The sequence below is a fragment of the Lepidochelys kempii genome, chromosome 9, assembly GCF_965140285.1.
Source record: "Lepidochelys kempii isolate rLepKem1 chromosome 9, rLepKem1.hap1, whole genome shotgun sequence".
NCBI classification, from domain to species: Eukaryota; Metazoa; Chordata; order Testudines; family Cheloniidae; genus Lepidochelys; species Lepidochelys kempii.
This window is the reverse complement of record NC_136388.1, coordinates 97130711-97274889: the sequence shown is the minus strand read 5'-3', so window position 1 is coordinate 97274889 and position 144179 is coordinate 97130711. Positions and strand designations below refer to the sequence as shown.

The following is a 144179-nucleotide window of genomic DNA, read 5'->3' as shown; positions in this document are numbered from 1 at the left end:
TGGGAAGCTGAGGCCTTTCAGAGGGTACATGGCCCTCTGAAGGAGTCAGGGGCCCAACCTACCTCTGACAGGCTCTGCAGCGGGGAATGAGGCAACTCAGGTTTACCTGGGACTAGTAAAGTCACTGAGTAACTGGGAGGTAGTTAATGATTCAGGGTAGCCCCCTGGGCATGATAAAAGGCTAAGGACTCCTAAGGAGAAAGGAAGCTCAGAGGATGGGAACTCCCAGAGAGCCTAGGCAAATGGGGTGGAGGGGAAGGAGACTGCACAGCTCTCCAGGCAGCCGAGAAGCCGGAGGCCTTACAGCAGAGGAAGCTGCTGGAACCAAGAGACTTTTGTTTTGGGACTTTGAAGGCGTCTTTTGACTCTGAGCTAGGAGCCCTTAAACCATTATACACATGCTCTTTTCAGAAGGCTTTACTGAAGGGAGACACACTGCTGCTATGTGGAGGGTTGGGCATTCCCTTGACTGAGCTGCTTAAGTGACATCATTTTCCCCTCACTGAGGGCGAAACTGAGGCAGGCCACACGCAGCTGCACAGGGGTGCTTGGGAGGCAACATTGCCACTTCTACAAGGCCACCTGGGTTCCTTTGCATTGTGAAGTTGCTACAGCTCTAGTCTGCCCTACCCTAAGACAGTGGTAATTTTGCTAAGCCCACTTGGCTGAAATGCTAGCATGGCGGTTCCCAAATGGACACAGCCGAGTGTGCAAGAGAACTGAGAGTGAGTAGTCCAGAGGGGAGCAGTTTTTCTCCTTCCCTTCCCCCAAGAGTTTGCACTGGGTACTACGTTACCCTCTTAGCGCCTTTCGTGTGGGAGGACCTTTGGCTGGACAGCAGGGAACAGGAGAAGCCCAGAATGCATCCCACCACTCCCCTGTCCCGTTTTCTGTGCAGCCATTGGTTGGGAAAGAGGGGAATGGGACCAGCTGATTGGGTGCCCCCCTCTGCCTATTTAAGCTAAGCCTGGGCTTTTCAAAAGCCTCTCTCCTCTCCAGTTAGCTGCCCAGCCCTCCCTCTCCTTAGCTGTAGATTGGGAACTGTGCTGCAGACTTGTCAGATTGCCTGACTTTTAGAGGTCAGAGAGAATTTTTCCCATTGGGCTAAATTGGGATGGGGCCCAGTGGGTTCTTTTGCCTCCCTTGCAGCCTCTGGGAGGCTCAGATGGGTTAGAAGTAACAGGATTAGTGCTTCCTATAACACTGTTACAAGTACTGACTTGTTGCTAATTGTGGCTGTTTTCCAGTGCAGATAAAAGCTAACAGGGCCAGCTCCCTGAGGGAAATGAGTCCTGGGCTCGCCCCATTGGACCTTGTGCTCATGGAGGGAGGAGCCTGAAGTCTTTGCGGACCAAGGTTCCTCCCACAGCCTTGTAGCCTCAGTCACTCACCCTATTTATGTGGCAGTGGGGGGTTTCACAAATGAGCTGAAAGTCCATGAGGTAGACTGAGGAGGGCCTACCTTGAGTTATTGTTTGGTTTGTGGTTAAAGCCCTGTAATCCACCCTGGAACCAATGAAATGCCTTGTGCCTGAGAGCTGGGGCAGGCAACGTAGTATACATGTGTAACAATGCTGCCTCTGGCGGGACACAACTGAGAGTGTCATTCAGGACAAATTGCTGAGAGCAGGGCAGTTACAGTCCAAGGCTGGGTTTCCTGTACTGTTAAGGCACACCAAACCAGCCAAAGAGAGAGGACTTTGGTCTCACTCCACTGGCTAATCATAAGTCATACAAGCAATTCCCTTAGACACGCCAGTTTCCCAGTATTACCACCAGTGCCACTGGGGATGACTGGTTATGAAAACCAATACCCCAGTAAAAGAAAAAAGTTTCTCCCGATCCCAAAGGACCAAGCCCCAGACCCATGTCAATATACAAGTCAGATCTTACCCACAAATCACGCTGTTGCCAAGCCTTTAGAATCTAAAATCTAAAGGTTTATTCATAAAAGAAAGAAATATAAATGAGAGCTACAATTGGTTAAGTGGAATCAATTACATACAATAATGGTAAAGTTCTTGGTTCAGGCTTGTAGCAGTAATGGAATAAACTGCAGGCTCCAATCAAGTCTCTGGAATACATCCATAGCTGGGATAGGTCATTCAATCCTTTGTTCAGAGCTTCAGTTTGCAGCACGGTCCCTCCAGAGGTCAGAAACAGGATTGAAGGCAAAATGGAGGGGTTTCCAGGGCCTTTTATATCCTCTGCCATGTGGAAGGACACCCCTTTGTTCTTACTGTGGAAATCACAGCAGCAAGATGGAGTTTGGAGTCACATGGGCAAGTCACATGTCCATGCATGACTCAGTTCTTTACAGACTGATGCCATTGTTTCCATGTTAGTTTGAACATTCCCAGGAAAGCTCAGATGTGGATTGGCGTCTCCCAAAGTTCATTGTCAGCTAAGTGTTTCTTGACTGGGCACTTACTGAGACTAGTCCTTTCTCAAAAAGCTGACCAAATGCTTCACTGAGGCTACTTAGAATCAAAACACATTGAGATACAAGTACATAGCCAATATTCATAATTTCAAGTACAAAAATGATACACACATACAGATAGCATAATCATAACCAGCAAATCATAATCTTTCCATAGACACCTTACTGGTCCTCCTTTGTACAGGATTTGGTGCAACTATAGGACCTTGATTGAAACAATGATCTATACGGTCGCAGTTCATGTCAGCAGCATGCCCAAGGGATAATTAATGAAGTTGCGGCCTCCCATTTAAACATATCTCACGTGTCTGTAAGTCATCTGCCTGCTTATCCTGGTCAATGCGCCATACTGTGTGAGAAGGGTCTTTTCTGAGCCTTGTTCACACCCTGGGGGCAGTAGTTTGTGGTGGTGAGTTTGTGCTGTGCAAAATCCTTCTGAATGCATTTGGCTTGAGTTCTCTCTCCAAGGTGTTATTACAAAACGCGGCACTGTCTTGGACAGGTCTCAAACTACACTAGATAAAGTGTCTCTGAGAGTCAAGTTTTGAAGAGACAGATAAATATTTTTTTCCGCTGGGTTTCTGGTGGGTAATAGTGCTGCCCAATGGCTCGTTGGATATTAGAGCTAAATAACAAACCCCGGAACAATTGTACAATCTTGTTTTGGGATTTCTAGTGGCCAGGCAGCGATGGCCAAATTCATATACAAATCTCCCAAAGAGGCGTCTCTTTCTCGAAGATGCAAACACAAAATGCTGGAAAGTTTCATAAAGGCTGCTGTGGATCCTGCAGAGCTCTCGCTGATGATGTTTTTTCAGCATTAGATTTGGGGGAATTATTATATTATTATAATATATATTATAAATATAATATTATAAATAATATATAAATATAATATTATTATTATGAGAAAATTATTCACAAGGATTTATTTGAATAGAAATGCCTTTGGACTCCACAAATCCTTTTATTTCCTTTCCAAGAACACTTGCGTCAACGCATATTTGTTTGCAAACGTTGACCTCATGAAGATGTGTCGCACATACTCATCTTTATGAGGTCCACGTTTGCAAACAAATATGTGTTGACGCAAGTGTAGCGTATGTATGGGGTGGCCATCTTGAAAGCACTTCCTCAGGGAGCAGAAACCATACCATGTAACTTAGATGATCCATCACACAGTACCAATGACCAATTTCCAACCGGGGATGCTTAGTGATTAGTGCATGCGCCAAAATAGGTTTGCAATAAACAACTCACTGAAAGCCTGACCCAAAGTCACTTTAATTGAATGTGCAAATGTAGTAGCACAATTGCACACGTATTTGGGGGTAGGCCTAAGCGAGCTGATGCCCTTTGAAAATATGTCCATTCAGAGTGATGGGATCTTGGCTTATAAGGGATCTCCTTATAGACTCTCTACAGTAAACTGCAGAGGACTCAATTTATCTGTCCCAGGAAAATAAAGAGCTGTCCTGGATACCTTCTGTACATATAGACTCTTCTAAAGTTGCTCATTGTTTTGGCTGCCTCTCTGCTTAATATGGTGTGGCCCTGCCAGAAGCTCAGCACAGCCGTGGTTCCATAAATCCGTGCATTGGTCAGCAATCTGTCATTGTGTTTTCATGCATCAATTTATTTTTTATTTTTATTTTGTGCAGGGACTTCATAAAGGGAATATATATGTAGTTAAGTTAAGGCAGGGGACAGCTAGGAACTTGTAACCCAGTTGTGGCAAAATTGTTGCTCTTTGGTTTTATGCCCTTAGCACATCTTCAGTGCAGAGAGGGCCATATTTTTGCCTCACTTAAAACAAAATGAAACAAACAAAAAATCTGGAAAAGGCCCAAGATTCTACATCTGGCCCTGAAACTGACACCTCATAGAAGCTAAGAGTGGACAGGGAGGAATGAAAATGATTGACTTGACAACAGTGCTGCACTGTTCTCCTGTGAAATAATTGAATGATCAAACCAAACTAAAAAATAAATCAGACAGCTAACGGTCACTCACCCAGTGAAGCCCTGCTTCCCAGCGATGTGCAGCTGAGCCCATGCTCTGACTGTTCCTGCTGCAGGACACTTCATACGCCTGGTGGTGGGCAAAGGCGGGTTCAAGGGGAGCCATTAGACATACAGATTCCAAAGCAGAGTTATTTTTTCCTTTGCTTCCATGTCTGGTGGCTGCTGATCAGGTTTGTTTTTGCTTTGCAAGGAGTCAAGGGCTGTCCTGTGGTGTTTGCATTTGTATGCTGCTCATTTGCTGTCATTGTTTGCCAGGCTCTCCTGCATTGCGTCAGAAATCTAATAAAAAGAAAGCAGAGAAAAGCTTTGTTTATTGATTGCCATTTTCATATAACAGGCAGCAGATTGGGCATGGCAGTGAAGCTGCATCCATTTTTAACAGGCACTTTGGAAACAGTCACAACAGGACATACCTCCATGCTTCCACCACAGAGTCAATGTGAATCACTGATAATCCCCACAGACGTGCAGCTCCTGCGTGTACACAAAGTCCTGCTGGGCCTACAGACAACAGGCAGCTAATGGGGGAAGTGAAAGAACATAGATGGAGGCCAAATTCTCAGCTGGCATAACTCCATTGTGTTTCATATGCCAGCAGAGAATTTGACCCTGGTCTCTAGGGGCCCAATTCTATGAGGAACCAAGGACCAGTTCCTCAAAGGTATTTAGGCTCCTAATGTCCACTGATTTCAATAGAAGATAAAAGCCTAAATACCCTTGAGGATCTGGGCCCATGTGTCTTCGCCTCCCATTGAAGTCAGCGGGAGCTGAGTGTGCCCTATATCTCTTGGGCGGGGCTCAACAGCTAACAGAGTGTAGGCTGTAGCTCTGAAGGAGAGAGGTGTAGGAGCATAGTGGGAGTCTGCAGGGCGTAGATGGAGTGCCTCAGATTTGGAGGTGAGAGGAGAAGGTGTAGCAGAGCCAGCTACACATGAATCAGCTGACCTGTGACTTGTTTCTACATAAGCCTGCTTCCCCTTTCATGTCAACTTGGAAGGGAAAGAGAGTTGTTGGACTCGCAAATATAGGCACCCTGGAGTTTGAAATTGTACCTTTCCCCAGGACACAAACATTTTATTTATTACAAAACAATAATCTGCTGCGCAAAGAAACACAACACCTGCTGTTTAACTTGGGTGGCTTTACCCAGGATAAGGGAATGCTTTCCTGGCATCCATGGGTAAAAGACGGTTGGTTCTGCATCTGCACCTGAAAGTACCTCCAGCGTCACACTGAGCACAGAGACATATACTCCTCTGCCTTGATCACAAGTCTGCATGAGAGCAAATGCATTACTGCCATGTGTGGCGAGGAGTTGGATTGAAAGTAACCATGGCATGCCTTGACACAGCTGCTTGCCTGGAAGATTTAAACTCCAAATTAAATAGTGTTTTTAAAAGATGTGTGGCAGCATTGCTCTGAGGTGAATCCCGCAGAATATGAGACCTTAGAGTGGATAAGAAGTTAGCAATGTAACTTACAAAATATTCAGTCCAAAGGATTAATTGTGAAATGGAACAGATGCTGAGGCAGAATATAGAATATAAAGCATTAATAAGGAAACCAGTTATGACCTCGTATTCTATTAGCAGCTTATGCAGCCTGTTAGGAAAACACCATACTGTATTATAGAGTGCCATATGGTATTGTACTAACTCAGTGCATAAATCCCTAATACAATTAGAAGCTCCACCTTCCATGTCAAATGAGAGCCTCCTATATTCTGTGCGTCCTTGTCTGCAGGGATTTGTGGATTGTTTAAGTGTAAAGGTACCAGGATGGATTTAAATATTCCATATGGAAGGAAAAGGGAAGAGTTCTTGCAGTCTTTCTAGTATAAAGCTTTCTACGCTAAGGCTTACGCTGCCTTCTTCCTACTCCTGATTCAAGATGATCCTTGGAGGTGGCTCATTGGTTTTCTTGCTGAACTGGCTATCTGGATTGTTCAAACTCAGTTTAAGAGCATTCCTACAGTTTCTTTCAGTTGACAGTTTCATTGGTAGCATACACTATTTCACCAGTAAGTACTAGGCAGGGTCTGCAGGCATTGGGTTTATTGGTGCTAGCGGAGGAAACTCTATGCAGAATAGATATTACATTAAGAACGATCAAATTATTATGGCTCAGAAATCTGAGACCTTATTGCAAATATGGGGAAAATTACTCTTTCATCTGACAGGTTTCAGAGTAGCAGCCGTGTTAGTCTGTATTCGCAAAAAGAAAAGGAGTACTTGTGGCACCTTAGCGACTAACCAATTTATTTGAGCATCAGCTTTCGTGAGCTACAGCTCCCTTCATCATGAAAGCTTATGCTCAAATAAATTTGTTAGTCTCTAAGGTGCCACAAGTCCTCCTTTTCTTCTTTCATCTGAGTATGGCTTGATCTCTAAATGCTAATAGTTTAACAGTAGTTCAGGTCTGACCATTCATAGATCACATGTGAGAAATCATAGATCAGATGTGAGGGCTTATGGCACATCTAGGAAAACTTTACTTTTCTAGTTATACATGGCACCACTTTCAGTTCCTAAGAGACTAGGAGAAGTTTGGATCCAACCATTCATCCAATGAGACTCTCCAGATTATACAAGACTAAAAGGAGACTGTATCCAACTGTTCCTTCATACAGTGAAACATTCATTCAGAACAGCAAGATTCTAAATTTCATTTTTTTCCAATATTTATCTTTCTTTGTTATATCTAAAAAAATATGACAAAGTAAAGTAATAGTATCTGATTGCTCAAGGAAAACCTGCAGCTATTTCATTTCATAGACATACAACTGGGAGATGCTTTCATGTCCTGGAATATTGTACATGATATTTCCCATCTCAGTTTTGATGCTACATTATATATTATTTTATCTCTTAAATTTTCATTTAATTGTTTTTATAAAAGAAAGCAAACCTTGGCATCTTTAGGAACTCCATGTTGGTAAATGCTGAACAAAAACATCTTTTCAAATTTCCAGTTTCGAATATAAAATATTTATTTCATTCCACAGTGGTACAAACTGAAAAGTAACCATTTATCTTGCAGTGATATTTATCTTATCGGCGTGAGATGGGGAATTCTCCTATTTCTGCCATGTGATCTCTTTGACCTCACTTTGCTGCACTAAGATAAACACTAATATTTTAATTTGTATCATTTCATGATTAGTAATGGGGAACTGAAATCCAGTTGAATCAACTCATGCAAAACTCAGAGGAAGTTAACTATTATTATTTATTTGTATTAAAATTGGATCTAGAGGCCCCCAATACAACGGGAGCCCTATTATGCTTGGCACTTCATGAACACACAGGGTACGTGTGATGGGGCATTTACCCCATACCAGCCTTGAAAGGGTTAACGAGGCTGAGAAGGAGACCAATTAACTTGATGATGCACCTGATGGAGAGCCAGAGCCAGAAAGGCTTATTGGAGATGGAGTCCAGCTGAGAAGGAAGGGGGTGGTGGGAGGGGAACTGGTATAAAGATAGGAAGTTGGCAGCAGGAAGGAGCTGTTGGGGAAGTAGTCGGCAGTCACTCCCTGGGGGAAGGGAGGTGTGTTTGGGGGCTACAGTGCAAATTAGCCTGTGGCTCCTCCCTGGGAGGAGGAAGTTTGGGCTGGTAAACCTAGAGCAGAGGGGAGCCAGAAGGTAGAGCTGAGAAATAGGAAGGAGTCCAGGGGACGAATGTGCTCTGGGAACGTGTAGGCCACTTTTGCTAGAGAATGGATCCCTGGTATGGAACCCGGAGTAGAGGTTGGGCCCGGTTTCCCCTTCCAGCCACAAGAGGAGTGGCACTGTCAGGACAGCAAAGGAATGACTGCCATTTTTGTATGGAAGGACTTTGATACCCTGGAGGTGAGGACTATAGTGACCTGGCTGGAGGGCTGAGTCATGAAGGAGCACCCAGAGGAACAGAGAGACCACGGAGGGAGGAACTGACAGAAGGGTGGACCCCAGGAAAGTGTGTCTCCACTGCTTTCAGAGGTACGACTGCAGCATGTGTAGACATACCTGATCTAGCTTTGATCTATAACAATAGCAGTGAAGATGCAGCAACACGGGTGGCATGGCAGTGCAGACTAGCTGCTTGAATACATCCCCAGGGTCCTGGGTGGGCTTGTGCAGCCCATGCTGCCATGACTTCACTGCTATTGTTATTTGAGCTAGTTTGAGCAAAGCTAGTTTTGATCACTGTCTATGCATGCTGCAGTCACAGGTCCGACTGTACTGCAGAATACCTCCAACGAGAGACAGACCTTGTCTTTGGGTTTGTCTACACAGTGCATTAGCTGCGCAACGGGTGTAAATTCAAGGGTGTACTAGTGTGTCAGGCACTAACTGGCCCATGTGGATCCTGCTGGCATCCATTAAAAATTCCCTAGCACATGTTAATGTAGTACTGTTTGAGCTGGGAATAAAACAGAGGTCTTCTGATTTCCAGTCCAGTGCCCCATCCACTGGACCACAGAACTCTTCCATGAGTAAGGACTGTAGTTTGCAGCCCTATGTATTAGGAAATATACCACTCACACTATTCAATTTTCCTTTGAATTTGTTTCAAGAACTAGCTGATCCCGTCTAATTTTAATCCTCCTTAAATTGGGAAGGATAAAGAAATAACATGTTTTATTTCCCCCCTTTTACAAGCTTTCAATCCCCCTCTTTCTTCAGCCAGCAGAAGTAGAGGCAGGGGCTATGGAATAACTACCTTCTCACACTATCCATTCATGCACTGATTTATAAATTGCCCATTTGTTCACCTGATGCAGCATATTCTAATATGATAAAATTCTAAATATATTTTGACTGAAATTTCTCAGCTAAATGAGAGCACAGCCAAAATATAGATGGACCAAATTGAGATTTTGTTTTCACCATTTTCGTGACCTGGTGTTTGAATGCTATAGCATGTATTTTTGGGGCTGGAGTAGTGAGTTCTAACCAGGGAGCTCGCTGTATATGAACAGTATTCACAGTCTGCTTGCTCTCCAGTGTTATACAAGTTGTACAGAATTAATAAAAATATTGTGCAAGAGGTTTCTGCCACACAGCTCTGCTAGTAAATAGGCAAGCAACTGATGCTGTTTTCTAGAAGCTGAACAAGCCAAAGAGATGTCAGGGATAGACAGTGAGCAATAGAGTTAGAAATCAGCAAGAACATCCAGTACCGCTTCAGGGGCCGGATCCAATGTCAATAGGAGTCCAATTAACTTTATTGGGTATTAGAGCAAGCATTTGGGTCTCAAAAAGACCAAGACTCTGGTAAATAGGATGACTAGCCTTTGCTGGATCAGTTGGAATAATCTATTTGGAATATTTTTTCAAAGAGCTGCAGTTCGTGAAAGAAAAACCCAAACCATCAGGTGCGTTAAAGTAGCCCGAGTGAAGGTCTGATGTACACAATGGGGGTATGCATGGCACCAACTCCACCTTCTCACTGACCTTTGTTACGTTACTGGGGGCTGCTCTTCTCGCAAGGGTGGCCTGCTGGTTTGCAATGTGTGTCCAGTATCTCGTGCCGACACAAGCTTTACTTTCCCATCCCCTTCTCCTTTCCAGGGACAAATGTGAGGGAGTGACCAATGATGAATTAACACTTTCTGTTATCCTGGGCAAAGATGGGAAATGTTGCTGGCAGCCATTCTGCCTAAGAACAGGAAGTAAAAAGAATTTACCCGTGCCTTTGTTCGTGTGTGTGTGTAGGGGATCAGCAGCACATTCAATGAAGAGGTGAAACTTTTAAGGATATTCCAAAGTGCACTGGACAGATGCGTGCAAGTGATTTAGACAATCAGTGGGCTAGAATGAAACACACCTGAGTGAAATGAATAAGGAAGAGATCCTTCATCTGTGCATTTTCTCTTTGGCACACTATATGTTGGTCTGGCCAGTCTTCCTCATGGGTTAATGTGTTGATGGCTGTAGCAATTGCAAAGAAAATCCCTATTTTTACATGCTTTTGTTTCTTTCTTTGCCCTTGTAATGAATCCCTGGTTGCAAACGGACAACACTGTTGCCAACATAACTGTATGCCGGGGTCTCATGCCCCAAGAGCTTTAGTTCTAAAACTACAGCCCTCTACCACTTAAGCTAAAGGAGCATCTCCATTGGTTAGCATGGTAGTGTTAGGATTAACATGCACTGTAATCCAAATGGGGGAGGACAACACAGTCCCATGGGAGGGGTCTGACATTACATGTTGCAGAGGGCGACGGTGACTCTGACCCACTTCGGGCCCTGTTGTGTATGGTGGAGAATGCCTCCAGTGAGGTGCTGACTGCCCTCATCTCACTTTGCTCATTGCCCTTAGCACACGCTGAAGAATATACTCGTGTTGGGTATTGATAGCAGGCAGAAGTCTTTCCTTCCACCGCCAGGTCTCTCTCACAGGAGCCCCTCCTGACGCTCTTTGCAAGAGGCTCAGCGGGAGGGTAGTGAACTTTCTCACTTCGTGGTTGATCCCATGTGCCCCACTCCACAGCTGTTCCACTCCTGACCATTCTAAACTGGGGCGGGGCAGACTCACCTGCTGGGGAATGACTCTTGGAGACAATGAAGTGGACTCTTCACATCCCTTTCCTCAGGGCTTGCCCTGCTTCCAAAAGATGTAAAGATGGCTTTCTGGAGTGTTAACCCCACATGCGTTGGCTTTGAAAGGTTTCACTTTGGCTAGGGAGGAGTAAGAATTTGTGAGGCCAATAACTTTTAAATATTGAACCCTTTCCTCCCCTCCCACTTTTTCCCCTTTCAGCCTATGGCCATTAGTACCAATTATTGCAGATTTCTAGTGACGCCACTTATTTTACCATCAACATTTTCCCCCCCATGTCTGTGTCATCTGTGGGAGTCCCTCATTCAGAACAGACCTTCTTAAATTTTCAGTGGTCTTAGGCTTTCTTTCCTTTTATTGGAGGAACAGCTCTTAGTTGGGTCATTTGTTCCCTCCTTTGTCCAATTCTCACTTATTCTGTTTCTGCACATCAGACAGGGAAGTGAGGCAAAGAAGGTGGAAAGCCATCTTTACATGCCCTGCTATTCTGGGGCCACGAAGGACCCTCCCTGGCCTTGGTGTAAATTACAGTAGCCCTGAGTGAGGTTCTTCTAACTTCTGCTGCGCTTCCCAGGGTTCTAATAATTTGCATTCACGTGGTACTTTCTTACAGCACCTTGCAGACATCACTGCTCACAGTGCCAGCATGTGTCTGGGGGGGGATTATTTCCATTGTGCAAAAGGGAAACTGAGTTACCGAAAGGCCAAGTGACTTACCCACAGGCACACACTGAGTCAGTAGGAGATGGCTTCCTCTCCCATTCCCATCTAGGGCCTTCTTCCAAGCTGACCCCCAGGCTTGTGTTGCCTCCCTATCCTCATTTGTTAAGGGCCCCCTCTCCACACACCTCTTCCACCGGTCCCACCAGAACGAGGCCGCTCAGCTGAGCGGACCAAGAACCCTGGGTTGTGGTGCAGGCATTCAGTAGACACCCAGCACTTCTCAGGTTTTGGTTCTTTGTGGCTACCTTCTGGTCCCCACCTAGATCCCAAATGCTGCTTCAGCAGTGTATGGGGCTATAAAGAGGTCACAAGATCTGAGGAGAATTCCCCAGCACAGGGGCAGAACAGGGCTGACCATAAGCAGCCCTATGGTGCCCCCCAGGCCCAAGCATAGGGAGTATGCTGGGGGTAAATCAGGGGCAGGAGGGGAGTTCAGGGCTGCAGTCCATAGGCAGCCATGGGGAGGCTCCCGTAAGGCAGAGCAGCCCTTGAGGCGGTTCTGACTAACGCTAGGGCCATTTCAGCTGTGCAGCTGCCCCAAATGTGGGCAGCACAAAGGTGACGTAAAAGCACCTTGCCCCTTGCTCCACCTGGCGTGGGCCTCCTGTCCTGCCTCTCCCAGAAGACGCAGTGCAGTGTCTAGCCCTTCGTGTATTGCTCCTGACTCGTATTAGCAGCTCTTGCTCCGTAGCGACCATCTGTCCCTGGATTTCTCTTGGTGCAAGACACGTGTACGTATTTGATAATACTGGGTTCAGCTGAAGATTTCATCCAGCTTAGATTTTTAAAAGGTTTATTTGTTTTTTTTCCCCTGTCCTTAGTAATTACAAATTGTTTAAAGCTTGGTTTAGTCTCTAAGTCTCTTAAGTTGCGAGGTGATCACTCATTTCTGATTGGGGAACTTCGTAGCTGGCACTAATAAAAAGTCCAGAGCATTTGCAAAGGGAGAATTCAGCATAAAGGGAAGAGCTATTTTGTTCTTTCAGAAAAAGGAATTTTAGCAGGTGGCTGTCTCTCAAAAGCCTTGTCAATTTCTATGTTCCGAGGCAGCTGTTAACTGACTGATCCTTACAGCTCCCTTCTAAAGAAGAGATTGTTACCCTCACTTGGGGAAATGGATGCAGGGTGTTTGTGTGACTGGCTTTCCTCTGCAGTGGAAATTGGGAGTTGCTGGAAACTAGTCCTAGCCACAGACCAGACCTCTTCTGTACAAAAGAGAAACACATCCAAATGTAGGTTTCAGAGGAGCAGCCGTGTTAGTCTGTATCCGAAAAAAGAACAGGAGGACTTGTGGCACCTTAGAGACTAACCAATTTATTTGAGCATAAGCTTTCGTGAGCTACAGCTCACTTCATCGGATGCATGCAGTGGAAAATACAGTGGAGGGATTTTATATACACAGAGAACATGAAACAATGGGTGTTACCATACACACTGTAAGGAGAGTGATCAGGTGAGGTGAGCTATTACCAGCAGGAGAGCGGGGGGTGGTGGGGGGGAACCTTTTGTACTGATAATCAAGCTGGGCCATTTCCAGCAGTTGACAAGAACATGTGAGGAACCGGGTGTGGGGGTGGGGAATAAACATGGGGAAATAGTTTTACTTTGTGTAATGACCCATCCACTCCCAATGTAAACCTTCTTTGCTGGTGAAAGCAGGAATGACGAGAGGCTCCAATGAGCCTCCTTAATTGGCAGCAGGCTAGGCAGTGTTCTAACAGAGACACCCATGCCCAGTAAAGGTATGGCCTAGTCCGTGTGGGAGGGTGGATGACTTAGACCCTTTCTCTGTAGAGCATGAGGCCCAGGGAATTAAAATCTGTTAAGTACCTAGCTTTGCTGTCCTCCTGCGCAGCTGCACTTGCCTTGGAAGACTCTTCTGGGTCTGAATGAAGCAAGCACCTGTTGCTGATTACAATTGAAACTGACTCTTTTGCTCCCATTAAGCAGAATCAGGGGAAGCGGATACAATAGATAAACTCCTCTAGGATGAGCATCACGAAGGATACTGGGAGGAAGACTCCAGAGCACCCCTGAAATGCCTAAGGGCTATGAGGAGTGGGAAGCCATGGCTACTCCAATGTAAATGAGGCGGAGCCCAGATTACACAGCACTGGGGACTGTGCTAGGCATGGACTATAGGTCTTTAGTTGCTATCACAGGTCAAAGACTGGATAAGACGTTCAGCCGAATATTCTTAGAGCATCATATCTGTAGGCAAATATGCTGTCTCCAGATTTCCTGCTCGAAGATGCATTGCTTGCTGGCTGGCAGTGACTTCAGCAAGGCGATTTGTTGCTCTAAAACAGTGGTTCTCAAACTATTGATTGGGACCCCAAAGTAGGTTGTGACCCCATTTTAATGGAGTCACCAGGGCTGGCGTTTAGACTTGCTGGGGTCTGGGGCCGAAGCTTGAGACCCACTGCCCGGGGCCAAAGCTGAAGCCCAAGCCCCACCACCCAAGGTTGAAGCCTGAGGGCTTCAGCCCTGGGTGGTGGGGCTCAGGTTACAGGCTCCTCACCTAGGGCTGAAGCTCTTGGGCTTCGACTTTGGCTCCCCTGCCTGGGGCAGAGGGACTCGGGCTTCAGTTCCCCCTCCTGGGGTCTTGTAGTAATTTTCGTTGTCAGAGGGAGGTCGTGGTACAATGAAGTTTGAGAACCGCTGCTCTAAAAGAAAAAAAGCCTTTAATAAGACATGGTGACCTATCTCTCATCTGAGTGTGACTGAAATACTCACACATACCATCAAGAATGGAACTGCTAAAAGCTCCTTCAGTGAAATCGCGAATACAGCAAGGCAATAAATTAATAGGAAATAGACATTATCTACTGACTGACCTTCTCAGTAAGTTAAACAGCTTTTGTTTTTACCTTGGGGCATCTGGCTGCCTGACATGGCCAATTATCCTGTGATAACATCAACTTCACTGGGTCTTATTGCTTCATTATGAAACTGCTTTGGTTCGTAATGCATTCCAATCAGCTGGTGAACATTCTTGGGAAGGGAGATTAATCTGCTGTGTGAACTGTTCAGTACTTCTAACCCCTGGTCGCTTTTCCAAATTGCATATTTCGTTGGCTCGTAGCACTAACTGGCTTCCCCAGCAATCTGAGCAGAACCCATTCCATCCTGGATGGCTTCCCAGGAGCCATCATTGCCCTAAAACACCATGCAACTCCAGCTGCCGATTAGCTATTGGTCATGAAGGAAGGGAAAAATGTTCCTATAATGTTGCAGGGTCTGAGTGGGAAGCAGGTTCAATGGGGGAAAAACAGGGAAAATCTCATGTAAAGTGTTACCCATCTGGTTCCATCAAGAAAGCAGAAGAGAAGGGGGAGATGGGAAAGCAGAATGGCAAGCACAAAGGAGCAATAGACCTGATCAACCCCTCTTCTGTCCTTCCTCTTCCTCCTCCTCGTGTCTTAGCATCATTTTCTTGCTTGTGTGAAACAATTTCTATGTTTTGATTTACTGCTGCAGAGTTTTTTGCTCGTCTCAAGCAGTCACTCATCCTGCCCTGTAATCAGAATTGCATGGAAGGCTTTGTACCAATATCCAAACTGACAGTTTCTTCCTTTTTGTCCATATGGCTATAAGGAGGGAAAGAAACGCCCCAAAGCTCTTTCCACTCCGTATCACCATCTGACTTTGGCTTGCGGCAGAACATATTTTGTGGCACTAATAAAAAGTGACATCCGTTCATGGCCGTGGAGAGGAAAAGGCAACAGTTCAAATGCAGTTTTTATTTTTTTCACCCATCTGGTTGCCAACTCTGTTTCACTGCAAATCTTGTGATGTCTGGTGATTCTTCTTGTGATGTCCCAGGTCCCAGAGTCATGTGAATATGTGGGAAACTCAGCTCTCATCAAAATAAAAGTAAGTTTCTAGCTCTCATGGGTACATTCATAGAAAAGCTTGAAATTGTGAGCCCTAAAGGCTCCAAAACTTATTATTTGGAAGGCACCTAAAATTTATTATTTTCTAAAATCGCATGATTTTTAAGCCAGTCGCATGATTCTCGGGGGCTGTGACTCCTGAGTTTTGAACTCTTAGACCAGACTGCTTCTGATCTGCAGTATTGCACTCCATGCGGGGATGGAAGGGGCTTTCAAATGGGAGGCACAATGGTAGCATGAGCCACCAAGGAAAGTTATGTTAGACATTTCATTAAAATCATCTGCTTGTTCTTTCATGGAGTCAAGGTGCTCTCCAGTTACATTATACTCAGTGGATGTCTCATGATAACTAAGGCAGGGCAAATACTTCTTAATAGATAACAGGACAAAGTCTGCCTGTCTCTTTGAGTTCATGGAGTGTTCACAGACAGGGATGTTCTTGAATCTGTTTGTTACTCTAAGTTGCGTGCCGACCAACTTCCATGAATTTTTTTTCCCCTTTGTGTTATGGTAGTGATCAACCAAGATCTGGCCTCTACTGTATTAGGTGCAGCAAGTGCACATAGTAAGAGTCCTTGCTCTTTACAATCCAAATAGACAAGACAGACAAAGGAGGGGAGAAAGGAATCATTCTAATTCTTGGGCTGTTGCTTGTCCATGACAGTTTGATATTCAAAATTCAAGACTTTTGATTGGACACATAGTCCACATGGGATGTTTCTGTTCCCTGACTGGATGAGTGGAACTTTTAAAATTGTTTTTTTGCTGGAATATTTGTCTCTGTATGTGAGTGCAGGGTGGGGTAGGGGGCATTGGGTGTTTCGCACTGGTATGGTTTTGATCTGGGATACACTTCTAGATCCTGATAGTTTGTTGGTGTTCAGTATCTGAGAGTAGGCTTCTAGCCTGCTGAAAATTAGAACATGGTCAATACACATTAGTAACTAGGGACCTGATCCAAAGCCCATTGAACCCCACACAACCCCAAGCTCATGGAAGGACATCCACTGACTTCAATGAACTTTGGATCAGGCCCCTACAAGACTGATTGAAAATGGCTGACCTTGGCAAATTAGCAGGTAGATGAACAAAGCAATATAAGTACTTCTGGAAGTTTAGTTTCACTGCTTTGTTAGTATTTCATACTATACCTGTAGTAAGAATCATTAAGCCTCAGCAGCAGGAAACCCCCACAACATAGCTATTAATCCAGGCCCTCTTGATGAGAAGGGGTGTGTGTGTGTGAGAGAGAGAGACAGACCCTGTAAGTGTATACAATGGAATTCTGCAGAGGCTCTTAGGCCATAGCTGTACTGCATTGTAAACTGGGGCTCGGACTCAAGTTTGAGCCCAACCCCTCGTGCCATCCACACACAAATCTTTGACTCCGGTCAGCAAGCCCTCAGAACTCTGGACCTAGTACCTACACAGGAGGCTGAGTGTGAGCCTGAGTCCCCAGGGACTCATGTCTGGCGATTCTGCCAACGCTATCCCCCAATCCCCTGGGCCTGTGTTTCTTTGTCCTTCTACCCCTACACTATCCACTTGATTCCCAGGAAACTGAAGTAATCTCACTTGGTTCAAATACAGTTAAAATGCAGCTTATCAGAGTTTACCTCCTTCCCACACTGACCACTTACCTGGAAACACATTTAACAGTCTCCTGTGTTATCTATGACCTTGCTGCTACCTGGCCAGAGGAACATGGCGGAACTCTGCTGTGAGGTGAGCAAGATGTTGGACTCCAGTAAGAGTCCAAGAATGAGCATGTGGACAAAGAAATCCTGAGGAAGCTTGTGGTGTTGGGGATCCACCGAACCACTCAGCAGTGCAGAGAGCAAGTCAAGCAGTTTAACCCCTACTCCTGCAAGGTCAGGGATAGTAAAAGCCCCTCTGGGAACTTTCCTTTTACCTGCCTCTTCTATGAGCAATTTGATGGAGTTCTGGGCAATTAAGCAAGTATTGGACCCACAGTGGTGCATGACAGCCTGCTAAGCAGGGAGCTACCCTTACACCCAGGCAGGAAGCACCCCAGGATAGTAACCAGCGAAATGGGAGAAGTGACCCTGGTTCTCAGCACTGGTCCCTGAAGACTCTATGGTACCAGAGGAACTACAGAAGGTCCTGGACTTTACTTGGAGGAGCTGTTTGGTTGAGGACAGCCTTGGGGAGCAGCTCACAGCAGTAGAGCTGGAGCCAGAGCTGGGTATGTTTCTGCCTTCATATTACCTGCTGTTCACATACGAATGGAAAGGTGACTCAATGAAATTATTATTAGAACCCAGGGGTTGTGGCATGTTTCTGTTAATGACAGAACTCACACCCGTGCCCTGCCTCCCGGTCTCTCCCCTGTGGAATGCTAAATGGACACCAGAAACTTCAAACAAAAGTTACACAAGCAGTTTTCATGACATTTTTACTAGCTACTCAGATTATTACAAAGATGGGTAGAGGCAGTACAATGAAGAGCCTTCCATTGCCTTCCGTGCTAGTACACCACATTGTCTGAGCTGGCCATGCTGGACCGTTCCTAGCCGCTTGTCTGGGTATTCCACAGTATGGGGAGTGTGCGGGGTGGGAATGAATGAATGGACCTTAGGAACGAATCCTGACTGTCCCAGGGGCGGGGGTCTCTCTGGATTGCATGTTTCCTGTGTTATAAACCCAAACTGTCCTGAGGACGTGGTGTGTAGTCCATGGGTGCCAATGAATGCCGGGTGGTTCAAGAAGGCTGTAATATGTCTCCAACCTAATGCAGCATCTTGTGTTTTACCCATAGATTTTAACCCACACCTGGCTGGTTAGGCTTGGGTACTTAACTCAGAATAAGAACTCCAGGTGATCAATTACATTTTGGGGGAGGGAATACTTATTGGATCTGCTTCTGTAGGTCGTGACCCCCCTCCATTCGGCACTGTGCTGGTCAGACAGCAAACACCTTAATAGCTCTTTAGCATAGATGGCTGGCTCCCACAGTTTGAAACAGAAGTTCATGCTGCCCGTCAGTAACCTCCAGAGCTATAATGTTTTCCAGTAGCTGCCCTGCCTAAAAAGACAGTAAAAACCAGAGGTATCCACTCCACACAACCCCAAGGGAAAATGGTGGATTTGTAATTCAAGTTGAATTTGTAAAGTGCAGCTCACCAGGATGTCTGAAGTTGTGCTGACGAGAAATGTTTTTAGTGTGAAGAAAAAAATAAAACCCCAGGATAAGCATTGTCTTTTGATGTTGAACTGCAACAGCCCCTCCCGGTGCAACAGATGCACTCTAACCTTTTCCCCCTCATGCTCAGACAATGAGAGACCCTTTCTTTTGCCTCGGCAGGCCCTTGTACCTCTGCAGGGCACACAGAAGCAGCTGGGAGCCTTGGGGGCGGACTGTGGTGCAGTGGGCAAGAAGGAAGCAAGTCCAAGATGAAATGATGAGTGAGATTCTGCAGAAGGCCACCCAGCAGTTGAAAAACTGGGGAGAGAGAGAAGCTAGACCGCATGAAGAGAGATGGGCAGAGGAGTTTTTGCAGTAGGAATGTAGACTCAGGCAGGAAGCTAGAATGCAGCAGAAAGAACTGTCTGAGAGGACGCTCATACTCATGGCAATGAGTCTGCAAGCTCCAGCTCAAGCTGTACATCCCGCTCCAGCCCCACAGCCTGAGTCCCCTCCATGCTACCACGTCCTGTAGCCCAGGCACCCTTTGGACAATACTGAGGTTGGGTGGCCTATGTCACAAGGAATGACCAACAGTTGGATCACCAGCTGTGTCCCTCTCCAGTCCACCAGTGGCCAATGGGCATGAAACACACTAGAAGGGCCAAGCAGAACAGAGAGACAGTGGACATGCCGAAATAGTGACAGTTATTGAGCAGCTGCGTGTTTTGTCCCATTGTACGCAGCAGTTCCTCACATCAGCCACTCACTGGGCTTTGCACTGGTTTTGTTTGCTGGCAGCTGGCTTGCCTGTCAGGTTTTTAACAGCGTGAGTTTCTGTTACATGACTGCTCACAAGTAAAGCGTCCCATATTTACTAAGGTGTCATTATCACCGTTTATTACATTTACTGTGGAGGAACGTCAGCGCAGCAATCCTTAAGCTCTGCTTTGAAGTACGTGACAAGTTTAAATTGCATCAAAAGCCCATTACTTTTAAAACATCAAGCACACAACTAAGCTGTGAGTTTGAGTACAGGGCCAGTTTTTATAAACTGCATGCAACATTTCACATATACCACCACACTGCATCGAGTGCAGGGGACAGGGGTAGGCGACCTCTCGACATCCCTTCCAGTCCTATGATTCTATAAACTGTGTGGTGAGGTACAGGGTCTGAGTACACAAAATGCATAATACAAATACTATTTCATTCCCTGTTTGTTCATATCACTGTACACATACTGTACACACAGTTTCTATTTCGTTTCCCCCCTCACCCATTGGACCATGCAAACCCATTATGTCAGAGCACAAAGCATCCCTGATTTCCACTGAGTGCATGGATCCTGCTCTGCTAACGACAGCTGCTCTTGCTGGCTGTGTGTACTGGCTTCGAAGTCCAGCAGTGTCTTGAGTCCATTCCTAGAACAGTGGCTCACCTGTGTCCTGGCACTCATTGGGCAGACCCCAGCAGGCAAAAACAATGGGTGGCGATGCTGATACTGGCAGCGAATGGCTCTGTGAGCATCGCCACAGGGATTCCAATCTGCCAAATGCACATTCAACCACCCTTCGGGAACGACTGCTTGTGTAGTCAAACCTCCTTTCGCCAGGCCTTCGGAGATCAGGGCATAGATTCATTAGCCGTAGCAAAAAGGGGCACGCAGGGTCCCTTTGAATGCCAGTGGGGATGGTGACTCCCTTTATAATAACGTGATTTGATGGGACTAATGTCCCACATTCTCCATGAAGGTAAAGTCCTGAGCTCTGGAACACCCCGGCAACATGCATCTTGACAGTGCTCGTGTCCGCGAACCTGGCTGACGAGAGCCTGCATAATGCTGAGGTAGTCTCCTCTGTAGCTTCTGTACTCGTGCTCCTTGTGGTGAGCCTACCACGGGCACATGAGGTCTACCGATAGCCCCTGCTCAGTTTGGGAAGCCCATTCTCTCCAAACCAGAAATTGTTTCAGGGCCATTGTTTATGCCCACAACCCAGAAGTGCTGACTTTTGTTTTTGCCAGTGGTTGCTCCTCTCCACCCCCTCCCCACTGTGTAAACAGTAGGTGGGGCCTCGGGGGAAGAGGCCGAGCAGGGGTGGGGCCTCAGGGCGGAGCATGGGTGAGGCTGCGGGGGGGGGGGAGAGGCCGAGCAGGGGTGGGGCCTCAGGGCGGAGCATGGGTGAGGCTGCGGGGGGGGGAAGAGGCTGAGCAGGGGTGGGGCCTCAGGGCGGAGCATGGGTGAGGCTGTGGGGGGGGGAAGAGGCTGAGCAGGGGTGGGGCCTCAGGGCGGAGCATGGGTGAGGCTGCGGGGGGGGAAGAGGCCGAGCAGGGGTGGGACCTCAGGGCGGCGCATGGGTGAGGCTGCGGGGGGGGGGAAGAGGCCGAGCAGGGGCAGGGCCTGTGGTCAGAGTGGTGGGCGGGGCTCAGGGGGAAGAGGCTGAGCAGGGGTGGGGCCTCAGGGCGGAGCAGGGGTGAGGCTGCGGGGGGGGGAAGAGGCTGAGCAGGGGTGGGGCCTCAGGGCGGAGCATGGGTGAGGCTGCGGGGGGGGGGGAAGAGGCCGAGCAGGGGCAGGGCCTGTGGTCAGAGTGGTGGGCGGGGCTCAGGGGGAAGAGGCTGAGCGGGGCGGGACCTTGGGGTGGAGTGTGGGTGGAGCAGGAGGGGGGGCAAGGTCTGGGTGCCAGGGCCCAAAAAAAGATTATTCCGGGCCTGTGGGTGCTGAGCACCCCCAATTTTTTTCAGTGGGTTCTTGAGCCCCGGGGCACCAACAGAGTCGGCACCTATGCCACAACCTTTGTGTAAATCACAGTCCTGATCACCTCACAAACCTCCACCACCACAATTCCAGCATTGAGGACTTGCCAACAACAAACTGGTTAGTCGTGGACCTGTAGTAGTCTGGGGTAGCCAGATTCCAGATGCCTATAGCAATCTGCGTTGGGACCAGCATGGCCTCCCACACGTGGGTGTCCTAGTCCTGGAGGGGCAGGGTCTGCAGACACGACAGACTGGGATAGATGGGGGTGTAAGTGCCTGAGACCCTTCTGCCTCGCCGGGGTGTGCTCCAGGTTGCAGTGAGTTACAGCAGCGGTGAACATCTGGCAGTAGCAGGACCGGAGGCAGAAAAGCTCCTGGGAGATGCAAGTGAAAGTAGAGCTGGACTTTGGATGGGAGCTGGGTGTGCCTTTCACACAGTCAGCCCGGGTTAAGTGTCTCAATGAATTCAGCACCTGGAAAAATCACACCCTTCACCAAGATTGCCCAGGACTTTTAATGTATTCCTTTAAACTGGGGCCTTTGGTTGAGTGTAGAATTGCTGAATGGCCAGGAGTCTGTTTCTCCCTAGGAGCTAGTGGGCATGCATACAGCCATATATTTGTGAGACTCTCTTTATTTTGTCACCTTACTTAGCCTCTCTATGTCATGTCTGAGCAGAGTCCTTGTTTATGGTGCATAATAAGCACTGTAACAAGACCTTACTTGCCAAATTACGTGCCACTGATCTCTCTCTTTGAATCCTACTGATCTCATATTTAATACCTTGCAGAGGTCAGGAGTAGGAGTGGTCAAATTGTTGTGGTGTGGGTGAGTGTGTGGGGAGATTAGAATGTATTGCTCATAAATGGAGAGAGCTGAGGATTAAAGTGCTCTATTTCCTCTCAATAATAGTAATAAATACCTGGCTCTTTGATAGCACTTTTCATCAGTAGGTCTCACAGTGCTTTACAAAGAAGGTCAGCATCCTTATACCCACTTTACAGATGGGAAAACTGAGGCACAGACGGGTGACGTGGCTGGCTCAACCTCCCCCTGCAGGTCAGTGGCAGAACCAGGTCTTAAGTCCCAGTTGCAATCCAGTGTGCTCTATCCACTAGGCCATACTGCCTCAACATGGCCAAGGACAAAGCCGGAGTCCTACATAACCACCCTAATAGCTTCAACACTAGCCCTTTAGCTCAGTGTCAGTGCCTATTCAATCGCTGGTGAAAATGCCAGAAAGACACCAGTAGTCCTTTCAAACTGAGACCACCAAACACATTTCACAGAGACCATGCAGCAACCAGTTGGAGGGGAACAGTTTTCAGTCACTATCAACTCATGGTGACTTTGAACAAATGACTCAGAGATGAAAGACGCTGTCCCATACCAATCTGCTGAGCCCTCCAGTCAGAAATGATAATGTCGGTCTTGGAACCCTCTCAGACCGGTGGAGTGAGCACAACATTTTGCCTCTCCCAGGTAGAGGAGCATATGGGGAGTCATGGATGGAAGAAGCTGTATAGAGAGTAGATAATTGTTTCATTATGCATTTTAATCAGCTAAGTCTGGGTTCATGCTTTCAAGAAACACATGTATACAAAACATGTAGCTGGATCAACAAATCTAAGTAGAGCTGGTCAGAATTGTCTCAGTTTTGATTTTTCAACAAAAATTTGAATTTTGACCCCTGCCAACTCCCCCCCCCCCAAAAAAAAAAAAAACTCTGACAAAATTTGCATGAAATGTCCACCTTTTCCACACACTCCCTTCTCTGTTTTTCATTTCCAGTCATAGGGCAGTCAATTTTTTCAAATTTTGACCCTCTCCCCAAATTAAAAAAAAAATAAAAAATCAAAATGTCAATTTTTGACATTGGCCCCACCTCTAAAAGGCAGAGAATGGCTAGGGGACTTTTTTCCCTCTCTTTTAATTTTAGGAAAAATGTGTTTTTGAACATCTCTCCTAATGGGAGCTCTTCCTGGCCCCTTATTCTGCCTCAGGCCCTGATCCTGCAAAAAAGTTAAGCGTGTTGGAACAGGGTGGCCTGTGGCCAGTCAGCCCTGTTCAATTAGCCCTACCTCTTACACCTGTGCAGGGTGTGGGACTTAAGAGGAGGAAAGCCCAGCAATTGAATACTGGTGGGGGGAGAAAACAGGTGGGTTTGAGCAAACCTGAATGAGTGGGGCACTAAAGCCCAAAGAAACTGGTGAAATGGGTAAAGGCTGAGTCCACAAGGAGTTAGCGGCTCATGGCTGGACTAGAACTCAGGGACAAAGGAGGAAAGTCCAGCAGAACTGAGTGGAGAAAGGAGCAGAAAGAGGCCTGTGGCAGACTCTAGGTAGGAAGACCTGGGAGTGGCTGTTTGGGGAAGTGCAGGGGGAGGACTGAGCCTAGGAGGGGTTGATAGGAGAGATGGCAAGGAGCCTGGGAAGGGTGAAAGCAGATCCCAGAGAGGGGGGGCAAAGAGTGCTTGAATTAGAGAAGAGAAAACAGACCCCTTGAGAAGGAGGGGCTGGGCCCAGTTGAGAGTAGGGGAAAGACTTTATGTGTTGTTTGATTTGCACTGGGCTTCCCTGGAAGGGGTGAACACTTGTTAATGACTTAGCTGAAGGGCTAAGTCATTGCTCTGGCAAAAGTAGGCTGAAAATTGTGGTGGGGAAACTGAGGCAGAGCATGGCAATGCTGGGTTTTGCTATGAGAGGGTGCTCTAAGGGGTGAGTGGTATAACATGTGTAAGTCTTTCTTTTCAGAATCAGGGCCTATGGTTGTATATCTAAGGATAGTCATAAATTATCTGGAAAAAGGGGTAAACAGTGAGGTTGCAAAGTTTGTAGACTACAAAATTACTCAAGAGAGTTAAGCCCAAAGCAGACTGCAAAGAGTTTCAGAGGGATCTCATAAAACTGGGTGACTGAACAACAAAATGGCAGATGAAATTCAATGTTGATAAGTGCAAAGTAATGTATAATCGGGATTGTGTTTTCCAATATGCATACAAAAAGATGGGGTCTAAATTAGCTGTTACCATTCAAGAAAATTAGATTGGCGCCATGGATAGTTCTCTGAAAACATCTGCTCAATATGGGGGGGGGGAGGAGGATATGAGGCAGGTCTATAAAATCACAAATGATGCAGAGAAAGTGAAAAAGGAAGTGTCATTTACCATGGGACACAAGAACTAGGGGGCACCCAATGAAATTAATAGGCAGCAAACAAATGTGAGTGCTACTTCACACAACGCACAGTCAACCTGTGGAACTTGTTTCCAGGGGATGTGGTGAAGGCCAAAAGTATAAGTGGGTTCAAAATAGAATTAGGTAAGTTCTTGGTGGATAGGGCCATCAATGGCTATTAGCCAAGATGGTCAGAGACTCACGTTCTGGGTGTCCCTAGCCTCTGACTGCCAGAAGCTGGGAATGGGCAACAGGGGATGGATCACTTGAAATTCCCTGTTCTGTTCATTCTCTCTGGGGCACCTGGCGCCAGCCACTGTGGCAAGCCAGAATATGGGCTACATGGACCACAGGCCTGACTCGGTATGGCTGTTCTTATATATCTCACCACCTGAAGCCTCACAAAAGGAGCTCTTCCTGCCAGATCTATGCCCAATTCACTGTTGCTGTTTTCTGGGCGGTGGGGAGGCAGCCTAGTTGCCATCGCGAAGACATAGGCCAAGGACAGTGCTCCCAATAAGCAGGGGAAGAGTTTGTATGTGGGTGCAGGGGCTTGGGGGTTGCGGGAGGTGCATATTTACATTCTGGTGAATTTTAGATTATTTGCCGCTTTGATATGTGAGAAGAATTAGAGAGGAAAAAATAACCTCACATGTGCAAAATGCAGATACGCTGTGTCCAGCAGCAGGGGCTGAGACAGCAACCTCCAGAGCGAGATGCACCAGACCTGTGTCCTTTGTGTACTGCGCACAGAGGGGGCTGACCAGTGGGTTACTCAGGGAAACCCTCCAACTCCTCAGCTTGTTTGAAAAACTGCTGCTCCTCTCTGCTGCAGCGATTCCTCCTCGGCCTCCCCCATGCTGTGTGCTCATCCTGTGGCTTCCTCTTCATGGCTTCTTCCCTCTGGTAATAAAGGCTCCCCCTGCCCCCCCCCCATTTTCTTATGCCCCTTTTCCTACTTCCCTTTGCCCTCCTGGTGGCTGCTTCAGTTTGGGGCCTAAATCAAAGTCTTCTGGTCATTTGCAACTCCACTCGCTCCTCCCTCAAAGTAAAGTGCCAGTAGAAAAGCCCAGCAACAATCAAATCGCTAATGGAAGCTCTGCTTTGAGAGGGTTGTTTGCCTGGTCTTGCCAGCAGGTTGAATAGTCTGGAGCAGCTCTGAGCTTCCTTCACTCGGAGTTTACCCTCCCCATAGCGAGCTCATTGGTGTTAATGTGGCTGAGATAAATACCTCCTCCTGTTGGAATCAAAGATTATAGGTTCTGCCAATAACGCGGTGAGGTGGATGCCGTTGGGTGTGGAGAGCTTCCTCTGATGGGTTCCAGATTTCATCCAAGCCAAGACATTAAAGAAAGTTGTCTGGAGCTTCGTGCCTCTGCAAAAATCAGTGCAGCTGGGCTCATGGCTACTCCACCCATCAGTGACAGAATGTTCCCTCCTGACAAATGGATTCACGCACTTGAACTTTCGGTGGAAGAGTTTCTGTAGCACCATTAATGGGAATCTCATTGGCATGACCTGAACTATTGGCATCAGGTCAGCACATCTCTGAGTAGACGGCTTAAACAGCTGAGCATTTTCAGGCATGAAGGTTAATATACAGCTTTGACAAACAAATAAAATCGAGTCTTTGATTTATTTTTTTTCAACTGTGGAAACCACAGCTAACAAAGTATCTAGTGGTGAAGGAAGGGCCACTGTGCTGAATATATCAGACACCAAAGGGTTTATACAGCCCTTACATCCCATATGCCCTGAATAAGAGGCAGTGAATAGTTGTGCTCTCCCAGGAGCAGACCACCCCAGCTGCTCCTTTGCTGGTGGTAGAAAGAAACTCTACTACCCCTCTACCCAGCACAGCTCACGTCCCCCTTGGCATCAGCTTGGCTCGTTCCTTGCCCATCTGCATGGGAAGGAGAGTAGCAGCTCATCTGCTCCCCCCAGGCACAGAGGGCCAGTGTGGGTAGCCTACTCAGGGGAGTTCCTTCCTTTACTGCCCAGCATGGGCATGTGAACAGCCCATGAATGAGCCCAATGGGAAGAAGAATCCTGTTAATTCAGTGTGCGATAACCTCTTTAGTGTGTACCCTCGAGAAGGAGTTCTTGGAATTTGTGGGACACTTGGGGCTGAATTTCCTGTGCTGGGCCAGGTGAATGCAGATTACCGTGATGCTGAAGAGCTTTCCCAAGTAGCAGCTCCCCAAAAGGCGATGGTCACAAGAATTTAAATGTAAAGCATACTGTGCTGCCCTTATTTAAATATTTTGACTCATGTACCAGAGGAGAAAAGGGGGAACGTGTCAGCACATGTCAAAATACTTAGATGGTGGAAGTCAACTTCTGATGGTGTTTAGTCAAAATGGGTTGAGAGCAGATATATAAAAACATTTATGCATAGCTTGTTTTTGAGACACATGACAAAGGAAATCATCTGCCCTGTGTCAAAATGCTCTGATGGACTTGATGTCAATTGTTTTCCGTAGCTGGCCCAGCATCTAAAAAGCTAAACTTAATAAAAAGTGGGGGGAGGCATGGGGGAGTCTGTGGGGAACAGACTGATAGCACCATGGTTAACAGGTCAAAATTCCTCCATCTTAGCGCTTGTGTCAAGGTTCCTTCCCCGCTCTGAACTCTAGGGTATTTATGACAGCTTGGCATTCAGAAAGTTGAACAACTCAATTCCTTTGATGGCACTTGAGTGTTTTATTCCACACACAAAAGGTTTCTAAAATCTTTGCAGATCCTACCACCTAAAAGCTGCAAATGAAAACTGTTAGCATTTGGAAAGATCTTGTAAGTTAGGCTTAAGGGGAAATCTAGACCCCTAATGCAACAAAGGTAACAGCTGAAAAATCTGAAACCTGCAAAAACCTTCAAGCTGTATTATTTACTAAGCTGATAAAAGGTTGCTTGCATAAATTTTAGGAATAGGGGAAATCCCTAGTATATTAAAATGAGCTTCTGACCGTTTTATAGTTAAGTAAATATGCTTCACTACAAGAAAAATTTTAAGAGAATTTGTGACAATAATGAAGCTCGGAATTAACTTTATAGTTTACATTTAAGATTAGGAAAATACTATATAATATTTAAATGTGGCTACATAAAATAACACTGAACAGAGATAAGGCTACTATTCTACCCTAGCATTGGTTGGTTGGTAATCTTATTACTGGCAGAAGAGATGAATGAGTAAAAATGAAAGAGAGAGACACATAGATTTAGGGACCACTGAACTGTATATTACTTCCCCCTCTATAAAATAAATGTCTATTGTGAGTAAATGTAGAACACTGTGAAGAGATAACAGTGGAAGCTTGGTCTGAGCTGATATTTCTTTCTTACCTCATGTTATTTTGCCTAGGAATGAGAGGGTATTTTGGTGAGTATGAATAGCCGTTGCTATCAGACCCTTTAACAGTCACAAGTTAAAAAGCCAGGCAGATATTAGCTCTCAGCTTTCTTGCTTGTATTGGTTTCTTGTTCTACTCTGAAGGTCACGCTCCTTTCTTGGTCCTCAGACCAAAGAGATCATATATGCATGTTTGGTTCGTTTTTGTACTTTAAGGTTTATCCTCCTATTGAAAGAGTGAATTGGTAGGCCGTTCATCCACCAGTGAAATGCAGTCACTTCTGGGAGGAAACCTGGATAGAAAAATTTAGGACAGAAAGTGCTAGATTTATTTGAAATTGCCATATGAGGGAGGAAGGAAGGAATTTTAGTAAGTGTGATGATATTTGCCCTGTTGGAATGTAGCCAGGGCACTAAGATTAGCAAGACCACTTTCACAAGGACCTGGTTTTTACAGAAAAGGGGGCCCTGCAATGACACAAGTCTCACTGGTACCATGCCAAGGGATTGGTTCAGAGCAGACTCCGAGGGGAGAGTGCTGTGATGAATCCAGGTGCTTCAGGCAAGATATTTGCCAAATAAATTGCACCCACCCACCTAGGGAATCATGTCTAGAACCTTGTCCCATCTGCTCCAAAATTCCAGGTGTCTAGGTTGTGAGCTAAAGATCTCTCTTAGGAAGCAGCAGGTTCCTTTGCATGGTTGGGAATGAACCACTAGAGAACACAAGGGTTGTATAGCCCTGTACACCTACAGGCGATGTTCATCACCTATTACCCTTCTGATTAGACCCACCCATTCATCTCAGGTACTTATCTGATGACCCCCCGCCCCCACCTCCCCGTAGTATCAGAGCACCTCATGGTCTATAATGCATTATCCTCATGCCAACCCTATGAGGCAGGGCAGTGCTGCTCTCCCTAATGAGAACTGAGGCACGGTTCCCCTTGTGACTTGCCCAAGGTCACACAGGAAGCTGGTGGAAGAGCAGAGAACTGGACCCAGGTCTCCAGTCCTAGGCTAGTGCCGTAACCGCTTGAAGTGCCTCACAGGGTGTGTGTGAGGTTCACAACTAAAATCCCATAGCCGGGTGCTAGTCTATAACAAATCCTACTAACAACAGCCACTGCCTCACGCTCTTGGAGCCTGGCTAGACCCCTGGTGCTTCAACAGTAGAATACACACACAGGGATTCCCCCGTCTACTACAACACTCATGCATAAATGTAGTGGCATACGGGGACTTGAAAAGCCCTGGCCGGGGAGACCTGCCCCAGTCTGGGTATTAATATAGGTCTGCACTAGGTGGCATTACATAGGTCTCCCCACAAGCCTTGGCATGGAGGGGTGGGCCAGAGGGGACATGCCTGGGGCAGGAGGGGAGTCCCAATAGTGCACCCTACTACCAGGATTCTGGGCAGATCAGGAAGCTACTGGCATTTAGAGCAGCTACTAAGGCTGCTCTAAATTACACTGGAGGACACATACCCCAGATCTGGAGGGCACAAGCCACCTTTTTACCTGTGTGTGCTGTGCCCCCTGAAAGCACAGCCCCTAATTTCATTCACAGCTTCCAACACCTGAGCTTGAAGGAATCGGTGGAGTTACTCTGGGTTTACTCTGGTATAAGTGAGAGCTGACGTTTGCCCAGGAAGTGTCACTTTCTTAGTCTCTCTGCTAGCAATGCAAACCCAACAGCTTCTGCTTTGCCTACCAAAACTGCCCAAGCAGACCAAGCCCCCAGCTCGAAGGAGCCAGACTGAAAAGGCAGTCACTGCTTTTATTTCATCTGCTTGCCTGCATCACTTCAAGGCCGGCTCAAGTATGATTGTTCAGCCTTGGTCTCAGCAGGTTAAGAAGAGGGAGCTTAGCTTGAGGCACGTGAGTCGTACCAGACAGAAGCGCCGGTGCAAGAGGTCACCAAGCGCTATCGATTCCTGTTTGGGCTCGGAGTTTGAAGGGTTATCCTCATCAGAAGCAAAGCACGGCAGTGGATTTTCAGTCCACTTGGGACGCTTTGGGAAATAGAGACAGAGCTGCCAGAAAACTGACACTCCCACCAACCAATATTAATGTGTCCAGGGAGCAAACTGCAGCTTTCACCAAGTCTGGGGAGAAAAAGGGTTTTCTCTATGCAGTGAAACCCAGCAGTGTTTCTGAGGAAGGAGAGGTGTGTGTGAAGATTGGCTGTTCTGTTTATTCCCTTTGAAGGGCCTGCCATTGGCCATTGTCAGAAGACAGGGTACTGGGCTAGAGGGTCTGTTGGTCTGACCCCGTACAGCAGTTCTTTTGCTGAATACTGAGGCATCTCTAAAGTCATTTGGAAGATAAATATAAAGCTGAATTTCCCACTTTTGTAAAAATGGGAAATCCTGGCCCTGTGATAACGACCTATCCACTGACCTCTATTCTTGCCAGACAACTGCAGTAGGTTTAACCCTCCCATCTGCTGGATGTTGGTACGGTGCAGTGTTCACTGGACCATTATTTCCCTGCTGCTTTCTTATTGGTCAGGTGCCCTTCGGCCAGTCGAGGAACAGTTTATCTGCAGCAGGTCTGTTTAGTAAAAGCAAGCTGTCCTCTACGAACAGGCTGGCTTCTGGATTGCTGCGCCTGTGGAAATGCTATGAAGTCAGTGAATAACGACCAAGCCGCCTGATGAGCTGGCATGTTTCATTGGGGGGCAGCGTGGTCTAGTGTTTCTCAATCTTTTTGATACCAGGGACTGGCTTGCCGCCTTTCTAAACTGTATCAGAGGGATCTCAGGGACCATCGCTGGTCCACGGGCCAGTCACCAAGAAACACTGGTCCAGTGGAATGAGCAAGAGAGCAGGAGCTCCTGAGCTCTAATCTTAATGCTATGTTTGCTGTATGGTCTCTGGGAAACCACTTAACACTTTTTCCCCATCTATAAAATAAGGAATAATGATACTTTGCCCTTGTATAGCGCCTTCTGTTGGAGGATCTCAAAGCACTTTACAAATGTTAATTTAAACTTGCAACATCTCTCTGAGGTAGGTAACCACTGATAGGATTAATTCATTATCGCCATGTGGGGAAGCAGGGATGTAGCTAGATTGTGCAGCATTTGGGAACAGCTGGTTTTAGTTACTTACCACACCTTCTCCTCTTCCCTCCCTCCCCCCAAATTTTTTCCCCCCACTGATCTGCAACCATCAAGTTGTGAACCTTACAGAGGGATGTTTGGGACCCTTTGCTCTTACTGACATCCCTTCTGTGCTCCTCCCCCCCCCCCGCCTTGTTTGTCATGCTCACTCGCTACGTCACGTGTCAAAATAGATTGTAACTTTTTGGGACTGAGACCAGATTTACCTGAGTGTCTATCCAGCACCTGGCACTTCGGGGTTCCAATCCTGACAGGGGCTTTGGGCACTCCTGCATTATAACTAATCATAAGTTCCTTACTCCACCCAGCATGGAAGTCTCTGGCAAGGCTGAGCATAGCTCCTTAATTCTAGGCCAGTGATTTAGCCATGAGACCATCCTTCCCCTGCTTCTCTAATTCACAGGGGTGCCTGGAGAACTGATTGGTTAATGTTTGCACAACACTGTGGATACTTAAGGCTAGATTCTGACCGTAGGAAGGATACGGTAAGTACGGTGAGCACTGATTGTAGTAAGGGCCTCAAGCGTGTCCCATTGCAAGTGGGAACAAATCCTAGACTTCAGACAGCAAGTGGCTGGCAGCCTGCAAAAGCAACAGCTATCCTTCCATGCCAAGGTCCTCTGGCATCGTCACTCACTCCTAAGGGTCTCCTGTTAAACTAATCTCAGTTACACTGATGTAAATCTGGAGTAGCTTTGCTGGAGTCAGTGGAGTCGCTCTGGTGTAACTCAGATCAGAATCTGGCTGGTAAAGCACTCATCTAAGTATTATTAGAACTGCCACTCCCTTGTAAACAGAACTGTTACCAGACAGGCTGAAGGATAGAAGAACACTCTTCCCTGTTCATTTCAAAATGCAGCCTGACCGATTAAGTCTGCTGTTACCTAGGCTGCTGCTCGTCTTCCTCCCGGCCGACACCCCCACACCACTTCCTTTCCTGTTTGGCCAAGACCGCCATTTTCTCCAAAGTTCTGTCTTTTGCCCCACACTGCTCACAGGGGTCTCTTGTTAATGTGGTAACACCTGGTTAATGTCCTCCCTTCTGGGGCACAAAACCTTGTTAGCATCTAAGGTTATAAGGAGGAGGGAGAAGAATGGTTCTTCTTAACCTCTGAGGATAGGACAAGGAGCAATGGGCTTAAATTGCAGCAAGTGTGGTTTAGGTTGGACGTTAGAAAAAACTTCCTGTCAGGGTGGTTAAGCGCTGGAATAAATTGCCTAGGGAGGTTGTGGAATCTCCGTCATTGGGGATTTTTAAGAGCAGGTTAGACAAACACTTGTCGGGGATGGTCTAGATAATATTTAGTCCTGCCATGAGTACAGGGGCCTGGACTAGATGACCTCTCAAGGTCCCTTCCAGTCCTATGATTTTACCCGCCTCTCCTTGTGACTTGCAAAAGAGATTTTTCCACTGAGATGTGTACGAGTGAGTTTGTCACCTCTCTCCCATGGGAGCATACAGGCACGCACTCCAGTGCTCCTACGCTACATGGCACATAATAAAAGCTGTGCATTTTTTGCAGGGTACCACTTTGATGATGCAGTCTGAATTCAACATGGAGCTCTTAGGGCAGTTAGACACCCACAGCTGGCCCCCCGTGCCAGCTGGCTCGGGCTCGCTAAGGGGCTGTTTAATTGTGGTGTAGATGTTTGGGGGCCCTCCCACCTCGCAGGGTCCTAGATCCTGGGCTCCAGCCCAAGCCCAAATAGCTGCACTGCAATTAAACAGCTTCTTAGCCTGAGTCAGCTGGCATGGGCCAGCCGTGAGTGTCTAACTGCAGTGTAGACATACTCATAAAGGCCTGCACCAAAGCCCATTGAAGTCTATGGAAAGACTCCCATGAACTTCAAAGAGGTGTTCACAGCAATTTAGTTTGATTATTACAGTTATCATTTGCAGAAGGTAGTTTGCCTGTTGACCGTAACATTGCTAATAACTTACTGGGATATATAGAATGGGTGTCACAACTCTAGGTGGGTAATAACATCTAGCACTTTACAAAGGAGGTCAATATCCTTGCCCCCATTTTACAGATGAGGAAACTGAGGCACGGAGTTGAAATGATTGGTCCATGGCACCCAGCAAGCCAGTGGCAGAGCCAGGAATAGAATTTAGCTCTCCTGAGTCCAAGTCTAGTGCTCCTTCCACTAGGCCACACTATTTGCTGCTCCCCAATCCAAGCGGTCAGTGTTATCTGCTATGCTCCTATACATCGGCACCACTCACAGAGACACAGGCGCCAGCATGACCCTGACTGATCAGCTACCTGTGCACTGTGGGGTAGTGCTGCTCTGGAAGAGCACAGCCCCAGGGGTGCTGCTGCACCCCGGGGACTGTGGAAAAGTCTCTTTGCTGCTCTCCATGTTTCTGCACAAGGTCAGAAAATTGGGTACTTGGTCTTTGTGCCATAGATGGTAGGATTTAGGGCCTGTTTAGATACAGGGCTGCACCTTTTGAACTTAAAGTCTGATTTTTTTTAATGGATTCAGTTAAGACGGTTCCAAAGGGATGTGTGAGTGCGCTGCTTTTGGCTTAAACCAGGTTTATTTCAGTTTAGTTTATTGATTAGGAGCAGGCTTAAACTACCTGCAACAAGCCAACCACAATAAGCGCCCACCTTGTGGCTGGCGGCAGTTTAAATAAACCAATGGAAGTTTGTGTGTAGACAAGGCCTGCGTGAAAGGGGAGACATCAAGAGGAAGGAGTGAGGCAGAAAAGGGAGTGAAGAGCAAGAGGAGAAGAACTGCAGAGCCGAGGAGTAAAAATGAGGGGTGGGAGGAGTGAGAGACTGAGGGGAGAAATAAACATGATAAAATATGGTGAGAGACTTTTTTTGTTTTGTTTCCTTGTTTTTTAAAGGAGGGGGGGAAGCTAGGAAAAATATGAAGGAACAACATCCACTGATAAAGATGGAGGGAAAGGGAGATCCAGCTAGAGCAGGAAAGGGCACTGTGCAGTGTGAGGAGGAAAAAGGGAGACTTGCTTTTCTGCATGGGAAAATTGTATTTGTCTAAGCTCAGGAGAGAATTGAAACCACTATAGTTACACCCTGGTGTAACACTGGCATAACCTCTGCCCTGCCCCTGTATGTGGGTGCTCTTACTCCAGTATGAGGGAGGTCTTTTTCAGTGTACATTATTTTGCTAAACCAAATGAAGCCACTCCTCTGTTGGGATAAGGGTGTCCGCATGAGGACCTTTGGTCTGACCCAGTATGGCCGTTCTAATGTTCTCATAGATTCATAGATACTAAGGTCAGAAGGGACCATTATGATCTAGTCTGACCTCCTGCACAACGCAGGCCATAGAATCTCACCCACCCACTCCTGCGAAAAACCTCTCGCCTATGTCTGAGCTGTTGAAGTCCTCAAATCGTGGTTTAAAGATTTCAAGGAGCAGAGAATTCTCCAGCAAGTGACCCATGCCCCAGGCTACAGAGGAAGGCAAAAAACCTCCAGGGTCTCTTCCAATCTGCCCTGGAGGAAAATTCCTTCCCGACCCCAAATATGGTGATCAGCTAAACCCTGAGCATATGGGCAAGATTCATCCTACTTCCTCTTCCAGTAGGACTGATTTACCATGATTGCAAAATGTTTGTGTGATGACTGGACCACTGTAGCTCTGTTGGTTTGGTTATTCCAGTATAACTGGCCAAACTTTCCCCTGCAGGCAAGCCCTGAGTCTGCATCAACTTCTATGAGTTGTTGTGATTTGTTTGGAGGGGAGGAAAGGGGGCACAGAGTATCCCAAAGCTGGAAAGGAAGCACTGCACCGCCCTGCAGATGGCTCCTGTGACCATAGGTTCTGGGAGTGACCCCCTCCTTATGGAGTTTTTTCCCTGCCCCATTTCCTGTGCGTTTTTCCCTCCTCCCTGTGGTTACAGGGGTACAATGGCCATCTCTCCCCATGCCATGTGACCCACCGGGCTGAGGAATCACACTGGAAACTGGCTGGAACCTGTAATGGTTTCCCGCTTTCTGCTTCGCTGTATAGCTGCAGCCTAGAACCTTCAGCAACTCCCCCACCCCACCCCACCCCAATATGGCCACACATTTGAAGAACTGGGGCAAGTATCCTCGGAGCCCCACTGAGCACTCCCAACTCACCAGGCTCTCCACGGGGTGGACTTGGAGAAGCAGAGTGGTGGCATGGCTGGGGACTGGGGTGTGGGGAGTTGTGTACAAACCCCCCAGCATGCAGAGCTCCCGCTAGCTCCTAGAGCTCTGGGCAGGAGGCTTTAGGAAAGAACATGGATTACAAAATCAAAGCGGGTGAAGGCTGCCCTGAATGTGGGGTTTGGGAGGCCACCCTGGCACTGGGAGGCGCTACAGACTGCAGCTTGGTGACCTGCCCCCAAGGCAGCAATTGAGCATGTGGGCAATGGGACTCACTCTCCAGGGCCCAGTCATACGGGAACCCTGAGCATTGCTGTATGGAGGGAGGTGTGAGGATGAGGCTCTGGTGTCCCAGGCTGACATAACCTCTCTCCTAGTGCTGTCTTCAGCATCTCCTAGCATCCACCTTGCTGCAAGTTGGCCACACCTGCCATTGCCCGTGCTATGCCTGTTCCGATGCATTCTCCTGTAGCCAGTCAGCTCCTGGGTGACCAGCAGGGGGCCTTCCCTCACCAGTGCCATGGCCAGGCTAATGGCAGCCCTGCTCCAGTTGCCATAAATGAGCTGTCTGCAGGGCACTCCCAATCTACCCCTTGCTCCTTCTTTGGGCCTGGAACATCCCTTGAACATGCTTCCTGCCACTCTGCATGCTGGCTGGACCACCCCCCGAAGAGCATGGCTGCGGCAGCAGGGAGTTGTATCTGATGCTGCTTTCCTCCAGGATATTTTTGGTGCAATGTGTCCGCTGCTTACAGAAATGCCTATTCTCTCCTGAGAGTTTTGTGAACAGATTCAGGCCACCTGGTGTAGCCATGCATTGTCATAGCTGCAGCAGATGGTTAAGGAGAGAAGCGGAGAGATGGGAAAGAATTCAGCTCAGCTGATGTCCCTATTCCTAGGATGTTGGGGGTGGGAGGGGAGAGGATTCTCCTACTTAGAAAAATATGAAACTTTATATGATCTGATGTAGTTTTTTGGAGAGGTAGGTGGGGGGGGGGGATTGTGTTTTCTGGGGTAGTCAAGAAGAGCATCTCAAGTGCCTCAATCTTTCATGGGTTCTTGGAATGAAATGGGACTTCTGGGCCCAGTATGTGGTCAGTATCTCAATGCACTCCCATTGAACTCTGTGTATGTAGGGGTGAGAATCGCTGTATGACAGATTCCACTGACATTCCATTGTATGAGTTGTACATTTTAAACCTACGTTATCTGAATAGAAAAGGTGAAGAATTTGCTGGGTTTAACAGGTACACAAGGAATTTTGCTCTACTGCCTATGTAAATGTAAGACTGTAAAATTCACCTTGTTTCATTGGCTAGCTTTTCTCATAAACAACAAACTGCCTCTGCTTAGACAGGAAGCCTTATTGTGGTGGTGTGGGACCAGCTGACAGTGACTTAGTTTGCTAAGCCTGTAAGCTGTGGTTAGTTGGTATCCAGTTCAGGAAATTCTGTTAGCGTCACCTCACCCTTTCTTAGCCCCATGGCCCCTAACAATGTATTTTTTTGGCAAATGATTCTCCCCATCTCCCTCTACATATGTGTTTACAAATGCAGACTCTAAGCCTAAAGGAGGGATTTCCCAATAACAACCAACCTACAGTTCATTTTGCATGTGTGCGTGTGCAATTTGAGTGTTATCGGCCAAAAGCCAAGTGTCTTCAACCACCCTTGAAATGCCATAAACCCTATGGCTTGGCTGAATAGTCTGCTTGTTACTAGACCACAGCAACATGATCTAAGAATACAAGCTAAAGTCTCACCTGTGTTATACGTGCAGATTATTGAATGGAGGAGGTGGAAAAGGGAATGATAAATGAACAACACAAACATAGCCAAACGTAACTCTTACATAGTGCTTCCCAAAGAGCTTTAGCCCAAATGGTATGTTTCTATTCCTGGTATTTGGGTGATTAGAATGGGAGCTATAGCTTATGGTCTGACTAATAATCATTAGTCATGTAAAAGTGCCCAGAGCTTGAGACAGGCACTTACTGATGACCTAAATCAAATAAATGTGACATCGCTGACAAGTGGCTAGATCCCTTTGGGTCCTGCATTCTAAAACCATCAGCCAATCAGTCCCGCTGAAGCATGTAAGTGTAATGGCCACAGTGAATTGGGCTTTTGACTGCCTCTATTTTTGGGGGGTACCCAGCTTGACACACTGTAAAGAATCCTGTTTTTCAGAAAGTCCTGAGCATCCTTCTGAAAATCAGGGCTCTGCATGGTGTCTCAAGCCGGGCACCTAAAAAATCGAAGCACCTGAAATGACCAGTCACTTTAAATATTGTGCCATAGGCCATGAAGCTACCGGGGCTACGGCTCGATCACTTTTTGGACGGGTCAAACCTACGTGGCACTGTGCCCCCATGCCACTCACTAAGATTTGGAGGGAGTGGGTATAGGTGCTCAGGGGCCAGGATGGGGGTGTCAGGCTGGTGCTGGAGGGAGGGACAACTCAGAGGAGAAGAGGAGGGTCAAGCAGGGTGATGTGGCAATGGGGCTACTCATGCTTAAACGCCTCAAGGCCTCGCTCTCTGGGTCTACACATCCCCTCTTCTGTTGCAATAAGAACAACATTGTACAAAGGAGCTGGGACCGTGGTTCTACTTTGGAGCCGAGCTCAATCCCTGTTCACTTGCACTTATCATTCATTGTCAATTATAGACCAAGCAGCAACATTTGAAGGCGCATATGGCTGGCTGGGTCAGAGAAGACCAAGCACCTTTATGTACGTTTGGCTGCCTAAAATGATTTGCTCAGCTTTAAATGATGGAAATTTCTTCTCTGAATGTTTTACACTAGGAAATAGCATTGCTTCTCAAACCTAAAAAGCCTCTTTTATGTGACTATTTCTTTGGTGACCAAAGTGTCTGAGTTTTACAAGAGCTGCTTATCCTTTGATAAAACAAAATCAGTGAATTTACGCTGACAGCTTCAGATGCCGTGGAAACCCAAGCAACCTTTCACCAACCTACGTTGCTTGTTGGATCATGTATTAAGAATAAACTGCAAAAGCATCTTGGTAATTTAATGAGTAATAAAGAAGACTGTTTTATTTATATATAAAAGATTTTTAGAACCCTAAATTGTTACCAGAAACACTTACCCAAAATGAAAGGTTGTGCTAGGTGGAAGGGGTATTTTTGTCCCACAATTAAAAACATTTTAAAAAAAATAAAATGCAAAGAAAGATTGGGGCAGAGTCTGAACAACAAAATCATTAGTAATCAGTCACAGCATGTGTCATGATATCCTCTGATACTTCATTAAAACAAAATTAGGGACCTGGCTTGCTCTTAGCTTTGACCTCTTTTGCCTTTTGGAAATATTGATGAAGGTGCTTCCATGCAATTTGGAGGAACAAGTAGATTCACAGTGTTAATAGTTAGTCAGTGATGTGGGTTTTTTCCTCGGTTATTGTTACAAGAAGGCAAGTTCTGGAGCACAGAAAAACCACTTAGCCAACCAGAACAAATTAATTGTGTGTGCACAAATTCTGCCACTTGTGCACAGATGCACCATTCTGCCACATATATACACACACATCCCCTTCTTCTGCAGCTTTTTCTTCTAGCAACACAACTTGTGAAACAAATGAAAGCCCCAGCATTGCACCATCCCTTATTAATCTAGTAGTCTTTAGGAAAATTAGAGGATTAATTAAACGTCTTCATGCAATAACATAATGCTAACTGTTTACACTAAGCCACATTTACTTATGCAAATGATCATAACTGGAAAATTACTGCCTGTATAATTGTAATAGGGAATTAAAAAAATGTGGAGGACATGCAAGGCAATCATTTTTTAATTATAAACTCCAGAATGAATGCGGGGAAGACTTAATCTGCCGATTGTAAATGTTAATTATCAATTTAGTGGATAGGTGCAAATGAGCTTGAAAGATATGGGCTGTAATTATAACAGTCGAAGGGCCCAATCCTACCAACTTGCTCACATGAGTTTTCCCAGTGACTCCATGTGAGTAAGTGTTGTAGATGCAAATCCAGAGATTCCATGTCTGACCCTGAACTGAGCAGCCTCCTCTCACTGGAGTCTATGGGAACCGAGAATGCTCGGCCTGCCCCGGGGCGGGGAGCCTTGTTTACACTGAAGCCATGTGGAACTGATTCCAATAGTATTGGATCAGGCCCCCATGCCACTTATGTTCAGCACATATGCTGATAAATTCAGTTGGGCGCACACAACAATTTGTTGCTACTATATTTAAAATGAAATGGTCCCAGCTTGGGACCTAAATGCTAGGATCTTGGGGTAGCTCTGTGAGCAATTAACCCTAACAGGGTCTGTGCAGGCAAATAGGGAAAGCAAAACCTCCCTGTTTGCATGTACCAGTGAACTCCAGTGTATTTTTTGTGTAATGATTTAAGACACTTCGCTCCTGGATTGAATAGTAGGATTTTGTTTTCCTATGCTGCTTTAATGAGCAAAAATGACAATGGAAGAAGTCCTAGTTGCTGTTTACATGACAGGCAGATCATTTGCCTTCAGTTCTCGGGGTTGCCCATTGATAAGACACTTTGCACAAGCTCAGATTAATGGGTAAGATACACTTTGGAGATGCTGTATTGTCACTAGACTGCAGGGTCACTGCATGGTAAGTCAGAGTGTCTTCAAAGGGCTTCCACATACCGGATTGCATTGCAGAATACATCAACAGGGTTATTGAGGAAAGAATTGGGGAGAAGCATGAGAAACTGGCAGCATTTAGGCCCCTTTGTTGTGGGAAAACGCAGCAGGAACTAGCCTGTTTCTGGCTATCGAGCAGCAATAGAGATCTAGTCATTCTCGACTGCAAGGGTGGCAGATGTGATGCCAGGAAACAAGGGTGGGGAGGGGGAGGCTCTGTCAGGGAAAAGCCCAGGCCCTGGAGAGGTGTGTGGGAGTCTCTTCCCTTCCCCCAACAGACCTGGGAGGTGGTCTCTGATGACCCTTTTTTTGATCTCCTCACCCAGGATGCAGGTCTATTTTCACCTGGGGAATGGGTCCCTTGTCCCCTCTTTCCCCCCACCCCCGCACACCCCATGGCTGGTATGGATGAGATCGCTGAATGGGAATCTTTCTTCCCAGCCTGCACCCTGGGGAGTGCAGCTACCCTGGTCTATAGACTGGGGTCTGCCTTACCTCCTGGCCCCTGAGAAATAGCATCACCCCTCCTAGCAGGCAGGATGGAACCCAAGCTGACTCTCTCCCTTTCCCTCCCTTTGAGGGGTAACAGTCCCCCCCCCATTTCCCTAGGGGAAGGGGGATCCCCAGATAGGGGGCGTCTCTATCCCAGTGTGACGGAGCCCTGTGGTCAGGCCAGTCACAGGGATGTCTCTGCCTCCAGAGAGGTGATCCCCTAAGTTCTCTCCAGCGGCAGATCAAAGCACATGACAGCTGTCCTGCAAGGGGGCAAGTATGGGGCAAGTGACACCTTATCTGTACGTGTGCAGCAGCCACGTAAGCAGGATGTGTGCCGGTATAGTCGTCTGCGGGGAGCATGCCTGTGATTGTGCATTCAACAGGCTCTGGGAGGTGTGCAGGGTGGAGCCAATGCAGTGAGCTTCAAAGAGCTCCCCCTTGTCATTCAGCCTGGACCCGTGTCGCTGTAGCCTTTCTCACTGGAGATTAGATACGTAGCTAGATCAGATAGAATGATGAAAGTGCACAGTACAGGCTGCTTTCCAGCCTGGGGGTTACATGCATCCCTCTCCCTCCCCATCCTCCTCTTTATACTCACTGCCACAAACGTCAACCAGGAGCGGCCCAGGCTCTACGTCCGTATTATTCTCACCATCTTCCTGACAGGCGTAGTAATACACAGAGCTGTCTCAAGCTGGGACCATTTGAATGAGGGAGATTTCAAATGTTTCACTGAGGCACAATGCAACAAACTGCTTCATAAGGTGGGCATGTGAGACACTGGGGAAACTAACCACAAATGAATCCAAGAGGAGGGATGGCTGGCAGCGCTGCCGAGAAGGTTTGTCAGCTGGAAAACTGAAATATGTCACTGTTCTAGAGAAACACTGATAATGGGTGTGTCTGGTCGGTTGGGATTTATTAAACTGCTGCTTAAACTGTTTTGCTACTGTAATAAAGATTCAGCAGCCTTAGTATAGTAACAATAACATTTGCTCAATGGCTAAGATCCTATTAAGTATTTCTCAACAGAAACCCCCCAGAATACATAAATAATTGGTCACGGCCAGTTTCTGATAGCCTTCCTCACACTGAGCAGTACAACTCTTGCAATAGTTGTGACTATTACTGGATCAAAGTACTAATCAATGTGATTTATCTGAACCTAGCCCCAATTTAACAACAAAATATATAATTGGCAAATTCCCAGATTGTTTTTAGTTTGTTTGATTTCTAATTTTGCTCACTGGGATTCATATCTCCCTTTCCTGAGACATGCTGTAAAAATTATTTGACAAGCTAAGCATCATAATGTGACTATTTCTGAAATATTTGTTCAGTCAGGTATTGCAGTAGAAATTCCAAGGCCTTCCTATACGTACAAGAGTGTTCATGTAAGCAGCCTGTAACTAAAGAAGCTTTTGCTACTCAAACAGTTTTTTTTTTTTTTATTTTTGAAGGGTACTTCTTTGAACAATAAGCCTTTCTCATGCCACAAAGTGTTTGCATTCTTTTGTCTTGCATCCCTTTTAAATTTTCCCCAGGATATTTCAACTATTTTTTTCTCTCTCTCTCATTGCTCTACTCAAAACCAGTAAACTAATAGGTGATGAAGGGCTGAATAATATTTCCAAACTTCCTGAAAGATTTTTCTCTAAAGGTATTGAAAGGGAGGAAAAACAAAAACACATGTTGCAGAATACTTGCATATTTTACACAGCCTTTTTGTAACATAAAATATCAACCCCGTATGTGATTACTTTGAAGAGACTTCTAGGAAGCACAATAAATTCAGGGTTTTTTTTTTTTTTTTTTTTGCACAGTTCATATGCATGCTCATTTATTCTTATTCTACAGCAGTTGTTTTCTCACCAGTTCTGATTTTTATTGGAGTTGTGGTTCTATAATATCTCATAATCAAATCACATTATTACCAAGGTTACGGTGTCTAGTTGGATCAAAGTACTTATGAAAATGTTGACAGCCAAGGGTTTTTCAGAATGAAGGCAGGCTGAATGGTGCAATGGCTTATTTCTAGGAGTATTTCACCTTGGGAGATGTGAGGTCAAATCCATTACTAGTTTAACCAGGTGAAACTGCACCAAACTAGTGACATCAATGGAGTTGGAGCTACTTAAACCATATGTGGCCCAGATTTTTAAAGGTATTTGGATCTTGCTGAGCTCAACGTTGCAACACCTAACTGATTTAGGAGCCTAAATCTCATTTTTCAAAAGGGATTTAGGCCCTTAGGAATCTAAATCCCATCAACGGTGGATGGTGCCTAAATCCCTTTTGAAAATGAGATTTAGGCTGTTGCAACACTGAGCTCAGCAGGATCTAAATACCTTTAAAAATCTGGGCCTATGTCCCTTGGGCTCAAGTTTTGCATTAGGTCCCAACTCTGATCTAAAGCATGTCTCTTGTGGACTTTTTTCACATTAGAAAGACTCACCAACCCTGCCTTATAATTTGACATGATTGTCACTGCTCAGCAGAGGCCATTGATATCAGTGGGAGTCTTTCCATTAACATAGTCTTTCCATGGTGCTATTTTATGTATTAAACAAAACTGTGGAGTCAAAACACACATGGGGGGGAAATATTTCTGATTTGGGGTGTACCTGTCTGCTAAGGCGACAGGCTAGAACCCTATCTACTAAACTAGACCGGTTCAGTCGACGTCAGGTACTTCTGAACACACGCAGTTTAGATATCTCAGCGACTTGACCTATGCTCTTATCGGTGACATGCTGGCACTGTGATTGATGTCACTACCACTTGTGGAGTCCTATATCGGGAAACAAAAGCTGCTAGCTTCAGCCAACTGTGGGACAATGGATAGTTTGGGTACGCACCCATGGGCAGTCTGAGGGTCAGTTACCGCACATCCAGCTTATATCTACTACAGGTGAAATCTTGACCTATTGAAATCAATGGCAAAACTTCCATTGACTTCTGTGGAGTCAGGGTTTCATCCTATGTATATATCCTGAACACCTTACTGAGTATTTACTGGAACAGGCTTTCTTCACTTGCCTTATGTGAATTGCTACAAATTTAAAGTGTTGACTGATGCTCCTGACCCAAGAATAATGTAAGACAGCAGGAAGCAACACAAACAAACAAAAATGCAGATAAAGGATGGTTGAATCTGTAATAAGATCTTAAATGTTTCTTTGAACTAATTAATTAAAACATATATTAAATGTTCTTCAGCTAATGGAAATATCATTATTAAATCTCACTGGTAGTGAAAGATGGGACTGCAGTCTATATTCCTTGTATTTCATTATTCACAGGATCTGTGTGAGGTCAGTTGGTGTATACATGAGCTAGAGAGCAACATACTGGAGAATGCAGAGGACATTGGCAAAGGCATCACATCAGTAAAGGTAATCCTTCCATATGATTGAGTTAGCTATTACTTTCAACTAAACTAAACAAATGTGTGATCCTGAGCAGGCTCAAGGTCTGCATCATTCATCAGCCAGGGGGGGTCATGATTTGCCTTTGATTTTCAGTTTATTCAAGCCAATTTCCTCTCTGCTTCTTCAAATTGTTATGGTCTAAATATTTAGGATCGCAGGTCCTTGTCCAAAGCACCTCTTGGTAGGGTTGGAATAACAGACCATAGAAACAGGAATGATCTATTTGGTCGGGTCCCCCTGCTGCTTATGAAGAACTGTTGGCTACTGTACGGTCAGGTGCGCTTTTCCCATGAGTGGGGTTCTGCCGGTCCCCACTGGCCAGGCGAATAACCCGCACTGTCGAGCTTTCCCTGATATCCAGCCGAACCTTCTCTTGGTCTACCTTCTTCCCCCTCCTTAGGCCAGCCTAGGCCATTCTTTCTCCTTGGTTGTCTTCTACTAGTTGAACTTGCTAGTGGGTCGGTACCGTATAAGCTGATCTACACCAGCCGAGGATCTGGCTATCTGATTTTGTCAGGAGTCTGGTGATTTCTTTTAGCGGGAGAAAGCCACTACATGGAGGGAAAAAAAAACCCCCAGTGCCTTCCAGTTTTCAACTTGCTGTAATGCACGTAAATCTCCCGAGGGAGCCTGCTAAGTTCCACTCTGCCTTCCCTCGCCCTCCTCTTCCCAAAAGACAAAGTGGGATTCGCTTATTCCGCCAACTCCACCACTGTTAATCTGCCCGATTCATGAATGAAGCCACCACCACGCAGTGTTCAGATAACCTGCCTCAGTTCCCAGCAGCGTGCGTGCACTGTTCAATCGGGCCTTTTCGCTCCAGATCCTCCCTACTCCGGAAGTTCCCGTGTAGGGGACTGGCAAGGCTGTTGCCTTGGCCGACTCTCCCTGGCCTCCTTCCATCGGAGAAGAAGGGACCTAGGTTTAACGCCGAACAAAGGGAGGTGGGGGGTTAACGCCCCGGGCCAGCGGGACCCCAGGCTCCCCAGGGGTCAGGGCTGTGTCTGTGCCCAGTGCCTTTCAAAGCCCCATGGTGGCTGAAGCTATGCTGCCAGGGCCTTCCCAGCGGCTACTCCCCCACAGCACTCGGCGGCGATGGCCACAAGGAGACTGGAGGTGGGTGCTGCCCGCTATGCCAGCCCTGCACTGGCAGCGGCCCAGGGGCAGCGCTCCGGCGAGGTTAGTGCAGGGAGGGACCGTTCCGCTGGCCAGGGGCTAGAGAGGGAGGAGCCGTGTCCCTGCTCCCCTGTGACCTTTGGGCCTGGGGCACAATGCAGCCCCCGGGGGGGGGGGGGAGTGCTCCCTGCACTTCCCAGAACCCCCCTCGCTGTCATCCCCCGCTGGGCCCAGCAGGGGGCGCCACTACTGAGGGTTTAACAGATTAAACCAAACTCGCCCCAAAGTCCTCTCTGCTGGGGGGGGGGGGGGCTGGTTGCACCTCCTCAGGGTGCGTGGGAGGTGCTAACCCCTAAAGAGGCAGGTCATTTCCTACTAAGGCTAGTTCAGCCCCTGCCTGTCACCTAGCACTGGGGGGGGAAGTCTCTCTTCCCTCCAGGAGTCAGATCTCCCAGAGCTGGGGGTGGTTCTTGTGTTATAATGGCTCAGAAACCGCTTCCCCCCCACCCCCATTCCCGAGGTCCCCAGGTAACGATTCGGCACCAACAAACCCGGCGGCTTTAATGGCCGTACCTCAGCCCGGCCAGTCAATAATTTATAGGCGGCAGTAAATTAAATAGGTTTCCGCGCCTTTAAAAACGGAGCCGCCGAGCAAGCAGCAAACACCCACCAGAGGGAAGTTAACCCCGACGCCTGCCCCGCTGTAAAGAGCCTGGGAAGCCCCGCTCTGCTCCGAGGGGAACCGAACCCGCGGCCGGGGGGCTGGCTGCCCCCGCCCCGCAGAAGCCGGAGGGTCGCGTTGCTCCGCGCCCGGGCTGCAGGAGCGTTTGCAAGGTCCCCTCCTGATCGCCTTGACCGTGAAACCCGACTCCCGAGCACTTGACCTGAGTGTCCGAGGGCAGCCCTTTCCCTCCAGTAACTGTCCCCAGGCGGCCCTGGGCGCGTTCCAGGCGGAAAACAAACTCCCTGGGAGCAGGGAACGGGACCCCGGAGCCCGCGCGGCTTCCCCCAGGTCCAGAGGCAGCCCCCAAACACACGCCAGCACGGTTCGCTCAGTAAGGACCAGCTCACAGGGCTACAGTAAATCCTCAACATACAACCCTTCCTCCCCCCGGGGTTGTTAGTGATTTCGCAGCTTTCCCTCTGCAGTGGTTTGCTTGTAAAGGGTTGTTTTTTTTAACTAATGCGCTCACTCGTTGTCTGCAACCAGACGGTTAATTAAGGTGACTTTTGTCAGATCATTACAGATCCTCAGGAAAACATTCTAATAGATATAATTATAATACAATCTGTTCCAACACCTGGAGGTATTCCCGTTTGCGCCGAGTGCCTGGCACCCTACCGGCTCCGCAGTCCTGCTGGATTTTTTCCCCCCTGACCAGAAGATTTAATGGGCGAGAGGAGATAGATTTCACGAAAATGTGGCGTCCCTTCTGTAGCTGCATCTGCTCCATTAGACGAGGAAAAGTAAGACGTTTGGATACTAATTGCACATAAGCGGTGATGTGTTCACCCTGTAATTCATTTAACGAAGTTCAGATGAAACTCAGAAATTGGTCAAGTAAAAAGCCCCCTGTCGAGTCTATTGTGGGAGGGGAAGAGAGTTCCAGAGGTAACGTGGCACAGGGGGCCAGGGACAGATGTTACTTATGAAGCCAGCATTGTGATTGGCCTACAAAGAACACATAATTGTGCCCCCCCCGCCCCCACCAAAGAAGGAAGGGTATTTCCTAACTCAGCATATGTTTCTGACACGAAATCGAAGCTCGCCCGATCTTGAAGGACAAACGTTTCGCCAGCAGATTTTATTCAGAGATGGGCATGTACATGGCCTGTTGGAGGAGCCAGGCAATAATGTGGTCAGACCGGCGGGTCTGAGCAGCAAGCCATAAACCTGTTCCATCCCGTTTGCCAATGACCTTTTAAAAGTGTGGCCCACTTTTACCCCAGGCAAATCGTTCCTGCAAAATCTAGTCCCTGTAACCGACCTGTTCCATTCCCGAGGGCTGGGTTTTAAGATCTTTACTTCTGCTGTGTAGTTTAAAGGGGTGTGTGTGAGATTTTCTGGTGTCTCGGGATTAGTCTTTGGAGTGGTCCGAGAAGACCACCAGGATTTGGAGTTTTAAATGTGTGCAACAGGGGCTGTGCACAGATACCATAGATAGAGACTGGTGCACGCCATATGCATCCTGTATGACTCTCCCCCTCCCCTGCCCTCCCCTTTTTGGAAGCCCTATACAGCTGGGAATGAATTAAAGTTAACCACTGTAATACTAGATCGCCGCTTTGTTTGCTTTGCCTCAGTCTGCGTAGCAGATATAGACAGAACTTTACAGCTCAGAGGGGAGCTCAGCCCTGAGATCAACAGTTAGGAATGTCGGGATCTAGACAGTATGACATTGCAGTTGCATCGCGGCAGCAAAACCCATCGATTGTCCAGCCCCTGCAGTTCTCACTCCCGCAAAACTCCCAGGGGTTCTGTTGGGCCCGGGAGGCCGAGCCGGGTGCCTGGCTCCAATAAGGTAAGCGATTCCCATCAGCTAGCTCACCTCTTAACTTGTTGGAAGGAGGCTGGGAGAGGGAAGAGTCCTACCAGGGCCGAAACTAGAGCAAATTGGAAAAGCAGAGAATGGAGATCAGCTAGCCAAGTGCAGGACAACACCTGAGGGAAAGCAGCCCTCGGAGAAGAATCCTGCGAGAGGGTGTCGGGTTTTGTGTTTCTCTGGTTGGGATATGAATGAAGAACGAGAGTTGCAGTTTGGTGTCCACAGTTAGCTGGAATCAAATATCCCACACAGGTTAATCCCGCCTCTTTGCTTATCACCCAGAAGTGTGGGTCGCTCACAAACATATTATTTTTTATTGCTGGAAGACTGTCCTGTCCTAATGAACCTTTCACTGATTTGCCCCTTCCAGAACTGCTAGGGAGAGCTAATCTGGGGCTACACTATAATGTAACTGCCTTCGTTTGGTATTAAGAATTGTGGCCATCTATTTCTTCCTGCCAGTTAGACCGCCCTTTCTCCACTCGGGAAATAAAGCTGAGAGATGCCCGGGAAATCTCCGTCCCGAGGCATGGGGATTTCTACGATAAACGATAGCACTGTCTAGGGCGATGCTTTGCATGGGTGAGCTGAATCGCTGTAGGTGCGTCGGGAAGTGAGAGGCTGTACCCGTTAGCCACGTTTTAAACATGGCCCCGCAGGGGGACGGGCACCGGGAACCGCGGTTGTGGAAGGAACGGGCTAGAATTGTTCATCACGATGTTCCCTGGGGTGGATGTGTGCAAACCTCCGTAGTAACGAGTTTAGAGGGGAGGACGGGGGGGTTAGCACCCAACCAGCGGAAGTCAACCTCCAAAGGGAGACCATTCAGTCGTGAAAGCACCGAAACTAGAGTTTGAACATCTAACCTGTTCACATTTCTATCACACCGAATCAAGATCAGACAGTTCAACTTTAAAAAAAAAATCTGTTAAACTTCAGGCAAAGATCCCTGCAGAGAATGACACTGTACGAACCAGGTACCCTCTCTTGTCTGTTTCTGGGTCTGCCCCGGAACCCCTGCAACCAGTGGGAGCTTTGCCCTGGACTTCGGTGGGCTCAGGGTCAGGCCAGGTGTAAAAAACCGCGCTCTATCCCGTTCCGATTTCTTAGGTCAACCGCGTGTCCACACAGCGTTGGTTCCTGTCTGCTCTGATGCTCTGCCCATGGCACACACGGAGGTGAACTCAATCCTAGCAGCCCGCTGAACCAGAGCTTGAACGCCCCCCGCTCCTTTTAAAACGCCGGTTTCGTTTGTAATTGCTCTATTTAAAAACGCTGCTAAGCAGTCCCAAGAGCCAGGAGAGATCTGATCTGTCACATAAAAACAACCCTCCGGTTTTGTCACATTAAAATGATGGAAACCTTTAAACAAACTGGGGGGGGGGGGATCCACCCAAGACACTTTCAGGGTGAGTGATCCTTCACAAAGTTCATTTTTAAAATGTCATACAAGATTTAATGCACACCCCTTGAAAAGCCTCCAGTGGAGCGAGGCCACTGTTTGGTGAAGTCTGGGAAGAAGCTGCCGAAAACAGCGTGGGTCCTAGAGGCGCGGGGAGGGGGGTAGTGGGAACCCCCCCTGCTGCTTAAGAGGAGCGATGTGGAGAGAGCCCGCTCTCTGTGCTCCCTGGGCGGACTCTGCAGCGGAAGGAGGCGTGTTTCACCCGGGCAAGCTTACGCCCAAATAAATCTGTAAGTCTTTGAGGGGAGCCAACAAACTCCTCGTTGTTTTTCTGGGCAGAATGGTGGTGCAGCTGCAGCGTACCTGCGCATCCTCCCAGGGTGCAGACACACCCCGCCGCCAGGGAGTAAGGTGTGTGTACACCCCCCCAGCCCGACGCCCGGCCTGCAGCGAGGCGTGACCGGAGCAGCGTGACCTGGGCGTCTGCAGATGGGGCTTGCCACGCTGCTGCTTAGCGCGCCGTTTCCTGCTCCGGCGGGCGGGGGTGATCGCGGCCCGGGGTGCCCCGGAAGGGGCCGGGGGAGCTGCTCCGTCCCGCTTGTTCCTGAGCTTGCCTGCAACAGGAGCCGGGCGGAGCAGCGGCTGCGGGAGGCTCCAGCCCGCCGGGCCCGGGCGCCGAGCTGCGCCGCCCGCTGCGGGGCGAGGGGAAGGCGGCCCGCGGGCCTGTGAGAGGGCGGTTCCGGGGGGGAGCCGGGAGCGGAGATTTACGATGCGGGCGGACAGAGCGTGACAGCGGTATATCACCGCCAGGCTGGGCCGGGAGAAAGCAAAACATCTCGCCCACAAAAAGCCGCGTTGTTAGGACAACGCGAACTATCCTGGCCGGGATTCGTTCCGCTTCGGAGGCGTTTACATTCAACGGGGGCAAGCGCAGCCGCCTCCCCCGCCCCCAGAACGGGGGTTTCGTTTCATGCAGGGCCCACTTGTATAAAACAAACAGAAAGCTCCGCACTAGGGCGCTGCTCGGGGCCAGGCCGGCTGGGCGGGGGTGCAGATAAAAGCAGCGCGCCCCGGACTCCGGCTCTTACAAGGAGGGGGGCACTGGGACCCCCCCCCCCCGGTGGTGGTGTTGGGAAGTAAAAAGACAACACTTAAAAACTGACCTCGGGACCCGGCTCTCCTGGGCCATCTGTGATTCACTCGAGGAGGCGTGACACACAGTTGGTTGGATCACAAAGGCCCAGACTATCTTGACACGGTTTGGGAAAGGTTTTAAAACAGCAGCTCGACCCCTTCCCAAGCCCCAGACACCCTGTTCAGCAAGTTGTATCCCACTGCTGGGGCTATGGAGTTTGGGTGGGCAGCCTGGTATCTGATGCTCTATAACTGGGGAAGAGAGTTTGAACCTTAAAAAAAGACACTCAGGGCTGATCAAATTCCCTTAGTGCCCTTCCACCTCCGGGTTAGTTTGGTCATGTGTAAAGTTTACTCTGGTCCAGATCCGAAAGAGTCTAGTATAAGAGACCACAAAAGAAGGAAAGAAATATGCTAGGCTTCAACCAGAAGAATCCTTAACTTAATCCTGATTATTTTACCACAAAGATCTGATAATTTCTTGCATCAAAACGGAAATCAACCCTAACTTTCCTTTGGAGAGATGCCACTTTCTTTCGTCCCAAAGTTACCTGTGTCCTCACTTTTAGTGTCTGATCACGATTTACATCAGACAAAAAGAATCATGAAGCTGAGGATGTAGGGAGGTTGTGCACACTAAATGGAGAGTTGCACAGCATTTTAAGATTCCTCTGTTACTTTTTTTTTGCACTTTTCATTTTGTTGCACATTATATCCCATATTTGGGCTCTGCGGCATGAGATGGAAAAAGTCAGCTAGTGCCAGATCTCTTCTGAAGCCTAGTTACTGCTCAGAATTCAATAGGAGAAGATCATCTAAATAACAAGCTGTCTTCAGGAGCCTGTGTAACCGTTTTCCAAAATATTTTGTCTCCCACAGAAGTCTCAAAGCATATGCACTGAATTACTTTTAACATTGGTGCAGATCAAATTTTTTTTCAAGTCACCATTGTGGGGAGGTTAACACTTTACACATTTTAAACCTAACAGCTATTGCTCGTTTTTAAAATGTGTACAGGTGTCCTGAATATTATCAACTCAGTATCATAGGCCCACAAACTTGTCTGCCCCTGTCCTGTTTAAAAGCTGAGGTCAGGATTTAGGCCCTATTAATAAATAAATAACAGCATGCAAGTCTGCATCTAGATCCCAGGGACCTGCAGTCTTTATTCTGATTTCAATGGCAGATTTTGCCTATGTTTAATAATATGGTGATTCCAGTTTTATTGTTCTGTAAATGAATGTGATTCATTCCCAAACTGTGCATAGCCATCTTTTTGTTTGTCTACACAAGGAAGTTTCCTACATTGTTTTGTCTCTCTGTTTTACAGGCTCTTTCATGGGGTGTCCAGAAGGGAAGGAGGGTTCCTAGGCATTACAGTCATACATAACAATAATAATAACCAGGACTATTCTAATGGAACTGTGCCAACACTTGTTCAGTTTCCATTGGAGCAAGACCACTTAAGATGCTCTGGATAGTCTTCTTGCTCTAAAGAGAACTGACCCATTAGATCTAGTCCACCTTCTCAATAGCGGTTTGGAATGCAGCTGTACTGGAAATCTCATGGCGGTGTAAGCAATATGTACAAATGACAATGGGTCTTGCCTAATTAGGGGAATTGTTGGGATCTGGGATTTGTGTTTAGGCTCGTTTTTAGTCTAAAACATGCATTTAAATAAATTAAATTCTGAATTTGCTCAAACTTCAACTTACTTGTGAAATCAAACCCTAAAAGTTCCACGGTCCATAAATTTGACCCCTGTAACCTTTTGATAATGCTCGGGTTCCAGCGCAATACAATTAAAGTCCAGCTAAAACTGCCAAAGATCAACACACAAGTGCCTTAAGGAAATTCCAGCCTTCCTTGCAGGTGACCAGTACCTACGTAGGTGTGTGAGAGAATGTAACATGGAGTGAGTGCCAGCATGCATAAGAAATGCAGCAAAAAAGACCATGGCCACTGGAAAGAAGAGTAGTAAAGTCAGAAACAAGTAATGAGAGCGGGTCAGAGGGATTGGGGATCTGGAAGAGGAGAAAGAGAGACTGGAGTAGGAAAGCTAACAGAATGAAGAGAGTCTTGGACAGAGAAATGACCTTGGAATAGAGAGAGAGAGATCTTGCCATGAAAAAAAGAAAGAGAGACTAGCCAATGAGACGTGCTGAGGGATGCAGTCATTGATCCAGCCAAGAAACCTGCGTGTCTGAAAAGCTTTTTATATTAGTTGTGTTATTTTCCATTCCTAAAGATAACATCTTTCAGAGAGAAAAACACATTTTTATTGAATTTTGTGAATGTTCATATTGAAAGAATAATGTGTTTTTCATTTCTGACTTCTTTGTTTTATGAAACATTGGCCACTTTAGAACTTTTTGAAAGACCCTGCAGAACCTTGGAACTTTTAAGTTCCATCCTTAATACCGTCATTTAAAAAGGCACTATCAAGAAGTTAAATCTTGTGTGTGTGTGTTAACTTTAACATGATCTTCTTGAGTGGAATTTCCTCTGGATTACAAGTATCATTTTTTTAAAAATTCCACCATCTCATTCCTAAAACATTAAAGAGAAAATCATAGTCCCTGGTTATGCCAGACCCTGCAATGTTTTTGTTCAGTTGCAGAGCAGACAGCCAGAGGGAGCATGATTTTACTGTCACACCGTGTTTCCAAGGAATTTAAATGAATGAGATGGAATGAGGGGTGCAGGGCTGGAATATAATACGAAGGAATTAAAATACTGATTCTCTCTTTAGTTACTGGCTATATGTTCTGCATACTGCAATTGAATCACTTCGTAGCCTCTGGTTATGAATTAGAGTGGTCTTGGTGGTTAGTTTCTTTGGATACTGTGATTATGTATTTGGAGGTGTTCGCACTGCTTGACTGCTTTGGGTGATGCCTTTACATCCTAAGCATCTTCTGCACCGTTAGTTGCTTGCTGCTTAGGATGTTGTGAACAATCCCTGAGTTAGTTTTGTTTTTAATTTCTTGCTAGCACGTAACCATGCCTTGATGTCTTCAGCCTTTCTCATAACTGCCTTGATGATGATGTGCAGTTGGGATAGCATCCAATAAGAGGTGGAAAGAGGAGTAGCTGAGGGAGGAGGGGAAATACACTTGAAATGAGCAACAATGTGATTTTCTGCTTTCAGCAGGAGCTAGGTTGGGGAGTGGCCACCAATGCAGACCCTTGAGTCTCGTGGCCTGTCTGCTGATGTAATTGACTACATTATACAAGGGTCACTGATTACCCCAGGGAATTCTGTTGGGCTCTTGTGACAAACTAGTTGTTCCCCGTTGGGGGTCCAGTATTGGTAACTCACTGGACAAGGGCTACGTTGAATGTGCTATTAGAATCCAGTGATGGGCTTCTTTGGACCATGCTAGGTTCCATTTGGCCACCTAGGGGAATGTGAGGGTCTGCGTCACTTGGCTGATGCCCACAAAAACAGCAGTATGACAAAGAGAGCTCCATTTCCTGCCTACCGATGCCTCATAATCAATTTGCCCACCACGCATTGGCATTAGTTGGGACTGTCACCTACGTTTCATAAGCTGTTTATTGCATAGTTAGTCATGGGTTTTCTTGTGCGTGCAGAAAGGAGAGACAAGGAAATGGAGATCCATGAGACATGGGAAGGGGGTGTCAATAAAACCCAATTACTGTTGGAAAACTCTACACTGGATGATGATGATTGCACTGCATTAACTTTGGCCACACCATGTACCTTGCCACACCAATAAAGTTATAGAAATTGAATTGATTGGCGAGTCATTTTTTCTCTGGGGCAGCTAGCAAAACCCCTCAGAAAACACTGTGCCCAGTGACACTACATCACTGAAGCATGAGACATTGTTTCATCATATTCTTGTAGGGGGCAGGCAAAGAGCGAGAGGACATGAGAGGGGAAAGAGATGACAAAGGAGGAGAAAGGGTTGTGCATGAATGGGAATCCTGGGCCAGGTAGCAAAGGCCCCTCCCCATGTGATCTCTTCCCCCCTTGTTATCGAGTTGTCTTTCTCTTTCTCCAATTTTTGTGTGTGTCTCTCTCCCCTCCTTCTTGTCTCTCTGTCTCCCCTCACATACTTGTCTCTCTCCTCCCCTCCCTCTTTCTTGTCTGTCTCAGCCCCACACCCCTTTGTCTCGCTCTGCTGCTCTAGATTGCTTTTGTGTGCTAATAGCAGCTGAACGAAAGTGAGTCAAAGAATCCCTTCTCTGAAGATCCATCTGCCCCCCTCCCCCCCCCCAGGATCTTGCAGAGCCCTCTAGCTGGCAGTCTGGGGTTTTCAATTCACTTTTATTCAACTGTATAAAGGCAAATCCAGCCTCCACATCTATGGCTTCAGAAGTCCCCTAGAAGTGGAACCGATGCAGGTCACCCACACTTTGAAGGGGTCACAAGGTGGTGGCACAGAGCCACAGCACAGTGGCCTATGGGTAGGGCAGGAGTGGGACAGGAGAATGTGCCACTGTATGGCTCTTCTGGGCCTCCCACTGTGGTAGAGGGGCTTGGGGGCTGTGGGCAGCCTCTGGGCTGAAGTAGTCCCTGGAGATCATCTGTGGAGTTGCTTTGTGGCCTGGAGGAGAGGATTCCTTCCCCCTGCATCTCCTAACGCCATTGCTTGGGCTAAGTATTGGTTCCCCTTTGGCCGTTAGTGCCTGTAGATTGGCATAGATATCAGGAGAGAAGGGCAGACATGGTGGGCGAGAGGTTGAACAGGACAGGGGGAGCTGGAAAGAGACAACATGGGCTTTCTTGTCCCATTTCGGGATCCATGTGGCTGTGTAGGGCAACGCAAGGGTCTGCTTCATTTGGTTGATGCCTGTAAAAAGACCTGCATGGCAGGCAGAGCTCCCTTTCTTGCACACCTGCTTCTCAGTGTGCCCACCCAAGTACTGGCATGGTTACTTAGGCTGTTAATTCCCTGTCCCAAAGAGTGTGCAGTCTACAGATGCCAGACAAAGGAATGACTATTATTTTCATTGTAAGCTCTTTGGGGGCAGGGACTGTCTTTTTGTTCTGTGTCTGCACAGTGCCTAGCACCATGGGGTCCTGGGCCATGCTCCGAGGGACTGCAGTAAGACAATAATATTTATTATAGGTAGCAAATGAAGGTCTGTGAGCTGAAGAGTAGAATTTTCAAAAGGTCCAAGTGTGACTTGCCCAAGGTCACGTGGAACGTCTGTGGCAGAGTTGGGAAATGTAGCCAGATCTCCTGCACCCTAGTCCCATGCCTTAGCCATAAGGCCAGCCTTCTTTTCTTTATTTTCAGACTTAAAATATTTGGAGATTCCCCTCCCCTCCCCAGGTTTTACACCAAGTTGATCAAACATCTTTAGAAATTGATCCCTTCTCCATGGGACTAGTAATGACAATTCATTTCTAACTCAACCAAGCCGCTGCGCAGTCTTGGCGACTCTTTGCCCTGTCTGTCTGTCTGTCTTCCTGCATCGCTCGGGGTCTGGCCTCATTTTTACACGCTTCTGCTGAGCTCCGGCATGGGAGTGCCAGTGACCTCTTTCTGGTGGGGGTGGCAGAGTTCAGTGACCACTTGAAGGCTTTCCGTTTGCACACTAGGTGACAGCCAGCACTGAAAATTTGAGCCACCCTCCTTCTGACTAGTCAGGGGTGCAAAGCTATCAGCCAACAGCTCCGGCAAAGATGGCAGCCAGCCCACTATGTGGGGAGATGGTTACAGCTGAGGTGGATGGCTTGTGGGTTTCTACCCACACTCTGAAATTTGGATTTGGGAGCCAAAATCTGGGTTTGTTTTGTCTTGCAGTGGGGGAGGGGGGATTTGCTGCTTCAAGAAAATGTTCAGATGCTGTCTGTGGAACACGCATCTCCAAATATATCAGGACCCAGTTTATGCCTCTCAGAGGAAAACCCGGTGCATTTAGCCCAAACTTTCCTGGGGAGAGGCTCTGCCTGGAATCCGGAGTTGCAGATCCGTTGCCGGGAAGGGGAGGAAGGTACATAGAATGAACTGCTCTCCCCTGAGCAGCCCAGCTCTCTCTCTCCCTCCCTCCCGCTGCAGCTGTGGAAACCGCCCAAGTTATTGCAAACCCCTGGCTCTAGCCACCCTCTGTTCACAGCTTCCGTGCTGGGGGAAGGGAGTGCTGGGGCCATGTAATTAGATCAAGATCTTCCTTGAGACTTGTGGTGGATGGCTGCAGGCCAAGCTCTTCCTTCACGGTCCTGAGGGCTGTCTCATCCCCCTGCCTGAGATCTACCCAGAGCTTCTTTCAGAGACCCGGGCCCACCCAAGGAGCCTATCCACCCCAGCATGGGGCACGCTGTTAAACATGGTTTAAAATCTGCTTCCTCTGCCTGCTTCTTTCCCACCTCTGCTCCCATTCTGCCTTTCAGGGCTTCCCTTCCTGTGAGTTAGTTCTTCCCCAGGGCTCCTGGAATGTGATGTTTCACTTCTATAGCTATTCCCCGCCTGCAGAATAAGCAAGAGGGCAGACCCTCAGCTGCCACAGGCCCACTGATGTCAACAGGCCTATGACAATCTACCCCAGTTGAGGATCTACCCCAAAGTGCTGACTGTCTATCTTTCTGACCGTGTGCTTTCCAGTGGCACCTCTGTTACTGGCCCCAACCAGCTGAAATTAGTCTGCTGAGCCACGGGCTTCCTGTATTCGGCAGGTGCTCTCCCATGTGTTCTCTACTGTGGCTAACTGCAGTTCACAGGGGGCTCATCATCGCCTTTTTCTTCAATGGTGGCAGAATGCTTCGTTCTTTACTGCTCCTTTCTTTAGAGAGAAGCCTCTGATAGCTCTTGGGAATTGACATAGTCCATTAAGCATGCTCAGGCAATCTTCTAGCTGGTCTAGTGGGGGTTGTTCTTATTGGGGTGAATGAATGCCAGTGAGCTTGAGAAAAATGCCAAGGAACGGTGGCCCAAAGTTTGGGGAACTGGCTCTTTCCTGGCTGACAGGTGTTTTCCTGCATCCAGCAAACGCGCTTTTTATGCCAGCTATCTGACTGCATACTCCTGGTATTGACTGGAAGGGAGAGGCCAATGGATGACATAAGCTGTCTGTGTGAATTCAGGAATGAAACTGCCAGCCAGGGAAGAGTAACAGAGGCCAAGAAAAATAGACCAGTGTATCCGATGCATCCGAGGAAGTGAGCTGTAGCTCACGAAAGCTTATGCTCAAATAAATTGGTTAGTCTCTAAGGTGCCACAAGTACTCCTTTTCTTTTTGCGAATACAGACTAACACGGCTACTACTCTGAAACCAGTGATTGGAATGCTCCCTTCTGGGGACATAAAATAGTTCTTCTTTTTAAAATGTGATTTGGTGTGTTACATGACAAGCCCTTGAGCCCAGCAGTCCCCCTGGTTCTGAGTTCATATAGGAGAGGTATCAACTGGCACCTGCTTTGTAACTGCAGTTGGATTTCAAGGCAGCAAGAATTGGGGTTAGGCTAATTCATTTTGCCTAATTTCCCATCTATTTAAATACTGTGGATTTAAAAGTTCAGCTCAAATGTTGAATGATATTGGGTTAGCTTCCCACTTAGGAGAGGCTGTGGAAAAAATGTAGCCAAGATGGGGAGAGAGAAATTCTAATGAGAAAGTAAATTCTAATGAGAAAGACAGAATTTATACTATTTGTGCCATCCTAACTTTTGTTTGATCATCGGGTGAGTGAGGGGAGAGCATCCTTCTCTCTGTAACACAAAACACAGGCTTCCTTCTAGCTAAAAAATCTTGTTTAGAAGTGAATCACTTTACAAAGTAATATGGGTTTAGATTACGCAATAAAAAATGAATGAACTCAAACCATTTTTGCAAACACACTAATGAAGAGGCGTTTATGGGCTTCCGCAGAAAACTGACCGTTCATATGAACTGTACCCTCTGCCTCTGAATCCCAATTCATGACCCTCTGGAGTGTGCAGGACCTGGAGCGTTCTGGGGTGAAATCCTGGCTCCACTGAAGTCAATGGAAGAGCTTTGATGCTATGGTAATGGGCACATTAGAAATGCAAATACCTTAGACATTATATCTGCAGCATTCAGTTTGCGGGGGTGGACCATAAACCATCAGTGCTGTATGATAAGAGTGTGAAAACTTGCTTTCATAAACCTATTACAGATTTCCACATATTAAAAAAAGTGTAATTAATAATAAATTTGCCACATATCAATGTCACTTTACATTTGTATTACTTTTCAGAGTGTGTGCTATGGTGGGAAGAACAACGTCATCTGGCAGAACTCTTTAGCTGAAGTCAGCACATTTGTCAGCTGCCAGTTGCACCGTGCAAATTAGTTCTTCAAAACCCAGGTGCTTGAATTCCAGAAGGTGAAATTCTAATAGGCCACCATAAAAGTTCCTAATTTTCTAACATCCTCAGTGGGGAAAAACTGGATCAACCAGCAACTCCCCTCTCTCTCTGTGTCTCTCATCTAAAATTTATGTTTTGGTCTTTGAAACAATTTTAAAATAATCAATGTTACAAATGTTTGTATTTTAAAATGAAAAGAAATGGTAAGGTTTCCTCGTTTAGTTTCCTTGTTTAGCCAAGGTTTCTCCTTATTGAGCTACTTAACATCTTAGAATAAATGTGTTCCCTCCAGTGTAATATAGGACCAGCTTCAAAGGGGAGACTGAGACACTGTCTACACTTGAGAAGGTTCTCAAACGTTTCTCATTGCTAACACCAGTTCATCTCTACTAGTGTCAGGAATGTTGGTAGCCCTGGTGTGAAAGAACTGTCACATGCCACTGGCATTTTAAGCATCTAACCCTGAATCTTGTCATCTAACCCTGCTTATGGCAGGTTCACTTGACACCTGGCTACCAACAGTGCTGATCCTCATGCAGTGAGAAATGTTTGGAAAATGTCCCTACTGTAGATCAGGCATTAGGCAGTCTGGGTGAGACTTCTGTAATGTACACCTCACTTCCACCCACCTCACACTGTCACCCTAAGCTAGGCTTACACCCCTTTGCCCTCATGTGACATGTGCCTGCTTCCACATCTCCTTTGAATTTGGCCCACACACCTCAATCTATTTTATATAAAAATCAAGCACTGAATTAAACTGTGAGCTCTTCTAGTTAGGAACTGTCTCTTACTATGTATTTGTACCAGTATTGCCTTCAAAATCATGAATCAGGTGCCCAAAATCACAAGGTTGGCTTAAAAATCTGGACATTTTAAAAAATAATAAATGTTGGGCTCTGTTATTTCTTCAGGAGTCATGTTTTCAAGCTTTTCTTTGCAATCACAAGGGCTAACAACTTTTTCTTTTAAAAAGCTTTTTAAATGAAAGCTGAGATGCTCACATAATCACATGACTCCAGGAGCTGGGTCTTTAAGAGCATCAAATATCATGCAGCTTGTGATAAAATCATGAGAACTGGAAACAGGACAGTGCCAAGCACAATGGGGCCCCGATTCTACTTGGGGCCTCTGAGTGCTACTGCAATACAAATAAATACTAGTAATATTAATAATTAGAGGGTATGTTCACAAGTAACTACCACCAGTACTAATATGTCGCAATAATGTGTATATACTGAGAGAGCAGTATGCCTTTTAGTCCTTATAGTATGGCATAAAATGTAGTAGAGACTTCTTGGAAGTGTCTGAGTCCCTGCTTCTCTGGTTAGAAAGACTCAGATGTTGTGTTGTGTTCTAATTTTCAGCTGCAGCTATTAATCTTCACATATATTAGTCACGTCACACAGCTAGAATACAGCAGCATACAAGGTTCCATTAAACAAACATTATAACTAGATTTCAGTACAGCAGGGGGAAAACACTTGAAGGTGACAGTAAATCATATAATATGCTTGCTGTAAGATGTAGCAGACAAGGATTTTGAAGGAAACTCCTGTTGATGGGGTTTTTTCTGTGCCTTGTCTATGTTCATCCTTCTTTCTTTTCCTGTTTTTAAAATTTCATTTAAAATAAATTTTGTTGCTTGTGTAAAGTCCCCAGTCAACAACTTGACTGTTCAGCTTATCCCTAGAGCAGGTTCATTCTACCCATGACAAGACAAGTGTCAGCTTCTACATACCTCCACTCAGATCTCTAGGGTTGAGAAGGTAGTTTGGCCCCTCTGACCCACCCAGTATTTGACCCTTTTGCTTTTATTGCTACTAAGGGCTTGTCAAGGTTCCTTCCCCACTCTGAACTCTAGGATACAGATGTGGGGACCTGCATGAAAGACCCCCTAAGCTTATTCTTACCAGCTTAGGTTAAAAACTTCCTCAAGGTACAAACTTTGCCTTGTCCTTCAACCCTATGCTGCAACCACCAAGCGTGTTAAACAAAGAACAGGGAAAGAGCCCACTTGAAGACGTCTTTCCCCAAAATATCCCCCCAAGCCCTATACCCCCTTTCCTGGGGAACGCTTGATAAAAATCCTCACCAATTTTTACAGGTGAACACAGACCCAAACCCTTGGATCTTAAGAACAATGAAAAAGCAATCAGGTTCTTAAAAGGAGACTTTTAATAGAAGAAAAAGTAAAAGAATCACCTCTGTAAAAATCAGGATGGTAAATACCTTACAGGGTAATTCAATTCAAAACATAGAGAATCCCTCTAGGCAAAACCTTAAGTTACAAAAAGACACAAAAGCAGGAATATTTTACCAGCCATTAAACAAAAGAAATCTAACGCATTTCTAGCTAGATTACTTAGTTCTGAGCTGCATTCCTGATCTGTTCCCGGCAAAAGCATCACACAGACAGACAGACCCTTTGTCCTCCCCACCGCCAGCTTTGAAGGTATCTTGTTTCCTCATTGGTCATTTTGGTCAGGTGCCAGCGAGGTTATCTTAGCTTCTTAACCCTTTACAGGTGAAAGGGTTTTGCCTCTGGCCAGGAGGGATTTTATAGTTCTGTATACAGAAAGGTGGTTACCCTTCCATTTATATTTATGACAGGGCTCCAAATGGTGCCGCTTTTGGTAGTGTTTTTGGTGGTGTGGACACTAGCCCAGTGGGCCAGCTTACCTCTGTTATATTCACTCCTTTGCATTATATTCTGCTTTATTATATTCATCAGTAATGCAAGGAACCTACAGGCTTGTATCCCGTAAGACATGGCTTTAGCTGTTAGTATGAGACTTGAGGCCTATGAACTTTAGCATAGATAAACTTAGGTAACTCATAAGCTTTGGTGAACTGGAAATAGAACGTGGGGGGACTTTTGTCCATAATGACATCAGCCAACCACAGAACATGAACTGACACCAGCTTCTGGAAGGTTTTGGACAGAACATCTGGCCGCAAGAGTGCCATGGCAACAAATTACAAATATGATAATGAGGTGAAATCATAAATACACTAACCTATAGAAGAAGGACACCTTAACATTGCTAAGGGGAGGAAATACAAATAAGGAAGAGGGGAGAAACCCCTATTGAATATGTATTAGACATGGTAATGTCAGCGTAACGTATTATAGAAGTGGCATCCCAGGGCAGTAGGGGTGAGAAATGTAGCCCTTGGGAGGGGCCAGAATGATGGCCCCTGGTGAGGATGAGGAAGGTGAGGGTGATGAGGAAGATAATGGCTAACTGTTCAGGTTGTTCTGCAAGGGATGGTGGGAGTATGGATGTTCAGATGTACTTTCTGTGTTATCTCTATCTACCTTACTGAGTTAGTGTGTGTGAGACTTTGCTAAACGTATTAATCAATTATTTATTTGTAAATATAGAAGAGTTCCTATCGTGTGAGTGTTGCACCTGTACACATTGGGGTTCCCAACTATATAATAATTGTAATAATACTGGGCCTGATCTTGGGACATGAACCTGTCAACTTTCATAGTGATAACTGGGAGTTTTTATTCCTAATCTATAGATCAGGCTACAACACTGGGACAACCTACCTGCCACTGGAGCCCCATAGAGGGACATCCAGAAAGTGAATGGCATGATGGGCTGAGAAATGCATGGCTAGGGGTGGGGGCGGGAAGAGGAGAAGCGGGATTGGGAGTCCAGCTTGGTATTTTTACAGCCTCAATATAGCCCTTGTAAACATGGAGATGTCCCCAGTGTTCCGAGTCCGTGGTGTCCCTTCAGAAGTATGTCAACACAGGGCGCTTTTATTTATTCAGGCTGGACCAATTACTGCAATGTGTAGTGCACCTAACCGTGAAAATAGTGAGGATGTTTAGGGCCATTTTGCACCAGCCCTGAGTTTTTCATACCATTCTGTTGTTCCGAGCTGCAATGGTTGCACACACCCTCTCCCCAAACATTTCTACATATCGCTGCAAGAAGAAGTAAAACTAGTGAGCTGATTAGTCACTGTATCCTATTTGCATGAATGAATGTGCCGAGCACTGACGTGTAATAGTAGCTAAAGAATGGCTTGACAGGCTTTTGTTTCTTTAGTTCTGGTCACAGGGAGTTGCACTCTGAATAATGTAACTAGCTTTTTATTTGCAATGTATGTTGAACTTTACTGGCAACTCATGGATTCCAAGGCCAGGAGGGACCACTGTGATCGTCTAGTCTGACCTCCGTAACCCAGGCCAGAGAGTTTTCCCACAATAATTCCTAGAGCAGATCCTTTAGAAAAATGTCCAATCTTGATATAAAACTTGTTAGTGATGGACCATGGCCCCTGGTAAATTGTTCCAATGGTTAATCATTCTCACTGTTAAAGATGTGTGCCTTATTTTGGGTCTGAATTTGTCTAGCTTCAACTTCCAGCCATTGGATCATGTTATACTTTTCTCTGCTAAATTGAAGTTCCCATTATTAAATACTCATTCTCCATATAGATACTTATATACACCCCTTAACTTTCTCTTTGTTAAGCTAAATAGATTGAGCTCTTTGAGTCTATCACTATAAGATACGTTTTCTAATCCTTTAATCATTCTCGTGGCTCTTCTCTGAACTCTCTCCAACTTATCAACATCCTTCTTGAGCTATGGGCACCAGAACTGGTATTCCAGCAGCGGTCCCATCAGTGCCAAGTAGAGAGGTAAAATAACCTCTTTACTCCTACTCAAGATTTTCCTGATTATGCATCCCAGATCACGTTAGCTCTTCTGGCCACAGTGTCACACTGGAAGCTCATGGTTAGCTGATTATCCACCACAACCCCTATATCTTTTTCAGAGTCACTGCTTCCCAGGACAGAGTCTCCCATCATGTAAGTATGGCCTACGTTCTTTGTTCCTAGAGGTATACAATTACATTTAACTGTATTAAAACACACATTGCTTGCTTGCTCTCCATTTACCAAGGTATCCAGGGATCACCCTGTAACAGTGACCTGTCCTCTTCATTAGTTACCACTCCCCCAATTTTTGTGTCATCTGCAAACTTTATCAGTTATGATTTTATGTTTTCTTCCAGGTTATTGATAAAAATGTTAAATAGTTTATGGCCAAGAACAGACTCCTGGTGGGACCGTACTGGAAACATACCTGCTCAGTGGTGATTCCCCATTTACAATTAAATTTTGAGACCTATCTGTTGGCCAGTTTTTAATCTATTTAATGTGTGCTGTGTTAATTTTATATCATTCTAGCTTTTAATCAAAATGTCATGCAATACCAAGTTAAATGTCTTACAGAGGTCTAAGTATATTATATCAACACTACTATCTTTATGGACCAAACATGTAAGCACATCATAAAAAGATATCAAGATAGTTTGACAGGATATATTTTCCATAAATCCATGTTGATTTACATTAATTTCATTACCTTTCTGTAATTCTTGATTAATCAACTTCTGTATTAGCCATTCCGTTATCTTGCCGGGGATCAATTTCAGGCTTACAGACCTATAATTACCTGAGTCAACCTGTTTACACTTTATAAAAATTGGCACAACATTAGCTTTCTTCCACTCTTCGGGAACTTCTGGAGTGCCCCACTACTTCCTGAAAATCAATATTAATGGTCCAGCAATCATCTCAGCCAGCTCTTTTAAAACTCTTTGGTGCAAGTTTTCTGGATGTACTGATCTTAAAATGTCTGACTTTAGTAGCTTCTGTTTAACATCCCTCCAGAGATACTAGTAGATTGGAAAGAGTGTTATCATCACCATATGATGAGACTAGATCATCTACTTTTCCCCCCAAACACAGAACAGAAATAATAAATACTTCTGCCTTTTTAGTATTATTATTATTATTAATTCTACCATTTCCATCTAATAATGGACCAATATCATTTTCAAGATTCTTTTTGTTCCTAATATAATTAGAAACCCTCCTTCATATTGTCTTTAACTCTGCTGGCCATAGGTGTCTCCTTGTGTCCCTTTGCTTCCCTTATCAATTTTCTACAATTAAAAACTCTTGCGGTTTTACAGCTCTTACATCAGTTGGCAAGAGCAAACGGGACAAATGCTCAGTTTTGTCAAAAAAGTGGAGTGGGACCCCTAGTGGGGCATGAGGAACTTTGGGCGGAGTGGCAATGCCAGCCCTGTGCTGGACGGAGGGCTAGGGAGAACAGCTTGCCCCATCTGGGCTGCCCCACATGCAGGGAGGAAAGGGGGTTCCCCGTGGGCAAAGGGGCAATGGGGAGGGGCTCAAGCCACCAGCCCCGTGGGTGGGAGAGTGGCGGGGAGAGGTCTCGGGCGGCTCTGCACATGGGGGAGAGAGGGACAATGGAGCGGCGGGGCTCATGATGGCCTGTGGGTGTCCCATATTCCCTTTGGGAAAATATGGTCACCCTAGGTTTAGAAGCTGCAAAGGTCTGGATGCACCAAGCTTACCCCATTCAGAAGGAGTTAGCATAAAAAGTGCCATTTTATAGTACAATGAAATTGACATAAAGTGATATGGGACTGGATATTAAAACTCTCTAGGAAAATGTTATTAAAACCTATAGCCATACTCTATGATGTAAGTGCAGAATAGGTATCTCTATAGTATGCCATTCACAGCCCTGCCATTGATATGCCTGCCTATCCCCGGTTAATGCTAATGGGAGTCACACATGCATAGCAAGGGGAGAAGAGATATCTAGTACTTTTCAGTTATCTGTCAGCATTCCAATAAATATTTTAGTGAATATTTTTTGATTGTTCTTTTGCTAAAATATCTTTAAAAATAAATAATTTTTACTGAATTATGTTTTTAAAGTTACTTTTTGCAAAAAATATAGAACTTTATAAAAAAAAATCCCAACAACAACATCTGTAGCAATTTGTTTGAGGAGGGTCGAAAAATCCAAAGGCTGATTTCCCTTCAGCTATGAATAGTTAACTTTCTAATAGAATTTTTGTTCTGTGATCCCAGACATTATCAGAACAGATTGATGAATAGCTAATCTTGTTATGGGATGTAATAGGTTGGTTAGAGCTAACGAAATAATCACATTTTATTAAAAATGGGACACATCCCAAGAACTTATCCTAAAGTACTTGAAATCTGTCTCTCACCATATCGGTCGGAGAGACAATTATTATTTTGACCAGGTTAAAGTGAATGGCTGAATTAAATTTAAATATTCTGGCTTTTTCTGCCATGAGCTACTAGTATCCAACTGCACAAACTTTAATGGAATTGCATGTGTGTATAAGAGAGCAGATTTTGGTCTGGAAACTCTAATTTATGATAACTGAGGTAAAGAAGGGTTCAAAACAATGCAAGATGGTGTTTTAAACTTCTATTATTGTCTTGGTGATTGACTGTACTAATTGCATCGTGTAGTTGACATCTAGCTTTTGAAATATATATTTGTGATTAGTTTAATTCATGAGACCTTTTTCCTGTGAATTGATTTGATAAAATGAACTAAGCAAATAATAATTTTATCACTTGAATGAATATGTTTAATGAATTTAGACAATCAGTTTGTTCTTTGCTTAATAAGGTTTGCAAAAGAAAACAAAAGTATTTCATTAAAGGGATGACCACAGATTCATAATGAAAAGTGGCATCTAACATCAGGGTACATCTTATATATAAAATAAAAATAAAGAAATTAAAATGTTTGGTACAAATATTTGGCTCTAAAATTAATCTTCTGCTACTAAATTTAGGTATAAATCTTAAACTTTTTACACAGGTAAAATCCTATTGACTTATATGTAAGTTCTGCCTGTGTAAGAATTAGTGACTGGGTGCACTGGTCCATATAGTGTACCCATTAAAACCAACAAGAATTTTGCTATTGACTTCAATGGGAGCTGAGATAGACCCTTAGTACATAATGTCCAGGCAAAACCCAGTAGTAATACATTGCAACTAGATACAGCCCTAAATATTAAAGTTATCTCAATATCATTTGCATTTCAAACAGAAAGTTTAATATGTACTATTACTGAATAACTAGATTCTTACAAGGGATTGAATATTAAAATCTTCTTTGAGAAGCCAGCTAACTCAAAACATCTTCTCATGGCTAAAATAAACACTAGTATCCTGCAGAGTGAAATTGTTTATGTAGCAGCATACAGTACTGTTTGGTCTAGTCATTTTAAAGACATTATCTCCTCATGTTTGATTGTCTCTCTGTTATAGATTTTATGTGGATTTTAATTATACCTCTTAGGAATAATATCTGGTGAACTGATGTTCGTGAACAGCAATGCAAAAGCATTATCCACCTACGGTAATTAAACATATTTCTTTGCCCCCAGATACAACAATTTTACTTAAATCCTAGTGCAGAATGTCTAAACTTCCTTTGTAATCTCTGCCAGTGGAGTTTCTGATAATAGAAATCTCTAATACTAGTCTGAAAATTCTAGATGGCAGCTTCTAGGACCATTAAAAATCCCAACTGTTGTTCAAAAACCTATTTCTGTTCACAGCTCTGTCTCAAAAAAAGCAACCATAAGCTTTCTCATGTGCTCTATTAATTTAATAATCTGGGGCCTTGTGCTGTTCCTGTTGAAATTGGTGAGCTTTCTCCCCCTAGTTTTACAGGAGCAGAATCAGATCTTTATAGATTGTTTTCAGACATGTCTGTGGGCCCAATTCTGCTCTCACTGAAACTGGTTTTGACACTGGTGAGACAAGGTGGGTGAGGTAATATCTTTTATTGAACAAACTTCTGTTGGTGAGAGAGACGCTCATTCTAGTGAGTTCAGTGGAGTTACTCTTGGTTTACATTGGTGTAGCTGAGATCAGTCAGGCCCCAAATCTGTCTTACAGCTTCCCATTCTTTCTTGGTTACATCAATGCCTGTTGCTGAATCAAAATCTTAGTCATCAAATATTCCCCTGAATTCAGTTCTGTACCTACTCTGTAACTCTGTTGCCCTGCTCTTTCAATACTAACAATTTCACAGTGATATTCACAAATACAGAATAATGTTGTTAGCCCCTACTTCATTCCAGTCTAATACTGTGTGGATACTTAGTCTTAAATTTAATACACTTAAATACCTTATATGAACACTACTTCTCAACCTTTGTTTAAAAAAAAATTTGCTCCATCTCTTAATAGTTTTAACCAGAAGAAGCTTTAATCCATAACCAGTCCAAACAAAAGAATAAGTATGTATAGTATGTATAGTATGTAAAGACAGATAACCTACCCCCTGGACTGCCCTCAATGAGCTCATGGGCTACCCAGCCACCCTTTCCTCCTTCGAATCCCTCCTCAAAATTCACCTTCCTGTACAGTCCTGCACACAAATATTCATAGAATTATCATGGCAAAATAAATAACTAAATTTAAAAGCAACTTGAAGCTAACATGATACGTCCCATGCATCTTGGCAATCCCAGGACCTTTTAATACACTCATATTCCTTCCCTCACTTCTTTCTTCTTGCCTGCTGTTTATTTCTCCCTACACCTTGCTTTTGTCAGCTCTTTACTCACTGTGTAAAGTGCCATGCAAACCTATGGTGCTATATGCACATACTAGACAATAATGTAGGCTTTTTGTTTGTACACAGTGGATTGGGTTACATGTTATTCTGTAAAAGGAAAAGGAGGACTAGTGGCACCTTAGAGACTAACCAATTTATTTGAGCATAAGCTTTCGTGAGCTACAGCTCACTTCATTGGATGCACTCAGTGGAAAATACTGAATGCATCCGATGAAGTGAGCTGTAGCTCACGAAAGCTTATGCTCAAATAAATTGGTTAGTCTCTAAGGTGCCACTAGTCCTCCTTTTCTTTTTGCCAATACAGACTAACACGGCTGCTACTCTGAAACATGTTATTTTGTCTCGTTGTACAAAAAGGCAGCCTGCAGTTAAAAAGTCCATGTTAATGTTTAGAGTCAGGCAGACTCATTTTAAAAAATGAAGAGTAACATACAAATATTGTTATACCGCCTTTATGCAAGAATTGGGAGAGCAAAAGGAAGCAGCACCTTAATAAATAGTGGAGGAAAATGAAAACTTCCCTATTTAGTAAGTCTGTGTAGAATCCTGATAACTGGTTTCAGGGGAAATGTTTGTATATTAAAGGAGGCCACTGGGAAATATTCCTTTATCCCTTGCTGTACACAATCACCATCTCTACCCACCATTTTGGTATCCTTTGAAACCATCAAAGTTGTAGTTGTCACATCACGCACATGCTAGTTGTACTTGCATCCTCCCAGCGATGATCGCTTGTATCTATTCTATTCCTGAGAAATGGATTGAATTTTGTGCTTTAATATTAATCAGTGTTCTTAAAGGCCTTAATGGCCCTTAAATCTTGGGGGAAATTATTTTAAGACTTCCTCTTTCAAAAGTTGTAACAATATGCTGTCATACCATGCAAGCTTGATCTGTGGCGGGAGTTACGGTATGCCGCCAATGTATTATAACGGCATGGTGATTTGACATTTCCTGTGGTATTTTTATTGTACTGCAGAATAGTCAGAGGCAGTAAAAATGTGTAGCACAGTACATTCTAACCAGCTGTAGCTGGTTTGCAGGTTTCCCATCCTGGTGTTGGAAAACTCCCAGCTCCCCATTTAACACACTTTGCAGAGTTTATGTATTAGACCTAGGGAATTGTATATTTGTGAAAAACCCCTTCCCTTTCTGAGCTTTGCTCTCTTAGGTATACAATATATGAGACAGTTCATTCTCAGATGAAGAAATGAAAAGTGCAGCTCCTTAATTTTCAGCTGTGAAAAGTCACTATCAGTTTCTGTCATAACTTTCTCATCTGAGATAATGCTGTGCACCGATATGAACTGAACTTCTCTCCTCTGTTCAGCTTTATCTCATGTTTAAAGAAGTCAGGCCATCTTTCCCCCAAAAGCAGCAGTGTAGAATATTTAAGCTCCTCCATTCTTGTTTCCTATGGCTGTTAATGCTTTCCATGCACCACATTGGAAAACGGTAGTATTTCCCACGCAGGCTTCTGGAAAGAATGAGAGTTGTTGTTCTGACAGTTACAGGGCCTGATCCTGATTTTATTGATGCCAAGGGCAAAGCTCTTATTGGTTAAAATAGGGACCATAGTCTCTATTTATATAACGTTGTATTAGATTGAAAAGCAAAATGACAGAAGATTTGTATTCAAATTGCCAGTGGTATCCTAAATTTAATAATCCTGTAAATGAAACAGGCAATGCAATAACAAGCAATGGAAAGGATTTGTAAAATATAATAATCAAGGATTTCATGAAAAAATAAAGGGAAATATTTTCTTTTAATCCTTCTTTCAAAGTTCTATTGAAACAATTCCCTAAACTTTCTTTTTGTGTAATCTTGTATTCAAAAGATTTTTGAAATTTCCATATGCAGAAATAATACATGAAAAATCTGTAGATGCTAGCAATACCTAGTGAGACAAGGTGGATGAGGTCATATCTTTTATTGGACCAACTTCTGTTGATGAGAGAGACAAGCTTTCAAGCCACGCAGAGCTCTTCTTCAGAGCTATTGTACTATTCCATATTAAACAACTAGGATGATTTAGTATAGAATAGTACAAATGAAAGACACATGAATACGGCTTTTTATTTAAATCACTTCAATAATTCATTTTACAAGGTCCCATTATTAAAAGTATTTTAATTGTTTTCTGTGGCATAAAATAATTGTTAAATAGAACCTGGTGCAAAAATGCCTGTTACAAGATTAAACTGTCAAATGAGAAATGTTTAGAATGATGGAACTATATAGTCTATAAACAATTTGAACTGTTTAAAAAAAAGTGTAATAATCAACATGCAGTAACGAGAGAGAGCCTCTAAAAGAAAAAAAGACAAATTTAAATATGGTGAAATATTTCATGCTCTGTAGATACAATATATGCCTTACTTTTAGAAAGATTCCACACTGGGGGGAGGGGGGGAATTGCTCTTACATTGTACATTTCTTAATTTTAGGTGACTTAAGTTAAATAGAGTTATTTATACTGACATTTATTCCTGTACATTATATCTGAGTATCTGAGTAAACTTAAAACTGAATACAAAGCGGCATTGTTCATATGCAGAAATTTATTTCATTTTATTATTGGATTGTCATTAATCATGACCAATGTGTTTGAATTTTAATTCCTCGGGATGTTGCCAAGTGTTGTATGGTCAGGATCTATCTTGAAAGGTAAATTCATATGTTGTGTGTGTTTCCTACCAGCATAAAGGTTCCTAATTTATGAGACTATGATTTCCCCCATAAAATAAAAATCAACACATGAAATATTCACAATCACAAAGAAAAATACAGTCTGAACTGTTTAAATATGTACAAATCAATTTTCAAAAGCCTCCCTTAGAATCTGTGTACTGAATTAGTTGTTTGTTACAATTCAAGAGCATGTTTTCAATAGCGTATTTCTAAGCTGAAATTTCATATAATATTAGGGGTGAGGATGATCGTTCTGAACAATTTAACAAATTAAAGTGCTAGGTCTAACATTGTGCGAAAAATGTTGTTGCTGCAGATTTAGCTTTACGCGTTAAATGTCCCTGCACTTTGTTATTGTTGGCATCGTTCAGTAATTCGGCCAACTGTGCTAATAAACAGCAGAGCCGAAAACGTAGGGTTGTGTGGAAAACATGAACATTCTCACATCTACAGATTGCATCTCAGTAGAGCATGGCTGCGCTGTAAACATTAATGTTCTATTATAACATCTCTTGTGTTTTTAAGTACCCAGAAATCAAATATTACCGGGATTAAGAATTCAGTGGTACATGTGAGGCAAAGAGCTGTAGTTGGTGACAGGCAGCTGGATTGTGTTTGATCTAGCAGTTTTCATTTATGCCACCATTTTATTGCTACTGTGGGACTGCAGCAAAATGGTGGTTTGCTTATACTGTACCTTAGTGATTAATAGGATGTGTAAAATAGCAGCATATATGCACCTGGCTGTCTCTGGGAGAGAGAGCACTAAAAGAAATAGCCTTGATAATATGTACTATATAATGGGAATTCCTACTGAGGGCTTCCCAATATTGGAGTGGGGAAAAGACTACATTAATTTCTCTCATGGGATGTGGATGTAGCAGTTTCATCATATAGTCTCATAGACTTCTAGACTTTAAGGCCAGAAGGGACCACTGTGATCATCTACTCAGACCTCCTGCACATTGTAAGCCACAGAACCTCACCCACCCACTTCTGTAATAACTTCTGACTGAGCTACTGAAGTTCTCAAATCTTGATTTAAAGATTTCAAGTTGGAGAGAAACCACCATTTATTGTAGTTCAGAGCAGCAAGTGACCCATGCCTCATCCTTCAGAGGAAGGCAACCCCCCCAGGGTCTCTGCCAATCTGATTGGGGGGAAATTCCTTCCCAACCCCAAATATGGTGATCAGTTAGACTCTGAGCATGCAGGTGAGACCCACTAGCCAAACACCTTGGAAAGAATTCTCTGCAGTAACTCAGAGACCTCCCCATCTAATGTCCCATCTCCATCAGTCCTCTCTACCTTTATAGTGTTTTCCTTGGGGGAAATCTAAGTACCAAGGGTCAGATCCTACTGTCCTCATACGGACAAAACTCCCCCTCCCCATTGACGTTAGCATGAATTTTACTTGAGTAAGTATAGCAGGATTTGGCCCAAAGGCTGGGCATGGGGGTGTTCTGCAGGGGTCAGGGTCTCTGAGGAATGGTTCTTCCTTCTGAGTCCAAGGAATGGAAGTTGAGAAACTATGCAATTACTGCTGTTGGCTCCTGGCTACAGCAGCCCCATGGCTGCTACACACCCTCCCCCCAAATGGGCTTGGCAGGAGAATTCATATACTTGTAACTCCCTGGGTCCCATCCTGTCCATCCCAGCTCCACCCCCAGCTTGGGATTTTAGCCTATGCACCTGAGTGTCCATGAATCCAGCAACTGTGCTTTTCCTGAGTGCCCACCTGCAATTTCCCCCACGTGCTGCCTGCCATGTGATGCTCTCCAGCAAAGCAAAGGAAGAAACAAAGCTGTCCTGTTTATTATCAGTCGGCCCTCTCACAAATCAACCCCCACACTAAAGCATCGGGAATCAATTTGCCAGTTCTGTCTTCTCTCCTGCCGGGCTGTTGCTTCAGCCATGCCTAAATCCCGACGTACTATTTGCTATCGATAGGGCCGTCTGGTTGATCAAAGTTAAACCTTTCACATGGGTCTCAAATGCTTGTCTATACATCTGAAAGCTCTCCATACATACTGAGTGCAAACTCTTTGTTACTGCCTAACAGAATGCCTGGAGCTCTACTGACAGAGCAGAGATATCCAGTGGACAAATGACCAGCAATCCGTCAGCATTCATCTTACAAATGAATCTCGCCCTGTCTCGCATTGGCCTGGGAGACTGCGGTATTGGAGCTATCAGAAATACACAGGGCTGCGTGTCCCTCTCCAGGGGAAAATCCCCATAGGTGGGGAAATGCATGCAAGACACCCAGGAGGTGAGCCTCAAGGCATTTCCCTAGCCTGCTTTGCTCCAGGGTGCGGTTTGGGGATTCACACAGGAAGAGGCCTGCAAAGCCCACAGGCTCTGGGAAAATGAGACTCCACTTTAGGTTTTCCCAGGCAGTCACATGGGGAGATGTCCCCTGTGGAAGCCAGGCCTTCCTCTTTCCCTACCCCTCTGTAGAAGGCGCAGAGAGGGGAGCTGTCTCCACCCATACTTAATGACTGCATGGATTTCTACCAGTTGCTGAGGGGCGCTTGCTGCAGACAGCAGCTGTTCCCTCGCTGTCTGCCCCCTCCTCAGCCAGTATGCTCTGCCTCGCGCACCGAGAGCTCCGGCCCTGCAGCATCATGCGCTGGGAAAGAGCAAGAGAGATCATATTTCTGAGCTGCAGCTCAGTTTTGCAGTTTACACTATCAAGAATTTCCATCAGTCTAGTTTCACAGTGCTAATACTTTACAGTACTATATAGTGGAACAAAACACTCTTTGTTCGGCCGGTATGTTTAGGCCCAATCCAGCAAACAATGATTCCTGCAGATGACTTTACTCACACGAGTAGACCCTTTGATGCTTTCATACAGCATCGTTTGCAGGATCAGGCCCTTTATTTGCAAGAGAGTGTAGGGCCAAAGGGAGCATTGTTTGCAAGGGACAGGTGACATGGGCCATATAATTTCAGAGGATGTTGTGAGTGACCTTGGTGCTATACATAGTCACATATCTTGGCTGTGCCTAATTCTGTCTGCTGGTGAATTTTGTACTTTTTTTGTAAAGAACATTGTGACAGGGCACTGGAATGTATAAAGAGAGGTTTTGGGCATCGTAAAAGTTGTCTGCAGTGAGGTGTAATTAACTTAAAATAATGACTTCACCTAGCTCGGATGCAGTACTTTCTCCCTCTTCGGTGCATCTTACAAACGTTAATCCTCACAACAGCTCTTGCAAAGTAGGCAGGTAAGTAAAGGGGGACAGGAAATCCCCCTCCAATGAGATTAATCCAACTGATCCAATGCCCACTGAAGTCTACAGGTGTCTTTCCATTAACTTCATTAGACTTTGGGTCAGGCCCTAAGTGAAATGGGATGGCTTGTGTGAGCAATGGTGAGCTCCTAAAGACAATGGCTCCAGCAAATCTATAAATAAATAAAAACTGGACAGGGGTGGAGGCAGGGGGAAATATTGCATGCATCTCTCTGGGACTATGTGTTGTCTGTCCAGATTGCAACTCTTTGGGGGCGAGGATTTGTTTTGTTGTGTTAGCAAAGCATCTCGCACACATTGGGTGCCGTATGAATAAGGCTACTTTAAATCACAGGTATTTTTAGTAAAAGTCATGGACAGGTCTCAGGGAATAAACAAAAATTCACGGCCCCATGACCTGTCCATGACTTGTACTATAAATGCTCTTGGCTAAATCTTAGGTGCTCTGGGGGCCTCCAGGGTACTGCTGCTACTGTGGGGAGGGGGGCAGCCTGGGGCCTTGCTGCTGCTTCTTGTGGGTGGTCAGCCCGGGGTGCTGCGGCTTCTTTGCGGGGTGCCTCCAGGGTACTGTTGCTGCTCCTCCGGGGGGCAACCCAGGGCCCGCTGCTGCTCCTCATGGGGCGGCAACCCAGGGCCCGCTGCTGCTCCTCGGGGGGGGGGGCAGGGCCCTGCTGCTGCTCTGGGGGAAGGGGAGCTTCGCGGGGCACTGCAGCTGCTCTGAGGGGAGAGGGCTGCCCAGGGTGGTGTGGCTGCTCCTCGGGAGGGGAGGGAGGCACAGCCCAGGGCCCTGCAGCTTCTCTGAGGGAAGGGAGGTGACCAGGGGACCCGTGGCTGCTCCCGGCGGACGGGGTGGCCCAGGGTCCCGCGGCTGCTCTGGGACCACTGCTGCTCTGGCATCCCCTGAGTCAAGCTGTCTGGGGCTGCCCAAGAAGTGGCAGGCCCGGTGGGCCCGGGGCTGCCAGCCACAGTGCTGCTGCAGAAGAAGTGTAGGTCCTGGAAAGTCATGGAATCCATGACTTCCATGACAGACCTGCAGCCTTATGTATGAATAACAAGAATGCACTCTCCTGCGATTGTTTGTTTTCTAGAGGAACAAGTATGAGTTTAAAATGGAATTTTGTGCTGGGACAAGTTGGAAGAAAGAAGGCATTTAAGCCAAGAGCCTTTTCTGTGGCCTGCAATTTTCTGTGTGACTCAGCCACATTGTGTTTGAAAATGTGTGTATTGATAAGAGTTTCTGCACATTCCAATCTACTTTCTCCTTCTGCTCGTTCCTGTAAACAAGCCATTAAAATGTGTTTATGACATCACAGTTTGCTCCCATGGAGATGGCTTTGATGTTAGAATGACAAATACAGCATTATGACTTCACTGCAGGATCAGGGTGGAGAAAGCCCATGTTCAAATGGTTGGTAATTAACAAAGGTGGTCAGGGGCGTCTTGAAAAATATAAGAAAAGTAAACTGATACATTTTTGAGTTTTCCCAAGCATGAAAATCCTCTTTAAAGAAAAAATCTTAGCTCATTCGTTGAACTCTTTTAAATCAAGCCTGTAGGATAAATACAGAGCTGGAAAAACCTTCAGAATCATGATCACTCACATGCAAAAAACATGGTGCATCTTTTGAAGCTGAAATGGACTGCACTTAAATCAAATTTGGGATGTCTGGGACAGTCTAGACAAAAGGTGCCAATATGCCTGTATAAATCAGTTACAAAACCACATGGACTTCAGGTAGAGCAGAACTGAGCCCATGGTCTGTTTTTTTTAAATCCCCATCAGCTGCTGTCTGCTTAGGCCACACCCTGCTGAGACTAAGCAGAATGGGATTTGATCCACAAGATTCAGAATGGCTGCTACTTACCCTGAAAAAAATGTTCCTGATCAGAACTGGTTGCAAATTTTCTGATGGAACACTTTCCCTTTAGAAATATTGATTAGACAGACTCATTGAAACCTTAGCTGGAAACCAGCAGGCTTTCCTGCCAGCCCTCATGGTTCCCCTGGCTGGCTAGTAGTCGGGGCTGACTGCCTGGTGGGATGGATGGCTCGCCAGCTCCCCACCTGCTTGGAATTTTTCAAACAATTGTGTTTCGATTCTTCCAAAATGGAATTAAGAACATAACATAAGAATGTAAGAACGGCCAGACTAGGTCATACCAAATGTCCATCTAGCCCAGTATCCTGTCTTCCGACAATGGCTAATGTCAGGTGTTTCAGAGCGAATGAACAGAACAGGTAATCAAGTGATCCATCCCCTGCTGTCTGTTCCCAGCTTCTGGCAAACAGAGGGTAGGCATGGTTTTGCATCCCTGCCTATCCTGGCTAATAGCCATTGATAGACCTATCCTCCAGGAACTTATCTAGTTTTTTTTTAACCCTGTTATAGTCTTGGCCTTCACAACATCCTCTAGCAAAGAGTTCCACAGGTAGACTGTGTTGTGTGAAGAAATACTTCCTTTTGTTTGTTTTAAACCTGCTGCCTATTAATTTCATTTTGTGACCCCTTAGTTCTTGTGTGATGAGAAGGAGCAAATAATTATGTACTTTCTCCACACCAGTCATGATTTTATAGACCTCTATCATATCCCCCCTTAAGTCGTTTCTTTTCCAAGCTGAAAAGTCCCAGTCTTATTAATCTCTTCTCATATGGAAGCTGTGCCCCTAATAATTTTTGTTGCCCTTTTCTGTACCTTTTCCAATTCCAACATATCTTCTTTGAGATGGGGCGACCAGATCTGCACGCAGTGCACGCAGTATTCAAGGTATGGGCGTAACATGGATTTACCTAGAGGCAATATGATATTTTCTGTCTTATTATCTATCCCTTTCTTAATGATTCCCAACATTCTGTTAGCTTTTTTGACTGCCGCTGCACATTGAGTGGCTGTTTTCACAGAACTATCCACAATGAACCCAAGAATTTATCAAAAGTTTCTTTTTGTAGAAAATTTTGAATTTTTTTTGTTTTTTTTCCAGTTTGGAATGAAAACAAATTTTGACATTTTTAATGAAAAGGATTTTCTCAGCCAGCTCTGCTCCTGACTGTGGATGAAATCCTGGCCCCCTCAAAGTTAACAGGAGTTTTGCCATTGGTTTCAACTGAGCCACAATTTTACCCCATCTGTGCTTCCTCAGTGAACCCTGCTACCCCTTAATGGAACCCTGCTCCTTCCTAGTACACTCCGAAATTTTCCTTCCCACAAAGAGCCCCAATCGGGGGAATGCAGCAGGGCTGGCTTACTTCCCCTGAGCTCAGCACTGCCTGTCTGTGTTACCAAAGATTCCTCTCCTTGGGCAAACATATTAAAGCAGTTAGGATGTGTTGTGAGCAAAGATGGGCCTAATTATGCAGAACTGGTCAAAATGAGCTTGATATGTATTCTGCTTCATGTTTTCACAGCTCCTTCCGTTTTCTGATGGGAGATGCCCTCTGGAACTGAATGGGTGTATTTATGCTGATAACAGTCCTCTTTAATATTCTTTCAGTGACACATGATTGGGTCTGACCCAGCAGTGTAAAGCAGCGCAAGAGGTCACACATCTGAAAGCAAGGCATGTCAGCACAGATCTTGGCCGTCAGTTCAGGTCTCTGTGAGTGGTGTGTTCTCCTCTGAGAACGACACAGAAATGTAAACAGGGAGCGGATGACTCATGGGGTTTGTAATGGGATATAGAACCTTTCACCTCTAGGTCACCCAGATCATATCCAATCCAGGTTAGCAGTGCCTGAAAGTTATTACTGTCTAATGGCCGTTCAGTGGCCCAAGTGGAAGGAGTTGGTGGTTTCAAGTCTGGCTCCCAGTGAAGTGATGTCCACATGACACAAGCATCACCATCATTGGCACTAATTAGAACCCTTAATAGCAATCCTAGCTCATTTGGCATGCTGGACCACATTCTCACTCTCTGGGCTGGTATTGACCCACACTAGCAGGGCAAACTGCAGAAACCCATGCTGCTGCTGTGCTTGTAGGTAGAGGACTTTGAATCTGAAAGGCTGATCACCGAATTCCTTGCATGAGCACTGAGGACCTGAGCCAAAGCTCACTGACGCCCATTGACTTTGGATCAGGTCCTAAATTCACACCATTCCCCTTAGCAATGTTTCTATATGACCAGCTGTAATGGTTTTGCTGAATCACCATACTTCCCTCTTGAGTAAAGCCTGGGGAGATCTACCGTGTTCTCCTTTGCACCTGCTGTGGAACGCCTGTTAGTGCTAGTGGCTTGTACTATGCATGTGTAGTAGGACACAATGAATCCGATTCCGATCTCATTTACTCAGTGTAAATGCAGGGTAACTCCACTGAAGTTAAGGTGGTTACTCCAGTTTACACCAGTTTAATGACAATCAGGATCCAAGCCTGTAGAGTTTACCTACATGAGGAAATACCATTAACTTCAATAGGACTTTTCCTGGAAAAGGCTGCAGGATCAGGCCCATGCTTAATACACAGCATTGCAAAGAAAATAGGGCTTTGGGATAGGATTATTAAATAGCGCTAAAAACTTTAGATGCATTACTAAAAAAAGTACTGTTAATCAAATCCCTTCTGGAGTCACTCTTTGAGCAATCACCCTCCAGTATGTAATTATGAATAAAACACCCTCTGAAAAGACCTCCTCAGAATCAGAGAGAGATGAGAACAATAGGGTAGGGATTAAAAAAGATTGGTTCGTCTCAGCTAATTGTTTTTAATAAAATGGTAAAAGTGAAGAAAACACCAGGAAACTATAATTAGGATAATAATCTATTGTTCTTCAGAAATATGTACCCTGTTGCCGCTGCCATTGCAAAGTAAGAAAGAAAATGAAGCAGAGGAGAAATGAATAGTAGGGATGAATGAGTAGTAAGGGTTGTTAAATGTCAGACTGCAAAGGTCAGGAATCCTTCCTTTAAGGTGAAGCTGGTGAAATTAACAGCAGTGGATACAGGACCAAATCCTGCTGGGTTTATTCAACCGGCTAGCCCCAGTGTAGTCAAGACCAGCAGGATTTGAAACCTTGTGATTTAAATACATATGTACAAATCTCTCTGCATACTGGTGCTAAACTCGCCCTCCCTGCTACCTCCCCATTCCCTTTCTGCCTTGTGCACACGGAGAGCTCTGATTGCAGCAGATCCACTGCTGTCCTGATAGGAGAAAGGGCAGAACTCCTGGAGCACAAAAGGTGCTCTCCTCCTACCTGATGAGCTTTGAGGGAGCTTCTTCCACACCACCGCAGGGCTGGGGCTAGCAGATATGTGACTGCTCAGATCTGTCGGCATTATCATTGCCTCAGAGGGGAGCGTGGGCTGCTGAAGCTGCTGCGGTAGCAGGCAGGGAAAAGCTTCATTGATGACCTGCAGAGGTGGAGAGAATTCCTTTCCACTCCACCCCGGCAAAGCCTTCCTGCACCAAGTCCATTTCCTGGGAAGGTTGTGTCACAATCCCACAGACCCTGGGGAGAGCATTTGCCTCAAGAAGAGGAATAAGTCCTCGGCAAAATCCACAAGGTCAGGACCATCTTTGTAAGAGTGACTGGAAAGGACACATGTTTTAAACAGCGTTCCCAAAGGACCTGGCAAAAATGCATCTGAAAAACATCTTCAGAAAATGCATCCAGGATCTGTCCAACTCCTTGGTTAATGTGCTGTATATCTTCCTCTCCCCCGACTTTAATTTGAAAATTAAACATATATTCCAAGGGAAAGATCCTTCATGACCTATTGACTTTGATTATCCTATAAACTCTTTGTGGGCAAGAAGTATCTCTTTGTTTTATGTTTATACAGCGCTGAGCACAATGGGCTTCTGGTCCATGACTTGGGCTCTGAGGGCAGGAGTGACCAACCTGAGCCTGAGAAGGAGCCAGAATTTACCAATGAGCCACAGTAATATGTCAGCAGCTCCCCATCTGTTACCCTGCTTCAGCTCCCAGCGCCTCCCATGCACCGGCAGCCCCACCAATCAGCACCTACCCTCCCTCCCCACACCTCCCACCTCGATGAAAACCTTAAAAATTTCCACTCAAAATTGTGATGAAAACAGAAATATAATTTCATGACTAGCTCTACAAATATTATTATTTAGATGGCGCTAAGTGCCCCCTAAATCCTCATGAAACAAAGAGACAGTCTGTTTGCTGAGAGAGGACACATGCACAATCTGAACAAAGGTTTGTTTGATATTTTAAATTTTGATTTTCAGCTAAATCTTTTGATGACCGCCTTTTCTCCCTCCTCCCTCCTCTTCCGTCAATGCAACATGCAGCAGCTAAAATGAGCTCCCATCCCCACTATTCCCATTATGTCCCTTCGCTAGCTCCTTGTTTCTCTCTGGATCAAATGCAAATTGCTTGTGCTTCCCTTTAAAGTGCGATATGATGACTCTGCCCACCTTCCACATCTTGCCTAATTTTCTTCCATCCTCCTTTTGTGCCATACTCTCTGCTAACTGCGTTTGCTCCGTGGGTCCTTCATGTCCTCTGATTGGGTGCCGTAAGACGGAGCTTGATAAATTTATGAATGGGATTATACAACAGGAGTTGCCTGCAATAGCAGGGGACTGGACTTGAGACCCAGGAGGTCCCTTCCAGTCTTATATTCCTATGTCCTTTTCTTGCTTGCCTCCTCTACCCCATAATGTTCCTGATCCAATGCACCATAGAGCTGGGTGAACTGGCTGTAGCAAATAATTTATTCAGGTATCTTAGTCCTTTTCCTTGTTTTTAAATTTTCCAGGGACTGACTTGGATACTTACAGATTTGTTCGTTATTCAAAATTTCTCAGCAAATGGTTTTTGCCAGTGTATCTCGCGCTCTGGGTTGGTGGCAAACTCTTTGCTTTGGCTGTGTCTTCTACTATTCATTTTTGTTTGTTATTTCCAAAGTGTGATTGGTCCTCTAATCATGTGGGCATTGTACCTGCCTGCTGATTGGATGACTGACACTTTGACTTCTCTCCTGTTTTATAGAAGAGGTTTCAGGTTGGCCTTGCAAGGACTTCCCATGGAAATGTTCACACAAACACATATTCTCATGTGGATATGTAGGAGTTTTCACTTTCTGTGAACGTTCTTGTGAACAAAAAATTACTCAGATGTGCAAATACTACAAAGCAAATTTTAGCCAAACAAATATTTGCCAATGCAATGCCTTTTTGCAGTATTCACTGGGCTCTTCCTAGTGGGGTGTGTTGTACCTTGGGCCCTGATCTTGCAAGCAATTCTGCACTTTCCTAAGCATGTGCATAAGAATAGCCTTGTGATTCAGGTACTGGACTAAGACAAGTGGCCTCATCTTGCTTTGCCTCAGCTGTAAAACGTGGATAATAATTCTTCCTTTCTCACATCTTTTGCCAGTCTTGTCTGTGGCCAGCTCTTTGGCTTAGAGACCAAAGCTTTGCATTACTATTTGCAGTGCCCTGGCTGAGTCTGGATCACCTGTTGTATGAAAGCCATGGCTGTGGGTTTTAATTGTGCCTCCCAGGAGAGTCTTTTATGCCTCCAATTAACCTTCTGCATATTTATCAATAGATAAAAGCAGTCTGGCCCCACTGGAGATGGCAAAAGCCGCTGCTTGGCCAGGAGCCGTCCTTCCCTTTGAAGTGACAGGTCGCTCCTCTTTGTGGGCCCAGCCACCACATCCAGCACGACCAGGGCACTTTTATCTATTGATATTGATTGAAAAGCAGGAAATATTCCATATCTGTATAAAAATAAATACAGACATCAGGTCCGGGTGTGTCCCAAGCAATATCCAGCCAGCCAAATCTCTGTCCACATACAACTTACAGCCAAAAGCGTTTATAGGATACTAAACCTATGTGTTCCTTGCTCTCTGTGGGAAACAGGCCCCACAGAGCTGAGATCCCTTCGCAAAACCCTCTCCTCTCCCTTTCTTGTACCCTCTAGGGTCTATTGCCTTTGCCATTTTGTCTTTACTCAAGAGAGTTTTTAATCTTCACAGCCACTGCATTATCCTTCATTATACCCCTACTTAAGGGGCACCTCTGCCTTGATCCTACAAAACCCTGCCTGCTGCCCATGGCTAGGCAAGGCATGAGCTGTCCCTGGTCTCTTATCTAGATGTGTCCAGTATGGGGGGACCTCCTTTGGTAGCTACCATAATATAAATGTTTAGTACTACTGCCAAGTTCCTTGGAGCAGGGTCCACGGGGCCAAATCTGCTCTCAGTGGTGTAACTCCATACTTACACCAGTGGAAGGACCAGTTCTGCTAAGCCCGTCCTGAAAGGGGTTCATCTTCCTCATCTTATACAGACTCCAGTCGGAGGCCGAGGTGCATGCCACTTTGCAGAGGTTCTGAGATTCTTGCCGGATCAGCCCCTGGCTTCTGGCAGAATCTGGTCCGTGTCTTTCATATGCTCGTAAAGTGCCCTGCACATATGAGTTAGGTAAATAATAACAAGAAGGAGTTCAAAGGGGGTGTTTTGTACGATACGATAATGGCCTTGATCCAGGCATTGCAGCTTTTCCAGTGGGTCAGGAGCTCTTTTAGCTACTGATACCTATTTATCAATAAATGCTGCCAGGTGGCAATGGCTCAGCCTTGAATGAGACACAACGAGCGGCTGAGCATGAATAACGCTATCAAAGGCACTATGTATAGGATGGAGGAAGGGGGGTTGGGTGACACAGGGAAGCCAGAAGCAAGACGCCTGTATTGGGCTGTCAGGAAGGTTTTAAAGGTGATGGATGCTGTGCTAAATAAAACACGTACGTACAAATGTAGCCTGTCAGCTTGGTTTAGTGGATTTATCATTCAGCTGGGTGCAAGGGACCCCTGGAATCCCAACTTTGCTGCAGATTTGCTACTATATTTAACCTCTCTATCTTAGGTTTCAGAGGAGCAGCCGTGTTAGTCTGTATACGCAAAAAGAAAAGGAGGACTTGTGGCACCTTAGAGACTAACCAATTTATCTGAGCATGAGCTTTCGTGAGCTACAGCTCACTTCATCGGATGCATGCAGTGGAAAAATGAAGTGAGCTGTAGCTCACGAAAGCTCATGCTCAAATAAATTGGTTAGTCTCTAAGGTGCCACAAGTCCTCCTGTTCTTTTTGCTCTCTATCTTAGTGTCTCTATCTGTAAAACGGGGATAATAATACATCCACCCAGGGCCTGGTGAGCGTCAGTGAAAGGAGCACTGCAAAGGAAAATACTTGGGCTCATGCCCTTTGAAACATCTTTATGGTGGATGAAGAAGGCTTGAAATGTTTCATTCTAAGGTGGTCTTTTTCTGCTTAGAAATCCAGTTCTTGTCTAGGATGGAGGACTCTGTGGCGATTGGAGAAGTGGTGGAACAGTGATGCCCCAAGAGCCGGGAGGACGAAAGCTGAGTGTCGCGAGGGGAAGGAGCTCCTTTAGACAGGCTCATTTAAACTTCCTGGTTTTGTTTGTTGCTGTTAACACCTGTTTAACTTCAATGCCTAATTAACATTTTGGCTAAAGGAAGCATTTGTTGATATTCAACGACCCCGCCCCTTCAATTAGTACGATAAAAGCTCACTGCAAACATCTCTTAGACTTCCCTATCCTTCAGTGAGGAAGTCAGGGCAGACCAGACTTTATATTCCTAATATTTCTAAAGCAAAACTCAAAGAAGGGGGAAAATAATAATGCTCTTTAACAAAACCCTTTCAGGCTAATTTTATGCATCACGAAGAAACATAAAAAGGGCATCAGAACAATCTATTTTAAAATCCTTTGCCAGGTCACCTGTAACAATTTGCAGGGCATTGAAAATGCAGAGGGCTAATCACAAGTGAGTGCAGAGTGATGTTATTGTTTGTCTCTTTTTTCACTCCCACTTTTTTTAAAGTTACTGTGGATTTAGATGAAAATTATGTTAAATTAGCAGTTTGCGGTGGGGGAGGGGGCGGGGAGGGGGTTGGGGGAAGTCAGTATGAGGCGTACCTAAGAATGCAGGTTGATTGGTTAGTGTTAAACAGTCTCCTTTCTTGTAGGCCGACTCCCTCCCTTGAGTTATCTAACCCTATAAAACCCCTCTGTGTTCCTCAAGAGAGTGGTCGTGATTTTCGCATAGCTATTGTTTGAACTCTTTGGGCAGCAGGTAGGCAGTGATCACCAACATTTTAGCCACAAAGTCTTTTGTCAAAGGCAAAAATGTTGGTGGAGTGTCACCACCATGTCTATAGAGGATTATTCTGGGGTTCTCAGAATTATCTGAAAACCAATCTTTTCTAACCTGAGTAGCTACTGAATGGATAATTTCCATACCCGTTATCAAAATGATGTGCTGGAGGTGAAATGTAGCTGTATTGTATGTTATCAGTAATTGGGGAAATGTTTTCCTTGGGTTAAAAGTAGTGTTGGCAACAGCCCTGAATAGGGAATTACAAGGTGTTTAGATACATTTCGATTTATTCAGTTGCTTTATGTTATCCAAATACTTTGATAGTGTGGAAGAAGCTAACGGGATTTAGCTGAGTATTCAAAAATGAACCACAAGGCTTTTTACCTTCCAAGACCTGAGTTCAGAGTTCTGCATTTCTTCTGTTAATTATTGATGATATAACTAACACCTATAACTATGCTAGGAGCAGGACTCTTGATAATTAGCAATTTTCAACCCTGAAGCAAATTAAGAGCCCCCAGGACTGATATCTAAGGCTCGAAAGAAAATAATACAAATATTATCGAGCAATTAGTAAAGAAAAAACAAAAAGGAGTGAACAGGCCCCTTGGTTTTGTTTCTTCTTTGACTCCCTGGTGGAAAAGTTTAAGATGATGTCTTGTCCCTTTCTTCATCTTTGGCTACTTTAAATGACAATTTTATATCAGAAGCTTCCATTTAGCTAAAACAAACCAAAGATTAGGACAAGCAGACAGCAGCAATGAATTCTGAAAGGGAGAGAAAATGTGATTTACAGTGAAAGGCGAACTGCAAAGGAAAGCTGCAAACGTGAACAGCTATTTTTCCCTCCCATCAAATCTGCCTTTTGACATAATACGCTGTAATTAGGGGGTCAGTGCCTTACAAATCTGCATAGCCACTTTAGTTTTAATTAACTGTACTTCAGTGCCTTGGGGATATTTCAGTGTATAGGAAGATGGGATTCGCCAGGCGGGATCAGACTCCTGGTCCATCTAGTCCAGAATCCCATCACAGACAGTAGCCAGCACCAGATGCTTCAGAGGAAGGCTCAGGAAACTCGCAGATGTGGGATAATCTGCCCCCACCTAGGTCTCATCCCAGTCTCTAATAATTTAGAGATTGGTTTAAACCCTGAACCACAATGTTTAATCTTCCTTCCAAAATGTCTGGTCTTTAATTGTGGTAACTAGATAGTCTTGGTATTCATATCATTATCCAATCACACTTCGAACCTTGTTAGGTTCTTTCCTGCAGTGACTTCCTGCGACAGGCAGTTCCACAGGTTCTCCATTTTTGCATCTCTCCACTGGCTCCACCGCCTCATACATAAGCTACTTGTCTGCATTTTCAAGGCCCTTAATGGCCTATCCCCACCCTACCTATCGTCTCTCGTTCACTATAAGGTGTTGACTCCTGCCACTGATTGGCCTCTTGATGCCAGCCTCACCCATTTGTTAAATTTTCCAATAAGCCCCTCTGTGCTTTCTCCCATGCTGCCCCTCAGGCTTTGGAGGTGCTCTCCACAAAGATTGACAAAGTTACTCCATGGTTCTCCTTTAAATGCACCTTAAAACTCTCCTGTGCTGTGATGCATACCAAAAACTTGCCAGTGGTTAGGTTGCTGGTGTGCTAAGACCATAGCCATCATGCTGACCAATATTGTCTCATTGTTTTCTTGTACTCCCTGTTCTGCCTGTCTGAATCCATCTGTTCTCTTTTGTCTTACACTTAGGACAGCCCCCCATCCAAGGAATGCAAGTTTTACTCTGTCCACACTGGCGCTATGTCGGTGGGAGATGCTCTCCCGCCTATATAGCTTCTGCTTCTCACCGAGGTGGAGTAATTATGCTGACGGGAGGGCGCTCTCCTGTAGTGCGCGTCTTCACCAGATGTGTTACACAGCACTGGTGCAGCTGCGCCGATGTAGTGCTGTAGTGTAGACTTGCCTTTAGATTGTAAGCTTTTTGAGGCAGGGAATGTCTTTTGTTGTGTGTTTGTACAGCGCCTAGCACAGTGGGGTCCTGGTCCATGACTGGAGCTCCTAGGCAATACCATAGTGTTGGGTTAGTAATTAATAATAATAATATTCATGTGTGGAAAGTGTTTCCTTTTTCAGTTTTGAGTTGCTCACCTTTTAAATTCACTGACTGTCCCCTTGTGCCTGTGACAAGGTGGTTGAGGTAATATCTTTTATTGAACAAACTTCTGTTTTCAGAGAGATAAGCTGTAGTCGAAAGCTCATCTCTCTCACCAACAGAAGTTGGTCCAATAAAGGACATTACCTCACCCACCTTGTCTCTCTAATATCCGGGGACCGACACAGATACGACTACCTTTGTTCTTATGAAAGAGGGAGAACAGATGCTCCCAACTTCCCTCCTCTAGAGCATTCTGTATTTTATATACTTTCATCATGTTCCCTCTTCTTCATCTCCTGGCAAGGTAAACAATCCCAGTCTTTTCAATCTCTCTTCACCCGAGAGTTTTTCCAGGCCCTTGATCATTTTGTAGAGCAATATCTGCATGGCAGTTGTCCTCCAAGTGGACTCTAAATTCTATGAGAGATGTGAGGATTTTGGAATGGCAGGTTCCAGAAAGAATTATTGATATGAGTATGTGATCACCACTGTCAGTAAAGATTGCCCAGACTTACCCTTAGTCAGAGGTGAAAGTAAGCCGGTACACCCCGGTACGGTAAGAGCTGGTGCACCGTACTGGGGCAGCCCGGCTTCCCCAAGGGGCAATTTAAAGGGCCTGGGGTTCCCAGTAGTGGCTGGAGCCCCAGGCCCTTTAAATTGCCTCCAGAGCCCCGCTGCTGGAGCCCTGGGGTAGCGGCTGCAGGGCACTGGCAGCTATTTAAACGGTCTGGGGCTCCCCTGCTTCTACCGCCCGGGCCCTTTAAATAGCCGCAAGAGCCCCGCCGCCGCTACTCCAGGGCTCCGGCGGCTATTTAAAGGACTGGGACAGTAGAAGCAGGGGAGCCATGGCCCTTTAAATAGCCCCCGAGCCTTGGGGTAGCGGGGGCTCCAGGGGCTATTTAAAGGGTCGGGGCTCCAGCTGCCTCTGCTGCCCTGGTCCTTTAAATAGCCCCCGGAGCCCCAGGCTGCTGCTGCTACCCCGGTGAGGGTGGGGCACTTACCTTACAGGGTGGGCTGGGGCTGGCTCTGACCCCCTCAACCCTGCCCCTTCTGCCCTAGGCCCCGCCCCTTCTGGGGGCCAGAGCTGGTCCCAGAGTACTGGTAAGTCACTGGACTTACTTTCACCCCTGCCCTTAGTGAAATCTGGTGAATCAGTTCAGGAGCTATACTTCCCTTTCTCCATGAGAGGTAGCGTCTGTCAACTTAAACAGCATAACTTAGCAAAATATATAATTTTGCCCCCAAAACGTAAATTTTTTACTTGCCTTTGAACATTCCTAACATAAAAGCAGACACCAAGCAAGGGCCCACCATGCTTACACAGAAAGAGAACTGTCTGTGTCCATTGGATTACTAAGCTTCCCCTGGGTCAGTCGTGAGATCCAAACTATCTCAGATAATGGACTGAGTCTAATAGGCTTTGCTAATGATTTTAGGAATGACAAAAAGTCTTTAAATATAAAAGTCAAGCCGGGACACTAAAAATGGAAGGATGGTGAACTATGGAGTCACCTGCTCGATCCCTCTGGCATTGGGAGGATAGATTTCACTGTTACTGAAGAATACTCAGTTCTGCGGTGAGTGATCAAGTCTAGCTCTAAAAAATGTCCCGAGATGGTGATTCTCTTGGAATGCAAACACCAAGTTTACTTCACACATTATGTTTTGAGAGAATAAAGAGCAATTAATAAGGGAAGGCAGGGGGATGGCCAGTCTCCTTAAACCGCCTCAGGTCATGCCTCGTGAAATGCAGAGCAAGGTCTTACCATAAGTCTAGACTATGGGGCAGCACCAGAGCAGAGCAGAGGTGGAATTGCGGTTTGGATCCCAGCCTCTGCCCACTCCATTCTGTTACATCTTGCACTGGCCTTTATCTGGCGCAGCTTACTTCCCCCTCCACCCCAGCCCAGGTGTTGTGGGGGAAGGAAGAGGAACGGAGTCAGGACCTTACCCACTCCCTGCATTGTGTCCTGGGATCAATGTAGCCCTTGCAGAGGAGTAAGGGAGCACCTCATGCCCATTACGACTCTCCAATCCATGTAAAGCAGCTCTCAGTCTGGCCCTTGGTAACTTACAAGACAGCACAGTGAGAGTCCCTCTTCAGAATTTTTTGCCTCCCTTCAGTCATTTGCAAAGGGATAGAACTGATCAAGTAAAGTAATGAACGGAACCAAACACGCCTGTCATAGTCAATAATAATCGTTTGCTTCCCAGCAGCTTGTGAAGGAAATGGCCTAATGTTGACGGATGATGAGCCCTAATTTCTAAAGGAGTGAGTCTGTGCGAGCTTGTAACTCAAGATGGCCCCTATGTCTTGAGTGGCACCTGAGAAGTATTAGCCCATCAAAAATTCCCTTTGAAACTCCAAAGTTGTGCAATTTGCTTGGCTAAAAGGCAGTGTTACCAGGCATCTCTGCCTCTTTGAAAATTAGCCCCAGCAGGTGAACCATTACGCTTTCTATGCTGTGTGAAATGGTTTTTAGCAAGGTGTCAGAAGTCATCAGTGTACACGTGTTTGGTTTCTTTACCGTATGAAAAAAATATACAAGAACACTATAAAATAACACTTTCTGATGCATCTTAAAACACATTGCGCTAGATGCCAGCATGGCGTATGGTCGCTTCGCACCATGATGCCAGTGAACTTTAGCCATCCTCAGACATGGGGAGCATCACCCCAGTGCCCTAGCTGCCGAGAGCTTGTGCAGGGAATCCTACACCACCCAGCCTCTTTGTTACCACTGTAGGGACATGGCTTGGAAAACAAGAGTGTGGCATAGATTTGCCGCTGCTGTACAAATTCACCTGCCGTTCCTGCCTCCTTGGGTTGTTAGCAGCTAATAGTCTAGGAGCGAAGGAATACGGCTTGAGCTGTCTGCTCCTTGCCGAGAGTCATGTATCTGATCCACTGTATTTTAAGAAAATGTAGCCAATCAGCTAATGTATTTCTAAAGCACCCCTCATCATGGTACATTGGCACCTCCATATTCTCAAAGGAGAATGAACATTTTTACTTTAGCACATACATTTCTGGTACTGATCTCACGGCCTGCATTTTGGCCCCCAAACAGCTGGTTAATACTGGTAAATAAGGTTGCAGCCTGAATTGTTTCATGCTGAAGCACTGTTGTGGGCTAGGCAGAGTGATCTATCCTTTTAAAAGAGCTCTACAGTATTCAGCATTAATGATCCAGAAAGGTGCAATTTACAGTTGGGTTATTGTAGGGTTTGGAGAAATTATATTACCATACAGTAATATTTTTAAAGGGCATTTATTTGTGTCCTTTTCATGCTTGACATAAATTCAGTAGACTTACAGAAAGACAAATGCCATCTCTGTGTGGACTTGCAGATCCAAAAAGCCAAGAATTTTGAGATGTTCAAAATTCTAATGCAAGTTTTGCAACTTGAGCCCATTTCTAGTTGTCCAGAAACACAGAAGAGAATTTTTAGCTGTTTTAGCCAATGTTAAAACATACTAGCATCCCATCCTGATAGACACTCATCCTGTGGTATGTATATTGTATGATAAAGGATGGACTGCCGCTGAATTTATAAATCCATTTTTGGATAACTGTGTACATTTTGTGGCAGAAATGTGCCTGTTTTTATCATCGGTTTATAGAATAATCTTTTACAGTACTTTATTATGTGCTGCATCCAACCCTCCTTCCCAGAATCTCCTCTCGCCCATGTGTAAAATAAAAGTTTAAATTATATAATACAGACTGCACTATGGGCTGAGAAGTCAACGGAATTAACTTGAATGTTTATTAAGGAGTTGTACATTATAAACAAAGAGTTAAATGAAGTCAGTTTACAGGCTTTATTTTAGAATTTTAAAATAAAAATCGAGTGCAGTCTATTAAGGTACTTATGGGCCCCCATTACCATACATCTGAGTACCGCAGAATCTTTAATGTATTTAGCCACACAACACCCTGTAAGGTAGAGCAGAGCAGTTATCCCCATTTTACAGATGGGGGAATTGAGGCTAAGCCAAGATCAAACAGAGAATCTGTGGCAGACCAGAGAATTGAACTCAGATCTTTTAAGTATCAGGCTCTCATTCTAATTCCTGGACTCTCCTTTCTCTCAAGCAATGACATAGTGTAATCTCTCTGGGAATAGAAGAACATGAATCATATTTAAGGATGTATCAAAAATAATTTTCAAAGCTTTTGTTGAGAGATCTCATGTAACATCTGTAACCGAGTCAGAGATATCCATTAATGTACTTCCCAAATTTCACCACTGACTTAGATGTTATAAATAGGCTTGGCAGAATTCAGTTATTTTTTCATCATTTCAATTGTTGATATCAATGTTTATTTTTAAGCCTTCCCCCCCCATTCTTATGGGTTTAAATTTTCATATTTAAATGTGGGAAATTGTCGGGGAGGTCAGACAGTAGGAGGAGTCAAACAATCATTATTTAATGACAGGAGACATTGAGATTGGAGACATAAAACCACATTAAACCACAAACTGTCAACATCACATGTCAAAATATAAAAAGTAAATATCCTTAAGTCAAACTCTAATAAGTTCTTGAGCAGCATTTCTCTCACTTTGCGTATATGTAAATTTCAATTATTATTGATGGAAACATTTTTGTCAGTCAGAGTGTAGACGGTGAAATCAGCATTTACGGATAAAAATCGAATCCAGCCAAGCCTACTTATAAAGCAAGGGTTAGCTCTAAATAGATTGTGTTAACCTGTATTTAAGACTGCTATCAACACTTGACACATGTGTAACATATGCTTATTCTAGGTGAACTCCGGCACCTCTAGGCTTGGCAGTTCAGAGCCCTGGCAACTCTGGGCTTGCTGCATCAGTCATAAATGTAAAAAAATTGCTTGTGCCCCAGCACCTCTTTCGTTACAAATTAAGCACTGGGCAAAACTGAACTTTGCCTGTATAGCTTGTTTTGCTTGTGCTGGGGGTGAGGGGAATGGGGGGTTGGAATAAGCTATATTGGCAAACCCATGAATTTTGCTGGTATCAGCTGTGTCCATGTAGTAAACCAGAACGACTCTGCCAGCGAAACGTTCCTACTGCAAACCTGGCTCAAGAGAAGAAGGGTAAAAAAGGGGGAAGTTGTAGTGAACTCAGAAGTGATGCCTGGGAACACACGCACCCGCGTGGAGCTGCCAAGTGTGAGCAATTTCCATAAATTCTCCTCATCAGAAAAGCCAGCTTGCTGGAAAAGTTCTGATGTGCATGGGAAGTGAATGCTGACCGTGGGCAGCCTTGATTTACATAGCACACTTGGGACCCGCTCATTACCTCAACATCTCCTAATCGTCATTACCTGACATATGTAAATGCTCCCTGAGATTCGTGACAATCACTAGTGTTATCAAACCCAGTTTTTTCACAGTGATTGTGATGTGACAACTGCCTGTGTAATTGAAATCAGGGCTTCACATCACATTGCACAATATAAATTAATAAAGTGAAAATACAGCCTTTAACACAACTTATGGTTTTGCCAATTATTAGAATGCCCTACTTGTTCCAAAGGAAAGCAATTTTATGCTCCACTGAAGCACGGTTACCTTAGCCTTCAGCTAGCAGCAAATGCCAGATACTGCAAAATGTAAGCATTATGGAAGCTATGTCCAATATTTATTTGCACGTACTAGAATAAAGACTAATTTCAAAAGAGAGCTGGAACTGAATTGCAACACCTGCTGCAAATACCTCTGAACTTTGGGAAAGTCAAGTACTCCAACTTTTGTATTTCTGCCTTCATTACATTGTGTACATCCCAGTTTATCAAGGTTCCCAAGACATACCTAACTTTAAGTATATAACTAGTCCCTTTGAACTCAGTGAAATTACACATGCTTAAAGTTAGGCACATGCTTAAACACCTTGATGAGCTGGGGCCTATGAGCCTTGTAATGAATGGGTAATAAATTAACCTTGACCTGAATCTCTTTTCATGCCATTAAGTGACTATCTGCAAGGAGCAGCAATGAACACTACAGGACTATGATTTCTAAAGCACACAATTTGTTGTCCACTAACTGGTGTGTGTAGACCCTGCTGGTGTGCTTTAACGTAGTGCTGTTTGAAACAAAAAGAAAAGGAGTACTTGTGGCACCTTAGAGACTAACCAATTTATTTGAGCATGAGCTTTCGTGAGCTACAAACAGTACCACATCAATACTAGGGAACTTTTACAGCTTACCAGCAGGGTCGGCACAAACAAGTCAGTGCACAACACATCAGTGTGCTTTAGAAATCACACCTTTGTATTGTGCATTGCTGCTCCAAGTAGACAAGCCCTTAGATATCTTATATAGGAGATGACTTTCCGCTGGGACATCCAAATAGCCATCCCTTCATCCCAACTATTCTAATCAAGAGAACAAGCCATTTAAAAATAAAGACAATCTGAAAGACTTAAAGCTGCAAAAACACTGCATAAAATAAATGTACAAGAGTAAAAATTATAGCCACCGTGCTATAAATCATTATTGCAAATGTATTTCTTCCTTTTGTCATCTCTTTTCTGGGGAGATCTGTGTGAGAAGACCAGAGATTAACATTCCACATCTGTTTATCACTTAGTCAAATACACCTTAATCACTTGGCACTCAGGAAATGTGTCCCCATTAAGTGTGCTAAAATGGTCCCAGTTTAGCACAATATCATTCCACTGTTATTAAACTAAGCCAGCTTTTCCTCGGAGATGTCTCAGTAAACAACTCTTCTTGATTAAGCATGTCCCGACTGAGTGGACTACACTGTGAACAGACAAACTAATAAGTGGAAACCAACATTTTAAATCAGGTTCTGGCTGCCTTCAATGGGAGCTGAGGTTGTTCAGTGCCTCTGAAAAATCAGACTATGTCTATAATACTACCGCGGTAGGTCGACCTAAGTTATGCAACTGCAGCTACGTGAATAATGTAGCTGGAGTCGATGTAGCTTAGGTCGACTTACTGCAGTGTCTACACCATGCTGTGTCAATGGGAGATGCTCTCCCGTCGACTTACCTTACTCTTCTCGTTTGGAGTGGAGTACCAGGGCCAACCGGAAAGTGATCTGCAGTCGATTTGGTAGGTCTTCACTAGACCTGCTAAATCAACCCAGGTGCATCAATCGCCGGAGCGTCAATGTGGTGGCAGTGTAGACATAGCCTGAATGTGGATTTAAATGCCTAAACTTGGCCACCCAAGTTTGAAAGTGTTAGCCAGAATACACATGATATATGTTATATTGAATAGTTTTATTAAATTATGTTCTGACATCATCAAAATGAAGCATTTTACCTTATCAAAACAAAATGATTAGACATTATCCAAATGAAACATTTGAACAGCTCTGAATCAAACATTTTCAGAATTTCTGTTTTGTGGGAAATTTTGAAATTTTGACTTTTTCATTTTGATTTGCCACAAAAAACAAATTTCAGCATGTCGAAATTTCCTGTGGAGTGGCCATTCCAGGTTCCAGCCAGTTCTCCTATCTATGCCATGCAGAGATAGGGGAGGATTGAAAGTTACAGTACTTTGCAGTGGTCTGGGGATATAGCCACTTAGGATGACGAGACGTCCTGATATTATTGGAACTATCGCAATATTAGGGGATTTATCTTATATAGGCAACTAAACCCGCCTGCCTGCCTTCCCCCCCCAAAAAAGTGTCCCAATTTTTCACACTTGCTATCTGGTCACCCTATAGCCACTGCAGGTGTGCTTCTTAATAAGGTATTAATTGATTAGTGGATGAACATAAATAGGAAGCATAGAGGGGGCTTATTGCTGAAGGAACCATGCTAATGTTGAGCACTTTTGTATCATGCCTAAGGACAGAATGCTGTGCAAAGGACACATATTTCTCCCTGTACAGTGCAACTCCATGGCATAAAGGAAGATCTGTACAAAACCAGAATACCATAACGTGGGGCCGGAGGCATAAAAAGATTATATAGCCATCACATTTTAAGCAAAACTCATTGATTTCATTGTGGAGTTGCGCTTAAAAACCTATTGCTATGTTTGCCTCTCTTTTGAAGTGGAAATGCAGTGTGAGGAATATTGTTGTTGTTTTGTGGTAGTTGAATAAAAAGAGAGTGTGCTTCACAGCTAATAAGTATTGGAGAATATGACCCAGACAGAAAGGGTCCTAGGAATTCAGTGCTGCTGCTGCATGGAGATAATAAATATTGTGTCCCTAAGATCACAAGAAGTGATATTGTTCATAAGATCCTCCCTTAGCTTTTGTTTGGTTACTTACATTCTCTAAGTGCATTGCACTGGCAGGAAGGGAGCAAGTGGAATCTGTTTTTTGGAAGTTGCTATTTGTATTACTGTTTTCTTCACTGGCGTGATGGTTGGATCTTTGCAGCAGTGGGAAAGGGCTCAGTTAGTGGGTGAGATTGCAGACCTCTATGCACACTGTGCAGATTTGCCTTTGACTGGAGAAGAGAAGGAACAGCATCTCCATTAGGAAAACCCTAACGGGAGGAAAGATCTAAGGGCCAATCCTTGGGTCTGGCTGCACTTGGCACAGGACTCCGGGGTGGGCAAAGGTGGCTGTTTGGCACATCTAGGCTCACGTGACCCTGGGCCCCGATGGGGTCCAGGTCAGTCCCAGTGCAAATGGCAACCACCTGCCAAAGAGCTGTTCTGTCAGCCAGCGATGACCGCAGTGCCCCTTATCCCCTCACACCAGCCACAGACTCCAGGCTGGGGCTGGGAGGGGCATAGCCGTAGACCTAGTTATGCCTTCCCTGTGTAAGCTGGGGGTTCTGCTGTATCAGCTGGGCCGTTAAGCCAGCTGTGCACGGCTGGTGCTACGAGTGGCCAGGCCTAGCTCTACACATGGATGTTTAGGAGAGTTTTACTCAAGTTTGAGATTAAACTGACTTGCAGTAGCAACAGGCAAAACTCCTGTCCAAAGCACAGAAATCTTCACCACATCATGCCCCTCCTGCTGTCTCCAACAGCGAGTGACCCATGGTTGAAGACTGAAGATTGACCACGAGTGCGTAAGACCTCCCCATTCTGCCAGGGGCGATGCGTTGTTTTACTGAGCATTTGCCAGGCCAGGTTTTACTGGCCCCTCACTAGCTGCAGAAGAGGCAGGCCTGACTGTGAAAGTTAGCAGGCGATGGCGTAGTAGAAGACCTAGTTTTCAGAGTGCGGGTGAATATGGTTGAGCACTGAGCCAGCAGCTGTAGAAGGAGGCTGCTTGCTGGTATTGCACTCGGAACTAGATACACTTTTCGGGCCCTGTCATCCCAGCCAAAGCATGAGGCAGAAGACTGGAGAAAGGGGCATTTTATGTGCCATGGTTTCAACACAGGGACTAGGATAGAGTTTACAACGCCTGTCCTGGGCTGTCTGGGCCTGCACTGCCATCAGTGCCCATTCACCTTTGACAATGTGGTCTTCCTACTACCCCTATTTTCCCCTTTCCCCATTCTGGGGGGAAACTAATTACTAATGAATCCACCTACTTGTTTTTTCCATTTCTTCCTCCTTTGCCATTCCCCCATGGTAGCATCTTTATGATGGTACCTGGCCCTTCCCTTTGAATATATATGGTCTTGTTGCCCTTTTTTGGCCTCTGAGCTCATACTGGCTGCATGGGCCGTTGCACTTCACCACATCATAGATTCATAAATTCATAGATACTAAGGTCAGAAGGGACCATTATGATCATCTAGTCTGACCTCCTGCACAACGCAGACCACAGAATCTCACCCACCCACTCCTGTGAAAAACCTCACCTATGTCTGAGCTAATGCGAGCACGGTTGCCTGTTGTTCACTCTTTTGCAAATATTGGGAGAAAGAGACCAATTTTCCCCATGTAGAAACTGATGCAATTTTCTGACATGACTAAAGCAGTCCCTGTTCATTAATGCATCTAGGAAAAGGGAAATGGAGCCCTCCCGTTTAATTGTGTCTATTATTTGGCCTAGGTTAATTCTGATTTTTTTGATTCCTTTGTTATGTTTATTTCATGGCATTTATGTCACCTCTTTTTCTACTATAATGTGTTTTAAATATTTCTAACTGAAGTGATGACTTATAAGGTTCTGAGATTATGTTTTTTTGACACTCCTGTGTTCACCTAAAATTCCCACTGATTTTCTTTTTCCCAAATTACCCTCATGCATCTACAAGTTAGTGCTGATACGTTGGAAAATTCTGTATTTCATTAGAACTTAATGTTCGAAGGCATTTTCTACCCTCAGATCTCTGTCTGTCCCCTATTTCTGATTATGTGTATTAGGTTAACAATTATTTGTTATGATCATTCCGTGGTTGCATTTTTCTCTGGGAGGCTTTGAATATTCGTTTCAGGAGCTGAAAAAGACTTGAGGAAGAAAGTCAGAATGTTCTGTAGAAAATTCCCCACAGTCACAAACAAATATTGCCAGACATGAAAAACATTCAGCCAGCCTGGAAATTCCCCTGAAATATATAATGAAAATAGACAACTAGACAGATAGACACGTTTCTGTAATGTTGACATTAGCACGTAGCTTCCACTGTCACATGCAGACAGAATATGTGGACAGAATGATGATGTTGCTGTCCTGACTCTGGGGAATTTAATATATTATACAGACTAAAAGAATTTTTAATTGGACACATTTTACTTTTTTTTTTAATCAGAGTCCAGACAATGCATCTGAACCCCTCTAGTTACCAGAGGCTTCCATAAGATGCCAAATTATATTACGGAAGTTATGACTAGATTAATGAAAAGCATGTAACAAAACTATCCCAGTAAGGAGACGATCCTATTGGAGGCTTTAATTTCAATTGGTAAGACAAAATTAGTTTGAAATGAAACAAAACAACTAATTGTCTAGCTTTTGCTCAGTTGATAAATATGCTCGTAGATTCCCTTCCCAGGATGTCATTCAATTGTATATAAAGGTTTCAAGATAAAGTACACAAAACCACTCAATTTACCTGACTCCCCTAACTTCCGCCTGTCTTACAGCTACACCAAGCACTTAGAGCTCTGCTGACTTGTAGATCACCTCTTACAGGTCCCAGTAGTGCAGCTGATTGCCACCAGGAGACTGCTAAACCCGCATAGATCCCCAATGAAGACACTGGGGCATGCGGGAGTGGCTGTCTACTTGCATGCAAGAGGTTTCGGGAGTGGAGCGATACCTTATACTTCTGGGAACGATGCCATAGGTGAACCAACCAGCATCATTGCATTCCTTTGGTTGTTCCTTGCAAATAGGTTGGAACAATGTAGTACAGCTGGACCTTAGTCCAGCAAACTATTTATGCACATGAATAATCCCATTGGGCGCTTTGTTGCATCAGGATTTAGGACACGACACCTACGCATGTGTCTGCCTGTATTGCTATGCTACCATCCAACAAAAGCTTCACATTTTCTGCCTTGCCTAGACACTTCAGACTGAGTTAAAGGGGCTGTGTTTTTATTGGTTTATTTCTCAATATGACATGGACAGAGGTTTTGGGGAGAAGTAGAAGCATGTTCTTTCCCTTTGTCTCATTACTGTAATCAGCACCACTTACTGCATCCTCTGATAGAGAATATCCCAGCTGTAAAAACCCTTATACCTCAGACCTGCAGTTGGCAATGGGACACCTTTAAATATTTTAGAACTGGTTTGTGGTGTTGGTGGTGTTTTGAAGTCTTTTTATCATTGCTTTGTGGCTTCTATGATTATTGTGTCATATCCTATTAGGAAGTTTTGCCATTTTTCATTGGAAAGAGAACAGCATAAAATACATACTATTTATTTAGTTTATAAACATTGAAGCCAATCTGCCAGATAAATTTGTGTTTTGACATTATCTTGACATGGCAGTTTGGTCTGCCCAGATTTGCACTGACACTGTCTAGAAATTGTTTTGATGCGGTTTTCTCTAACACAATTAATCTAATCGTCTTTAACCTGCATTGACACCACTTTTCTTCTAATGGCATCCTAACAGCATCACGAGATCGTGTTGGCTTTGGCTTGGAATCATGCTGGCATGGTGACGTTGTCTCCTAAAACTTGCAGTGAACTCATATGGCAATTCACAGCTAAGATAAGCACTCCAGAGTACACAGATATATCAGAAAAGACTAACTTTCAAGGCTTGCATTGGCATTTTAAAAGGGATTTTAACCCAAAGGGACAGTCTTGTGGGCAAAGGCACTGGGTTTAGTTCTCAGCACAGGTGCCGACCTCCTGTGTGACCTTAGGCAAACCGCTTAATCTGTGTCTCAGCTCCCCAGCTGTAAAATGGGGATAACCCTTTCTCACGTTCTTTGTCTTGTCTATTTAGGCCCCAGTCCTGCACTGGGGACTTCATGGGTGCAGCTCTGCAGCTGTGTTGAGCCCCGTGAAGTCAACAGAGGAGAGCAGGGCTACATCTACATGGTTCTCAATGGAGACTCAAGGCCAAAGAATGTCAATTCTTTAGGGCAAGGACTGTCTTACTACGGGTTTGTACAGCCCCTAGCACAATGGACCCCTGATCCTGAGTGCATAATTATTATTAATAATAAGCCAACCTTTTGGCCCCTTATGGGCCTCTCGAAAAGGGGATAAAATATTGGGCTTTTTCTCTGTTTTGTTACATTTAGCATAAATCTATTATAAAAATGTTAATAGAAACTTTGAGCCATACTCTGGTGTTGTGTTGTCATTCCCCTCCACTCCTCTTCCTGTGGGCTCCATGGAGGGATCCAGGCAGGGGAGGGCTGTGACAAAGACATATACTGTGACAAGACTCACTTCTGAAAGGACAGGTTGCAACTCGTCAGTGCAGTGCTGGCATCTGGGCCTCCAGCAGTAATTGAGGATTACCTCAAGAGTGAACCTGAGTCAAATATAGTGGACAAACTCCACCAGCTGAGGGGACTGATACTGCCTCCACTGAAATGTTTGGGGCTGTGGACAACATACCTGTAGTGAGCCATGTCTTCTCATCAAGCAACGTGACAGACTGAACATGCAACACTGATAGGTCACGAGTACTCGTGCAATGGCCAAATATCTTGGATGCTTTCATAACTTGCTGCTTATGCAGGGGGCTAGCAGGCCACATATCTAAGGAGCAAGCAGGAACACTTGAGCTGACTAGGCAGGGACATGCTCAGCTGAGAGAATGGAGAATGAAAGATTTGCTGACACTTTGTCCAACCATCGCTATTCTTTACTCGTAGGAGATAATGATCATCGGCAGGGGTCTTGGCTCATGACTGCGTTCATTGTCTCGGCTCGGGAGGAAGTACGGACCAGCCCATTGCGACTCCTGCTCCGTCAGCGAGCACAGTGTGGCTGCTGAAAAAGGGCTGCAGGTGCCTGGATGGGCTAAGGGCACACAGTTCTCATGTCCTTTGGCAGAGTGGCTTTCGCTGCATGTGCTAACCCAGGAAAACAGACCACTGCAGAGGAGTGCTCCAAGTGGGAAATCATGGGTGCCGGAGCTTTATCAGCCATTCCAGGACATTATAACACCAAAGGAGAAGGCAGCATTTCAGATTTCCATAGTGATTTCCAGAAGCTCAAGATAAGGCATACAAAATCCAGAGACGCACCGTGTTCCAATATTGCACATGATATTGGCCTCACTAGACAGGAAGAGGTAGTGGAGCAGGATTTCCTGTTTCTTATCCACCCAGACAACATCCTTGAGTCCAGTGTTTCTCAGTGACCAATCTGTGGACCAGTGCTGGTCCCTGAGATCTCCCTGACACAAGTTAGGAAGGCAGAAAGCCGGTCCCTGTATCAAAAAGGGTTGAGAAACACTGCTTAAGAATGCAGACTTTGGAGTAGGACTTTGGAGTTTGGTCCCCCCAGGTCTTTTTCTCCTGGAAAGTGTTAAAGATGCTGCCATGGTGGCCTGAAATTAACACTGTAAGGGGGATGGTATACTTTCAGTTCTTGGCTCCTGAGAGTGGGTTCCTGAGACAGGAGAACCCATAGGATATATCTTGACACCATGAGTGCCCTCAAGGGTAGGAAATCTAGGGAGTAAAATTATCTCACCATTGTGTAGAAAGAGCTGTGAGTTTTTGCTTGGAGTCAGCATATGGTAACAAGTGTATAAATGCAAAGCTATGGAGGCTATGCAAAGGATGGGGTCAGGAAGAAGCGAGTATCCCATGAACGAACACTGGCATCAATATGCTGCCTATCTTTCCAGCTTGTTCACAAGCTTAATTCCCCCCACAACTTGAAGGTTCCTAGCAGATTTGGATGTCCACAGAGGAGACAAAGGTCACAGAAGTGATAAGAGTCAAAACTACACCTGTATGATTTTCTCCAAAGCATCAAATCTGTTGGCTTAGGATGAAATTTGTCCCAGTTCAGAGGGCCTAAGCAATGCCCTGTACAGCACTGAGATATCTAACATTTGTGTTGGACATCATCCCATGACATCTTTGTCCTGCTGAGCTGGACCTATTGAGAGCAACTTCTCATATGTATTAATGTGTGAATATGTTGCATTCAGATACCACAACTGAACATCTCATTAGATAGATGTGGGATATTGGCAGTACCCTATTCTGACCCTGATTAATATTTCTAGTATTTTTTCCTACTGTTTAGTTACTTTTTTTACAAGAGGTACCTGGCTGGAAGATTCATCCTGCTTTTATCATGACATCATTACAGTGGATGTTGAGCACTGAAGTTATAATGCAACATTTTGCTCTTTCACTTTGTGAGATGATATCATCTCCATTGAAATGGTACAAACGGCTTCAATGGGTTTTACATTTCTATGCTGATGGTCTCCAGAGCTGGTGGTTCCACTACGAGACAAGAACATCAAGATCAATCAAGAGTATTAATCAGTAAATACTATTGTTAAAGCCACACTTATTTTTGGGATCTTTCCTAGGTCCTTTTGAGTGTAGACACAGCTATTACATTAGCTTCTCTCCCAATGGTTGATATATCTCATGTTTATGATGAGTTTTAAATATATTTGCTAAGGAATTCTTAGGCTCTTTCTTTCCCTTCCCAATTACAGAGAAATGGCCCTCCTCTGGACCCAGAGTTTTGTCAGTCTGCATTCTAATTCTTTGATTTATTGTTGAGGTGCAAACCCAGTTTCCTTCAATATCTGTCTTCTGTCACTTGCCCTCATGTAACTCCGAGGCAAATAAATCTTTGCTCAAGGCAATAAATCCATTGCCATTTCTCCAAGGTTTTATTTTCTCCCTTAGTGACCTCTTGTTCCTCCTGTTTTTGACACATCTCCTGTGTGCATTAACCAAATATGCAATCATCTTTTCATTCTCTATCTTTGCTTTCCTTATGATTTTTTACACTTCATTAAACTTCCCTCTATAATTGCACCTCTTTGTTATTCCAAAGTTTTATGGTTCTTTCCTCTCCTCTATCACTTCTTGTGTTTTTGTTATTCACGTTAGCTTTTTTGACACTGTACTCCTAGTACATTTTCTAGGTGTCAGGCAAGCTCTTAGGCCTAACCTAATTTATCTTTGAACACTTTCCATTTCCACGTTATCGCTTTACTCCAGTGAATTCCATCCAGAAGTTCCTGTTCTTCTAAAATTTGCTGTGCTGCTTTTATTCAGTGTTCTCCCCTTTCGTCTTATTTTAGGCATCATTATAAACCTGTATGTTAGATATTGAATGCTTGCATGAGCACAACTCATTTAAGACTACAGTTTTGTCATGACTGCTGTGGGTGGGTTATATGACAAAATTATATAATTCCCTATACGTTAATTGTCATACTGGATCACTCCAGCAGTCCATCTAGTCTGATATCCTGTCTTCAAAAGTAGCCAGTCCAGATGGTTCAGAGGAAGATGAAGAAACTCCATGATGGAATAACCTGTCTAAAGGAAAGTTTCTTCCTAACTCTTGTCAGTTAGTGGTTGGCTTATACCTTGAAACATTATGTTTGTATCTCCTATGCGTTATATCTTATCAAATGTAGCTGCAGGTGTTCTCAATATCAATATAAATGCCTAATCCTTTAAAAATCCTATTTATCTCTTGGCCTCAGTGCTATCTTGTGGCAATAAGTTCTATGGGCTAATTATTTATTGTGTAAAAATAATTATTTCCTTTTATCATTTTTATATTTATTGCCTTCCAGTTTCATTGTATACCCCTTTATTCTCGTGTTATGAGAGAAGATGAAAGGAACACCTTCTCTATACCATTCCCTATTTTATATACTTCTGTCATGTCACCTTTTCTTCATCTCCCCATTACACTAAACAGCCTTTATGGTTTTAGTCTCTCCTCACATATAATTTTTCCCCCAAGCTCCTGATTATTCTCATTGTCCATCTCTGGACCTCTTCTATTTCTAGATCTTTTTTCAGATGGGGTGACCAGAACGGAACACAGCATTTGTGCTAAAGTCAGACCATACCTTTCTATCTCAGTCCTATACAGCTAAACATTTTGTTTTCTTCTTTTGACCACTGCAGATCAATGAGCAAATGTCTTAGTTGACCTGTGCACAGCACACCTGAGTCTTTTTCCTCAGAAGCCCTGAGATAATTAAGTGATAAGCACAGTATAAAAACCTATACAGGAAAGAATTTCCTGAGAAATTACAACTAATTTGGAACCCAGACATGCATGAGTAGTTCAGTTTTTTCCTTCCAGTGTGCATTACTACTTTGCATGTATCAGCAATTAATTTCATCTGCCATCATGCTCTTCCTCCTCTATCCTGAGTCCAGCAGGGGGTCATTGATAGCACAGGAGAGAAAGGTTCTCTGCTCTCAGTTCAGTTGCTTGGTACCAGACCCAGCATGGCCCAGAGCTGTCATAGCAGGAGAAGTCCTGCTCAGCCCCATGTTGGAGCATGCTTAGTGTGGATAGAATCTTGGGGGAATTTAGCTGCTAAAATCTAAAAAATCTCACTGAGCATGTGCGAACTGCAATTTTTCCAAAGGCTTATAACTTGGCCAAATTTGGGCAGATTTTCACAGGGAGGGCAAAAGGCACATCCATAACACAAAGTCTGCCCCCTGTCAAATGTCAAGACCCTTCTACAAAGCATGGGGATGGGCTACGTTTACGTTCCTCCTTTGTTCCTCTTTTTCTTCCAGCAGCATAAGAGATCAAGTTTAATGTACTCTCCAGGAGCTCTCAGTCCTTTCCCTTGTAGGTTTTTTCCCCTCCAATTCTGTGCTACTCACGGAGGAAACATCACTTGCTATTTGGGGACTCAGACCACAGCTCTGCCTTCCATTTTCTTTGACGCTCCAAACAAATAGCACCTTGTTTTGATGCTCCATCTTTACTTGTCTACCATGCCCTGTTTGTTGAATGCTGGAGCCTACACAGGTGTAGGCTGGAGGTGGGAAAACCATTCTAATGAACAATTTTGTAATGGATTTTGCCTCTATTCCTGCTGAGGAACTGTCAGTGAACAGACTGGGACTGTTTCAAACGTATTTGTTACCCACGATCATTCTTGGTCTAGAGTTTGCTCATAATCAGTTTGTTGTGATTACTTGATGACAGAATTCAGGCCTGTATTTTCAAAAGTGACTGGGGAGGTGGGGGACACCCATCTTGAGACTCTTTAAAGGGGTCTGATTTTCAGAGAGCAGGTGCTCAGCACTTTCTGAAACTCTGGCCCTTTAAGGTATCTCACTCAAAATCAAGTGACTCTGGAAAGTTTCTAGCTCTTCTGACTGAGCACACAGGTCACCTGGCATATTTCTAATTCCTGATTGGATAAATGCAACTCTTAGATGCCCATTTCCAGGGTGGATACTTGGGCTGATGAGTTTGAAATTTGCTTTCCAGAAAATTTCTGCCATGTTTGCTTAACATAGGCAGACTCGGTGAATACCTCTGCCAGTAAACCCACTGGTTAGAGTTTTCATGGGACGTCAGCACTCATGGGGCACAGACAGTCTTAAACGTAGAACGAATGTATGTGAATATCCCTGGGGAAGTGTTTGCAGGATTTTCTCAGCTCTAATATAGATATCTACCTCCCCTCCCAAATCACAGTCAGAGCAAGATTATTACAGAAATCAGGTGGGTGAGGTAATAGAATATGAAAAAGATATTCTCATCCACCTTGTCTCCCAATCTCCTGGGCTCACATCTACAGCTGCAAAGATTATGGCAGACATTGTCCTCTTATTCTGTTACCTTACAATTTCAGCTGTGTTAGCAGGCTTCTGCTCTTGGAACACCTTAAAAAATGTGCTATTTGGATACAATTCATCCTTCACTGCAAGTCTAAGAGAGGAACTGTAAAGGTCTCTGAGGCAGGGACTGGTGCTTTGTGCTGTGTTTGTACAGAACCTGGCACAGGGGGTCCTGGCAGGGGCAGCTTTACCAATTTTGCCGCCCCAAGCAGTCGCTGCCGAATTGCCGCAGCCGCAAGCCACCGCAGCGGGAAGAGGAGCGGAGCGGCCGCCGAATTGCCGCCGGGGGACACGGGCTGCCACCCCATTCTGAATGCCGCCCCAAACACCTGCTTGGAAAGCTGGTGTCTGGAGCTGGCCCTGGGTCCTGGTCCTGACTGGGGCTCCGAGGCACTATGGTAACATCAAGTAAAAAGAAGAAGACTGGCAGTGAGTTTGCAAAGCTGGGGCAGCTTGTCAGAGCATGAAGTTGGTCTGTTCATTATGCATCACTTGTCTTCTCTAAAGTGTGCTTCTCTTACGCATCATTCCTTCTGAAGCATCCGGCACCTGCTACTGCCAGAGACAGGACACAGGGCTAGATGGACCACTGGCCTGACCCAGTCTGGCCGTTCTTCTGTTCTTACCTGTACTTAACTATTCACCATTTCCTGACCTGGCTTGTTCTGACCATTTGGACTGGTACACAGGAAATGTAAGCAAGCTTTCCTGGACTGCCCAGATAATACAGGGATGGCCCCTTTGGGAAGGCTAACAAAAACAAATACTGAGATGTGCATTGTGTTTGTACATGCTGAGTCAGCATGATCTGATTTCTGTTCCTGGCTCTGCCTCAGATTCCCCATGTGACCTTGGACAAATCATTTAGTCACTCTGTGCCTCAGTTTCCCTACCTGCAAAATGGGTATAATAATTCCTATTGCACTGTGATGCAGTATGACGCTTAACTCTGTAATGTCTGGAAAGGGCATGAAGGTTCTCAGATGGAAGGTGGTGCAGAAATGCAAAATATTGTTCTGAGTAATTCATGTTCATACCTGCCCTTGTCCAGGTATTTATGCAAGGAGAGAGAAACGTCACAGGTGGGGAGTGGACAGATGGCAGCATTGGCACACCAGGGCATACTGCAGGGATTGCACCATATAGCACAATAGGGCGTATGGAGGATGGATTTAGAGGAAAGGGCCCCCATGGGACGCTGGCAGGCACCTGGCTGGGCAACCACGTTCCTCAAGCTTGGAGGAACAGCAGCACGTGCCCCGGCGCCCGACAGTGTCTTGCAGCATCGCACCCAGAGCCATCCTTCTCTTTGTGGTAAAGGCTTCATGTAGAGCAGAAGTTCTCAGACTTCATGCACCATGCCCCCCCCCACCCCCCGACAACAAAAACTACTACATGATCCCCCCTTCCCCCAGCACAGGGCTGAAGCAGCAGCTCAAGACCCCTGCTGCCCCAGGGGGCTCGGGGTGGGGCTGAAGCTGCAACTCAAGGTCCCTGCTGTCCCAGGCAGGTCAAGGGGGATGAAGCTGGCCCAAGCACCCCACCACTCTGGGCGGAAGCCCTCAGGCTTCAGCCCCAACGAGTTTAACACTGGCCCTGGCGGTCCCATTAAAACAGGGTTATGAACCACTCTGGGGTCACGATCCACAGTTTGAGAACTGCTGATGTAGCAGCATCTTGCCACTACATCAGTTGTGTTGGCCTGTCTCTGCTGGGGCAGGACTTGTGCTGTTTGCTAAAGCTGAATACCACAGGGGCAGATTGGAAAACTTCTGAATGGTTGAAATAAAACTAAGCCTGTCCAGATTCCAGTCCTCTCTTAAATTTGTTCAAGGTTACTGGGCAACGTGAAAAAAGATCCAGTACACAAAGCAGCAGCAGTTTTTAATATTGGCTAGTCAGTTTTTAGACATTCCCTGAAATTATATGAATTGCAATTAATTAAATGGAGATTAATGTGGCTATCCATCCTTTGGAATGCCTCTGCACTAATGAGTATTTTAACATAGGCCTGAAATTCCTACCATAACTTGCAATATCATTGCTTTTACTTTAGATATTACTTCGAAGCATTTGTGGGTGTATATGTATGTGACAGACATTTTGATGATCTCTGGCTTATTTTTTGTGATAGCAGAAATGAGAGAAAGAGCGATACAGAGAGAAATCTCGTACAGAAGCTTATATGATATACTAGACCTATCACAAGAGTTGACATGATAAATCAAATATCATATACACCATCATGTAAATAAATACACAGTCAGACTTTTTTCAAGTACGTAGTATTTGCTGTATGTATGTAGGTGGCCAGTACTGGATCTTTATAGTCTTATCATTTAAGTGTGAATTTAGACAATGTTTAAAGTGACAATTATTTAATAGGCTAGAAGAAGCCTCTTGGGGCTGTTATTATCTCTCGTGCAAATGCACGTGAAGACAATTGGAAAATGCATATCATGTTCTTGATGGAATGCATAGTTTCTGTGGAGATGCGAAGGGCCTTTGTGTTGTGTCATTCCACAGCTGACTGCTAGTGCTAAGCTGTGTGCGCTCCGTGTGACATGAGCATTGGTTAATAGAAGAAGGAGGAGAGTGGATCCCTGGGGGCTCCAGACCAAAAGCCTTACTTACAGGAGAAATTAATCTACAAATTGGATTGGGGGGAACTATAGTCCAGTCTACGAGCTGGAATGGCTAAGTGGGAAATGGCCCAGAAATCCAAGGTAAGTTAAAGATGAGAGTAAAACTTTGGGAGATGGTTTCGATGAACCTGCCTGGGCAGTTTCAGTCATTAATAGTGAATATTGTAATGTGATGCTGTTCCACTTTTAAGCTACTCGCCTTTCAGGAAACGAGAGCATCAGGTCTACTACTTAGTGGGGAAGGAGAGCTAATAATTGGCAATACCAAGAAGGCTGAGGTGTTTAATGCCTATTTTGCTTCAGTCTTCATGAAAAAGGTTAATTGTGACCAGATGCTTAACACAATTAATATTAACCACCAGGGGGAAGAAGCATACGCCGAAACAGGGAAAGAACAGGTGAAAGAATATTTAGATGATGTCGATGTATGCAAGTCAGCAGGGACTGATGAAGTTCATCGCAGGGTACTTAAGGAATTACCTGAAGCAATCTTGGAACCATTAGCAATTATCGTTGAGAACTCATGGAGGCCAGGGGAGATCAAAGAGGCCTGGAGAAGGGCAAACATAAGACCTATCTTTTAAAAGAATAACAGAGAGGACTCGGAGAATTATAGACCAGTCAGCCTAATTTCAATACCTGGAAAGATACTGGAACTAACTATTAAACCACCAATTTGTAAGCACCTAGAGGATAATGGGGTTATGAAGAATAGCCAGCATGGATTTACCAAGAACAAATCATACCAAACCAACCTAATTTCCTTCTTGACAGAGTTACTGGCCTAGTGGTAGTGGGGAAGTAGTAGACATGATAAATCTTGATTTTAGTAATGCTTTTGACACAGTCCCACAGGACATTCTCATAAGCAAACTAGGGAAATGTGATCTGAATGAAATTTCTATAAGGAGGTGCACAACTGGTTGAAAGACCATACTCAAATGGTAATCCTACAGATTGTGAGGGTGTATCCAGTGGGATCCTGCAGGAGTCAGTTCTGAGTCTGGTTCTGTTCAATATTTTCATTAATGACTTGGCTAATGGAGGCTTATAAAATGTGCAGAGGACACCAAGCTGGGGCCGGGGGCTTGCAAGCATTTAGAAGGACAGGATTAGAATTTGCAGGGACCTTGACAAATTGGAGAATTGGTCTGAAATCTACAAGATGAAATTCAATAAAGACAAGTGCAAAGTACTTCACTTAAGAAAGAAAACTCGACTATATAGTTACAAAATTGGGACTAACTAGCTAGATAGTTGTACTACAGAGAAGGATCTGGCTGTTATAGTGGATCACAAATTGAATGTGAGCCAACAATGTGATGCAGTTTCAAAAAAGGCTAATATTCTGAGTGTATAAATAGGAGTGTTTTATGTAAGAACAGGAGGTCGTTGTCCCCCTCTACTAAGCAGTGGTGAGGACTAAGATAGAATAGTTTTGCATCCCACACTTTGAGAAAGATGGACAAATGGGAGACAGTCCAGAGGAGAGCAACAAAAATAATAAAAACATTTAGAAAACCTGACCTCTGAGGAAAGATTAAAAAAACTGGGTATGATTAATCTTGAGAAAAGACTGAGGGAGGGAATCTGATAATCTTCAGATATGTTAAAAGTTGTTATTAAGAGCACACTGAAGGTAGGACAAAAAGCAATGGGCCTATTCTACAGCAAGGAAGATTTAGGTTAGATATTAGGAAAAACTCACTGTAAGGATAGTTAAGTACCGTAATAGGCTTCCAAGGGAGGTTGTGGAATCCCCGTCACCAGAGGTTTTTAAGATCATGTTGGACAAATACCTGTCAGTGGTGGTCTAGGTTTACTTGGTCCTGCTTCAGTGCTAAGGTCTGGACTAGATGACCTCTCAAGGTCCCTTCCAGCCCCATAGTTCCATGATTCCATGTACTGCAAAGTGAGGAACCTCTGAAAGTGTAAGGAACAAATGCTAGGGATTCTTTAGTTCATGTCTGTAAAAGGCTTTGAAGCGCTAAAGCACTATATAAGGGCTCAATATTATTACTACTAATTAGCAAATAATACAGTGCAACAACGCCATGAATAGGGGGTGGGGAGGAAGAGAGCCTGGCACTGCCCCAAAAGCTGGCTCCATGGCTAGATGTCACCACAAAGAAGAGGCACGCCTGGCAAGAAAAAAATTGTAGGAGGTTCTCAAGATTACAATCTTACACTTGTGCTTATTGTGTGTTCTTGCTGCAGCCCACAAGTGCAGACTCGTGCTGTACCCCTTTCTGCTCTTGTTACAGCCTTTGGGCTAGATTCAGAAGCAGAAATAAGTCCCAACTGACTCAGGACTTTTTTTTTATTTATTCGACTCAATAAAAATCTGTGATTCATTAAGTGCTTGTCGTGTTTTGATGATTGATCAGTTCCTGATTCATGTGCCAGCCAAATTTAATAAAAGGAGCTCTATTCTTGGGAAATGAGCTCGTTACCATGCCAACTATCGATTTTCCCTGACAAGCTGCTGTAAGTCGCAAAATGGGGCCCTGATGGGCAGGTCTGTCTCCCTGCCAGCAGGAAATGGTGCCTATTTCATTCAACCTTTTTATTTTAAAGGGTTTGGAGACAACTCTATATTTTTTAATACTGCATCTATGTCGTTCTTTGGGAAAGGCCCTAGAGTGCCCCAAACTATTGGAAATTGTCCAGAGACTTTATCTGACTTACCAGCATTACAGTGGTGAAAATATAACAGAAGAAATACTGAGCTATAGACCTGTATGTTGACCATCATGCTGTTTGTTGCACCCTTGCCACAGAGAGAGAGAGAGGCTAAAGCGGAGCATCTATTGTTGTCTCATTGTCCCAAGGCCAGACCGCAGAGTCATTGGGCAGGTTGTCAGGTGCCATAAGCCTACCTCTGGTTTGGTGTGCATACATTGTTTATCGACATCCACTGGTGTCCACAGATGCTGCATCTGCCGACGCAAACAGGCATTTGCTTGGCAAATCCAATCATTGCATGCCCAGTTGCCCCACTTTTGTATTCAGAGATCTTGATTCCATCAACTGAGGCTGTGTCTACATAAGGATTCCCCCCCGCCCAAAAAAACCACCCCATTGTTGCTACCACCAGTCCAGATCATAGGAACATAGGAATCACCAGCCTGGATCAGGCCCAAGGGCTATCTAGCCCAGTATCCTGCCTCCAACGGTGGCCAGCACCAGATGCTTCAAGGGAAGGTGTAAGAACCCCACAGTAGGCAGCCTAGAGGTCTTCCCTATAGGTCTCATCCTGATCTCCGTGCATAAGATTAGATTCCCTGACACTAATTTATATTCACATAGAGTATGTCACTTGGAGCAGGGTGTGTGATTCCCAGCTCAGTGAGATCTAGTGTACTCAGAATCTAGTGCACATCTGATCGTACTTGGGGCAGCGAGCCCTTGGTGCCTGCACTACTGTGGCTCCCCAACTATTTTTAGCACACTAGCTCAATGACAGCTAGCATCACATCCCCAGCTCCAAGCGTAGACATACCCTTAGATGCCCCTTCTTCCACTTCCTTCTGCATCCTCATCGAAAGTTAGAGCCACTTAGCCCCCTTCCGCTTAGGCTGAGCAGGTGTAAGCAGGTATGGGGAGCCTAACAGAGAGCGGCAGAGCCTACGTTAGAATAAGGTGGTCTTTAGGATACCACCTTATGTGCCACTCTTGAACTTGGCCCAATATAAATACGTGTGTGTGTGTGTGTGTGTGTTTATTGCCAGCGGATAAAGGCTGGGGTAAGTGGCCAATAGAGATTATGGAGCTCAATAACTTTTCTTGTTCATTTATATCTTAAAACTAGAAGGAAAAAAAACCTTAAACCCTACTGGAGTGACTTGAAAGTAGCTAATCGTGACTCAGCTAGTCCATGTAACCACATGCGCCTCTCACTGCTGCCCGAGTCCCCTGCTCCCCATTTCCTCCATTTAGTTGTTGCAGCCACATTGTAAGGTCTCCGGGTCAGGGATGTCTCCAACTATGTGTTTGTGCAGCTCTCAGCACAATGGTACCCTGATCGTGATGGGTGAGCCCTCTGGGTGCTCTTTTAATACAGATAAATACTCATCAAGCACACCATGTATGTGGCAGTAATATTCATGTGCCAAATCCCATTGATTCGACTTGTTCCCCTGCACCCTGTCCCGCTATTCTGTCTCCATCAGGACTTATTCTGACATTTCCAACCTCTGTGGGCGTGAGACCAGACTAGCCCCTTTGACAACCTCTCAATAAGCAATAAATCAACATATTTTTCAAATGCCAGCTGCTGGACAGGGGTTTACTTCTCCCCGCTCCCCTACATATATGCATGGAAAATTCCCCAAAACTGCACTAGTCTGAGATGGAGGCACCTATCATTCCCAGAACAGTGGCAGATTCAAGGGCTGGTGTTTGTGGTTCAAAAAGATTAAAAATGAGATTTTATTTTATTATTTGTATCGTGGTAGCCCCTGTCATGGGCCAGGGTGTTGTATGAACACAGAGCAAAAAAGATGGTCTTTGCCCCAAAGATCTTACAATCAAAGAGTAAGACAAAAGATGGTACAAACAGACAGATGGGAGAGCAGAAGGAAGCAATGAGTCCATATTGCACACTAGCTACCATTATTTGATTCCCTGCCAGCCTTGCTTCTAGCATTGGAATGTTCCAAACCATTGGACGTCAAAGTCTCATGTTCTTCTCTACAAAAAAATGTTTAGTTCATTTTTAGAGGTTTTTAAAATGTATTAGCTACACAGGCTCTCTCTCAAGCATGGCCAATTGCACCGATTGTAACTAAGACTTTACAGGTGTAAGCATAAGGAAAACTGGCCCAAAACAATATTTTAACACTCTCAAAAACTTTCCTAACATCGTCCATTCTGTACAGTAGGTGCAATGTGCAGAATGCCTGGTGGGGTTTATAAGGATCTTAATGACATTTGCCTGCATAGCTCACTCATAGCTGTGCCACAGCAGCAGCAGCATTTGTCATTATTTATTCTTTTCTGTTGCACCAGGGCCTGCAATATACTAGGCACTGCCTACACAGAGAAAGGTTCCATCTTTGTCCCTAAGAACCTGGGATTTAAGGACACAACAAATGAGGGTTAGAGGAGAGGGCTACCCATGCAATCAAAAATAGTTTGCTTGTGAACATATATGTACTGTCACCAACTGTCCCTTTACCCAGTTAATAGTTGGTGAAAATCTCATGGTTATTGCAGTTACATGTGGGTTTTGTGAGGCGATAGGAGGGAAAATAGGGTAGTGGCCAAGAGGACTCATCTAGGGAGGCTGTTGTCAGGAATCAGAGCCTGCAGTCGAGCTACTCTCTGGGCTCCCCAACAAGCACAGCTGGCCTGCAGTAGATTGGCTACATCATTTGATTGGCTGGCAATGCCAGCTCTTAAGCCCTGCAGCAGTTTGGTGGCTGCTCAGAACATTTCCCCATTGCTGTGATAGTTCCTGTGTATGCTTGTATCGGGCCTTGCCCCTGTTTCGCCTTGTGCCAGGTAACAGTCCTGACCCTCGGCTCCTATTCCTGACTTCTGATTTCAGCTTGGACTGTTGGCTCTGGTGCCTGACCTCTGACTCCAGCTCTGATTCCTGGCTACCAACTCAGGCTCTAACCACTGGACCTGTCCGTGGCTCCACTCACTAGGCCTGACTGCCCACACCCAGTCAGTGACAGATGTTCCCTGTGGCAGGGGTGGCTTGGAAGAAAGCAGGAAGGTAAGTGGATGAACAGCGGAGAGAGGCATGACAAGGCCGATAACAAGGCCTCTTGTGAATAATGTGTCCATTCCAAACTCATGTCAGTATAACCTTTATGCCACACAATCATGTATTTTCTCTCTCCATTGGTCTGAATGTGTGTATTGTGTATGTGCAGATTGATATCCTAATTCTACTGGAGTACCAAGGAGCTCTGGCATCAACCGGGACCCTGTTGGGCTAGGTGCTGAACAAACACTGTGTGCGTCTATTACACCCCACCCCGCAGCTAAAAATCCAAATACTATAAACCCATCCCCAAGTTGCACCTATTAGTTAAACCCCTCATAATTTATACCACTTGGTAGCCTGTGAATTTACATTTTCTCCTCAATCCTTTTGCGTCTGTGGAAGAATGGATGAGAGAGAGAATGCTGTTAGACACAATTTAGATAACTGTATATTTCAAAAGTTGTGTGACACTCTCCAATTCCCTGATTTTAAGGATGTCATTGGATAGCATCTCATAACCCTAATCTGAGATCTACCATTCCTAAATCAACGAGTAACTAGCATGGCTAAGAGGTCAAGACTTAAAGTAAGGTAAATACCAAATTATTTGCAGTGACATTTTCAAATTTTTTTTCAGCTCAGTTCTGTGCTATGGGCTACCTGCACACAGCACCTGAAAGCCGAACACGCCCGTACAAAACTGGCACTTTGGAGGTATTAACCTGTGCTGCTGTCCGCATTTCTGCAGTCCTTAGAAGTCCTGCAGTCAGTACTAACTGGAAGGAATTACTACTTTATCTGCTTCCAAGGAATATTTTCCTTCTATTGAACATCCTCTAAGCCATATGCATTCATCCCCAATTCAACCCCCTCCCCTCCTCTCCTTCAGAGGTTCTGCGCTAACATGCCTGGCCACTTGGCAGACATGCCTGTGAAGCTTATTGACACTACCCATTGCATGGAACGGGTATTTAACAAAGGATGTAATTTCTTTGGTGACGTTTAATAATCTAGGGGCTGGTTCCCCATTGCGTTACTCCAGCTTCATGTCAAGGTAAATCCATTGACTTCAATGGGACTTAATCATGTGCTTATAGTGCTGTATTGAATGGGGATGGTGTTAAGCATATGAAGTTAGGCATGTGAATCAGTGCATTGAGTTGGGGCCTAAGACAAAACTCCTCTTAAAATCCAGTGAAGGTTTTGCTTGAGTAGGGACTGTGGGATGAGCCCTGTGATGACGATGTTCTGCAGATTCTGTCAAGATTTAAAAAAATGTTACCAACTTCCTGTAGGCTACCGTAACGGGGTCCACTCACCACTCTGGCAGCTCCTCAGCCTGTCTTGGGAATTAGCTCTGTGGTTGGGTGTGTCCCCTGTGGGTGGTGCATTGCCGCCGTGACTCCCACTCTGGACCCACATCTCTCCAAGGATCGCAGGGTCCTCTTCAGCGACACAGCCCACCGGCCATGCCACACACTGTACTCCCCCCTTCCGGGGGGGCCTGCAGTGTGCTGTTCAGCCACTTCCCATCAGTAGCTCCGGCACCCTCTTTACCCTTGTATCAGGGCCGCAGTCTGCAACCCGCCAGCAGCCAGCCAGGAGCTATCTCTGGCTCCCTCGGCCCCTGTTTGCAGCACTGCTCTGTCCAGGGTGCTGGCAGTTCTCTTGGCCCTTCAGGGACACAGTCCATCCTTCCTTCCTCCCTGGGTTCCCCACAGAGAGAACTGCCTTCCTCTACCTTGCAGCTCCCTTTTTATATGGGCCTACTTGGCTCTGACTAGCTGCTCCCTTCAGCCCTCCTCTGATTGGCTGCCTCTGGCGCAGCCTCCCTAGGGCTGCTTTTAACCCCTTTTCTGCCAGTGAGAGGCAGCCACCCTATCACAGCTTTGAACTTTCAAAGCTTTGGACTACAGTCTATAGAGATCTCAAGATGGGATATACAGTTACATAGCTTGTCATATGCCAACAGTGGGCACATTTTGCAATTAATATTGGAGACCTCAGACTCCTGACTCTGTAAAGCACACAGAAAGAGGAAAGATTTCAGCATTGCTCGCTGGCAATAGGAATGCAATTTCTGTTATTGTCAATGGGTATTCCAAGCCAAATCCCTTCTGCACAGAGCTAACATTCCCATCTGAGATAACTGAACCATAAAAATGTTGCAACAAATTCATCTGGATTATGATTAGACAGATTATCAGATTCGAAAATACCTCATGCTTAAGAGAGGTGTTAACTCTGTAATCCAAAAAGTCAGAATGCTACCAAAAGAAAATCCCACCTCACCATCATTAACTCTGATGGGTAGGTCCCATCGTGCCATGTTGGCAATGAATACATTCTTCATCAATTCTTGGGACCCTAACTCAAGGTTATAGATGCTTTAGCACAATGAGTTTTTCTCCTGAATGTTTAAAGAGCATGCTGTAAAGTTTCCCTGACAGACCAATTTGCCCTGCATATCAGAGTGATTTCAATTCAGATTGGAGATGGGTTATTTCCTTGACCCGAATATGTACAGTAAGTTTTCCAAAGACAAGATCTGTGTGTGTTTTGTGTGTGAAGTAGTAAGACTTTCCCAGCGTAAGATACAAGAAAAAAGTAACTTTGCCCTAAAATTCCAGTGGAACCAAACAGTTCTCCTGGGCAATAAATCAAAACAACATGAATTCTCCCAGACTGAACAGAAGTGGTTTCTTGGTTTTTTAAACAAACATGGCAGCAAAAAAGCCATCATATCCTCTTGAAAAGCCAAATTGACTCCTCTCGTACCGAACAGCCTCAACTCTCTGCTAAAAACAGCAAAATTAGGGTGGGAAATTGCTTTTGGAAAAATAGAGAGAAATATGCAGAAAGATGAGATCTGGCAACCCTTATGTGTGAAGCAGACCAGGCAGCTGTGTTTTATCATCAAATTAATACATAATATTGGTCATGAAATACTTTGATCTGGATACCATTCAAGTGTTCAAATACTATGGAGATGAGAGTCTAGACAGATAGCTAGTTCAGCTCCATAGGAAAAAAAAAGTCGTGTTGACTCATGTTTGGTGTTGCTTGTTTTCTCTTATGTTTTCCTTCTTACGTTTCTTTTTCCCAGCTAAAGTTGTTGTTATTCCTTTTCTCTGACTGCTTTTTCAGTTTTCTTTCTCATTTTCTAGTGTTATCATGCAAACACATCATACCAAAGCAATGTAATCAATACATAATTTATTTGCTGAATAACTTATTGATTTTCATAATTAATATTGGAGTGTATACTGTGTACATTTCATTATGTGAACACTCTTCAAAGCCTAATGAAATGTAAACCATAAAAAATAATAGCATGAATTCTGTGTAGAGATTTCTATGCAGTTTTGCACTAGTTGTAACAAGAATTTGGTACAAAGTCTACCCAAAACTCTTGCCGCTGTTTTATCCATCCCCTTGCTCTAAAGGTGCAATAATTATGTCACACATCACAATATTGTCTAGTGCCATAAAATGGAATCTTAAAGACTTCTCTAGCTACAACCTCTTCCTCACTCTATTGTCCAGAGGTCAAGAATGAATGTAGAAACAGTCATGCTGATTTCAAGGGTGGATGGAATTTATGAAGAAACATGTAATTGTCATACAAAGTGTTTTTTATGGTACAGCATGTAGATACAGCCAATAGCTCCATCCTTTAAGGTGCTGGGGTTGTCTTAGCTTCAGTGAGAGTTGAGGGCACTCAGAATCTCAGATATTATGCTCCAAGCACTTTATTTATATGCACGATAATTCTCTTCTATCAAATCAACCAGAAGAGCTTGAAGGAACCATCATTGTTTTCAGCTTCATAGAAAAGAAAACTGATCTGTCTTCTTGTATTGTCCCTTTTATGCATTGTTTGAATAGTCTGACAAATTGTTGAGGTTTTTAATTCCTCGTGTTCATACTGAAAACTAATTCCAGCAACAAAGTCTACATGTAAGTGCTAATTGTTTTATTTTAATGCGGGTGAAGGGTATATTTAGGTAGGAACAGACCTCCAGGTAGACAGATTCTCTCCACCCACCCACCCACCCACAAAGTTACATTCTGCCACCTTTACTCAAGCACAACTCTTATTCAAGTCCAGGGGCCATATCCTCAGCTTGGGTAAATAGCCAGAGCTCCACTGAAGTTGGTGAGATTATGACAATTTACCCTAGCTTAGGTCTGACCCAATGGGAGATTTGTTTGAGCTCAGGTAACAGTATCATTCGCGTGCTGTAGATATACACATGCTAAGGCTACCTGCTTCTCTTTCAACATGTGAGAGAGACCACTGACTGCAAGTTAGTTAAGCATGTGCTTGAGTTCTTTGCTGGACTGGGGCCTGCAGGCCAGATCCTGCAACAATTGGCATGGATACATGTGAAAAAGCAGCGTTCCCTCTGCACAGGTGGTCAGAGGAGCAGAGAACCTACTCTGAGAGAGTCTACCCCCATCAGTGATAAATGACACTGCATAACGAGGGGCCAAACGTTGCTCTGTTTCACTGATTTCTTTGGAGTTGCACCAGATTTGCACTGGAGTAACTACGAGCTGAATTTGGCCTTGTGTGCATCCATCAGAAACATCATTTCTTCTTTTGTATGTAAGAAGCTGGCTGTGTTAGAAATGCAGCTCCCTTTACTCTTCCATGACCAGAAACAATGTTTCTGTGTTCGGTTGATGCCCTATGCTAACTTGCATTTCTGTCAATTTCACCTAGACACATTTATTACAAATAGCAGTTGGCAGGACAGGCTGCAGTAATTGGGGTCCCTTCTGCTTTATATATTCATGCACAGCTTCCATTGACACTATGCAACCATGTGGAGAAAGTAAGACTGCTGTAGACATGGTGAAATTAAATCTGGAACCTACCATTTGTAGAGATCAGTAGGGGTCAGTAGTACAGAATTTATGCAGTCTGCATCTATCTAATGCAAACAACCAAACAAAAACTCTGCAGCAGATCTAGCAGTAGGCAGAAATCTGCACTCCTTCTGCACGTGTTCACTGCCCCACCAATCACTAAATTTCTCCTCCCACATAAAGAAGACAACCCCATTTATATAAGGGGAGTTGCCCCCGTGTAATTGAGAGGAGAATTTGGTACTCTGATCAGCAGACTAGGTGTGTTAGAGGCTGGTTTAGGGTTGCAATTTTGGATTATTATTTTTTTTTAAATTTGGTGAGGATTATTTATATGTTAGGTAAGTATGTATGACCGTAGGATCTGAGTTGTTTACACAGTGTTGCTAGCTCGTGCAATTTTATTGTGAGTCTTTGTGGTAATTGGCATTTTTCATAAAGCCCCAGCTCCTGGAGTCGTGTGATTAGGTGACAATCTAGGCTTTCATTCTTTAAAGCAGTTAGTTTCTTCTAGCCCTCATTATTGTGTAGAAAAGCTTAATAATTTAAAACCCCAGTGCATACTAAAGGCTCAAAAACCAGAAAGTGAGGAAAAAAGAACCCGGCATATATTTTAAGCCAATTTCATGATCTTGGGGGCCTGACTCATAATTTTTGAATATTTTGGTCTGTCAATACTGTGATGAACTCTATAAATAAATGAATCAAAAGGAAATAATTTTCTAAAATATGTTATGTGTCACTTACATGGTTGCAGGTTTAAATCATACTAAAAATACCTAGCTCTCCTATAGCTGTATTCCTGTAGATATTCCCCCACCCACCTTCCTACATGGTGCTTATCAGAAATGACATAGTGGATAGCTCTCTGAAAACACCCACTCAATGTGCAGCGGCAGTCAAAAAAGCAAACAGAATGCTGGGAATAATTAAGAAAAGGATAGATAACAGGACAGAAAATATCATGTTGCCTCTATATAAATCCATGGCACGCCCACATCTTGAATACTGTGTGCAGGTGTGGTCGCCTCATCTCAAAAAAGATATATAGGAATTGGAAAAGATTCAGAAAATGGCAACAAAAATTATTAGGGGGATGGAACGGCTTCCATAGGAGGAGAGATTAAAAAGACTGGGACTTTTCAACTTGGAAAAAAGATGGCTAAGGGGAGATATGATTGAGATCTATAAAATGATGATGGGTGTAGAGAAAGTAGATAAGGAAGTGTTGTTTACCACTTCTCATAACACAAGAACTAGGAGTGGCCACATTAAATTAATAGGCAGCAGGTTTAAAACAAACAAAAGGAAGTATTTCTTCACACAATGCACAGTCAACCTGTGGAACTCCTTTCCAGAGGATGTTGTGAAGGCCAAGAGCAAAACAGGGTTAAAAAAAGAACTAGATAAATTCATGGAGGACAGGTCCATCAATGGCTATTAGCCAGGATGGGCAGGCATGGTGTCCCTAGCCTCTGTTTGCCAGAAGCTGGGAATGAGCGACAGGGAATGGATCACTTGATGATTACCTGTTCTGTTCATTCCCTCTGGGGCACCTGCCACTGGCCACTGTCGGAAGACAGGATACTGGGCTAGATGGACCCTTGGTCTGACCCACCAGGGCCATTCTTATGTTCTTGTGACAGCAGAGGGGACCATTTTCTGCTGCCAAGAGTTAATTGTAATTTGCTGACCTCAGAAATATCTATAAAGCAACATTTATAGGGGGCCTGAATCAAACCTTTTTGAAGCCAATGGGAGTCCTTCTAGTCTATTATATTTATTTTCTCATCTCCTTCACCCCACTCCTGTTACTTGTTTCTTTCATCCACTTGTTTCATCTCCTCTTTGAGCTGGTTAGCTCTTTCTGGAAGGAGCAGTCATTTATTGTATGTTTGTGCCGCGCCTAGCACAATGCAGCCTAATCGGGCTGTGACTTTTAGGTGCTACCAGGATACAAGTGATTCATGGTAATAATCCTTTGAATGAGCTTTGGGTCAGGCCCATAGAGAGTCCTGGCTTTCCCCTAATACACCCTTCCTCTCCCGCTTACCCATGTCCCCTTTTGGTGTCCTGGAGCTCCGCCTGGATTGTTTCCAAATCACAGCGTTCTCTGGGAGTCCAAGCATGGTCTCGGGTCACTACCTGCTGCGACCCCGAGGGACGATTATGTATCAGGGTTTAGTCCTAAATATCTTGAGTCAATTGCAGGAGCAAAACCCACCAAGCAAGGCGCTGCTGCCGCCAGTCACACCCTAGCCTGTGCCCTGAGGTCAGGGCAGCGTGTTAGAAATATTTCCCCTCCCTGGGCAGGACTTTCTGGACTCTGTAGTGACCCCATTGCTTGTAACTTCTGAGCTCACCCCTCCAGTGTGATAACGTGTCTTTCATCCCAAATCCCGCCCTCCGCCTAGGCTGGGAAATCAACTCGAGGCTGAAGCAGCATCCACCCCTGAAACTTCAGATCCCTGCCTCGTTTACACCAGTGCAAATCCGGAGTGACTCCACTGAGGCCAGGGCAGTACCCGGAGCGCACTTGGGGCATTCGGGCGGAGACGGCAGGAGTGTGCTTGTCGGGGTGATCACGGAGTCTCCTGGCTGTTGCATTGAAATAATCCTTGGGAGGGGGCTGAGAAGTCCGGCTCCCTTTAGAGCAGCCGCGGGTGCCCGCAGAGGCAGCGTCCGGACCCCCATGCCAGTGTCACGGAGATGCGATGCGGGCTCCCTCCCGCAGCCTCCTCTGCAGCCCTGCCTCCGGCGTGGCTGGGCGCCTGCTTTCCCTGGCTCCGCAGTGAGCTGGGGGGCCGGTCTGCTCCGCACACACTCTGCTGGGGGGTGGGGGGGGCGCAGATATTTCCTCTGCTGGGCACCTGTCCTGTCCCCCCCCCCCCCAGTGCAAAAGCAGGTGGGGAAATAAAAGCTTTGAAACAGCCAAGCTCCCGCGGTTCCAGCCCTTGCGCTGCATCCCAGAGTCGCCGCCGGCGGCTCCCTGCCTGGCTGTGGGTGCGAGCTGCCCAGCCCTCCCTGGGGGCACCCCGAGCGCAGAGAGGTCCCGCTCCACAGCCCTGGGTGCCGAGAGCCATGGGAACGCTCCAGACCACGTGGCTCCTCCCCCCCCACGCCACCCCTGGGCTCAATGGGCTGGGCTGGGGTTTCCTCTCTGTTGGCCTCTGGGGGTGCACCGACTGGGGGGGCTCCCCTTCCATTCCCCCCCTCCCCGCGGCTCTGCTGTCTGACCACAAGCCCCGAGAGCTGCGAACGACACACGGACACTGTCCCCCTTCCCCGGGGGTGACTCTGGGGTTCCGGGCCCCCCAGCCTGCCAGGAGCTTGCCCACCACAAGCAGCGGGGTGGGGGAAGAAACCCAGCCGTGAGGTTAGCCTCTCCGGGGAGCGGATTGTGTCCAGCGCTGGGTTCCGCCGGCCAGAACTGCTCTGGGGACGGGGCGGGATGAGTTCAGCGATGAGCGGGTGGTAAAATGCGGTAGGGCATTTGGGGGGGGGGGCGTGAAATAAAGGACATATTTTTGGGCGCGATCTACCCCCATACACTCCTCTGATCGATCTACCCTCATACACCTTATCTACCCCCATACATCCCTCTGATCCATCTACCCCAAATACCCTATCTATCTATCTATCTATCTATCTATCTATCTATCTATCTATCTATCTATCTATCTATCTATCTATCTATCTATCTATCTATCTAAAGCACAGACTCTCCACTAGTTTTCTATGAGAATTACATATCTTTAAAGGCTTCCTGATTTTTCCAGCCTAATTAATCTGAGCTCGGGTATGAGAAATTGGGTATGGAACATGGTTTAGTCTGGAGACGTAAATCCAAAGATAGGATGGCAAAGCGCTGTCTGCCCTGAGCACAGAGCCGGGCGTTCTCTGTCTGCTCACTGCCTTCTTACTGGCTGGTTGTCTGAGTTCTAGATTTCAGAGCTAGTTCTGATCTAGAACTCACGTGACGCACAAACTCCGCGAAGGATGGTTCGCCCCTGACTCTGTCTGCTGGTGTCTGGGATCGAAGGATAATGGGACGGAGGGTCTCTTTGTGTCCATTTGAGATTTGAAGAATGGAACATCTGAACACTGGTAAGCAGCCTCTGAATGCTTTTGATGAACTTAGGTAGGCAATGTAGCAATTAGGGCCTGATCCCCTACCTCCATACGTGGGCAAGGAAGGGCCTCAGGATCGGGTCCCTCACAGGGCTTCAAAGTATCAGAATTGCATATGCGCACCGATGCTAGTCAAATCGCTGCTTACGCCACTGGTTATAGGCACCAGTGTTAAAGGATCACAAAAATGTGTTAATAACTCTTGATCCGGAGAATCTTTTATCTGTCTGACATGCAGTAAAATTGCCAAGGGCTTCCAAAGAGAATTGCTAATAACTGAAAGTCTGGGGAATCTGACAAGAGTTGATTAGGAATTACTTTTATATATATAGTGTAGATTAAAATACTCCACGTTTGCATGCTGTGTGCATATGAAAAGAGAAGCCGTCCTTTGCATTGCTTTGCTTGTCATTAAGGGTGAGACAAGCCATTGAGAATTGCATTCGCACAAAATTGTTAAAAGTGCCACGGTTCACCCCCACCCCCGCAAAATGTGACTTTTCATAGATACTTTTAAGCTAGGAGTTCAAACCTGGCCAAAAAAAGGGAAAAGCCGTAGAGACAGATGGGGGTGGCAAATAGCCTGTCTGCATTTCCAGTGATGGATTGTGGAAAATGATTTAATATCAATTTCCCCCGACTGTGCTGGGGGGGGGGGGAGAAGAGAGGTTAATTCATGAGTAATTACAGCTAAGCGACTTCAGTCAAAGACTGAGCTGTCGTTATCTAGACGCTTAACATTACAAGCCAGACTTGTATCACTGGGCTCCGTCCCCGGAAAATAGACTCCGCAGATCGGAGTATCTACTGTCCAGCCCAGCTGACAGAACCGGTTCGGTGACTGGGATCTAGATAATTCCCAACCAATAATTGGCAACACATCTCCCTGCGACCTGACGTGCCCCGAGCCTGGAGCACATTGGGTGATTTATTTCAAATCGTATGTCAAACATCGGTACAAAACGCGCACATCTAGAACATAAACAGAGCGTAGCAAGGAAAGGGACAAAATAATCCCATTAACATTAATGCTAAACAGTAAAACAACAAAGCACGCTTGAGTGCTTTTCATGTCTATCTCTAATCGCAGGGTTGCAACCCTATTTTTGCAACGCCTCTATGAGACTGCAAAGGTAATTGTGACAGGCTAAACCTCACTCGCCCATAACGTGCCAGTGAGAGCCAAGGAGACGTGTTCTCCACAGAAAGAAACCACTGGGCGCAGGGATGATTGAAATCCGTGCGGGCCAGTTACCTGGCTGGCGGACAGGACCCAGGCTTAGCTGAGCGCCTGTAAGCACGGAACACACACGCCCTGAGTAACACGTGTGTGTGAGTGTGAGGGAGGGAGACGGGCCTGGAGCGCAGCCCGTGCCACCGGGGGGAAAGAGGCGGGTTCGGGTTCTTGACGCTGATGAGCGCGGTATTTCCAGTTGTTGCCGTGCCGGTAGGGCCGTGGGCTGCTCTTGGCTTGGATTCCTAGGCCAGCATTCGGGAGCCCTTTTGGCCATTGGGTGCTGCTAACCCCAGGTCCGAAGGAGGTTGCAGGCGATTCTCACCCACTATACATGGACGGTCCAGTTCCCAGAGGGAGCTGCAGCTCCCCAGCGCTCGGCTCCGGCTAGGGGGTCCGTGATTCCAAGCCTGGCGCGGGCAGGGGGAAGAAGGCTCCCTTTGGCCCCGGGGAAGTGACCCGTCAGAGCTCACTGAGCCCTCTCCTGGAGGGGGGAGCGCTTCTTTCGGGCCTGCTGTGGGCAGCGCCCGTGGCCCTGCTGTGCCCTGGCTCCCAGCCCCTTCCCAGCCCGGCCGGGAGTGTGAGTGGGCTGGGGGACCTGCGGGAGCCCTCGGAGGGCACCTTGCGCCAGAGCTGGGGGCGAGCCGGCCGGGGGGTCCGTCTGGCCTCACGCCCACTGCAGGAGGTTGCGTGGGAGGCGCCCCCTCTTTCCCTCTCCGGGGCGTCCCTCTCTCTCCCCTGGCACCTGGGGGGGCCACACCTGGTTAGACAAGCGGCGGGGCTGGCCAGTGACTGGCAGGCCCCAGCCCCCGGCTCCTGCGCCTCCGGGGGCTGTCCGGCCGCCCGGGGCTTGGTGGTGGCGGTGGAGGGGGCTGGCTCGAGGCTGCGGTGCGTTTTCAGGTGTTTGCGCAGGGAGCTGGGGTGGGTGTAGGATTTCTCGCACCCTTTGGCTTTGCAGCGATACGGCTTGTCTCTCGAGTGCACGTGGGTGTGCTTCTTCCTGTCACTGCTGTTGGCAAACCTCCTGTCACACCCCGCGAATTCACACACGAACGGCTTCTCTCCTGGAACAGAAACCCACATGCTCACCCGAAGCAAGGACTGGAGCGATCGCGTGTGGAAGGGGCACAAGAACGTGTCCGCGGTAGGCAACGCGTCATCTCCAGGAGCAAAAGAACCCACTGTTAGCAGAACCAGGGTTTTGTTCTTTCATGCCAGTAACTTGATGGTTTTCAGTGACACCTTTTAGTTACCCAGCATTTCAGAGCTTTCGTGTGATCGGCAGGCTGGGTGGTAGGTGCTTGCAGAGAGGCCATCACAACGTATGCCTTAAATTATGGCGCAAATAAATACATGAAATAATGCCTAGAATCGTTCAGGTTTGGGCAACCATCATCATAATTAATAAAGCGCCTGAAATCACTACCCCAATGCAAGTCCCCGCTCTGCCTTCAGAGGAAGCATAACATATGTTTACTCATTTCTCTGGTGTCAGAATTTGCTGGCTTTGTCTGGGTGGCTAGATAGATGCAGTCACACAGAGAGAGAATTTCCCAGCATGCCTCTAAAATTCTTGTTTTTTAAATATTTGTTTAACATTTCGGTTTGTCCACACTGGGATCTAATGCAAAATAATCCTCGGTAGCGTATTATCCTTTCCGCACAGCGTTTGCTCCCATCTTTCTTTTGGCCAGTAGAGATCTGAATAAAAAATTGTAGACGTGAAGGGGTCTTAAAAACGAGGGACACCGAAATCTAATTAGACAAAAAGCCGGGGCAAAATTTGGGCACGTTAAGTATATTTGTACAGAAAAACGTGGAGGAAAGAAGACGCTGCTGAGACATTTCTTTCACTCCTAGTTCTGTCTATTTCTTCGTTCTAGCAGAAAACAATCACTTCCCTTTTTGTTTACTATGATATAATCACATGAACGAAGACTCATTTTGTCAAGCGCTGTAAGGTTCTAGGGGAAGATACTTTCACTGGAACGTGAGTGTGGGAAGGGGAGGGGTGCTTGTTACCTTCAGACAATATTAGTGTATTATTGACTGAAGAAGTGTTAAATGCGGGTGGCTTGGGGGCTTACCTTTGGACAGTAGCTTGTAAACACAGAGTTTGAGGAGGAGGGGAGGGGAAATGTTAGTAAAAACAATTGTCTCTTGTTTTCAGTTATGAGCCAGAAATACAGCAAAAATATTCCCCCGGTTATAATCAGCACCCAGAGGTAAACCTATAGCACGTGCCACCGCTCTGGGGGCTTTTCCATTAATATGCAAGGAAAATTAATACTAAGGTATTATTTATTATGATTTTATTCTGGTTGGTTTTTATTGCTAATTCAACCCTTTCAAGTCCAGGAAGCAAATGATCCCCCCGACCCCCCAAATCTACTTATGACTATTGCTACTTGCAGTCTAACTAACCTGTGTGGATTCTTTTATGTATCTTCAGGTTTTCAGCTCTTGCAAACACTTTCTCACACCCCGGAAACGGGCATAGAAATGGCCTTTCGCCTGTGTGCACTCTGATATGGTTTATGAGTTTGTATTTGGCTTTAAAGGGTTTTTTCTCCCTAGCGCAGCCCTCCCAGTCACAAATATGGTTGGGCTGCTCTGGTCCTCCGACGTGCTCCATGGTGACATGGTGAACTAGCTCATACATGGTGCTGAATATTCTCGAGCAAGCCTGCCTGGAGTGGTGTCCTTTGCTGTCAGTCCACTTGCAGATCAGTTCTTGTGGAATGGGCTGTCCAGGGGAGGGGAGAAAAGCGCCGGTCTCTCTGTGGATTGCCAGATTCATCGTTTGATACCCTTCTAGAATCGAAGAGGCAAAGGGCGGATCAGCCAGAGCTCCAGTTACTGGGCTGCAATGGTGGGACCTGGTTCTCAGACCCCTTGCCAGCCTCCGTGCCCCCTGCTCCTTAGAGTTTCTGGTGCTAGCTGTCTGCTTTGGCAAAGCCTGGTTTTCACGTCCCCTGTGGTTGGGTGAGTCTAGATACATCCGGAACATGCCATGGTACGAGGTTCTGAAGGAATTCTCATCTGCAACTCCGGGCATGGTGGGTCCTGGGGGGATCTTGCTTTTGGGCGAGCTGTCCCAGCTGGTGTCAGAGGCAGGACGGAGACACTGGGGATCTCCAGCCATACACCGAGCCCGGCGTCAGAATCTGGCAAACCGTGAGAGGAGCCGAGTTTTAAGGAATTGCCAGTGGGGTGCCCTCCAGCCCCCAGTACTAAAGGTGGAAGCGCCATGCCGCGCTCGGTACTACCATCCCCAGGGTAGGGCAACTAATGAACCTCGACCAGCCTGTCATATTGTGAGCTAGTAGATGGATGGGAACCTCCAAAATTAATTATTCCTCCCCCCCCCCATATTTGCCTACTTCGTGTCCGTAACAAACACAGCCCACGTGAGCCAGGAAAGGGGGAGAGAAAGACACACACAATAGCCAGGCAAATTGTCAGCAACTCCAGCGTTTGGGGCGCTCGGCACCGTAACTATGCCCTCGTCATTCAGAGCCCTTCAAGTGATAGTAAAAATGCATCTAAACATGCTGCCGTGTGATATATAAAAGCACAGCGGGATGAGCTGCTTTCCAGAAAGGGACTTGGTGATTGGGTAGGGCTGGGCGCGATTGACAGGAGCTTAGTTTGGTGAAGAGAAGACACGCAAGCTTTCACAGCAGGATTTCTTTTCTAAACTATATCACACTGGCCTTTGAAAAGCGCCGCACACTCTCAGGGAAATAAGGTTTCACGGGCTTGCTTTCTAGGGCGCTGACATTTCTTTAAAACACAACGCAGATCAAAAAAAGAAATCAGATGTGTTCCGAACACAATGTGTTCATTAGTTTATTCCGCGCGGTTTGCTTTCATCTGGTGTCTATATCACCGAGCCCCACCCTTTAATTAAAACAACTGCCTGCCAGCCTGCACCGCAGCGCAGACACACGCTCAGCTTCCCCCTTTGTAGCTCCGGGCGAATGCAATTCAGTGCCACTCGCAGGCGCATGTTTAAAATAAGCGTGAGCGCCTCCAGAGCAGGACGGGCGTGGGCGAAGGCATCGGGAGCTGGCTGCTGCCCGGCTTTGGAGCCTGACGGGGAGAGGTGAGAGTACGTGTGAAATTCCGCTAGTGCCCAGCTCGACTTCCACAACACCGCCAGGACAGCGGGAGAACCCGTTGCGACGCTCCTACAAAGGGAGCTCACATGGAACAAGGACATGTAATTGTCTTGATCTGGGATCTACATTTGAAATGCTACATTTTTTATTTAGTTATTTATTTATTTTTTTTAGTGCCCAAAAGACATTCAAGCAAAGTTTAAATGCGCCCAGGTCTCGCCCAACTAGGCAATCGCTTCCCCGGCGTTTGCTGGTTCGTGTACCTTACAGTGATAACGCTCAGTCCTTTCTGAAACAGGCTTCTCATTGCAAAACTGACACGTCGAAAAACCGTCCCAGTAGGAATTGCATCCGCGGGGTGAAAAGCACGCTGGTTGAAGGGTGGCTTAATTCTAGCCACAGAAGCGTGTTAGGTATTCTCTGCCTTACTTCTGCGAGCCGGAGAGAAAGCTACAATGAAATAATTGGATTTGTTTCCTAGGTGAGGCGTTCCTGCTAGTCTACCTGCAACCAACCAACCAAACAAAAAGACCTAAAACTTCACCCTGGCAACTTCTAATGCCTTTTGCAATCGACATGTGTTGATCTCTAGTCTGAGGCAACGACATGGTTATTCTAAACGAAAGACAAATTATTTGATTTATTCGTCGGTTATAAAAATATCCTATACAACCCATTATAGCAGGCGGAAGGGCGGAATATTGAAATGCTGGTCAATGAATTGGCTAGTTTGCTGTGATATAAATGTAGCTACGGTCCATCAAATTAAAGTCAAATTCTGAGTTGTCTTGACATAAACATTTCCGCTTTAAATACAGTGCGGACGGGGAATTAATGATAACCCCGCCAGACTGATTAGTTTGTGAAAGTAAAAATAAACAGGTCTACAGAAATTCACAAATAAATGCAGCCATAGTAGTAAAACTTGATCTTTTCTTAGTTTCCTAGAAGGAAAAGATGATGTTTTGCTAATCTTTCGCCCTCCCCATTTGGTTCTAGTTTTAATTTTTGAAGAACAAATACAGGAGCTTTGAAAATAATATTTCCCAATGAAAGTGGTTCACTAATTCAATTCAACAGTAGGCAAACTGCAGGGGGAGCGAGGGACATTCCACTGAAGCCTAGTCATCTTCCTTAGTAAACTAGGAAGATTGCTTTCAAACTACATTTGCTTCTGTCGGTATAAAATTAAGTAATTGCGTCTATCTTCCCTTGACGTAGTTCCTGTCCAAGTCCTTTTGTTACTTAACACACAGATATTGAAAAACGCCTTGTATCACCAATGGATATCTAATAGGTCCCCTATTCTGCCATACGGGCAAATCAGACGGGTTCACTGAAAATAAAGCCATCTATCTGAACCGTTTAAACACTAAATAGCTCATTTGGTAGCAATAATAAACCCTTTATTTCAGGCATTCACAATAATATTATACGGTTTCCCAGGCTTGCTCGAATTGTCACGGATGTGATTACGCCTAATCCCAAACGATAAATAGAAACAAACGGACATTCAGTACCAACCTTCTCCACACAAACACGGAAGCTTTTATTGATCATGCCTTTTCGGTATCTTTTACCCCTGTGGCTGAAAACTTTCCTTAGCTCTCCAGGTTTATTAATTCAGGAGGGATTGCTTTCGGAGCACGTGCATGGCAATTAAGACGTAGTGTGAATTATAATCTGATTTCACTCCATATTTCCATTCAGAAATATCTTTGCAAAGGAATAAAGGGGTAAAAATAAATCCCAGATCAACCTAAAGCCCTAGACGCAGAAACCCAAATGGCAAAATATGAAGAAACCGTTTCAAATCTAACAGGAAAGGCTACGAATATAGCAGAAGAAAAGGCTTAATTCTCCTGGGGGGGGGGGGGGATCTAAATGTATCATGTAAGTGTTACTGAATATTGAAGCAACACATCCGGAGTGACTAAGGCATGTAAGCGAGGAAACTGAATACATTAAAACGATACTTCGGTGATGGGGTTTTTTGTTTTTTTTGTAAGATCTTAAAATATTCAACACGTTGTTTAAAAATTTCTTCCGTGACATTAGAAACTCATTCGTTTCCTTAGGGGGTGCTAAATTATTTTGCTGGTACTTGAGAGCTAGTGAGTTCTGTGGGGAAACAACGCTAAAACAAACAGGAATGGAGTAATAAGGTGTCATGTTATGTCAAATACTCGGTGTTAACGTAAATCTGCCTCAGCGCTGCAAACCCACAGGGCCCACAAGTTTCCTGGGCTGCCAGGGCTGCCTGCAGGAATGGAGACCAGCAGCCTGAGGGAGGGCTGGGGGAGCAGACACAGGGCTGCAGGAGGGGAGGACCCAGCCAGCTCTGGAGAGGGCATGGCTCCGAAAGGAGAAGGGCTGGATCCTTGTCCCTCCTTCTCTGCGTCCCCTCTCTGCAGCTGCTGGCCAGGGGAGCAAGTGGGAGGGCAGACACCGGAGACCACCTGAGCCGGAGCCCGAAGCGGCCCCGAGCTCCTCGCTTCCGGATGTGGCCTGCTGAAGGTGGGGAGACCCAGCCCCACCGCACGGTGTGTGAAATCCACGAACCCCCCAACCCCGGAGCTCTCACCAAAGGGGGTGCCCAGTCCTCGGCCCTGGGGCAGGCGGAGCGCCGGGCGAAGGGCTGCTTTGCAGCAGCTTCCTCCAAGCACCTGTCCGGGGCCAGGAGACTGCGGCTAGATAAACAGCTTCCCGGGGGGAGGCAGATCCCGCCCGGCTTGGGGAGCGGGCTGAAAGCCTCTGGTCGGATGCACGCAGATTGCCGAGCTACCAGCCACAGGCCCGCAACACGGACCCCTCTGCCCGGGTGGCTCAGGGCGCAGCGCTTGCTCTGCTTTCACCTACTGGGCCCGGCCAGGCGTCCAAGAACTCCTCTTTCCCCTTATATTTCATGTCAGGTTTCCTTGCCACCCAGAGAAATACCTTTAACCTGCCCGCCTCCTGCCCCTGTGCTCCTGGGAGTCCGCTCCATCCCTCGGCTTCTCCCATTGCCAGGCTGCCTGGCTGCGGCTGCACCTGGAGGGCCAGGCTCCAATTGCCCTGACACTGGAAAAGCAAATCGGGCAAAAAGCTCGGGTTCTCTGGAGTGTCCCTGCCCAGAGGCGCTCCGGGAGCCGCCTCGCACGACTGGGTCTCCCCGGGAGGTTCAGGAGCTGGGCCCAGCTTCTGGTGCCGGCGCTGAGCACTCATAAAGCCAGGCAGGCCTTCACGGCAGTGGCCACAGAAGGGGCTGGTGGACTACGGCTGTCCATATGCAATGCGCCGGGAGCAGGGTCTGGCCTTCCTCTTTAAAAGGCTGGAAGCGTCTCTTGTAAATAGTTTCGGCTGGTTTGGGGCCGGGGTGAGTCCTCCGGCTCCTTGTGGTACCCCAGGGGGGCACGTGGTCACGATGGGACCCAGGTCAGCAGGGAGAGAGACTTTAGAAGGGGAGGGTGCGACATTTACACCTGTTGGTATTAATTACAAGGGCTCCGCGTGCCGAGAGGGAACCTTTCAGAACAGGGGAGACGTGGCAAGGGCCAGTCACACATCCGAGCCGGGTGGGGCCCGATCCTGCAAAAGGGCTATCTGCTTCGCTGGGAGCAGGATCGGGCCCGTATAAGGGAAAACGAAGGGCGGAAATCACGGTTTGGCTAAAACCAATAAAGCTACTGTGATGTTGGGCAGGACCAGAGCGGGCTGGCTGGGGGCTTCTTTCTTTTTTTATTGAACCTAAGGTCCCAAATTCCGGATGCGTTTAATTTCTTTTTTTTTCCCTCTCCATTCTAACGTGCTCTGCTTGTTTTCGATCTGGTATTTTCTCCTTCTTGGCAAATTCTAGGGTTTTTTCCCCTCCTAGTCTTTATATTCCAAAGGGCCAGCGTGTGAGAGCTATTCTAAGAGGGGGGTGTGTGTGTGTCAGAGAGAGAGACCTGGGAAGCGGCTGGAGGGGGTGGGGAGGGTGATATGTATCCTGTTTGGAAGGGCAGAGAATAATAGAACAAGAGGCTACCCTTGTCCAAGGCAGCAGTTGTTCAGTGTCGCCATCCCAGGCCCAGGTGGCTCCAGGCAAGTCCGGAGCCAGACCCCATGGCGAGGGGAACGCGAAGACTGGGGGAGCTGGCAAGCACGCAGGCGGGACTCTAAGAGCCTGGGGCCCCGGGCCCAGCCCGGGGTACAATTTGCTCTGCTCCGGAGCTCCCCCTAGTGTCGGGCTGCGCTCCCGTGCAGCTTGTTTCCTCGCCAGCCGCTGGGGCGTTGCTGGGCCGTCGCGCAGCCCGCGCTGTGGGTTTGGACGGCCGCCTTGCAGCGTGCGCCGAGTCCCGCGGGGCCTGCGGACGGGTTTGGGCCACCCCCCCTCCCCAAACCTCAGCCCTTCTCCTCTTTCCCGTACCGAGCCCCGGGGCCGGCCAGCTCCAGCGGCTTCCCGACTCCCGCTGCTGCAGCCTGGCGGGGCCGGGCGCTTGCAGAGGCTCTGGGGCGCCCGGCTTAGCCCCCAGCCCACCCCACTGGGGCGCGCGGGCTCTGATGGGCGGGGCTGGGGGGCAGGAGGACGCGCCAGGTCAGGACATGTGCAGCGCTCCCCCCTGCCCCCCGCTTTCAGAAACAGGGGGTCGCGCGCTGCCAAAAACGTGACACACCCGCCTGCAAACGCCCCGCTGCTTTTCAGTCCGTCTCGCTACCCGGGCGGAGGCCGGACTCCGGCCTGAGTCAAGCGGGGACGCGGCCGCAGTAAATCCGAGGGAGCCCGGAGCCGGGGCTGCTTGTCACTGTTCGCCGAAATCTGAAGCCTCCACCTTAAATCTGCCCTGCAACGCTCCAGCCGAGCCGCGCAGACTTTGTTACAAGAGGATGAGGGTCTGGCGTTTTAGCGAAGTGATCGCTCCTGTTTACATTCAGGGATGGGGCCCGGGGTAGGGGGAGACTTCAAGGAACACAGTAAATAACCTGAGCGGTGCAATATTTGGTGCGACTCGAAAAGAAGGGCAAATAAAAGTGCATCTTTCTTCTGCACGTCTTTAATAGCCCTTTGCTACGCTCTCCCCTATCGCCTCTTCCCTCCCCGTCCTCCGCACACTGGCTCAGCCCGCTCTCCCCAGCTCAGATCTGCGGGGTGGAGCTCGGTACCCACCCTGCTCTGAGGGCAGCTTGCTTTTATGGGGCAGTTTCGTTGCTGATGAAAGCAGCCGAGGCCAGTGCGGGAAGTGAGCTCTGGGCGAGCCGGAGCCAGAGGCGCGGAGCTGTTCTGTGGGCAGGCTGGGGACTGGGGACTCGCCACATGCCTTCGAGCCCTTTGGTGGCTTCGGTTGCCCCTCAGGGCTCAGTCACGCAGAAAGGGTCAATAAAGTGTGTGTCCCCCGCAAAAGAAGAAAGACAATAAAGCCACCCTCCAGGTCACAGGTCACCTCGTCACTGATTGAGATATTCGCAACTTTGTCCCCCTTCTACTTCGGAAAAGCTAAAGTTAGCTGGGGAGGGGGAGGAGGGAGCCGGAGCCTGAAAAGGAGACGGGCTTTTGATTCCGGCAACTAGCAAAAGACAACTTAAAATAAGCAAAACTGTCCTTGATTTAGTAAACCTCGCAAAACTGTCATGGAACCCAAGGGGCTGCAAACTCCCCCCCCCCCCCCCCCGCCCATGCAAACTCCTTGCAGAGTGAAAGAGACCTGATTTCCTTCCCCAGGGTAGGCAGCTTTGATGTAATATCCCCTTTTTAAAAACAAATAATTAATGCCAGCATTTAGTCGACAAAGAGTGCAGGCTAAACAAGCTGGCAGGACTGCAGAAGTAACTTGTTTTGTTTTTTTTCCCCATTCATATTCTGAAAAGCTAAAAGCTAGCATGCATGTTTGTTGTACCAAATGCATTGCCTGGAAGTAAGTAAGTGTGTGTGTGTGTGTGTGTTGAAGACAACATAATCGGGGGGTGGGGGTGGAAATGGGTATTCTTTAAAAAAAATTAATCTGTTGAACCCCAGATGCCTCTGTGTAAAATAATAATAATAGGCGGGTTGCATTCTAAAAATAATCAAGAAAAGGAGTATTAGCTAATGTGGGGTTTTCAGGACAAATCTAGACGTGATTTTTTAAATCTATGCGGTAAACGTAGAATTAAGGCACTGGCAGTGATGGGGGGGGTGCTGTTGTTTTTTGCTGCCCCTTTAGAAATGGATGTGGGCTCCCCAGATGGGAAAGTTCCTAAAGTCCGAGACATAATGCACACCTACGACTAAGGTGTCTGAATCAACCCCTTAGACGTTTTTAATTTGCATTTTTACAAACAAACATATAAGGAATATGAGAATCCACAGAGGGCACAACATCTTGCAAGAAGGGAGTGACTATAGTGGGCCCGAACAACTTTGTATTCAGCAATTAATTACCGTCTCCATGTTATGGTCCCCTGGCATATTCCACCGTAAGCACAAATACTGTAAACGCCTCCACCTCAAACTCCGTGGTGTTTTCCCTCTGTAGCTCGTAGAGAAAAACTGAGCTCCCAGGTTCTCTGACTGAATCCGACTGGATGTCACGAATTGTTTGGGCTTTTGAGAGCCCTGGTTTTGCAAAGGGAAGAACCCGTTTTATGTATGTATTTATTTTAGTCTTAAGAATAATTGAAAAATGCCCCTCAGATTTTGCAACCCAGCGGAACCATCCGTTATTTTAACCTGGTTTTTGTTCCCGCGTGGATTAAAATAGAACCTAAACTTCGCCCCGAAGCCAAATACAGGAAAAGATACTGGAGTCAAACAAGAATTCCGCTCCTTTTATTTACAGTATGTCCCTGATGTTCTTCCAGAGCATCACCCTGGCAGTTTAGCGATCTCTGCGGCTTACTGGAGATATTTGCTTACCTTTCTATTGCTTTTGATTATCTAGGCTCTAGCATACAATTCACCCCATGCACTTATTAAATTTAATTCATTCATTACAGTACGCGGAGAGAGCGGGCGAGTTCCTACACACTGCCATTTTTTATAAACATAGCTCGTGTTTTTCACCCCCATTTTCGATACATTAAAGTATTTCTTCCTGCCTCTCTCTGCACTTTGATTTTCTGAACCCCTTTCTTTGTCGAAGTTCAGACCTGTTTACTTCAGCCGGTATCTCTGAAGTTCAAATGTACATGTGATTACCCCTCGACTGATTGACAGTTACAATGAAAATGTCTCATTCGCTTCTGGTTTGCATTTAATTACACTGGAATTGCAATATGGTTATGGCAAAAGAAAAACTACATTCCTTTCCGCTTATTAGTGAGATCCATTTGTCTATGATACACCGAATTGTAAAAGGAATTTAGCGCTCATAAAATATTTGCCTTTCTAGCTGGGCTGCGGTTTGAAAACAAAAACTCTTTACACGGCCATCCAAAAACTTCCAGCCCAACCCAGCTATTCGCTTTTCAGCAGGCACAGAGCTGATGGGAGATCAATACAGAAACTTCACCTGGAAAGCCCCATAGATACATTATCTTTAATGGGAAAGAAATGACTCTGGGAAATTTGCCTCTTGTCTGACATTTCTGTGGGGAGTATCTAGGGCCCAGTCTCGCAGTTTTCACTCTGGCAATAGGACCATCGACTTGAATGGGAGTTTTGCTGGAGTAAGGGCGGTAAAATGAGATTTACAGTCAAGAAAACGCCCTTTTTGTCAGTTTCACGCACACACAAATGATCCTGGGTCTGATGTGCATTGTAAAGCGAGGCGTACGGTTTGTCCGAGGGTAGGAGGATTTCGCAAAACCATGGGCACAGCAAATGGCTTCTTCACTCTATAAAACTCCCCCCCCCCCCGGTATAACCAAACAATCCTGTATTGAAATAAACCAGGGGTCATTCGCAGGAAGGGAAGGCGCTTGCGGCTTGAAAAGGTCTTTCGGGTTTTGTGGGTGTCCAATTCCAAACCCAGTCCAGATTTAAAAATAAAACAAACTAAAAAAGGGGCAAATTGCACAAATATGCATTTGACCTAAAACTGGAATAGGGATCCCCGCCTACTTTATCCATGCAGACTAAAAACGCCGGATGACGATTCAGCAATGCTAATTTCTTTGTGCATTTTTTTATATTTAATGGCTTTAAAGGTAAGAGATATTTGACCTCTGTCTCTGCGAAATAAACACAAGGAATCTTGGACTGGTTATACAGTATACTGCAGTGAATCAAAACCACGATTTAGTGAACTTGTGAAAAGACAAACAAACCAATCACCTTGGTTTAGATGCAAAAAGGAAAAACAGAGAATGCGCTTTCCTATTAAATGTATGCAATTACTGGATATTTAGTTTCCTAATGCAAAATAAAAACGAGACCATCTACAATCTTTTATATACATACAAACATTATTACACACGCGCACATATAGACCCGGCAAAGTGGACCTGGGAAACGTATAAAACAAAGATTTATGGGCTAGTTTATGTCGCCTGATCCACAAGTAGACTCTAGTATCTCAGTGCTGCTCACGTTGCGTTCTGCTGAGCATAGCATGGTTTCAGGAATGGCGAATCGGGGCTAGTTTAAAGCTACACTGTCTTTCCCCGCTCGGGTTGCTTCTCTTGAGAAAATTTGGCGCTTTTACCACTAAAGAGCTAATATTTTGATATGCAAACACCCCCCCCCCCCCGCTTTTCCTGTGTAAAGCCAAGTTCGCCTCCCTCCTCCTCCACCGTGTTGAAAGGTTCCCTAAAAAAACCCGTGGCTGTCTGGCAGCAGGGACTAGACTCTGAACTTCACTTTCTTTGCTGAGTTATTTATTTAATGGATGTTAAGCGGCCAGCAAGCCGCTCACATCTGGATAAATTTACCCATCCACCCTTTCAGAGCACCTGGGTCAAAAGAGAAACCACCCAACAAACAACAAATCCCCTCCGATGACAGAGCTCGCCCTGGGTTTTCGGTGTGAGCCGCAGAGCGCCTGGAAGCTGTTTTACATCATATTCAGGCTAAAGACAATGGACAGAACTACACATGAGGCCTTCTGCAAAAGCAAAGGTCATTCGCCCTCGGTTGCCCCAGGTCGGGAACTTCACAGGCATTTCTCTACCCAACACTCGGTTGATGATCTAATTGAATTATGCCTTTTTGTTACAGAGACAACACAACACGTGCTGGAGGTAATTAATTATCCGATCTGGGCCCTGGCTCGGGCCGACACACAGACCAGGTACAGCACTTGGAAAGCCCCCTTCGGTTTGCAGTGTACAATGAAACACAGAAAGGGGAAAGTTAGACGAACTTGGCTGAGCCCCTTGAGCGACACTGTAGTGATGTCGGAGTCCAGGAGCACTGGATATGGACCATCAGAAAACGGCCGAGCAGGTTACTGCTTTGGGCCTGAGTTTCGCACACTTCCTCTCACTCCACCCCCATCAGAGTCCTCAAGCATATTCTCAGATCTACACACACCGCACCGAACAAAGAACAACCACTGCATAGTCTCCGAGTTTTTAAATCCTTCCTTGTTCATTTTATTTTCTAACACTGATTCTCAGAGTTTAATGTGCCCCGTTTAGGCAAATGCCTCCCTGTTTGGTGTGTGTGTGAGAGTGTTTGTGTGTGTGAAACAAAACCCGAAGCAAACGGTATCCTCGGAGCCAGAACCCCGTCTCTCCTCCCCCGAAATCTGCATTAAATCGACTATTTTTCTATTGCAAGCGGGGTTTATTGTTTGTTTGTTTTTTTCTAGATGCAATAATCTAAGACAGAAGTGACTCACTCACCTTCCAACTTTGTGAATGTTCTTGATGGATGTGGAGTGTGAATTTTGATTGGTTTGATGGGAGATGGTGTTACTACTGAGGGAGATTTTATATCGGTGGCTTTTTTTTTTCAAACCTTAAAATAAAGAATGTGAAGTCTTTCCTGGGGCTGATTGGGGGGAAGGATGTGAAAGGGCTGCAGTTATAAAGCGCTGCTTGAAGCAGTCTCTCAATGCGTCTCTGAACTTGATCAGATTTTATGTTTCCTGCAGAGAGACGGCGGCAATCCTGTGAGACTAGCTCAATAGACAGACTTTGGGGCTCAGCAAATCTCAGGATATTACAATTACAGCCATCTTTCTTTCTGCCTTTTATTTCCACTCTTGCTCCCCATAGTTCTTTGCAAATGCTTTCCAGAACAGAAAATGAGCGGATTTATGGGGCTGTCTGCAGCAGATAATTATTTCAAGGCAGAACGTTGCAACTGCAAAATAATAATAAAGTCCATCAATAAATAAATACAATAAAATAAACAAAAAAGGCAACTTTGACTGAGACTTTGGTCCACATCTCTAGAGCAATTTATATATTGATAAAAGCGAATAATTTACACTGTTTGTGGAGCTAAAACCCACGGCATTTAAGCTTAGGAACATGGCGGGATTATGCCCTTTATCTTGTTCAGCCCAAGATTTGAAATAATCTCTATTTTTATTTTATTTCCTTCATCTGCTTGTGGGGAAAAAGAAGCGGTGTGTGGCGGCTAAACCTAAGCGAGGCCCACCAAATTTAGCACCTAAATAGAATCGCTTTAAAGTCGAGGCTGTTCAGTCTCCCCCCTGCCGCCGCCCGCAGGAAGAGAGAGCACGCAAACGTTTGGCGAGCCGCTCTGATTTATGCCGCCTTAATTTTTATTCGTTTTTAAATCTTTTCTTTTTAATGGCACGAGAGATTTACGACTTCCAATCAAGGTGCCGTTTTTCAGCAGCTGGATCGCACCAGCGAAGGGCTACAGCCGCTATCCCGTTGCTCTCTGTGTCTTTTGATCTCTCCTTTGGCCCGTTAGTGGCTCCCCACGCGTTTCTTGGTTTATTTGTTTCTTTAAAAAAACCAAACCAAACCAAACCACCCCCAGCCGGGACGCTTTAAAACGTGGGTGGAAGCAGACCGGGGGGGGACGCACAGAGAGCGGGATGCGCGGGGGGGGGGGACGGGGACTAGTGCATGGGATCCCGGGGACCGAGTGCAAGGAAGAGGGGAAAGGGAGGCAAGCCTGGGACCGGGGAGAAGCCGGGAGCTCCGCCTCGCTCGGGCGGGCGGGCGGGCGGGCCCTTTAATGCGCTCCCGGCCCCAGCCGCTGCCGCGCGCCCCAAGAGCCGGGCAAGCCAACAAAACATGTGGGCTCGCGGGCACCCTTTAACCTCACCTGCGAGTCGCTAAACCCGGGCGGGCCAATCAGCGCGCCGGCCGGGGCGCGAGCGGCCAGAGTCAATGCTGCACGCTGCCACTCACGCGCGGCGCGGCCAATGGGCGGGCCGGCCGGGGGTCAGGTGACGCCGTGCCAGCCGGCTCCCCATTGGCTGGGCGCGGGCTGGCTCCCGAGTTGGTTTATGTGCGGGGAGTGCGCGCGTGAGGGGAGCAGTCCAAGGACGTTGCCGGGCGGGAGCGGAGGGGCCGGACGCGGAGCCGGGCAGCCGGGCTGGGGCGCGCGGCGCTGCCCGGGGCTGGGCGGGGACGGGGGGCGCGGGGCAGCCCCCAGCCGGGCGCGCGTGGGGCGGTGTCGCGCGGGGCTGCGTGGCGCCCGCCCGCGGTGCATGAGCTCGTCCCCCCGCGCCTGGCCCGTTGTGCTGGGGGGGACCCTCCCTCGGGCTCCCGCCCGCCCTCCTCCATGGCCATGCTGCTGGACGGGGGGGCGCAGTTCCCCGCCCTGGGCGTCGGGGGCTTCGGGGCCCCCCGCCACCACGAGGGGCCCAGCCGCGGCGGCGACGCCGCCGCCGCCGGGATGGGGCTGAGCCCCTTCGGGGACGCCTCGCACGCGGCCGCCTTCAAGCTCAGCCCGGCCGCCCACGAGCTCTCGTCCGGGCAGAGCTCGGCCTTCACCCCGCAGGGCTCGGGCTATGCCAACGCGCTGGGCCACCACCACCACCACCACGCCGGCCAGGTGCCCGCCTACGGGGGCGCGGCCGCCGCCTTCAGCTCCACGCGGGACTTTCTCTTCCGCCAGCGGGGCTCCGGCCTCGGGGAGCCCGCCCCCGGGGGCGCCCAGCACGGCATCTTCGGCGGCTCCCCCGGCGGCCTGCACGGGCCGCCGGGCATCGCGGAGAGCCCGGGCTACCTGCTCTTCCCGGGGCTGCACGAGCAGGGCCCCAGCCACGCCTCGCCCGGCGGGCACGTGGAGAACGGGCAGATGCACCTGGGGCTGCGGGGGGATCTCTTCGGCCGGCCCGACCCTTACCGGGCCGTCTCCAGCCCCCGCACGGACCCGTACGCCGGCGCCCAGTTCCACAGCTACAACCCCATGAACATGAATATGGGCATGAACGTGGCGGCCCATCACCACCACCACGGCCCGGGGGCTTTCTTCCGCTACATGCGCCAGCCCGTCAAGCAAGAGCTGTCCTGCAAGTGGGTCGAGGAGAGCCAGATCAACCGCCCCAAAAAGAGCTGCGACCGGACATTCAGCACCATGCACGAACTGGTCACCCATGTGACGATGGAGCATGTCGGGGGGCCGGAGCAGAACAACCACATCTGCTACTGGGAGGAATGTCCGAGGGAAGGCAAGTCCTTCAAGGCGAAATACAAACTGGTGAACCACATTCGGGTTCACACGGGGGAAAAACCGTTCCCTTGCCCGTTCCCAGGCTGCGGGAAAATCTTTGCCAGGTCCGAGAATCTGAAGATCCACAAAAGGACGCACACAGGTAAGGAGGGAGACGAAAAACGGGGTGCATGAATTATGAGACGGTGGGAATTAAAGAACCCCCCCTCAAATCCAAATACTCCCCCCATCGATCCCACCGTGCGAGACCGAAAAGCGGGAATCAAATGCTACTTTCCCCGGTTTGGAGCTAAGTTACAGTTTGTTCGCGGTTCTTTAAAACTTCTCACTCTGCGAGTTTGGGTCGTTTAACATCCGCATGTTCCACGCGCTTGTAAATTTCAGTCCAAGAAGAGCAATCGTTTACTTCTCTATAGTCTAGCTTGACAGAGAGATGATTTTGTCCGATTTTTTTGTTGGCTCGGTTTGGGGGTTTATATGAGGCAAAGAGAAATTGTTTTGTGTGGATTGCTTTACATACGATTTAGCTCTCTGCGTACATTCTGTTAAGGAAACCATACAAATGCTAATTCAATCTAATTTTCGGTTACTTCCGTTCTTTTTTAGTCTTGATTGGCACATCTCCTAATTAAATCAGTGATACTTTTGTCAAAGTATTTTTATTTGGAGCTCTGTCTTCAATTCAGGTCTCCACAAAAGTGAAGTAAAACTAGAAAAGGCAGGAAACCCACACATTTTCCTTCTTGTTGAGCGCATCTTGTAAAACTGTCTGTTGCTCCAGAATTTATCTGGATTTGCGCCCCCCTCCCCTTCCCAACATCAAGTACTGGTAGTCTGCCTTTAACACTTCGCTTAGCACAACCGTTGCATTTGAAAGAGGCAAATTAAAAGTAACAAAGGACGGATTGAATTTAACTGTAACGTAACAAATCCTATTGTCTGATCCTTTTTTGTGTGTATGTGTGTGTGCATACTACCTCAGCCGAGGTGTTTGAGGGGTAAAGCTTGGGAAAGGAGGGGGTTGAAGGGAAATAAAAGTTAAATAATTAAGGGAAAAAGAAATAAGTGTTTGATGCTTGGTGCGTTTCCACTGACATTGAAGGAAAACGGTTTGTGAGACGACGGACGAAAGCCAAGAGAGTCTGTCTTCCACTCTGCAGCAAATTAATTGTTTTAAGTGAGTTGCCAACGTGACCGATCCGCTAGCGGGGAATCAAAGTGAACCTTTCCTCTGTAGCCTCCTTTAACCCTTTCTGAATTTTGCAGGTGAAAAACCTTTTAAGTGTGAATTTGAAGGCTGTGATAGACGTTTTGCGAACAGTAGTGACAGAAAGAAGCACATGCATGTACACACTTCAGACAAACCTTATATCTGTAAAGTGTGTGATAAGTCTTACACGCACCCCAGCTCTCTTAGGAAACACATGAAGGTAATTAACTCTTGATCGCTTTACTGTTACTAAATATCTCGGAGCCCGTTTTCTCTCTCTCTCTCTCTCTCTGTCTGTCTCTCCCCCCCCCCACCTACATTTGAACAATGATCGGTGCTGCTTTGGGATGACACAGTTCACCCATTCGGAAAGATTTATGTTAACAGCATTTTACATTCGTCTCCGATTGATAAAAATGATCAGTAGGACTGTATATTTTCGCTCTTATCTCACAGTTCAGGCTGTAGTTGATAGCTAGGCCCTTTCAGTAATAACAGTCGTTTGGGTAAATTGCATTCTTTCTTTTCTTGTTCCAGAGACCGAATAGAAAAACATGTCCTATAGCTCTTCAGTGAGGGATATGTAGCTACTAACGATTACTGGCGAAAAAAATATTGGCATGTTTTAAAAACTTTGACATCAACAACCAATGCTGAACAGTCGTAAACGATGTGTTCAAGTCAATGCCTGGCATTTCCGCAATCGAACTCTAATAACTAGCTGGCATAAATGGTGGGGAAAAATATTTTCAGATTGTCAGTGAGGAGGGGGGAGGGACAAAACTCGCTTTAAAATTACAATCTCGCAGCTGCATGGATAAGTTTCCCATTCCCCGAATAATTTATGATTTGTTGACTGTATTAGTGTCATCACGTAGGAAGTGTAAATACTTACCTGAGTCATCCTGCGCTGTTCGTCGTGTTCGAACTCTGCTGCTTGGACCGAGGAGTGTCAGTGTGACATGATATTTCTCATATTATACCTGTTCCTTTTAGGTTCACGAATCGCAAGGGTCAGATTCCTCCCCAGCTGCCAGTTCAGGCTACGAATCGTCCACTCCGCCCACTATAAGTTCTGCAAACAGTAAAGACTCTACTAAAAGTCCTCCATCAGCAGTTCAAAGCAACACAAGCCACAACCCCGGACTTCCACCCAATTTTAACGAATGGTACGTCTAAGGACAAAGCAGCCAAGCTTAACTGTAGACTGGACCAAATGAATTCAAAGGAAAACTGAAAATCAATCACACGGAAATGGAGTTTTCAGGCAAACAACCGTACAGGGCTACATCCAGTTCATTGCAATTATCCAGGAAAGGGTTTTTAATTTTTTTGCAAGATCCAGACGCTGGACTAGCATGTCCTTTTCTCAGGATTTTGGATTTTTTTTTGTTTGGTTTCGGCATTTGCAGTAATTTCTTTGATTTTTTTCCCTCTCTTCCCTCTTCCAATCGCCTCCCCTTCTCCCTTCATTTGAACACTGTTTTTTATTTTTTATTATTGTCTCTCTCCTTTTTTGGCTTTTTCTTCCTTCGGTGGGATGCTGACATGAGGATGCAAATTCTCCTTCGCCTTAGTGGTGATTGTTTAAACTCACATTCTTAAACCGTGCCAAAGTCCTGTTATGTCTTGAACCTCTCTCTCTCACTCTCTCTCTCTCAGAGCATTATCCTTGTGAATGTATTCTCGTCTGATGGGTTCGTCCGGTATTTTTCAAGATGAGGCCGTGGTGTTATTCTACCCAGATTGTGACCGTTTAGTAAAACAGTTGCCTTTTTGTAATACCCTTTTTTGTAAATACATATCCATGATGCCATATTTATCGTTTGTAATTTAATTATTGATACGAAGTGCCGGGAACTGAACAATATTTATGGGGGGGGGGGGGGGGGGGAAAGTGTTTTCTAACAAAAAAAAAAAACCCAAAACCCAACAAAAAAACCCAACAAATTACAAAACTCTGTACAGTTTTTGGTTATAACTGCTTTAGCATTAAAAATTTATTGTTTTTGAAAGAACACAATGGAATAGTTTTTGAACCACTGTCTTGTATTTCCTTATTGCTTTGTGAACTACTCTTTACACCCAGCACTGGCCGAGTAACCACATATCAAGGTGTTTGTATCTCATCCCCATCCTTTATAGGAATTGGTTTCCCTATTGCAGGCTAGCAATATACAGTGTTCCTTTCAATAGGGGAATGAGGGTCGTTGTTGTTTTTCCTTGTCTCCGCCCCCACATCCCAGTGGTTTGTTTTCACCTCGAGCTTCATATGTTTGTTCCTGCACTTTCTGCGAGCGAATCAAATATTACTGACCTGTCCTGTGAGTGTCCATGACGTGTCTCTATCTTGCACTTCAAAGAAGAGGAGCTGCATTTCGGCCTCCCAGTGCTGCATCCGTAAACATCAGAAGGTAAATGCAATGAGTTTTAACTTTGTGTGTGGCTCCTTTTTACCCTATGCAGAAAGGCATGCATATGTCTCCATAGATGGATGGATATACACACCCACCTCTCTATCTCTGTATCTCTATCTCTATCTCTATAGCTATATGCTTTTAAGAGGTTTAGCATGAATCTGAAATAGCTGGGTGGTGAGTAAAAGAGCCAGTTCCATCTGTTTACTTCAGATTAAAGTAAGTGCTTCTTAAAAGAATTATAGTTTCTCCGAGTATTAGAAAAGAAAAAAAAAAGTGGATTTGATTGGCTGTATATAACTTAATACACAGTTATCAAAATTATTCTGTATAGCCAACCCTATGATGACTTCAATAGTGTTTCTAGAAAAACACTATAGAAATTCTTTGACGAATATATTTTGCAAACCTAATAAGTTGTTGAGAGATGCTGATGAATTATTTCCATTAAAATCGGTAACATATGAAATACAATTGTCTGGTTTTTTTGTAATAAAATTCTAACCTGGATATTTATTTTCTTTGGCCAAAGGAACATCGTAACTGAGCATAAACACAATTCTAGAAAACTAATATATCTGTTTGATAATTAAATGTTTTTAAAAGATAACCAATATTTAGTCATGTTTAGGAAGATTTATCAGTTTTCACTTTATACATTAAATTTAGGATGGTATGTTTTTATATTTAGTTTTTGGTTTCTAATTTTAGGGTAGTAATGAAGGCAGTGTGTGAACAGGGACTGTATTAAGGAAATGAAAGGCAGGAAATGGGGAAAAGATTGAAGAATTTAAGAGAGAAATGTTAGCCTGATAAATTACTACTGAAAAACAAAAAACAGAAACCAAAACCTTCCCTCCCTCCATACTTCCCCCTCCAAAATATTTAAGATTTTTCATTTGTATCAGAATGATCTCGGTTGATGTAAGCAATTAATGAATCCACCGTTCTGTTTTTTTCTCCCTGAGTTTTGAAAACTTAAAATCTTAGAATATATACACAGACTGGAGTGGACTGCTGTTTCTAATATTCATTTTGCATTTGGACCATCCTGTGCTTTGTTTAACTTTCTCAAAGTTAAAATACAGCCCCGTTCATTTTTAATTAATAAAAGATG

At 45.7% G+C, this 144179-nt stretch overlaps 2 protein-coding genes and 2 long non-coding RNA genes across 7 annotated transcripts in view; 3 read left to right on the top strand and 1 right to left on the bottom strand.

The window, feature by feature from the left end:
- Positions 1-49041: 49041 nt before the first annotated feature.
- LOC140916737 (uncharacterized) lies at positions 49042-113837 on the top strand. The gene is made up of 3 exons (XR_012160632.1): positions 49042-49238; positions 112423-112596; positions 113228-113837. It is a non-coding gene; the product is annotated as an uncharacterized LOC140916737 (long non-coding RNA).
- An 8650-nt stretch (positions 113838-122487) lies between these two features.
- LOC140916962 (uncharacterized) lies at positions 122488-126064 on the bottom strand. The gene is made up of 2 exons (XM_073358857.1): positions 125255-126064; positions 122488-123894 (listed from the first exon to the last, which is right to left on the bottom strand). Exons 1-2 carry the CDS (start codon positions 125973-125975, stop codon positions 123293-123295), a joined length of 1323 nt encoding a protein of 440 aa, XP_073214958.1. The 5' UTR covers positions 125976-126064; the 3' UTR covers positions 122488-123292.
- A 12328-nt stretch (positions 126065-138392) lies between these two features.
- On the top strand, positions 138393-142016 carry ZIC3 (Zic family zinc finger 3). Its single transcript, XM_073358438.2, has 3 exons — positions 138393-139577; positions 140702-140865; positions 141642-142016. Exons 1-3 carry the CDS (start codon positions 138542-138544, stop codon positions 141822-141824), a joined length of 1383 nt encoding a protein of 460 aa, XP_073214539.1. The 5' UTR covers positions 138393-138541; the 3' UTR covers positions 141825-142016.
- A 518-nt stretch (positions 142017-142534) lies between these two features.
- The window catches only part of LOC144930844 (uncharacterized), a 15566-nt gene continuing 13921 nt past the window's right edge, over positions 142535-144179 (top strand). For all 4 annotated transcript variants that reach the window (XR_013636288.1, XR_013636287.1, XR_013636285.1 and 1 more), the window contains exon 1: positions 142535-143059. This is a non-coding gene — a long non-coding RNA (uncharacterized LOC144930844). The remainder of the gene's footprint in view (positions 143060-144179) is intronic.

Excerpts from the sequence above, each read along its gene's own strand:
- LOC140916962 (XM_073358857.1), bottom strand. The coding sequence starts at position 125,975 with ATGGCTGGAGATCCCCAGTGTCTCCGTCCTGCCTCTGACACCAGCTGG. Across the intron at positions 123,895-125,254 it reads ACATAAAAGAATCCACACAG|GAGAGAAGCCGTTCGTGTGT; the intron begins GTTAGTTAGACT and ends TTTCTGTTCCAG.
- ZIC3 (XM_073358438.2), top strand. The coding sequence starts at position 138,542 with ATGGCCATGCTGCTGGACGGGGGGGCGCAGTTCCCCGCCCTGGGCGTC. Across the intron at positions 139,578-140,701 it reads CCACAAAAGGACGCACACAG|GTGAAAAACCTTTTAAGTGT; the intron begins GTAAGGAGGGAG and ends TGAATTTTGCAG. Across the intron at positions 140,866-141,641 it reads CTCTTAGGAAACACATGAAG|GTTCACGAATCGCAAGGGTC; the intron begins GTAATTAACTCT and ends TGTTCCTTTTAG.